We start from the raw sequence: 143,516 nt of genomic DNA, 5'->3' as shown, positions 1-143,516 counted from the left end.
ACTTAGGACATTTGTGTGACCAGACCTTCTCAATTAGTACTCGAGTACCCCTGCCATAGAGCATCATGGAGCACAAAGAGCATCAAATAAAAATATATTTTATAAAGAGTACTCTGAGCCTTTCTGGACCCCCCCCCCCCCCCCAACACACACACACACACACACACACAATAGACCCTCTTACAGGCAGGATCCTGATTCAAAGGACATACAGGAGAGATACTGAGTTAGTTAGTAATGTATGGTATCACGGTCTTCACCTCTACACCAGGGTTAAACTCCATGAGTCCTGATGGGGGTTGTTGGCTAGGGTGAGTGGCAGGGTGTCTAATTGAAACTGTTCATATCTTTTCCTCATTCCCTCTGGAAACATCCCGAATGGCTTTCCCTTCAATTAGTCTCCATTTCCATCAGTCACTTACGGCCTCTAAAATATATATAAGATGAGCGGGGGAGAAGATGAGTAGAGGAGAAGATGAGTGGAGGAGAAGATGAGTAGAGGAGAAGATGAGTGGAGGAGAAGATGAGTGGAGGAGGGAAAAAGGAGTAATGATTAGGGACCATTAGTAACGCATGGTGGGAGGGGCGCTGGATGAGCGGATTAAGGGTGATGATAACACATTCATTAACGGGAAGTAAAACCACACGTTAAAGACGAGGGAAATCCATTATTATTTCAGATCTACCAGAGTGAGTGTAGGCAGCTTGGGTAAAAAGCAGAGAGACTGTCACACATGAATGGCACCTCCTCTCTCTCAGACAGAGATAATGCTATTAGCTGATTAATTAGACTCCTGTGGATCATGTTTATGAAGAGGTTGGCTGCAAACTCGACAACAGTGTTTTTTTTTATGTTCCTCGCAGACGGCCGGGTAATTGCATGCAGTGGTAATAAGTTTGTCAATATGATCCCTAACATGAAAGGAAACAGGGAGAGTGATATATAACCCCACTAAACACACACAGCCCAACAGCACTCAACGGGGGTTTGAGGGCGATGTTGATGAGTCAAGTGCCTAGATACATTTACAACCGTCACAACCCACTGAGCACAGACATCAACTCAACATCTATTGAAACAACGTTGATTCAACCAGTGTGTGCCGAGTGGGAATGGTCTTTCTCCTTCCCTCTGTCTTGATTGCATGTTAAACATGGATAAGATGGTAAGGGCTGTGGAAACGGCAACCTCTTAGCCACATTTCAAAGGAGTGGGATATTGTCTTTGGTTTTAATTGCTGAGAAACGTCATCTCATGTGCTGCACTGCAGACCATATCCACTCTAGTACTGCTGGGGCCCTTTTCTTCTCCCAGCAATCAGGCTCGGCTGCAGTGAAGCAGTTAGCTCCCCTGTATTTTACATAATCTAGCCCTAATGAGGCTCAGAGGGAGAGTTCTCTCTCTCTCCTGTCCATGGTGTGGCCTGTCAGACTCGGTGTACTGCAGCAGAGCAGAGATCATTGTATAGTGTTGGTCCGACTGAAATAGAAAGGGTGGGTTATGAGGGGAAGCCCAGATAAACTGGCTGTCCAGGGCACTGACAAACTAGTCCAACTGAATCCTCCTAGGAGACCTGCAGAGAGAGTTGGTTGAGCTGAAAACAAGGCTTCACACAAATGGCCATTTACAGGGTACAGCACTGATGTGTCTCTTAGACAGTTCTGATTGATTGGGAAATACAATACAATCTCGAGCTAACAGAAAACTAGCAGCCAAAATGGAAATCAAACCATCACTCAGAAAGCGAAACCTTCTGGATTATCAGCTTTATGAAAATGTGTTATGGTTCACACCACCATATTATTTAATGCAATACATCTCCCCTTTCCACTGTGGCAGCTGCAAATATTTTTTCACCCATAATTACTGTAGTACTCAGATAATCTTAAGTGCACAACACCTGAGGGCCTTTTTATGACCTTTGACTTTCCAAAGAACACAGTGCAAATACACCAGCTATCAATCACCTACGCAGACTTCACAACGATATTAATACCAACTCGAGCGCAATAACCAGGAGGTCGACAACATTGGCCAACTGCTATCAATATTTGTATTCTAAATAAAAAGGGAAGGAAAACTCATTTTGGATAAGGGCAGAATTAAGAGCGTCAGAATTAAGAGCGTGATGACAATCATCTTCATTTGTTTTCCACTCCCACAGAAAGTCAATGATTCTCTCATAATGCAGAATGTTTTACAACAGGCTTTAGTAAAGAAATAGTAAATATACAGTATATATATCTCTCTCATTGAGACACAGTAAGGGAATATAGTCAGGCAAAGTGAAAGGATACATATTTGATTGGCAGTTACAGAGGAGAGACAGTAAACCATTACAATTTGCTCATTTAGTCGACGCCTCAGAAGATAGAGGGTTAGCGCTAAATTAATGAAAGCAGATGCCTAACCACCAGATTGTGATAATGAAAAACAAAACTCTTCAAAGTGAGGCAAAACAACCAATTAAGTTGACTTAAAACTTGTGCAGAGTATCTGAACCTGAAATCAACTAATAAAGTATAACCTTTCAAGTATTCTCATTTCAGTATAACCATTCAGATGAGGGAGGACAAACATTGAAGAGGCTGTTGATTTACGTAGACGGGGTCTGCTCCAATCACTTCACCTCTCAACGTTTCACAAGCGTAATGAACGTTGCATTCACAGACTGATTTTATATTCCAGAGGAGAGTCTGGAGTTGGCGGCCATGCGGCTCGCCGATATTGACGTTTCTCTTTGCCAGACACCATTAAAGGAAAACTCCCCCCCCAAAACAATCTTTTGGTATTTGTTTCATTAGTCCCTTGTTGACATTAGTCCATTGTTGATACTCTTAGAAAAAAGGGTTCCAAAAGGGTTCTTCAGCTGTCCCCATATGAGAACCCTTTTTGGTTCCAGGTAGATCCCTTATAGATTACAGGTAGAACTCTTCCATGTAGGGTTCTACATGGAACTCAAAAGGGTTCTATCTGGAACCAAAAATAGTTGTTCAAGTGGTTATCATATGGGGACAGACGAAGAACCCTTTTAGGTCCTAGATAGCACCTTTTTTTCTAAGAGTGTAGTCCCAAAATGTTTTGCTTATCAGCAATCAAGTTTTCAAGATATGTAACTTTCAAAATACAGAAATCATCCCCGTATTTTGAAAACTTGATTGCTGACAAACAAAACATTTTGAGACTATGTCAACAATGGACTAATGAAACCAATACCAAAACATCGTTTTGTGTGGAATTTTCCTTTAAGAGGGTGGTGGGGAGAGAATTAACCTTGTTTCTCAGTCTTGTCCCCTCTTGGCTTCCTGCTACTCCACCAACATGTGAACTACAGAGGAGGAAGAAGAGGGGTCAGAGAGGGAGAAAGAGTACAAACTTAAGACAAACACATTGGCTACAAAAATCAAACCACCAACTTTAAACTTTCTTCACAAATCTAAAATGAAATCTTACTTTCTTGATAGCCTACATCATTTTAAATGCTGACACACTGCCCTAAGACTGATGGACAGGGAACAGAAAGCGAGGAAATTACCTTCAGCCTATTCTTGGAGAGAGCAATACAGTAGATAGATGGAAAAATCTCATTGTCTTCCTGACTTCCTCCTCAATAGATTTTTTAATCAAATAGAAGCACAATCACTTCTCTCCTCCTCTTCGAGACAAGGGCCATCTGCTGTGGAGGAAGCCAGTGTCCGGAACCATTTTAAAGTTTTCAACAGCAGCAGCATCTGCCACTGCTCTCCATACAGTGGATGCCAAAAGCAGTAGGCTAGTTAAGCAGGTTGTGTCTGGAATCCAAGAGAGGACGGTCGGTCAGCCAAATGGTCCTGATGAAATTTGAAGACGGTCAAACATCAAATGATTCAACAACAATTCTAGGGCTCCATTCATGCAGTTCCACATTCTACCCCGCCGCCATGTCACATTCCTACAATGAATCGGCTGTGGCAATATGCTTGTCTGTTTTCATTCTGAAGCCAGCGACCCGGGGATGATAAACAAGCAGGAATTATGGAACTGAAAAATGTGTCACTGACCTGTAATACACTATATATACACCCCTTCAAATTAGTTGATTCGGGTATGACAGGTGTATAAAATCGAGCACACAGACATGCAATCTCCAAAGATATATATTGGCAGTAGAATGGCCTTACTGATGAGCTCAGTGACTTTCAACGTGGCACCATCATAAGATGCCACCTTTCCAACAAGTCAGTTCGTCAAATTTCTGCCCTACTAGAGCTACCCCGTTCAACTGTAAATGCTGTTCTTGTGAAGTGGAAACATCTAGGTGCAACGTCGTCTCAACTGCGAAGTGGTAGGCCACACAACCTCATCGGAACGGGACCGCTGAGTGCTGAAGCTCGGAAAAATTGTCTGTCCTCGGTCGCAACACTCACTATCGAGTTTCAAACTGCCTCTGGAAGCTACCTGCCCCAATGCAAATATAAATACTGATTAATTGGGGCACTAGCCTAGATAACCAACACAATGGGGCTGTCACCAAAGGGCTCGGAATGTAATTTGAGCACCAATTTCTATTCGCAGAATCGCGTGAAAAATGTCAGCATTCAGTCTACAGCGCACTGAACGATTGGCAGGCGAATGCTAGATCCACATTCGGTGCGATGCGATTGGCCTTGGCGAGAAGGATCGAAAGGTGAGAAGCCGATTAAAAAAACGAGGTCAAATCATGACGTCAGTGATCTTCATGTTGGAGTTCTAGAAAGATGCCAGAGAGTCCTAAATTATTTTCCAAGTCGGAGCTCACAATTGTCTTGAACGCACTGAAGTCGGAAGTCAGCGATGTCAGAGTTCCACGTTGTTTAGAATCAGGGGCGGACTGAAACAATACTTCAGGCCGGGAATTCGACTCCATCCCAGGCCACGCAAACCACCAGACTGCTATTTTTGTAGGCTAACCCTAGGAGAACCATCCTTATACCCTTGGGCCTTGCTTCGGATGGCAGGTTTTATGGTCACATCCTTTCAATTCTTTCCATAGTGATGACCACATCCGTGTAAAGTGCACGGTCACGCTTTGCAAAGCTTCCAAATACTTTCCTCAAGGCCTCGTCTTTGGACCATCAGTGTGTTTCACCAATTACATCAAGCTGTCTGTGTCTCCTGTCCTCACTGGTTTCCTCCCATAGCTTCATGCGCTTGTAGGAATCTCGAACGAACACTACAATGTCATTCAGTAGTGAGAAAAGGGATTCACTTGCCACAACAATCCCAGTGGTGTCAGTTAGCACAAGGTTGAGGACATGTGAGTAACACCATATGTGTACCTGTTAGCAATGCAGAGAAGCCCCTGTATTGTCTCTGCATATTAGCTGCTCCGTCTGTTGCATTACCAACACACTGTTTGATATCTATGTCCATCTTCTCAAGGGTCTGTTTCACAAGGTCCACAAAGTACTGTCCAGTCACTGCAATGAGTCTCGTGGACAACATCCGTGACATATCGCAAAACTACTGCACACGGGTCTTTGGATGTTAAATCCTGTGTTGTGTCCAGTTGTATTGAGAACATCCCTGCCTTTCTCACTTCAACAGCAATTGTCTGCTGAATCAACATTCTGATGACTTCAGTTACTTTATTTGATGTTGTTTTGGACATCATAGTTACCAAGGACCCTCTTCCTTTACTTCCCATCTGCTTCTTGCTCTACTCAATGCTCCACTAACATGCTATTGTAGGCAGACATCATATTTGCTTAGCAACAATATAAGCTCAGGAAACTTGCCATGATTGACAGCCATGTTTTCCAAGTTATATGCAGCTTCGTGTCTGTGTTCTCTGTAGCTAAGCCCACATTTACCAATAACTTTATCAACATCAATCACACGTTCCATGACCTGCCTCCTCTTTCTGACCTGGTCTTGTTGAACTGACATTTGCTTATCACTCAGAAGGGTAGAGATGTCTGCTTTGCTGGCTCTGAGGAAAAAAGCTTCTGCGCTTTCTCTATGGGTCTTGCTTCTCTCATGTTCCTGTCCTCTCAGATGGGCATGTTTCCAGGCCTGCATGTCTCCTTTGACAAATGCACTATCACTGGCTGGAGGTTTTGCGAATGCAAGACATACTGAGCAGAACAAGGAGTGAGTTTCTTCATTGTATGTCAGTCATTTTCTGTTTGTGCCATCTTTGGAGTGGAAAACATTGGGATTTACTCTTTGAGGGGGTTGTTTTGGGTGGTACTGGAAAAACAAGTCAAAATCCTTGGACTGAGTACGGCCAAAATATACAAATGGATTTTCAGTTCTTTCGCTGTCCCTTTCTATTTTCCCTGTACTGGGCTCTGAACCTCTCTCTCATATATATATATATATATATATATATATATATATATAACTGGTTGCTCTGCTGAATGAGATTAACATGGTAAATAACCTAAACTTGTATTACTTGTGTAGTCATCAATTGTATGCCCCCCCGATTACAGTCCTACTGATAATTTCATAAATAAAGCACATATTAATCTAAAATCATAGCCTACATGTTTATGTTAACGATTATATGTTAAAGATTGGGAAAGCTGCCGCAGTCATCCCCCTCTTCAAAGGGGCTGACACTCTAGACCCAAACTGTTATAGACCTATATCCATCCTGCCCTGCTTTTCTAAAGTCTTCGGGCCTGTTGTCCGGACCTCTGGCAGTCTCTATGGGGGTACCAAAGGGTTCAATTCTCGGGCCGACTATTTTATCTGTATATATCAACGATGTCGCTCTTGCTGCGGGTGATTCCCTGATCCACCTGTATGCAGACAACACCATTCTGTATAAATCTGGCCCTTCTTCGGACACTGTGTTACTAACCTCCAAACGAGCTTCAGTGCCATACAACACTCCTTCCGTGGCCTCCAACTGCTCATAAATGCTAGTAAAACCAAATGCATGCTTTTCAATCATTCGCTGCCCGCACCTGCCGCCAGAATAGCATCACCACCCTGGACGGTTCTGACTTAGAATATGTGGACAACTATAAATACCTAGGTGTCTGGCTAGACTGTAAACTCTCCTTCCAGACTCATATTAAACATCTCCAATCCAAAATTAAATCTAGAATCGGCTTCCTATTTCACAACAAAGCCTCCTTCACTCACGGTGCCAAACATACCCTCGTAAAACTGACTATCCTACCGATCCTCGACAATGTAATTTACAAAATAGCTTCCAATACTCTACTCAGCAAAATGGATGCAGTCTATCATAGTGCCCTCCATTTTGTCACCAAAGCCCCCTATAAAACTCACCACTGTGACCTGTATGCTCTAGTCGGCTGGCCCTCGCTACATATTCGTCGCCAGACCCACTGTTTCCAGGCCATCTATACGTCTATGCTAGGTACAGCTCACTGGTCACCATAGCAACACCCACCCGTAACACACGCTCCAGCAGGTATATCTCACTGGTCATCCCCAAAGCCAACACCTCTTTGGCTGCCTTTCCTTCCAGTTCTCTACTGCCAATGACTGGAACGAATTACAAAAATCACTGAAGCTGGAGACTTATATTCCCCTCACTAACTTTAAACATCAGCTATCTGAGCAGCTAACAGATTGCTGCAGCTGTACATAACCCATCTGTAAATAGCCCGCCCAATCTACCTACCTCATCCCCATATTATTTTATTTACTTTTCTGCTCTTTTGCACACCAGTATTTCTACTTGCACATCATCATCTGCTCATCTATCACTCCAGTGTTAATTTGCTCAACTGTAATTACTTCGCTACAATGGCCTATTTATTGCCTTACCTCCTCACGCCATTTGCACACACTGTATATAGACTTTCTTTTTTTATATTGTGTTATTGACTGTACGCTTGTTTATTCCATTGTTGTTTGTGTCACACTGCTTTGCTTTATCTTGGCTAGGTCGCAGTTGGAAATGAGAACTTGCGCTTATAAACCCAGGGTCGTTACATTATGATCGTAATGTTGCACTCATTGCTATGATATAATTCCTCCACGAACACGTAAGACGCGCAAACTGTTTAGCCTACCGGCCGTTGTGTCACAATTAGATAGGCTACTTAGCTAGCCATGCTGGGTGTCAGTGTGTGTGTTTTAGCTAGTGTTTTTGACTGACCTGGTCCCTTACTGGCGAACATTTAGCTTATTTCGCAGCATTTATCTGCGTCTGTGGCAAGGGCCTTTCTCTTTTTTCTCTGCCTCGCTACTCCACCTTTCCTTTTCCGACCGTCCATTTCACCGTGCGACTTGTCTAAAATGTTATCCGTAGAGAAGCAGGTAGACGGTTATGTGCGTCGCGGAGAGACGCGATGTCATTTTGGGCGCGGGGACACTGCAGCGAGAGAGTGAGAGTCGAGCCTGATGCGTGGATTCGCCGTCAACTCATTCCTGTTTGCTATATTATCGCTGGTCAAGTTGACTATTCACGGCAAGCCAAAACGACCCTCAGGCCACCGGGAAATGTCCCGGTGCTCCCGACGGCCAGCCGCCATTGTTTAGAATGCTGCATGCGTGCCTTCTGAAACCATTTAGTGCGCCCTGTCTGACTTTTGACGATAGTTCTGCAGCCTCTGCCACTATTTTGGTGGGGTGCTGGTGAAGCACACCTCATTTTCATGCAGTGCGCCAGAGCAGTTATTCCACTTTCGAGAGGAATTGTAATGAATATTAATACATGTTAATTGCATGCAAATAAAGGTTGCTTCGCTACCACACCCACAACTGAAAAAAATAATAATAATGGTCTCGGATTCGCAGGTGGAGGACTTCTTTGAGATGCCGCGGTTATGCCTGAATTCGACCCCAAACCAACGAGGAAGTCTGCTCCAGCGTTGAGTGGTTACATGAAACCAATTTGTATGTCAAGCAAAGCTCTTAACCGTGCCAGGGCCGCTCAACATTTATATTCAGTTCGACTCGCCCTAAATTTGGCGTCTAAACTGTCCGCAAGATATCTAAGGAGAGGCAGCAGAGAGAAAAGCGCTCTCTCGTTTATGCGACTGACTTTAAAGGTCTCAAGTTGTTTTATTTCATTCAGTGAAGCAGATCAGAGGGAAGTGACTTGTGGCCTAAATCTGTCATCAGCTCACTGTTGTAAAGCGGTTACTCTGCAGGATCTTTCCTCGGACCCTGGCTATGGGCATTGGGTAGTAAAACATATTGGTATTCACTGTCAGTTGAAAAGGACATGATGCAGGCCAACATTTTTTTTTTAACAGATAATTTGTCCTTCACTGAGACAGTCCATGACAGACAAGATAAAGCATCATATTTATTGCTCTGCAACATTCTCCAGATAATAAAGTTGTGTATAAAAATACATTATCAAGCCATCCCCTTGCCACTCTATAAATTAAAGTTTCCAATATCGTAATTAGATTCCAAATACATGATAGATCACCATATCGAGATCATCACATCAGTCTGTGTGGTTCTGTTACCACGGTGATGAAACATCAGTGCACATACTTTACCATAATAATAATAGATTTTTGTCTGCTATATTCAGAGAGGATAGGGTAAAAAATGGATGGCTGGAAAGGACAGTTGGAGTAGGGATATACACACCACTGATTATCACATCTTTAACATGTCTCCCACATGAAATATGCCTGTACATTCATGAAGGGGTGGTGATTTCTGTTAGCAAAAAGGCACCATAACTAAAATATGAAATCTCATCTTGAATTTAAAATGTTACTCTACATTTTGAACTACTGCATAGAAAATTAAATCCTTGAAGTAAAGTTACGGGGACAAATCATCCTAAAACAGTTCAGATTGTGGTTCCATTTTACGTAGTGACGACATATGACTTTCATCCGGCCCTTGATTTCAAAAACAATATTTTATTAGAATGAGAACTGTTCTGTGGGTTACCCGTGGTTTCCAGGCTAGTGGTGATGTCTCAGACATAGAATCATCTCTAGAGGATCAATGAGATAGAAATGGAAAACTTCATAAATATGCTGCTTATAAATCATGAATATTGCGCAAAAAAATGACCTCCCTTTGCAGAGGGCTTAAATGCAGAGGGTGACTAGTAAATTGTATGTACATGTTTATTAGTATTTGTATTTAACTTGGCAAGTCAGTTAAGTACAAATTCTTATTTACAATGACGGCCTACACCGGCCAAACCCGGACGACGCTGGGCCAATTGGGCACCGCCCTATGGGACTCCCAATCATGGCCGGTTGTGATACAGTTGTGTAAAAGCAAAACTAACTGTAGAACGCGATGCGATGAGGCAAAAAAAACAAGATCTCTTTCACAATATAAGCTCATATCCATGGTTGGGAACCTGAACGTCTGGTTAGACTTTTCCCACAAGGCCCTCTGCTGCCGTCCGTCCACTGAAGATGACATCATTGACCGAGACGCCATCATAAGAGGACCCAGCCAGACTAAGTGGTAGATTGTGGTCTCTGATGTATTGTCTCATATTTTCTGTTGATAGAAAAACCAAGCCCAAATCAACAGATACACGGTAGATAGGTACAGTGCCTTGCGAAAGTATTCGGCCCCCTTGAACATTGCGACCTTTTGCCACATTTCAGGCTTCAAACATAAAGATATAAAACTGTATTTTTTTGTGAAGAATCAACAACAAGTGGGACACAATCATGAAGTGGAACGACATTTATTGGATATTTCAAACTTTTTTAACAAATCAAAAACTGAAATATTGGGTGTGCAAAATTATTCAGCCCCCTTAAGTTAATACTTTGTAGCGCCACCTTTTGCTGCGATTACAGCTGTAAGTCGCTTGGGGTATGTCTCTATCAGTTTTGCACATCGAGAGACTGACATTTTTTCCCATTCCTCCTTGCAAAACAGCTCGAGCTCAGTGAGGTTGGATGGAGAGCATTTGTGAACAGCAGTTTTCAGTTCTTTCCACAGATTCTCGATTGGATTCAGGTCTGGACTTTGACTTGGCCATTCTAACACCTGGATATGTTTATTTTTGAACCATTCCATTGTAGATTTTGCTTTATGTTTTGGATCATTGTCTTGTTGGAAGACAAATCTCTGTCCCAGTCTCAGGTCTTTTGCAGACTCCATCAGGTTTCTTCCAGAATGGTCCTGTATTTGGCTCCATCCATCTTCCCATCAATTTTAACCATCTTCCCTGTCCCTGCTGAAGAAAAGCAGGCCCAAACCATGATGCTGCCACCACGTTTGACAGTGGGTATGGTGTGTTCAGGGTGATGAGCTGTGTTGCTTTTACGCCAAACATAACGTTTTGCATTGTTTCCAAAAAGTTAAATTTTGGTTTCATCTGACCAGAGCACCTTCTTCCACATGTTTGGTGTGTCTCCCAGGTGGCTTGTGGCAAACTTTAAACGACACTTTTTATGGATATCTTTAAGAAATGGCTTTCTTCTTGCCACTCTTCCATAAAGGCCAGATTTGTGCAATATACAACTGATTGTTGTCCTATGGACAGAGTCTCGCACCTCAGCTGTAGATCTCTGCAGTTCATCCAGAGTGATCATGGGCCTCTTGGCTGCATCTCTGATCAGTCTTCTCCTTGTATGAGCTGAAAGTTTAGAGGGACGGCCAGGTCTTGGTAGATTTGCAGTGGTCTGATACTCCTTCCATTTCAATATTATCGCTTGCACAGTGCTCCTTGGGATGTTTAAAGCTTGGGAAATATTTTTGTATCCAAATCCGGCTTTAAACTTCTTCACAACAGTATCTCGGACCTGCCTGGTGTGTTCCTTGTTCTTCATGATGCTCTCTGCGCTTTTAACGGACCTCTGAGACTATCACAGTGCAGGTGCATTTATACGGAGACTTGATTACACACAGGTGGATTGTATTTATCATCATTAGTCATTTAGGTCAACATTGGATCATTCAGAGATCCTCACTGAACTTCTGGAGAGAGTTTGCTGCACTGAAAGTAAAGGGGCTGAATAATTTTGCACGCCCAATTTTTCAGTTTTTGATTTGTTAAAAAAGTTTGAAATATCCAGTAAATGTCGTTCCACTTCATGATTGTGTCCCACTTGTTGTTGATTCTTCACAAAAAAATACAGTTTTATATCTTTATGTTTGAAGCCTGAAATGTGTCAAAAGGTCGCAAAGTTCAAGGGGGCCGAATACTTTCGCAAGGCACTGTATATTATAAAAATTATACATTTTTTTCGGTACAGGGCACAGAGATAAGACAGAACACACAATCAGATACCCAGCACAATAGAAAAAGTCAAATCTATTAAATGAAGACTGTCCCCGTCTTACCAAGTCGTTTCCAGTGTCCAAGGTAATATTGAGGAATGCAGTCCTAGAGGAGATAAATTGCATATTAAGACAATTATTTTGCGGTCCTGATCTCAGACCTGTATGAGCTAAAGCCATCGCTTAACTATCATCGTAATGCCAATGAGTTGGCTAAGCACATACAGACCTGGAACCAGCCTACAAATGGTGGAGGATGTTAAAACTAAGAGTGACTGGACAGGAAAGCAGGCACTCAGATCACATTTATGGAAGATAGCACTGAATGATGAATCCATCCTGTCAACAAATGTAAAAAAAAAAAAATAGGACATTTGTTCCCCTACAGTGTCAGTTCGGAAGTGATTATCGCGTCGTCTATCTATACAGACCATACCATTCAAATTGAACTATTTGTCTTGCTCAAAACTTCCTGCTATCTCTGCTGCCTGGTTGTTGGTTGACATGGGAGCGCAGAGATAACACAAATGGAAAATGATTTGTTGGTGCTGATGAAATAAATGACAAGAACATCTGAGCATACAACAGGGGGAATGACTTGGTGCAAGGGAAACATCACGATTTGAGCTAGAAACCGGGAGATGCAGCACTATGAATACTGATGTAGCTGACTTAGGGTAGTGTGTGTCTGTGAAGATGTGTGTGTAGGAGAAGGGGAAGAGGATCTAACATCCCAGTGTCTCTCTCCATCTTGCCTATCCAGTTCCATAGAGGGAATGGGGAGAAAGACCAATAGAGAAACAGAGGAGCCATCCATCCGGTGAGATAGTGATCATCAACAGGCTTGTTGATCTGTTTGCTCCAGTCTTGCTCCCCTGGGACATTGATAAGGTATGACATAGTGGAGCTCAACTGAATTCATCATTGGTTGGTTCGAATACTAACTGAATACAGGGCCCAATGAGGACCTCTGGTGACACAGTGGTTAAAGAATGAAATTTAACAAGAAGAGGCTTTTCATTCAAGTCTCTTGAAACACAAATGAAGACATGTGAAACAGTTCGCACACACGTCTTACCTTGAGCAGTGCAACGATGCTCCAGATAGGTGGTGTAGTAACGCCCAGGTGTGATGTCACCGCCTGGGTGGCCCTGTCCAGGAGGAGCTGCTCGGTCACTTCCTCTGGATTCCCAAACACTTCCTGGAACCAGGCCCCGCCCAACATCACCTAGGGAACACAGACAGTACACAGTAAGGCCATGACACCAACCATTTAGAGCAGGGTTTCCCAAACTCTGTCCAACATTTTGGTTGTTGCCCTAGCACTACACAGCGGAATCAAATAATCAAAGCTTGATTATTTGTAAAAAAAATGTATCACCTGTGTACTGCTAGGGCAAAAACCAAAGCGTACACCCAGGGGAGGCACCATGACTGAGTTTAGGAAACCCTGATTTAGAGAACTGTCTGTCTGCCAGCCAGCCAGTTAAATAATACATTAATCATCAAACATCCTTTGTCCTAAAGGACCTATAAGACCGTTGCTGAAGAAATGGAACAAAACTCATAAAAAAAAGGAAACGTCCCTCTTTCAGGACCTTGTCTTTCAAAGATAATTCGTAAAAATCCAAATAACTTCACAGATCTTCATTGTAAAGGGTTTAAACATTGTTTCCCATGTTTGTTCAATGAACCATAAACATTTAATGAACATGCACCTGTGGAACGGTCGTTAAGACACTAACAGCTTGCAGACGTTAGGCAATTAAGGTCACAGTTATGAAAACTTAGGACACTAAAGAGGCCTTTCTACTGACTCTGAAAAACACCAAAAGAAAGATGCCCAGGGTCCCTGCTCATCTGTGTGAGTGTGCCTTAGGCATGCTGCAAGGAGGCATGAGGACTGCAGATGTAGCCAGGGCAATAAATTGCAATATCTGTACTGTGAGACGCCTAAGACAGCGCTACTGGGAGACAGAACGGACAGCTGATCGTCCTCGCAGTGGCAGACCACGTGTAACAACACCTGCATAGGATCGGTACATCCGAAAATCACACCTGCGGGCATCCTCCTCCCTCATATGGTACACTTCCTGCAGGCTCATCCTGACATGACCCTCCAGCATGACAATGCCACCAGCCATACTGCTCGTTCTGTGTATGATTTGCCATGGCCAGCAAAGAGCCCAGATCTCAATCCCATTGAGCAAGTCTGGGACCTGTTGGATCGGAGGGTGAGGGCTAGGGCCATTCCCCCCCAGAAATGTCCGGGAACTTGCAGGTGCCTTGGTGGAAGAGTGAGGTAACATCTCACAGCAATAACTGGCAAATCTGGTGCTGTCCATGAGGAGGAGATGCACTGCAGTACTTAATGCAGCTGGTGGCCACACCAGATACTGAATGTTACTTTTGATTTTGACCCCCCCTTTGTTCAGGGACAGATTATTCAATTTCTGTTAGTCACGTGTCTGTGGAACTTGTTCAGTTTATGTCTCAGTTGTTGAATCTTGTTATGTTCATACAAATATTTACACGTGTTAAGTTTGCTGAAAATAAACACAGTTGACAGTGAGAGGAAGTTTCTTTTTTTTGCTGAGTTTACATTCCACAACAGCCTAGTTCAGGGGTACTGAGACGTAGTCCCACGGATGGCTGCACCGTATTTGCCTTGGCAGCAGCTTGTCTGTTTTCATACATGTCTAGAGAAACAGGCATCTGCCCAGTAAACAAATAATGTCTTAAGGCAGCGAGGAGGAACATCAATAATGGAGTGACATATGTTGTAGAAGTCAAGTCACATGGCACCAGAGGCTATTTGCAGTTAGTTATATGTCTTCCACACCAGGGTATTCCAAACAGAAAACTCCTACCACCACCACCTCCTTGTGACATGACCCCATAAGCCTGACTGAGGCTGGACTGTGTTTGTAAGTGACTTGGAGATCTGTCATCCTGTTGTCTAAAGCATGTATAATTTACGCTGAGCGGAACACTGTATATCTTGATGGGTTCTACTGTAGTTTATACATGGAAGGTTGGTCCCTGCCATGCTGTGCATTATTAACATAGGAAAGCATTCTTGCACGGCCTATAACACACACATGATGTAATTGTTTGTTTATGAGAGAGAGAATATAGTACATATATATTGTGTGTCTCTTACTGTTAGTCTGGTGGTGGGTTCTCCAGTGCGGTTATGCTGGGGGAAGGGAACAGAGTCATAGACCACCCCTAGGAGACCTCTGTCTTCTGAGGATGGCACCAGGTGGCCAAAGCCCTGAGGCCACACAAGACAACACTCACATTAGATACACACATTCTGAAACACACGCATATCCATAGAAAATAACAAAGAATCTTCCAAAACAAATTGCTTCATTGTTCTCACCGTGACAGGCAGGACGGAACCCTCGTACTCCAGGTTTACCACGGCAACGGTTACTGTGGCGATCTCACGTAGCTGCTGTGACAGGGGCTGTGCAGCAGTGAGAAGTGCTGAGGCCAGAGCTAAAACAACACACACACGCACAACTGAAGACCAAAACCACACAGGCTTCCAGGTCCACAGGCAGAACAGCAGGGACTGAATTTAAGAATCACTGTGTGAAGTTAAAAGATTTAGGCTCAGTGATCAAGTTTAGTAAAAGTTAATTTACCTTTTGCTGGTAGAGCAGCAATGATATGATCAGCTTTGATGGTGCCGTCCTCCAGTTGAATCTGTGTTAAAAAAAAATCAATTGCACAGACATCAGTTGATTCATTTACTGGATTTAATGAACAACTTAAAAATACACATACCACAACTCCAGTGCAATGGCAGTACACATACATGTGTCCCAACCCCCAGATCTCCAGCAGTCTCACCTCCCAGCCGGTGCCATTAGTACTTAGCCCCATCACAGGGGTGTCTTTGTGCACCTCTACACGTCCCCCATTCCTCATCCTCTCCTCCAGGGCTTCCGGAAGGTTCTGTAAGCCCCTCTTCAGTGACCACTGGGCCCAGTTCTCCTGAGCAGCCCTCTTGGTCAGGGTAGAGGGGGGTACGTCTGGTCCAGGGCCTGGGGGGACAGTCACACTTGTTATTCATCTACTCAATTAGACAGGTCAGCAATATGACTGTTATGGGGACATTTAAGATTCAGAATTCCTATGTAGCGTCGGTGTGGTGGCGGACTCTCTCTCACCTGGGCCCAGCAACATTCCCAAGATGATGGAACCTCTGGCCTTCTCTGCGTTGTAGAGTGGCGGGAGACAAGAGCGCACACTCAGCTTCCTGCAGTCCCCTGCAAATACTCCCCTGCACAGGCTGTCGATGGCAATGTCTGCAAGCTGCAGAGAGAGAAGAGGAGAATACTGTCACTCTGAACTGATGTGGAAGTTTTGTGGACATCATGCAGGGTATTGTTTTGAATTCCATCTCACCTCAGTGCCCAGCCTTCTCGACACGAAGGAATGAACAGACTCATCCTCCTCCTTTCCTCTGCTGATCAGTATCTCCTTCAGTACGCTCTGGACCAGAGGACGAGAGAACGGAGGGACTGTACGCACTACTCCACTGGATGGAGGGAGGCAGAGGGTGACTTGGATAGACAGACTACCTACAGTTGATTCATTTCACCATGTTGTGAATGCATGAACATAGCTGTTTGTGTCTAACGTGGTACTATTTTATCACTCATCCTTACCCCCCCTTACCCTAAGCCAGAAGGCATCTTGTGTAGCTGGCCTCCCACATAGAGGTAACGGTTCTTAGAGGCCACGTGATCATAGGTGACTGGGAGGACCTCGCTCTCCAGCCCCAACTCTTCCACCTGTAGAGAGCAGACTTAGATTTCTACCTACTCTCAATCACACACACACACACACACACACACACATTACAGTGCCTACCATGTTGAGTGTGTTTCGTCCCACGGCTCCTGCAGGTCGTATCCCTCTGGGTCCATGTTCAAACACAGCTCCATCCTCCCTACGAGTTGAACTTAGCCAGCCTCCGAACCGTCCATCCCCCTCCAACAGCACTATCTACACATACAGACAGGGAGAGATATTAATCTAATGGTGTACCTGTGCAGGGCCTAGTGGGCATCTCAATAGTGTAATAACAGCTTAATTACAGTATGTTAGGACTTACAGTAGAGATGTAGTCTACCTGCAGCATATGTGGAGATAGTTGTGGTAATGATATTTACCTTGGAGACCTGGTGGCTCTTGCTGAGGTGGAAGCAGGCTGACAGGCCCCCGATCCCCCCTCCCAGGACAGCCACCGTCTTCTGCATTCAGCCCTAGGATGCCCAGCTCTGTGCAATGGGACAGAACAGGGCTGTAATGTCTATTCTGTACCACACAAATCCCTCAAGCATCCATGTGAAAATGGCATTAAGAGCAACTGAGCAAGCCAAGTAATGTTAATAGAAACTTCAGTGAAGTGACCAAGCTTGGCTTTGGTTAAAGTGGGGGGAAACAAGGACAGCTGCACACTGTCAGACCGGTAACTATCAAAGGGCTGGCCAAGCCTACTTGACCCCATGATGAAGTGTTTTTGAAGATGAGCTTTCCCACAGGGTGAAGCAGTGACAAGGGTTTGTGGAATTCAGCTATGACTACATCAATTTGCTCAAGGTCAATACTTCTAAAAAGTGTAATTGTTAAACACTTACCGTGTACCTATGTTTGTCCTCTGTAGTTGCGTGCCTGTTTGCTGAATTCCATACTTTGTAATACAACGTTCGTCAAATACAACCACCGACCATTTCCTCATTTCTGTTGCTCTAAAATGTGCCAATTGAATCTCAGATTAGGCAGGGTAATGTATGTTTTTGAGCAATAGAAAAGTTGAAATGGTCAGTGGTTGTATTTGACCAACGTTTTGTTAAAAAGCATGGACAAAGAAAGGCACGCAACTACAGAAGACAAACATAGGTACACAGTAAGTGTTTCATAATTTACATTTTTTTAAGTATTGACCTTGGGTGAATCGATGTAGTCAGAGACTGACTTCCACAAAGCCTTGTCCCTGCTCAACTCCGTGGGTGGAGATAATCAGAAACTTCCTTCACCACAGAGTTGAGTTTAGTTAGCTACAAGGGCCCGTTACTAAAACAATATGACGGTGTCTCTCACTCATCAAACAGATAACTGACTCAGAGAGTTGTAGCCCATGTCTCCCACTAATCTTGAGTGGAGAAGGAGGGTTGGGTCTGGGTGGTGGCCCCTGATAAGATGATGACATAATGACAGCCCCTTTCAATCTGCTTACTGTCTGGAGACTCAGAGACAAGAGAAATGTACTTTCTTGAAAAAAATATACTTTCTGTACAGTCAGTGACAGTTTTCACTCTGATCCAGTTGAGCATATGTCTAGCAGTAGCTGGATACAGCAATAGCCTAAATACAGCTAGCTTGAAGATGATCTTGTGTTATTTTTTACTTTAGTTTGTTTGGTCAATATTTTCTTAACTCTTCTAGAACTGCACTGTTGGTTAAGGGCTTGTAAAGTAAGCATTTCACGTTAAGGTCTACACGTTGTATTCGGCGCATGTGACAAATAAAGTTTGATTTGATTTGCTAGCTAATAACTAGTTTGATAAGTAAGGCCAGTGAACGTGCAAAGGCATGATGCCAAATTACACTAGGGGCCAAAGGCAGTCATTCGGTTGTGTGCAGTTTTACTGTAAATTACAATACACCGGCAAAATATCAGATGGAACAATGTAACGTTCGTTTTGAAGGAGTCTTCGCTCACAACACCTGTTCTCAGGAGTTACCCAATGCATTCAAAATAACCGTAAACGTTGTTAGCCGGTTAGCATGCAACACAACTGGGAAAAAGGTGTAGCATACGTTGCAAAGGAAGGCACAACTTCACGAGAGGTAAACAGACATATCGATATGCTTATTGGAATAAATGTAGAAATGTCTAGAATTTACCTTTTGCGGTCTAAAGCTGGAGTCACGACTCATATGAACTTCCGTGACATACCATTGATGACAGCGGACTTCGGCGTTGCTGCTTTGAACAACCAATTACAATCACCAATTTCGTCTTCTTTGCTGGAAATCCTTTGCTTGTTCTTTCTGTATGGTTGCCATCTAGTGTACGGGAAAGCAATTACAACATGGCTTTCTTTTATTGCTATGTGGAGTTCATAATCATTCAAAAATTCAATGACTCATTTGCACCGGTATTTGTATTTAGTGTTTTAAAATGTTATTTTATCAACCATAATGACCCATAACTTCATAAACTGGATACAACTTCCCCATACAATGATTATTATCGACCTTCATCAACCTGGCCAAGGCTTTCGACTCGTCGGCAGACTCAACAGCCTGGGTTTCTCTAATGAATGCCTCGCCTGGTTCACTAACCAGTGTTGCCAACTTAGCAACTTTGTCACTATATTTAGCGAGTATTCAGACCCCTCTAGTGACAATTCTTTTTTTTAAATTGACTAGCGACAAATCTAGCAACTTTTTCTGGTGTTATTGGAGACTTATGGAGACTCTGACGTGAAAGCACGTATAGTTCTTACTCTTCTCAACAAGCAGCGGGTGCTGCCGTGGGCCCCACCCAGGTCCCAAAGTACTCACAAAGTACTCACACACGGCCCAGTCCTCGCGCAGCTGCAGCCAGAGCAGGAGATGTTCACTAAATGATTTGCGCATGCGGAAGCGCATGCGGGAAGCCGCCGCTGGCTGATCCCGCCCTGGCTTACATTCAGGGCAGATTGTAAATGTAAAATGTTCTTTGTCTAAAATAAATCACTGCACAAAGATAAATCACTGTATTTGACTCACATAGCCTCAGTCACTTACTCACCTTGTCCACTGTGTGTGTGCCTCTCTGTGACATAAGTTAAACATCTAGCTGGCTAGCTCATCATGTCTCAGTCTAAACTGTACACTCAAAAATACAGAAAGGAGTGGGAATCAAACTCTGAATTCAAAGGCTGGTTGAAGCCATTTATTGGAGATGATAAACGGGCATACTGCCTGTAACCCAAACCGGCTGCGCGCGTGCGCATACATTTATTTTGTCCCCATACACCAAACGCGATCACCACACGCAGGTTAAAATATCAAAACAAATTCTGAACCAATGAAATTCATTTGGGGACAGGTCGAAAAGCATTAAACATGTATAGCGATTTAGCTAGTTAGCTTGCACTTGCGAGCTAATTTGTCCTATTTAGCTAGCTTGCTGTTGCTAGCTAATTTGTCCTGGGATATAAACATTGAGTTGTTATTTTACCTGAAATGCACAAGGTCCTATACTCCGACAATTAATCCACACATAGAACAGCCAACCAAATCGTTTCTAGTCATCTCTCCTCCTTCCAGACTTTTTAATCTTTGATCTTATATGGTGATGGCATCTATACTTTCATAGTATTACCACGACAAAACAGTTTGTCTTTCAATCACCCACGTGGGTATAACCAATGAGGAGATGGCACATGGGTACCTGCTTCTATAAACCAATGAGGAGATGGGAGAGGCAGGACTTTGTTAAGGGACTTTTTTTTTAATCAATAATGACTAATTATGTATACATTTCAATCAGGACTGACTAATCAGAATACTATTATGTTAGTGTATAGATGTATGAATTTTATTTTAATCCTAGTACTGAATATAATGTGTCTAATTATAATCAAGAATTAGAACAATGACTGTCTGTTCCTTGGTAGAAACGAATGAACTTATCGTCAGACTGGCTAGAATGCTTATCTACACAGGGAGGCCTTGGCCTAGTCATAAATTATCTAAACTAGTGAAGAATGAGGTAGGAAGGCTTGAGAACTATACTGCCATTGTACCGGAGTGGAGGAGGGACGGGACAGTTTGAAACCTAATGACTTCATTTTCAGTTTTTAACCTGTTGTAAATTGTATCATGTTCAGTACTCTCGAGAATAAACGCTAGTGCTTGATTTTGAGACTGGTCTCCGCCCATTTTATGCAAATACGTTTCTTACAAATCCTTAGAAATGAGTGTATTAATTTAATTGGGTAATAAACATATAGGAATTTAATTGCTCTAACAGACTTGCAGCGCGATCTGCGTCAGAAATATAAATAAGTTATATTTTAGCCCTTGGCATCGCAGACAATCGTTGGTGCAATAATTGAATAACATGGATTTCTAAATGTATTTTGCGACGCTCGCGCACGCGACATGTCCGGTCTGGTCAGCAAGTAAGGCTGATTTCTACGCCAAACTTAGTGATGTAACAAGACACATGACAACTCATAAACATACTGAAAAGGCAAAGCCTTATAACAGTTCCACCCAAAACAAGCTGCCATTTATGGTTAAAAAAATTGACTCTGCAAAAAAGGCTGAGGCCACCATGGCATTAGCTATCGCTGAACACTGTTCCATCTTGACATGTGATATTGGAGATATTGGATAAGCATGTAGACCTGCTTTCTCAGACTCCACTGCTGCTACCCACTTCAAAATGCACAGGACAAAGTGCACAGAAATGATTCATGGTGTTCTAGCACCATATTTTCTGAAAAAGTTGGTTGCAGATGTGGGTGACCAGCGTTTCAGCCTCCTCTTCAATGAGTCCACGGTTGTAAGTGTTTCTAAGTACCTGGGGGTTGTGATAAGGTACTTTAGTTACACCAAGCAGACAATTGTATCAACATTTCTGGGGCTTGTTGAGTTGGAGGGAGGAGATGCCAAATCTATAGCCCGTGCTGTTGTGGCTTTCCTCGAGAAGTGTTGTCTTAAAAAAGAGAAACTCCTGGGGAGAGGGACTGACAATGCCTCTTATGACGGGGATTAACAATGGGGTCCATAAAGTGCTGAAGGAGGAGTATGTTCTTATTCACTGTGTGTGCCACTCTCTGCAGCTTGCTCATTTGTAGTCCTAAACATATTTAGGGTGTTTTTTACTCACTTTTTGTCTCTCCCACGATGTTATTCCTCTCTCCTACAGCGTCCATCACAATTACATGCACTTGACCAATTATGCAAATTAGGCGATGACGTCATTTAGTAACTTCTTGCAACTTTTAGGACAGCCAATAGCTACTTTCCTTACTGAGGAGTTGGCAACACTGTCACTAACTACTTCTCAGATTCAGGGTTCAATTCTCAGGCCAATTCTTTTCTCTGTATATATCAATGATGTCGCTCTTGCTGCGTGTGATTCTTTGATCCACCTGTACGCAGATGACACCATTCTGTATACATCTGGCCCTTCTTTGGACACTGTTAATAACAAACCTCCAAACGAGCTTCAATGCCATACAACACTCCTTCCGTGGCCTAAAACTGCTCTTAAATGCTAGTAAAATGAAATGCATGCTCTTCAACCAATCGCTGCCCGCACCCACCCACCCGACTAGCATTACTACTCTGGACGATTCTGACTTAGAATATGTGGACAACTATAAATACCTAGGTGTCTGGTCAGACTGTAAACTCTCCTTTCAGAATCATATTAAGCATCTCCAATCCAAAATTAAATCTAGAATCGGCTTCCTATTTCGCAACAAAGCCTCCTTCACTCATGCTGCCAAACATACCCTTGTAAAACTGACCATCCTACCGATCCTTGACTTTGGCAATGTTATTTATAAAATAGCCTCCAACACACTACTCACCAAACTGGATGCAGTCTATCACAGTGCCATCCGTTTTGTCATCAAAGCCCCATATACTACCCACCACTGTGACCTGTATGCTCTCGTTGCCTGGTACTCGCTACATATTCATTGCCAAACCCACTGGCTCCAGGTCATCTATAAGTCTTTACTAGGTAAAGCTCCGCCTTATCTCAGCTCACTGGTCACCATAGCAACAACCACCCATAGCACACGCTCCAGCAGGTATATTTCACTGGTCATCACCAAAGCCAACATCTCTTTGGCTGCATTTCCTTACAGTTCTCTGCTGCCAATGACTGGAACAAATTGCAAAAATCACTGATGTTGGAGACGTATATCTCCCTCACTAACTTTAAGCATCAGCTGTCAGAGCACCTTACCGATCGCTGCAGCTGTACACAGCCCATCTGTCAATTGCCCATCCAACCAACTACCTACCTCATCCCATATTTGTTTTTTTTCTGCTCTTTTGCACACCAGTATTTCTACTTGCACATCCTCATCTGCACATCTGTCACTTCAGTGTTAATTGCTAAATTGTAATTACTTCGCCACTATGGCCTATTTATTGCCTTACCTCCTTACTTCATTTGCACACACTGTATACAGATTTTTCTTTTGTGTTATTGACTGTACGTTTGTTTATCCCATTGTTTATCCCATCTCTGTGTTGTTTTTGTCGCACTGCTTTGCTTTATCTTGGCGAGGTCGCAGTTGTAAATGAGAACTTGTTCTCAACTGGCCTACCTGGTTAATTAAATAAAGGTGAAGAAAAAAAAAATATATATATATATATATTTGTACTGTATTTGTGAGACATTCTACTGCACTGTTGGAGATAGAGTTGAAGTCGGAAGCTTACATAAACCTTAGCCAAATACATTTAAACTCAGTTTTTCACAATTCCTGACATTTAATCCTAGTAAAATTTCCCTTTCTTAGGTCAGTTAGGATCACCACTTTATTTTAACAATGTGAAATGTCAGAATAATAGTAGAGAGAATGATTTATTTCAGCTTTTATTTCATTCATCACATTCCCAGTGGGTCAGAAGTTTACATACACTCAATTAGTATTTGGTAGCATTGCCTTTAAATTGTTTAACTTGGATCAAATGTAACAGTATAATTTTAAACCATCCCCTCGCCCATACCCGGGCGCAAACCAGGGACCTTCTGCACACATCAACAGTCACCCTCGAAGCGTCGTTACCCATCGCTCCATAAAAGCCGCGGCCCTTGCAGAGCAAGGGGAACTACTACTTCAAGGTCTCAGAGCAAGTGACGTCACTGATTGAAACGCTATTTAGCGCCCACGCTAACTAAGCTAGCCGTTTCACATCCGTTACACTCACCCCCCTTTTGACCTTCCTCCTTTTTCCGCAGCAACTAGTAATCCGGATGTCTTGAGATGTTGCTTCAATATATCTACATCATTTTCCTCCCTCATGATGCCATCTATTTTGTTAAGTGCACCAGTCCCTCCTGCAGCAAAGCACCCCGACAACATGATGCTGCCACCCCCTGCTTCACATATGGGATGGTGTTCTTCGCCTCCCCCTTTTTCCTCTGAACATAACGATGGTCATATGGCGAAACAGTTCCATTTTTGTTTCATTTCTCCAAAAAGTACTATCTTTGTCCCCATGTGCAGTTGCAAACCGGAGTCTGGCTTTTTTTATAGCGGTTTTGGAGCAGTGGCTTGTTCCTTGCTGAGCGGCCTTTCAGGTTATGTCGATATATGACTCAATTTAAGTGTATGTAAACTTCCGACTTCAACTATAGTAACAAGTGTTTCGATGCACCTGCCATAACACCGGCAAGTCTTGCAAGTATTTCACTGTAAAGTCTACTTACACCTGTTGTATTCGGTACATGTGACAAGTAACATTTGATTTTAAATCTGTGTATGCGACCAATAAATTTAGATGTTATCTAGATTTTAATATGGAACCTGGACCCAGTCATTCAGATTATCCAGAGCCTCTGACATCTCACATCATGGCTTTGATACAACAGGAGACTAAAATAACGTATCTAGCTCCTTCAATAAAAAGGTTCAATAAAAATACAGTTTGTTGAAATGACATGTTACTAAAGCTTCCAAGGGTCTGTCTGTCTGTCTGCTTGCTGTCTGATTCTAAAAGTTCTACAACATAATGAACAACGGCAGCCTTTCTGTGGGAAGCCAGTGCACTACACAACAGCTCCTGCAGTCTGGGGAAATCTGACAAAGCGGCTGGATTAACAAGAAGTTCATATTTTAATCGATGTATAACACTTGTTTTTTTCATGAATGTTTATTTTTACTATTTCTGTCATTTTAATTTGGTGCTCTGCAATTTCACCGGATGTTGTCGAGGTGGGTCACTAGCGGGACGCCTGTACCAAAGAGATTTTAAGACAATAATCTACAAGTTTCTTCATAGACCAAATGTAATGTAGAGCCTAACAAAAGCATTATTGTGACATGAAATTACTTTGTAGAGGTTTTTAATCATCCATTCATGAGAAACACCATTCTCAACAATGTAGCCTACTACCCAATGCAATTGTCCTGTATCCTGTTTGAGTGTGAACAGTTAAGAAGATCAATGGCACGTCTCCCCAGCAGATGTCATCATTGCTTTTCATCTCAACCTACTAATAGTAACGCCACTCAGTCCACTGGAATAGTGTATTATTGAGCTATGTCAAATAGGCTTGTTGACTATAAATTCAATGTTGCAAACTACCCAATTAGTCAATATACAGTACACACATACAAAACAATGAAGATGCATGTAAACATACTGTACAAAGATTTGTATTCATTTTTAGGAACTTGGGATCAAGACATGTGCAGACATGCACCATGACATCATGGAAGTAGACTACATTTAACAGCAAGCTGAGACAGGTGCTGAGCACAGCAGGTGCAACAGAATGACAGGTGTTTGGTCAACAGAAGAAGATGCTCAGGGCCTGACATCACTGCAGGGGAGGTAATGTTTGTTGTGTGTAAAAATAGATAATGTGACGATTGCTCTAACTCTAACAGTCTTTAAACCTGCTAATTTAAGAGACTGTTGTAACCTAAAAAGGTCAAGAATGGTTAAATACCGGTTGCTATAGGTGTAACATTATACAGCCTAAGGGTAGACTAAGGATTGATGGCTTCATGCAGAACTGCTCACTTTCTGTCTGTGTCATGTACTGTCATGTTGTGTCTTGTCTCTGTCCTTTCCCTTCACCCTGTCTCCCTCTGCTGGTCGTTGTTAGGTTACCTTTTCTCCCCCGCTTTCCCCCAGCTGTTCCTTGTCTCCTCTAACTACCCATTCACCCCGTTTCCCACCTGTTCCCTTTTTCCCTCTGATTAGGTCCCTATATCTCTCTCTGTTTCTGTTCCTGTCCTTGTCGGATTCTTGTTTGTTGTGTTTCATGCCTGAGCCAGACTATCGTCATGTTTGCTGTAACCTTGTCCTGTCCTGTCGGAATCTGCCGGTCTATCTGAGCCTACCTATGTTTGGTTATTAAAGAAGCTCTGTTTAAGTTAGTTCGCTTTTGGGTCCTCATTCACTCACCATAACAGTCTGGGCCAGATGTAGTCTAGGTTGATCATGAATCCATTTCTTTTGTCATATTTTGTAGTCAATATCTCAGTGTTTCCATTCAAAAGGACCACAATGCAATCTCTTGCTGCCCCAGACTGGTTGGACCACTTCTGTTGCTGCTAGTGTGAATAAGATCAAGCCACTCCCTGGACACATTCCCATGTCAACAATACATTACATCCAGCCAGACCCTACATTCTCTTGGATCTGTTAGGAACACTTGTACTTGGGTCTGTTATTTCTTCACTGTCTTCTTCTTCTCTGCTCAGGAGCAGTGGGTTTAGAAGGAGCTGACAGAAGGACCGCTACCATGGCTGATGGAAAGGGATTCACCTGTCTTATGGTCATTCTCATCCTGGGGAATATATTTGGAGCTGTAAGAGTTGCACTTGATTTGATTCCTATAGTAGCTGTATTTTGAAAGTATTTTTTGAATCATATGTAATCATATGGTAGACAAATGATGTGCAGATCTATGGTGTTTACTACAGTACATTCGATTTCTGGTCCTTTTCAGCACTTTGCTGTACGGGTTGTTAACACTTTAAATTGTAATGTAGGATCCTGTTATAATAATGGGTTACAATTTGTTATAACAACTCTTAATAAACCTGTTATTACCTTATTACCTTATTATAGGCAGCAGGTCTTGCCCTTTGCGCTCTGGCCATCTGGGTTGCAGTAGATCAATTCAAGCTCTACCCTATATCTGGTGTGTCGGGGAAAGATGACATCTTTGCCGGGGCCTGGATTGCCATTTTCACAGGCTTTGCCTTCTTCTGCATGTGCGTCTTTGGTATCTTGGCTGCTGCGATGAAGAGCCGTGCCTTAATGCTAACAGTAAGACTATGATACTAAATTCATCACAATTTATTTGGTCACCGAAGTTCTTCATTTGTTCATCTGAAAAAATATAATTCAAGTGGAATATACGGTATGTCTATATCTCTTTCTCTGTTGTTCTTTTCAAGTAAAGGAAAATGTTGATTTTGTGATTTTGACAGTATCTGATCCTGATGTTGATCATCTACATATTTGAGTGTGCCTCGTGTATCACTGCAGTCACCCACAGAGACTATGTGAGTACGTGGGAAATGGGCACCTTGGGGTACCTTCAGATCTTCACATTGTTTGACCAGCACAATTCTAGAAACACAACTTAAATGTATTCTACTGTTTTGTCTCATCCTCTCCTATGTGCTGTTTGTAGCTGGTTGGAAACAGTAATCTGGTGAAGAAGCAGATGCTGAAGTACTATGCAGCCGATGGTGACTCTGGCAGTCGGATCACACTGACATGGAACAAAGTGATGAAAGAGGTGACTGGTCACCAAATCAAAGGAATCTGTCAGGATAATCTGACTAATCAGAGCCACACCACACATTCCAAACAGATGACTAGCACGAAGAAGGACTAAACCTAGGTTATTGTGTGGAATATCTGTTAGGGAAAGGTATCACATTCCACTTACACAGTCACACACTCACACGCACACACCCTTGGGAGTAGCAGATGAATTGTCAGCTCTGACATGACATAGCATGTCCCTCTCTCTCCATCATCAATGCCAGAGTCACGCTGCGTCTCTGCTGGGTGAACCGGTTTGGACAGCCCAATAGTGTGGGAAACACAAGGGATGGGATCAGTTTGCTGCACAGGGACAGAAACAACCACTGCAGGCTGTGTTGATGTAGCTAGGATAAAGAATGTAGAGCTGAGGGTCACAGTCGACAATTGTCACAGTAAACATGTGTATCAGTAACACGTTCTACAAATACTTATACAGTAGCTCGTTCAGTTTGAGTGAAGTCAGTTAAGTCTGTCACAACATCAGTTTGTCGACTGAACAACTAAACTATTCCTGTTTGATTGAAGAATATTCCTCACCCAACTATTGTTTCTACAACATCCTCTCCTACCCTATTTCAGGTGGAGTGTTGTGGAACGGATGGCCCAGTGGACTGGATAGAGTACAACTCCACCTTCAGGGAGAAGTTTGGTACAGACTACCCCTGGCCCACCCACTGCTGCAAAAGGAAGAACAACTACGATGTGGTGAATGTGGAGGCCTGCAAGAATGGCCAGAACACCACCATGTTCACTAAGGTGAGAAAACACATTCCCATTGCCTAAAACCTAAGAGATTCTCTGGTTCTCTGATTTGCACTTGAAGGCTCAAGATTTAAGTAGCTCATAACCACAGATCTAGGATCTGATTATACAGTACCTGCCATGAATTATAACTGTACTGTAACTAAGAACAGTATGGAAAATATCTGACCATGTACAGTATCAGTGGTTAGGGGTCATTTATACCTCCCACTTGAAAGTAAGCACATTCTTGAAGCACAAGCACATTGGGGCGACAGGTAGCCTAGTGGTTAGAGCGTTGGACTAGTAACTGAAAGGTTGCAAGATTGAATCCCTGAGCTGACAAGGTAAAAATCTGTCATTCAACCCCTGATCAAGGCAGTTAACCCACTGTTCCTAGGCCGTCATTGAAAATAAGAATTTGTTCTGAACTGACTTGCCTAGTTAAATAGTGGTAAAATAAATAAAAAATGTTGCTCTATCTTTCTACCCAGGGCTGCTTCAACCACATTGAGTCTGTGTTCAGTCGATATACATGGGCTATCAGCTGGTATGGTTTCGCTGTGCTAATGTTTATGGTGAGTTTTCAGCTGGTCTACTTAGGTTGGTAAATAGTTAAGTATTTGTTGCAACAGTTTAATTACCTGAAAATGATTTATCGGACACTTTTGTCCAGTAGAGACATTATCATAAGATAAAGTCCAACAACACTTGCACTTTCTTGCTGTAAGTCTAACGTTCCCTTGTCTTTATTTGATTCAGTTCTTGCTGTTGATCCTGGCCATGGTGTACTACCTGATGCTGTGAGAAGTCTGGAGGTGATGTCTCTAACCCATGTTTTTGACTTTCTGCTGAAGCCACACCAACCCTCACTTCAGCAACTACAGTGCCTTGCAAAAGTATTCACCCCCTTGGCATTATTTTGTTGCATTACAACCTGTAATTTAATTTAAATGGATTTTTATTTGGATTTCATGTAATGGACATACACAATATAGTCCAAATTGGTGAAGGGAAATTTAAAAAATTACTTGTTTAAAAAAATGTAAAAGAATTTAAAACGGAAAAGTGGTGCGTGCATATATATTCAACCTCTTTGCTATGAAGCACCTAAATAAGATCTGGTGCAACCAATTACCTTCATAAGTGACATAATTAGTAACATAAAGTCCACCTATGTGCAATCTAAGTGTCACATGATCGGTCACATGATCTCAGTATATATACACCTGTTCTGAAAGGCCCCAGAGTCTGCAACACCACTAAGTGAAACCACCAAGCAAGCGGCACTATGAAGATCAAGGAGCTCTCCAAACAGGTCAGGGACAAAGTTGTGGATAAGTACAGATCAGGGTTGGGTTCTAAAAAATATCTGAAACTTAAATCCCACGGAGCACCATTAAATCCATTATTTAAACATTTTAAGAATATGGCACCACAACAAACCTGCCAATAGAAGGCCACCCACCAAAACTCACAGACCAGGCAAGGAGGGCATTAATCAGAGAGGCAACAAAGAGACCAATGATAACCCTGAAGGAGCTGCATGCGGAGATTGGAGTATATGTCCATAGGACCACTTTAAGCCGTACACTCCACAGAGCTGGGCTTTACGGAAGAGTGGCCAGAAAAAAATTTGGTGTTCGCCAAACGGCATGTGGGATTCTCCCCAAACATATGGAAGAAGGTACTCTGGTCAGATGAGACTAAAATTGAGGTTTTTGGCCATCAAGGAAAACACTATGTCTGGTGCAAATCCAACACCTCTCATCACCCTGAGAACACCAAAAACACCATGTTTTCCATTGGCAGGGACTGGGAAACTGGTCAGAATTGAAGGAATAATGGATGGCGCTAAATAGAGGGAAATTCTTGTTTCAGTCTTCCAGAGAGATGAGACTGGGACGGAGGTTCACCTTCCAGCAGGACAATGACCCTAAGCATACTGCTAAACCAACACTCGAATGATTTAAGGGGAAACATTTAAATGTCTTGGAATGGCCTAGTCAAAGCCCAGACCTCAATCCAATTGAGAATCTGTGGTATGACTTAAAGATTGCTGTACACCAGCGGAACCCATCCAACTTGAAGGAGCTGGAGCAGTTTTGCCTTGAAGAATGGGCAAAAATCCCAGTGGCTAGATGTGCCAAGCTTATAGAGACACACCCCAAGAGACTTACAGCTGTAACTGCTGCAAAAGGTGGGGGGGGGGGGGGGGGTAGTTATGCACGCTAAAGTTTTCTGTTTTTTTGTTTAATTTCTTGTATGTTTCACAATAAAAAATATTTTGCATCTTCAAAGTGGTAGGCATGTTGTGTAAATCAAATGATACAAACCCCCCAAAAATCAATTTTAATTCTGGGTTGTAAAGGCAAAAGAAATTGGAAAAATGCCAAGGGGGTGAATACTTTCGCAAGCCACCGTACCTAATTTCTTAAATAACAAATGTCTGTGGGAATGATGACAGAAAAGTGTTTCTGATATATAGACAATGAACACTGTGTAGGGATTTTCCATCTTTTTAGGTAAATGGTCTCAAATTTGTATATTTTATTTATGTTTATTTTTTTAATAGTTTATTGCACTGTAAATTCTAGATGAACAAATGGTGATTGGCCTGCAAACTTCAATGTCCTAACTGCTTTGGTAATAGGATAGATATATAGTTCTTAGCATTAAATGTACAGTACCAGTCAAAAGTTCAGAGACACGTACTCATTCCAGGGTGTTTCTTTATTTGGACTATTTGCTACATTGTAGAATGTAGAAAATAGTAAAAATAAAGAAAAACCCTTGAATGTGTCCAAACTTGAGGTGTGTCCAAACTTTTGATTGATACTGTAAGAGAAAATTTATATAAACCTTTCAAGAACATGATTTACATGGCTGTTGTGCATTTCAGATTTGTATACCATGTTCCAGTTCTTGTTGAGTTGTGTTATATTATTAACAGATTAACAGTTATATTAATAATGATATTATTATATTATTAACAGAGATCCTTGCTCGGGGATTCTTGAAATTCAGGACAATCCTTGTCTGGGAAGGGAGACTAATTTGTATGGCTGTTTTTATTTTTTCATTATTTAAGCTTAAATATTTATTTGAGGTAATTTTCTAAACATTTTCAATATTATTGATTTCCATGTTGACTGTATGCCAGGAAATGCCCTTGTCCAGAGCAAACTCCCTGAAAGTGTCAAAAACAAAATTATGGCAAAAATGAAATAATTTAAAGAATCTCATGTAGTTTCCTGACTTACAGTATCTGAAAACTGTGATTCCTGAAAAAATGTGTCAGGAGTTTTGTTCATCTCCATAAGATTTGTCTATCTTTATTAAATGAATCAGAAATGAATGAGCAGGGTCAGCTATACCATGACAACCCTTTCTTCATCTTCTGATTGCATGTAGTGCAACAAGACAACGCATGGTCCTGAAAGTCCTCTACTTTTGATAGATTTAAACAAACAATATTGAAATCACCATGTTCACAACAATAACCTGTCAACTCCATCTCCCTTATAGGATTTATTTTGGTGCGCTATGACCATTCACAGTTGAGCTCACTTAGTTTAGCTCAATGCTGATTGGCTATTATGTAAATATATATATATATCAAGAGCTATCAAGAGAGGCAAAATGCTCGCTGGCTTCCCTTGTATTCAATGCTAGGGGCAGCAACAATATCATATTATTTTTTACCAGACAGCATCAAATAGATGGGCTCACATACAGTACAGAGACAGAGGGGCTTTGTTTCACTCACTTGGATGCTTTCGCCGGTGAGATACATTCAGCCTCTTGCAAATTGAAGGAAAATTATAAAGCACAGAGAGAGAAAGATACATTATATATATTTTAAAAAATGTCCATGTTTTGGGGAAGCCTGGCTTCTCTTGGCATCCATGACTACATGCCACTAAGACCAAGCTGAATTTAAGGGCATATAGCCTATTATTTTTCCTCAGTGCAAAATGTGATTATACACAAGCTAGAGAACAGGTGTGTCTGTATAATGAAAATCTGGTAATATGTGGCCAATGACATATTTCTGGTTGGTCTCAGGGAATGTAAAACAATAGGTAGACTTACATTTTTTTGAAATTTTAAATCATCAAATATGTTGAATGAGCAACTAATGAGCATAGAGCCTGGAGAGCCTCATATCTTTCATTATAAACTGGGTGGCTCGAGCCCTGAATGCTGATTGGCTGACAGACTGTATACCATGGGTATGACAAAACATGTATTTTTACTGTTATAATTACGTTGGTAACCAGTTTATAATTGCAATAAAGGCACCTCGGGGGTTTGTGATATATGGCCAATATAACGACTAAGGGCTGTGTCCAGGCACCCCTGAGTTGCATTGTGCTTAAGAATAGCCCTTAGCCGTGGTATATTAGCCATATACCACACCTCCTAGGGCCTTATTGCTTAAGTCTAATACGGCTATTTACATACTTTTGTAGCTCTTCATCAGTAACACCCTTTTGTAAGTAGTGAGTACTAACTGTCCTCTCCAAGTTTACCTGGAATTCAGCCTGAAAGGATTTGAGAAATGTGATTGGTTTACGATATGCCTATGATATCAACAATGATTGGAGAAGTGTTTAACATCCTATGATAAATTATGATATACAGTATATGATATATATTTTTAAATAAGGGCAACATAACTGCAAGAGAGTTTGGGAAGTCTGACTGAAAAAGGGACAAATCAACCTTTATAATTTGTTCTTGTGGTGTTTAATTAAATTTGATCAAATGACATGATTGCGGGACGCGGTACAGAGGGCCAAAACGCGGGACTGTCCTGTACAATCAGGGACATGTGGTCACCCTACTTATAGATTAAGATAGAATATGAGTTATGGTTCAAATATGTTCATTTTAATTAGGTTTAAGAGTCATAAAATAACTGAGGAAAAACAAAATAGCTGTTAAGTATACCACTTGAAGGTTGAAGAAAAATATGCAAATTGTCAACTCCATAAAACACCAACTCCGTCAGATTTATGTCTAATGTCAACTCCATAAAACACCAACTCCGTCAGATTTATGTCTAATGTCAACTCTGCCAGGTTGCTGAAAGATTTGATTGAACAGTTATGTTTTTACTGGGGAATTATTTTCCATTATTTAGAAAATGTTTGTATTGAACTTAAAAATGTCTGTTTTAAGTATCTGTACTCCATTAGAGGCATTTCAACTCTGATCGATACTTTTGTCAATATTCTGAATAAATATTAATATGCTTAAACTGTTGAAGTATTTGTAGTGATATACCTAAGTGATACTTTTAATAAATGTTTTATGTTCTGAATCTATAGAAACATGCCCAAATGCTAACAAAATTAGCCCTGAAGCATTATATAGCGCAATAAATAAATACAAAGTTGGGAGATTTGAATAACGTATTTGAATAATCTCATGTTAGAATGAAACAATCAAGGCCTTTAAACACTTGTTGGACAATACATGTAAAAAATAAAATGCCTTTTATGGTGTCTGACTGAGTTGACATGAATTCAGTTCATTGCATTTAATTTATTATTATTTATTTTTTTACAAATGGTTGATCTTTTACAGTATTTAAAAAATATATTATTTGTGAAAAAGTTGAGATTGTTTCGTCTTTCAAGAATCTCTGAGCTACAGTTCCTTGCAAAAGTATTCAGACCCCTTGGATTTCTTCACCTTTTGATTAAAATGTATTTAATTGTCATTTTTTGTCAACAATCTACACAACATATTCTGTACTGTCAAAGTGGAAGAAAAAGTGTATATATTTTTTTAGATTAACAAAATATAAATACCTGCTCTCTGATTAAATACATGTTAGAAACACCTTTGGCATTGATTACAGCCGTAAATCTTATTGGGTAAGTCTCTAAGAGCTTTGTACAAACCTTGATTGTACAATATTTACATATTTTTTAAAATTATTCTAGCTCTGTCAAGTTGGTTGTTTATCATTGCTAAACATTCCTTTTTAAGTCTTGCCCTAGACTTTCAAGCCGATTTAAGTTAAAACGGTAACTAGGCCACTCAGGAACATTCAATGTCGTCTTGGTAAGCAACTCCAATCTATATATGGCTTTATGTTTTAGGTTATTGTCCTACTGAAAGGTGAATTTGTCTCCCAGTGTCTGTTTTAAAGCAGACTGAATCAGGGTTTCCTCTATGATTTTGCCTGTGCTTAGTCATATTCTGTTTCTAAAAATAAATACAAATCCCTTGCCAGTGACAAGAATACCCATAACATGATGAGCCCACCACCATACTTGAGAAGATGAAGAGTGGTACTCCGTGAGGTTTGGATTTGCCCAAAACATAACTCTTCGTATTCAGGACAAAGTTAATTTCTTTGCCAAATGTTTTACAGTTTTACTTTAGTGCCTTATTGCAAACAGGATGCATGTTTTGGAATAGTTTTGTTCCGTATAGGCTTCCTTTTCACTCTTTAATTTAGGTTAGTATTGTTGAGTAATAACTACAATGTTGATCTATCCTCAGTTTTCTCCAGTCACAGCCATTAAACACTGTTTTAAAGTCTCCATTTAAAAAGTCTCCACTGTTTTAAAGTCACCATCGGTCTCATGGTGAAATCCCTGAGCAGTTTCCTTCCTCTCCGGCAACTGAGTTAGGAAGGACGCCTCTATCTTTGGATAATGTATCAATACACCCAGTCACGGCAAAGTGTAATTAATAAAAAAAATTTTTTTTATCCGTCTACCAAATCAGTGCCCTCCTTTACGAGACATTGGAAAACCTCCCTGGTCTTTGTGGTTGAATCGGTGTTTGAAATGTACTGCTTAACTGAGGGACCTTACAGATAATTGTATATGTGGGGTACAGAGATGAGGTAGTCATTCAAAAATCATGTTAAACTCTATTATTGCACACAGAGTGAGTCCATGCAACTTTTGTGACTTGTTTAGCAATTTTTTTTTAGCAAATTTACTCCTGAACTTATTTAGGTTTGCCATAACAAAGGGGGTGAATACTTATTGACTCAAGACATTTCTGTTTTTCATTTTTTATTCATTTGTAAACATTTCTAAAAACATAATTCTACTTTGACATTATGGGGTAGTGTTTAGGCCAGTGACACAAAATCTCAATTTCAACCATTTTAAATTCACATCAAAATGTGGAAAAAGGGGTGTGAATACTTTGAAGTCAGAGGAAGGGTTAATCATTCAAAAATCATGTCAATCCCTATTATTTCACACAGAGTGAGTCCATATAACTTGTGATTTGTTAAGCCAAATTGCACTCCTGAAATCATTAGGATTTCCTGAACAAAGATTCTGAATACTTAGGCCACAACTACATTTTAGTTATGAATTTTGTATTGATCTTAAAAAATATACCTTTTTCTTCCACTGTAAGAGTATTTTGTGTAGATTTTTTACAAAAAAGACAATTAAATCCATTTTAATCACACTTTATAACACAAAATCCAAGGTGTCTGAATACTTTGCATAACTGTTGTACTCAAATTATCCTAAATGGTCTAACCTTTCCTTTGGAAATTGTAATTATATATTTTTTACAGTAGATGACAAAAAAGGATGACAAAATATTTTAATTGTGCAATAGCAGGTATTGTTTTCTGGTTTTACCAGTATTTGCTGTCTGGGTGTGCCAAAAGCAAAAACGTGGAGAACTCCCTGCTCTGTGTTCCGTGTATGGACATGGCACACCTATAGAATACGTCACATCCAAACCTTTTAGTTTCGGGCTAATTTTATGAATCCTCATCCAAAAGTAGGATTGCCTTTTGGTCAGGATGTAGAACCAACTTCAGGTGACGTCACAGGTATAGGCAAGAGACAAACAACTCCACAAACACACCCTGTACATTGTTCACATTTCATTTGAAGAAATATCAGGACAAGGGACCAAAGACAACACAATGGTGTCTCCTGGTATAAAGAATAACTGTTTGAAGGTCATCTATGCAGCTGAAGGTTAATGTTACCTTGGTTTTCTGCTATTCTACTCTCTGGGTTACAGCCAGAATGCAGAACCAGTTTAGTTTCAATCAAACAATGGATAGAAGGTGAAATCCCAAGGCTGCATAATCGTAAAGTAAATATATGGATGAAGAATACATTTAATTTAAAATTGCTGATGAAACTACAACTGTCTTAATCTTCAAAATGTCCATTGTATGTTTATACATTTAAATTCTAATTTTAGTATTCTATTCCATGACAAAATCTGTAGTTTAAGAAAAAAAAAACTATTACAAATTGTTTCATCTGTGATGTAACCATCAGGTTTTTAATTCACACCTTGGAAAATATTACAAAATAAGATGAACTGCCTTTTGCCAAGTGCTATAAGGCTGAAAGGGATCGTATTGGACTGAAAATTCAGGTTACACCCAAATACACACATAGGTAGTATAATAGCCATTTTAAGTCTTTCCAACTTGTATGGGACTTCAATGTACTTGGTCACTGCATAGAGAAGAGGGAGGGAGGGATGCATGCTTGCTCACACAACAGTACTATACACTCACACACATACAGTAACAGAACACATGTGTTTACACAAACAATTATCCTTCAAAAAGCCCAAGTCCAGAGTCATTAGGGAGTTCTATGAAAAATGTGCAATTTTCTTTCATCTAATCTAAGGAGTTTAGGGACAAAGAGTACCAGGTCCTGTATGCTGCCTTGTACCGTCATAGTAAAGAGCTATAGTGCACATGGCAAGATACCATTCAATGTTACCAGCCTGGACCTAAAGAGAGAAAGTTACCGCCTTAACATGCTTTATGGAACCAAATGATTGTTCATCAAAAAGGCACATTGAACAAAACCCAAAAAGTACATCTTAGAAGTGGCACCGTGAGGAATACGGACACCATATTTCACATTCTTACCCCTCTTCCTTCCCGTTCACTTCATTACAGTGGTATCACAGCATTACAACACAGTTGAGGAAACACCCCTGAATAGATGTATAGTTCCCAATGTTCAATGGACAGCACTGCTAAGCTAAACTAGCATAACACAACCTTGTCCTTTGTTTCGCTCTCCTATAATACAACTCCACTGGGACATTTGTCTATCTGCGATGGAAAAGTATCCACAAAGACATTAGTGAGACATATCAACGACTGGGAAAGGATTGAACCAGTTTTGTAACTGACACAGTCATAGCGACATTATTGAAGTGATAAACATGTGCATGCGCACACAGTTTAATATAGTGGAAGTCTGTGCAAAACCCATTACAGTACAGGTAATGATCTACCAAGATGAAGTGTCTCCCCCTGCTGTCCAATACCAGTATTGCAGCCATAACGTCAGAATGGGGGAGACATGAATTAAGACATGGTGGTGTGTTAATGGAATGATATTAACACATACAGTATGTGGTTTCTGCCTCTACTGAATAACCACATATTTAGTAATGTGTTGTATGTGTCAGGTATACGTTGCATAGGGGCAGGCAGTGAGTACAACTCCCAAAATGGAGGTAAGGACATCTGGATACAGAAAAACAACAGAGGACCAGTGTGTGGTATTGTATTATCAGCACAGTACATTGCTTTGGATAAAAGCATCTGTTAGACTTTTTAACATGTACAAAAACATCCTTCAAGGATAAGTACATTAGATAAGACGCACAGTACAAACATTCTGCAGTCAGTCAGACAGAGACACACAGCATTCAGAATGACAGCGCAAACTAGTGTAGTACCACTAATCCTAAAATGACAAAGTACTGTCTGTAAAAACAGTTTCCCTAAAACAGAAGGCAATGTTTTCTTTCAGTTTTTCATTTGATGAATTATGTGCTTTTTAGCTCACCATGAGAGACCCTCGTCAGAGTAGAAATGTGTACATACATTCACACACACTCACATTCTGTCCAGGGATATTAAAACAATCAAATTCTACTTGGGTCGTTCCACGAAATAAGTGCCTTTGCATCCCTTTGACATTTTAAGTACAAAATGTAACAGCGTTATATTTGATGAAGTGCCCTTTAATATAGACCACATGGAGATTTCAATAAATATTTGTTTTTATATGAATAAAGACTTACTAAATTGCCAAAATTCTGCATTTGATGTCTCTCTGTGACTTCCAAGAAGATGAACATTTCTCCATCATTGTAAAGTCCTAGTTATTTTGTTGCTTTGACAGTCATTTCTGAAGATTATTATTCATTTAAAATGCGATTAGTCATTCAGTTTAAAGAAAAAAATAAACCTTTCCCTAATTTTAAGCTCAACCCGGTTATGAGAACTCTTGTTTTAATATGGTGAAACTTTTCAAATAATATTCATTTTTAATAAAAACACATTGAATATCTATTAGTCCAAATAATTGAGTACGAGCAGGTGAGCTGGTTCTTCTGAAACCATTTCTGGTGTTTTGCAGTGGAAAACTGAGCGGGCCGAGCACAACACGTCAACCCCGTTAACCATAGATGCCCAGGCTTGACATTTTAGAAGAATTCTATTGTTTTGTGAAGCATGCATTCCATTTCCCCTCCCTGCTGCACAAAATAAGCTCTATCACAAGGGGATTTATGGCTGATTTAAGATAAAGTAACAAGCTTGACGATTTTACTTGGCACTTACTATAGTTCATTTTTTTTACAATCAAACTCGAGATGGGAAAATGTGTTTTTTAAATTAAGTTGAACATGTACTCTTTATGATAGAATGTCTAAAAGTAGGTGAAATCAACAAACAATATACAGATCAAAAGGCACCGACTTGGTGGAACGACAGACTTATTTCAAACAAATGATTTATATGACATGCATTCCTCGAAAACAGAATGTAAAATAAATATAGCATGTCAAATCAAGCTTCTGAAAACCACTAAACCAAATCAGCAGCATTTGAGGTTCTTCTTTTTAAGAAGGAGAAAGACTGCAGGTATTTCCCTGTGTAGTCCTCTCTCAGTACCACAACCTTGTAAAAACAACAAGGCAAACCCAATCAAACACCAAATCATCTGTACAGCAGCCAGGCTTTTTTCTACATAGAAAAGTCTTGGGTGGGCTGCTTATGTAAAAAATAAAAGGACTATATATTATGATATATACAGTACCAGTCAACCGTTTGGACACACCTACTCATTCAAGGGTTTTTCTTTATTTTTTACTGTTTTTCTACATTGTAGAATAATAGTGAAGACATCCAAACTATGAAATAACACATATGGAATCATGTAGTAACCAAAAAAAGTGTCAAATCAAAACATTTTATATTTGAGATTCTTCAAAGTAGCCACCCTTTGCCTTGATGACAGCTTTGCAGTGTCTTGGCATTCTATCAACCAGCTTCATGAGGTAGTCACCTGGAATGTATTTCAATTAACAGGTGTACCTTGTTAAAAGTCAATTTGTGGAATTTCTTTCCTTCTTAATGCTTTTCAGACAATCAGTTGTGTTGTGACAAGGTAGGGGTGGGATACAGAAGATGGTATTTTACCAAATAGGGCTAAGTCCATATTATGGCAAAAACAGCTCAAATCAGCAAAGACAAACAACAGTCGATCATTACTTTAATACATGAAGTTCAGTCAATACGGAACATTAAGAACTTTTAAAGTTCCTTCAAGTGCAGTCACAAAAACCATCAAGCGCTATGATGAAACTGGCTCTCGTGAGGACCGCTACAGGAACGGAAGACCCAGAGTTACCTCTGCTGCAGAGGATAAGTTCATTAGAGTCAACTGCATCTCAGATTGCAGCCCAAATTAATGCTACACAGTGTTCAAGTAACAGACAAATCTCAACATCAACTGTTCAGAGTAGACTGCGTGAATCAGGCCTTCATGGTCGAATTGCTGAAAAGAAACCACTACTAAAGGACACCGATAAGAAAAAGAGACTTGCTTCGGCCAAGAAACACAAGACATGGACAGAAGACCGGTGGAAATCTGTCCTTTGGTCTGATGAGTCCAAATTTGAGATTTTTGGTTCCAACCGCCATGTCTTTGTGAGATGCAGAATAAAGTGAATAGATGATCTCCACATGTGTGGTTCCCACACTGAAGCATGGAGGAGGGCGTGTGATGGTGCGTTGCTGGTGACACTGTCAGTGATTTATTTAGAATTCAAGGCACACTTAACCAGCATTGCTACCGCAGCATTCTGCAGCGATACACCATCCCATCTGGTTTGCGCTAAGACTATCCTTTGTTTTTCAACAGGACAATGACCCAACACACCTACAGGCTGTGTTGCACCCAATGACCTGGCATCCACAATCACCCGACCTCAACCCAATTGAGATGGTTTGGGATGATTTGGACCGCACAATCACCCGACCTCATCCCAATTGAGATGGTTTGGGATGATTTGGACCGCAGAGTGAAGGAAAAGCAGCCAACAAGTGCTCAGCATGTTGGAACTCCTTCAAGACAGTTGAAAAGGCATTCCAGGTGAAGCTGGTTGAGAGAATGCCAAGAGTGTGCAAAGCTGTCATCAAGGCAAAAAGGTGGCTACTTTGAAGAATCTAAAATCTGTTTAACACTTTTTTGGTTCCTACATGATTCCATGTGTTATTTCATAGTTTTGATGTCTTCACTATTATTCCACAATGTAGAAAATAAGAAAAAGCCTTGCTTGAGTAGCTGTGTCAAAACCTTTGACTGGTACTGTATGTATATATATTTAATTTTAATATAATAAATAATTGTCTGGATTTTCAGTGTAAACTTAAATTACTAAAAAGAGATGTGAATTATGTAGAAAGATAATGGACCTATATATTTTTTTAATAAGATCATCTTTGAGAACTAACCATCACTCAAATAAAAGCTAGATACAGGGAGAATCTACAATGCATAAAATGATGCATTCAGGAGTTTTTGTCATGGCATGGGGCCCCCAGATGTTTTTGTCATGGCATGGGGCCACAATAGTTTTTTTGAATTGGTGATGTGCTTTAAAACTGCTACATTCTGTCACTGCGGCCAACAGAAGGGCCTCTAAAATGGTTGCTCGGCCACCATTGGCCACGCCCACCACCTAAGCACATTTTGATCCAGAAAAGACCCTGGCAGCCATTTTCCTTTCTTTTTCTTTCATAAACACTCACAACAACAGTCTGCTCTGGAATGTTTTCAAATCTAAGCCACTTTTCGGTTCATCTCGTTGATCTCTTCTTCCTCATGGGTCCAGTGGTTGCAGGTGTGAAATGGTGATAGGCCCCAGGGAATGTTCAAACAGGAAACTGGACTTTATGTCTAGCTACCCCAGAATGCCTTGCCCTCATTTCTAAACATGACCGGTTGTCTCACGTTTCCAGGAAGGCTTTCTATCGTCCTGTTCCCTTTCTCTGTGGACCATGAGAGTTTTACATGGTCTCTTCCTAACTCTTTCTCTCTCTTTCACATTCAGTCTGATAGGGTACAGCGTGTAAAAGTCTACTTTGCGCTCCTCCTCAGCAGTAGCTGCGTGTCTGACCCTCAGTATGGATGGTCCAGTTGGGTGATGGTCCAGGTAAGCTGCCCTGCCGTGCCAGCCCTCTCTGGTTCCTCAGACCCTGCGGCAGCAGCACCGGCTCGTGGACCACATCTCTGCGGGGGGGAGGGTTGGGGTATTGGCCCAGCATCGGGCCAGGATGGAATGGGTATTGGCTGTACTGGGGGCCTCCTGGCTGGCCGGGGAAGGGCCTGGGGGCTCCCAGCATCAGGTTGGAGAAAGCTGCAGATGGGGAGTCTGAGGGCTCCAAGAGGGGCTGGCTAGGGTAGCCGGAGGAGCAGGGGTCCTGGGGGCTCTGGATGGGGTAGGGGGGCTCTTGATAGTGCAGCCGAGGGGGGTAGGGGTTAGTGCCAGAGCTATGGTGCTCTCCCAGGGGCCCAGGGGTAAAGTCTTGGGTCCGGTAGTATTTGAGCACCTGATCGCCTGAGGGCATGACGTCAAAGGCCTGCCTGTACTGGCCCCCCGGCGAGGACCTCCAGAGCGGGTCTTGGCGTTGGAAGCCCCCTGCCCCGGCCCTCTGAGGAGCCCTGATCAGTGAGGGGCCCGGGGTGTAGACATTATAGGCAGGCGGGGGCTGATTGTGCTGCTGGCTGGGGTAGGGGTTGGCAGGGTGCTCCATGGCAGGGGAGGAGTTGGTGGAGGCAGAGGAGGAGGTGACTGTGGAGGGACCCTCAGCCCTCTCCTCCTCAGCCAGCTTCTCTATCAGCAGGGAGGCGATCTCCTTCCCCGACAGGCCCGGGATGTGCTCCGTACTGCAGATGGAGCTCTGGGGGTCTGAGCGGCTGCGGTAGTGGATCCCTGTCGATGTAGACGCTATGGGAGCTGGGAGGAAGATGCTCTCCTGGATGCTCCCTGGGGTGGTTGCAGCCGAGTCGTTGTGGGCGGATGGGCTGTCTGGAGTGGAGGGGGTAAGGCTAACGCTGGTGGAGCCTCCCTGGTCAGGGGCCAGGCGAGGGGAGGACTGTCTCTGGTCCTCTGGGGGAGGGGGGTCGTTTGGCGTGGCAAGAGGTTCAGAATCATGTGTAGAGTCTCCATCCAGGTCTGTACTGGTCCAGTTCTTCGTGTTTTGGGCCCCAGTAGATGGGCTGGGGAAAGGGAAGTTGACGTAGATGGGCTCAGACAGGTCCTTGGAGGTTGGTCTGTGGGCCTGGGGAGGGGAGGGCTGGGATGGCTGACCCTGGAGAGAGATGCCCTGGGGAGGCTGGCTCAGACTCAGAGGAGCCTCCTCTGGCTTACGATAGCACACCTTCCCGTTTTCAAAATAGGGGTGTAGCTGGGAGGAGGTGAGGTCTGTGGAGGCTGACCTGTTGGAGCGGTGGAGGTTGTGTTGGTGCTGGTAGAGGGGAACCATGGAGGAGGAGGGGAGGGGGTGCATCTCACTACGGGCCAGCCGGACTGAGGAGGAGGTCTGGCGCTGAGGCCGGGGGTGAGAGGGGTGATGGTGGTGGGTGGAGCCGTCCTGGGAGTGGGAGTGTCCGTGGAAGACTGAGTGGGACTGGGAGTGGGCAGCTGCCCAAGCCCGCGTGGCTTCTTTGGACCAGAGCTGGGGCCCCCTCTCCCCTCTGGGTCCACCCTGGTTGTGGTGGAGAGGCTGGGGTTGGTGTTGGTGATGCCCCCGGGAGATGGGCCTTTTGTTGACCTCTGGGTGGGGTGCCGGGCGGAAGTTACCCTCCAGGTCCAGCCTCATGTTCTGGTAGCTGTGGCGGGCATAGCTGGGGGGGCCCTGCGGGTTCTCAGGCCCGGCGATCTCGTAGTAGAAGTTCTCCATCTTTCCCTGGTCCTCTGAGGTGGAGGAGAGGGGCACGGGCCGGATCTGGGTCTGCTGAGGGGGCTGCTGACCCGGGGATGGTTGGCTGGCTGCCCTGGCTGCGTGGTAGCGGGCGAGGTGGTCTGGAGCTCCACTCAGACGCTCTGAGAAGGCCCTGGCCAGAGGAGGGTTCCCCTGCTGACCAAAGATCCGCCTGATGCGCCCTGAGTCCAGGGAGCGACGCATCTCATTCTGGGCCAGTGGTGCTCTGTGGGGACGCTTCAGATCTAGGGGCTTAGGGGGTACTTTGGGGCGGGTGGGCTGGAAGGCACGGACCTGAGTCAGAGGGGACTCTGACTTGGAGTGCAGGAGCTGGGGGTGGGCTGAGGACGGCTTGGACTGGGTGGAGGTTGATTTCTGTTGGAGGTGAGGGGCAGATAACTGTCGTGAGTAGGCTGGGGGCTTCCTCTGAGACTGGGACTCAGTGGGGCTAGGTCTCTCCCCAGACTGGCCTGGTTTGGCGGGCTGTGACTGGGGCAGCTGCTTCTGGTTCTTGTAGATGGGGCTGGGGGTCTGGTCGTCTCCAGAGGCGCTCCCACCAGACAACTCCGAGTTGGACGCCACAGAGTCAGACGTCTCAGAGGACAGGGTCTCCGTATCCTGCAAAAAAAAAAATATATATATATATATATATATATATATATATATATATATATATATATTTTTTTTTACCGCCATACATTAAGTTACAGTACTGGTTAGTCATGCATGCTGTAGCTACGTGCGGCCGGACATACTTTACTGTACTGTTCTCTAAGCCTGATTAACCAGCTGGGAAACTACAACATGGGCTTTGTCAGTCTTCTCATAACAACGACAGTTAAAAAAAGGAATCTAATTTTGCCCAGGCAACTGTAAACATCTTGCTTGTTATGGTTAGGAAATGAAGGCTCTGCTGAAAATGACCTGACAGCACTGTTGTCGCTCTTCATATGGAGCCCAAAATTAGAACATCTCCAGCACAGTCAAAACAACATATCCACCCCACATAGAATTTACCAGTTCAAAACGGAAACAGTTTACACAAAGGTACACCCAAACAGTGCCACTTACAGACATGTGCACACTCCCACACACCTGTCCTGGAGTCCTCTCTCCCTGGCCGTGTCCTGTATCTGCTGCAGTCTCTGTCGCGGTTTCCTCTCCCTCGGTCATCCACACAGACAGGGGGCGCACTGTGGAGTAGAGCGGATTGGGGTCAGAGGACAGCAGCTCTCCTGCGTCGGCAGACAGGGACCTCTGGTAGTGGGTGTCGGCTGCGTCCTGGGACCGAGACTGAGGGGGGCGGTAGGGGGGCGAGGCGCCCTGTCTCAGGGCCTTGTTGGCACTCTCAGCCAGGGCCAGAGCCATGAGGCGTGCTGGGTTTTTAGGAGGGGGAGGGGGAGGCTGGGAGAGCAGGGGGGCACCGGTGGGTTCTGTTATACCTGTAGAGGGGAGAGGAGGGTTAAATTACATGACTATCGTCTGCAGTAAAACCTTGAATCATTGAAAACAAACTCATTTTTGATGACTATAAATCAATCACCTAATACATTCAATCAATCAAACGTGTTGGCCGAGTCCATTCCTGTCTACTCACCCTGTCCTCTGATCTTGGCCTCGGGGCCCAGTTTGCTGCGGATCTCCTGCTGGCAGCTCTCCGTCAGCTGGAAGTCACATGACCTCAGCAGCATGGAGATCATCTGAGGAGGCTGTGACTGGGAGGGTCCACTGCTTGGGATGCCAGGCTGTAATTCACCAGCTCGGCCGCCAATCATGTCCAACACCTACGAGGGAGAAAGTCAAGTTTGGGGAGGCAAATTTATCATACAGAGTATATAGGAAAGTAAACTCCAATCCTGAGATACAGATATATAGGGACAGCAGTGACAGAGAGGGAGGAATTACCTTAGCAGGGACGCTGATGGATACAGGGTCAGAGATGTCCAGTGTAGGGGACTTGGGGGCTTTTTGTGAGAAGGCGTTCACCATCTTCCGGGTGAAAGATCTTCTCTCTGTTGGGGGCTGAGCAGAGGGGGCAGAGGTCACAGGTGTAGTGGGCTGGCCCTGGCTGTTTGAGGTACTCCGGTTGGAGCCTTCCCCTGATTGGCCGGCAGATGGGCTGGTATTGACCGGTCTGTGTTGACAGAACACCTGAAGGGGCGGGGCTGTGGCGGCGATGATCAGACTCCTCCTGACGGCCGCATCCGATTGGTTGAGCACCGAGTCGGGGTCCTCTGTGATTGAGCGCTGGCTGCTGGAGTGAGAGTGTCCTTGGTGGTTGAGGCAGCGGTAGGGAGGGGGCGTGGCAGTTGGCGGGGACTCCCTGCCGCCCGCGGTGACTGCGCTGCTGCCCAAGCCGATTGGTCCGTCCTCCAGGAAGGTGGGGCTGAAGTCAATGACGTCCTCGGCCATCCAGGAAGCAGCCGGGTCCTGGTTGGAGAAGTCAGGCAGCATGTAGATGCCTTCCTCGTCGTCATCCTCCTCATCGTCTCCATCATCCCTGGGCCGGCGGTCCTCAGGCAGCAGGCTGTCATACGAGCGGCTGGAAGGCAGGCGGGACGGGGGGCGCTGAGGCAGGTGCTGGGGGTCCATGGAGGCAGCCAAAGACAGACCATCACTGCTGGAGCGGGGCCGCCGCAGACGGATAGACTGTCCTGAGAGAGCGAGGAGGAGAGGTAGGAAGAGGGAGAAAGCAAAAAAGACGCATTACTTCTCTTCCACAGCCTCCCCTGACAGAGACATCTCATACTCTATACTTAACGGACGAGAAGAGAGAGGTTCTGCTAACGATCAGTCAGAGGACTTAACCTGCTGAGATGAGTATCAGTATTAGCGTCAGTGAGTTATGGCCTACTGTGATGTACCTGCTCCACTGTGCTGGGACGATAAGGATTCCTCACTCTTAGCTGAACGCAGGGTCACACTGTCCACACGACAACCTGCAGGAGAAACCAAGGAGAGAGAGAGAAAATAGGGAGAAAGAGACAGCCAGAGAGAGAGAAAGGGAGATCTGTCATACAAAGAGAGAAGGGGATCAAAAAGGGTGACAAACTGAGTTGGCATTTATTTTTCTTTCCACCTGCATCCAGGTGGTGGTCCAAATCAGACATCATATCTACCTGCGTGTGAGGTGGCGGGCTGGAACAGGGAGCTAATCCTCATTGGTTTACGTCTCCCCGCCCCCGGAGGCTTCCCGATCGCAAAGAATGTCTTCCAGCTCCCTCCAGCTGCCTTCCGTACCTTCAGCCCTCTCTTCCTCCTGTAGGGGGAGGAGAGCGAGCAAGACAGAGAAGGAGAGAGAGAGAGATTTAGGTGGGTGAGACTGCTAAATCAACCGCATGTGATAGCGAAACTACAGAAACTTGCATGGTCTGGAATAAGCCTGGCCTCCCACTCACCTGTCGACAGGGTGGTCCAGCACGGTGTGGAACTGGCCCTGGAACTGGACTGGCGCCCCCTGGAGGAGCAGAGGAGCCTGTGTCCTGGCCTGGGCCTCTTCTAGGGAGAGCAGCCTGGCGGACACAAAGGACTTGGGCCTGGTCAGAGAGTGCCGCCCTGCAGGCAGAGACAGGACAGTTAGTAATAGGTAGAGGGTGGGAGAGTGAGTGAGGAGGTTTTGGTGACGGAGGCCAAAAGCTTTGTTCCAAATGAGATCCTATTCCCTGTATAGTAGTGCACTACCTTTGGCCAAAGCCCCTAAGTGGCAAAAATATATATATATATATATATATAAACATTTTAAAGAGTACTATACGGGAAATAGGGTGTCATTACAGATTTGCCCAACGAGAGCGAATAAGACACAGACACGCTTGCTAATCAGAAATCACATAAACAACACAAAGGGAGGGAAGGCTGAGGTATGCAGAGGATGTTGGACCTTTTCATTTGAAACTCCAAATCAAAGAGCAACCAAAGTAACCTCAATGGCAAAGTTTGCTGAGGTTTGCTAAACAGGACAGCCGTCAGGGGAGAGCAGAGCATGGGTCATCAGACAGGATTAACATCTAAACAAATATGTATTATTATAATGCAATTAACAGAGTACTGTAACAGTGTCTTATAGGGCAAGTACATGCCAGGAAAGCCCAAAAGTATTTTTTCCACATTAATTTACTGCAATACAATTTTTCACATTAAATGTATTCAACATAAAAGTATTTATATTAATATTTTCAAAGTGTTTTAGCATATTTTTGGGACAAATTGTTGGAACAACATGTCAAACACTCTTCAAATGCGTCAAATTGTGCTCTGCTACTTTTAAATATAAAAATGTATCTAAGTCATTAAGCAATCACATTCAGCAAATCACCAGCAGAGAGAGTTCCATTTGAATCCATTTCACCATTCACTGGTGGTGCTCACAATTTATCAGAACTTCAAAAGTAGCAGAATGTTGAAAAGTTGACGTACTTGTACAGTATATAGTTTTAAACTATGTCTAAAAATGTACAAAAATCGAAATGGTACGAGATATTCACTAATATGTTACGTTAAATAAATGTGTTACAAAATCATAATCTAGACATAATCCATATTTTAGAGCACACTATCATGTACAGTTCACAGATCATAGGGTCTTAGAGGATTTTCTCACAAATGGTTTGTGATACAAATGTAAAAACCATATCAAACATTCATCCTGACAATTAAGTTTCTGTGAGAATAAGCCAGAACAAATCGGACACCCAAAATATTTTTGGGACTTTCCTGGCGTGGAGTCTGAGACGCAAAGCAAAGCATCTAACTGAGCCCTGGCTGGGACGCTGACAAAAACTCTTCGGCTGGAGAAGCACACAGATACTGCTGATCTGTAGACAATACTGAGGTTAAACATTTTAGCTATAGGGCCTATTGATTATTTAGCTAGCTGACAAGACAAAACAGATCATGGAAGCTGGGAATAATCAATGCAACAGTTGTTTTACCTGGTGGTTCTGGCTCAATGTAATCCTCTTAAAAGAAACATCCACAGCATTTGTGACACATTGATCAAAACAACATCTATTCTTTAATAGTTTGAGCATTAAAACTGTTCATCATATATGCATAGTCACTTTAACGATACCTACATGTACATACTACCTCAATAAGCCTGACTAACAGGTGTCTGTATACAGCCTTCCTACTCTTTTTTCAAATGTCTTTTTACTGTTGTTTTATTTCTTCACTTACCTACACACACACACACACACACACACACACACACTTTTTGTCCTTTTTTCGCACCATTGGTTAGAGCCTGTAAGTAAGCATTTCACCTGTTGTATTCGGCACACGTGACAAATAAACTTTGATTTGATTACAGCACAAAACAACCTAAAAGTTACTTTAATAACTACTTAAAATGTCAAAAACAAATATTGGAGTAAACACAAAATGTAACCGACCACATTTACTTCAAGATGGGATGAATTTGAACCAGGATGGAAGTTTATTGCCTATTCAACTGTCAATATAGTAGAAAAATCATGTGAGAGTTTACAGCTGACCAGTGACTAAAATCATGAAGAGACACTGGGTTTATAGAAACACATGTCAGCACGTGCACACAAAACTTATATTAAATGTTTGTTTTTTTACCCCTTTTTCGTGGTATCCAATTGATTGGTAGTTACAGTCATCGCTGCAACTCCTGTAAGGACTCGGGAGAGGTGAAGGTCGAGAACCGTGCGTCCTCCAAAACACGACCCAACCAAACCGCACTGCTTCTTGACACAATGTCCACTTAACCCGGAAGCCAGCCGCACCAATGTGTCGGAGGAAACACCGTACACCTGGACAACCTTGTCAGTGTGCACTGCGCCACAGGAGTCGCTAGTGCACGATGGGACAAGGACATCCCCGCCGGCCAAACCCTCCCCTTACCCGGACGACACTGGGCCAATTGTGCCGCCCCATCGGTCTCCCGGTCGCAGCCGGCTGCGGCAGAGCCTGGACACGAACCCAGAATCTCTAGTGGGTTTATACATGCCTTAGACCACTGCGCCACTCGAGAGGCCAACTTGGCTATACTTGCTATCTACTGGAAAACAACAGACAAAAGCCCAATAGGATGAGACACATTCATTATGAACTCTTTCTTGTGCACATTGTACAGAGATCTCAGGACAAATGGGTCACACAGAAGCCAAAAGTAGATCAAGCCTAAACTAAACCAATCAACGCTAGAGTGCTTGTAAGCATCCAGCATAGAGAGATAGAGAGAGCGATAGAGAGAGCGATAGAGAGATAGAGGTAGAGAGATAGAGGTAGAGAGATAGAGAGAGCGATAGAGAGAGCGATAGAGAGATAGAGAGAGCGATAGAGAGAGCAATAGAGACAGAGATAGAGGTAGAGAAGACAGTCAGAACATTGAGTAGCGTCGCCTTTCTACGGTGACTTCCAGAAGAGGAGCAGATAGTGTAGGGGGCCTGGGGGCCTTAGGGACCTCCTCCCCCCTGGTCTCCCCCACCTCCTCCTCACCCCTGGCCTCCTGCAGACTCACCAGCCTGGTTCTCTGGTGCTGCCGAGAGACCTTACACTCCAGCTTGCCCGTTGCTACGGAGACACACAGCTCTCGCTCACTATCTGCTGCTTCAATCACACTTGGCATACACTGATTGAATCAACGTGGTTTCCACGTCATTTCAATGACATTACATTGAATCAACGTGGAATAGACGTTGAATTGAAGTCTGTGCCCAGTGGGGTGGTTACAGTATCAGTGTGGCTGAGGGCTCACTTTATGGCAAGTTTTCAGTTTTATTCCATATTTAATACGGATGTTTATCGAGAGTAAAGAACAAAATGTTGCCAAATACTGAACTGCTTTTTGGACAATCAATTCTGAAGAAAATGGATGCAGTGGAGAAATCACTGATATTACTGCCATTTTAGACTAGTCATACACATGTTCTACTGTGCTGCGAGGCAAGACAAAGAGTGCAATGAAATAATATGTCACAGTCATTCAAGTAGAGTTGCTTTCACAGACTTACAGCATTTGCGGGGTAAAAAGCGGAGGACAGCGGGCGGTGGTGACAGTTGTAATGGCGGTAGAAGTGTCATCCATTATATACAGGGCTTTAACCAAAGCTCTCCATTTAACCAGACACCTAAAAGCCTTAAGTAGAGGATAGAGGAAGCCTGGCTGGCTGAGTAGTACACCTAGTTACTGTAGGTACTAAAAAGAGGCTTTGAGGCTCTGAGGTAAATGCTCTGTGTGTGGCATTGATAACACAAAACCACAGAGCTGATACAGAGGGAGAGAGGACAGAGGGAGCACTCTGAAGGAGAGAAGACATTTTCAGTCGAATCCTAACTTGAAATCCACACGTCGCTGACGATTGCCAACTGATGCAAATAATGCATTGATTTCAATGGGAAATGTGTGTATCCACACAAATGGAGCTCAAGTTCGGAGGATTGTGTCCAGTGAGCGTTAGAGAAGCCAGCGTTGGGGTTATGGTGATGTACATACCTGTGCCTGTGAAGCGTCCTACAGAGGTGAAGGAGTCACTGAAGAGCACGTCCACGTGACCGAGGAGAAACTCCACCACCACAGACTGGATCCGCACCTCCTTAAACGGGTCAGCACCACTCAGACCCACCGCCTCGATCTCCATAGATCTGCCACGGAGACAACACAAGCCACTCCAGGAAGGTGTTGCAGACAGAAATGCCATGAATAGAGCTGACATGATTCCTTACTGTACATGTCAGAGGCACACCTGTTCTAAACGATATATTTCTATAGGAACGATCCACAACGCAGGTACAATAGGTAGACACAGGCACACACCTGAGCAGGTTGGGGGCCCAGACAATGGCCAGGTTCTTGATGTGCATGTTGGTCTCTCCGCTGCAGGTGGCCAGACCAGCCAGGTGTCTAACGAGGTACTCCAGGGTCCTGACAGAGAGAGACAACATTAGTCCACAACCTGTCTCCATGGCTGTGTTGTGTGTATACCTGTAGTCTCGATCTCCATGGCTGTGTTGTGTGTATACCTGTAGTCTCGATCTCCATGGCTGTGTTGTGTGTATACCTGTAGTCTCAGTCTCCATGGCTGTGTTGTGTGTATACCTGTAGTCTCAGTCTCCATGGCTGTGTTGTGTGTATACCTGTAGTCTCAGTCTCCATGGCTGTGTTGTGTGTATACCTGTAGTCTCAGTCTCCATGGCTGTGTTGTGTGTATACCTGTAGTCTCAGTCTCCATGGCTGTGTTGTGTGTATACCTGTAGTGCGGTGGTGGGAGCTGCTGGATGACATCATGTACTTTCACCATGCGCTCGCCGTCCGTCATCTCTCCCATACAGTCCTACGGAGGAAGACCAGGGGAAAAAACTAATGGTTTAGCCTTTGACAATGGACAGTACTTTCAGTTGGAGGGAGTTGTGTTATGGCCATGTACTCACAGCAAACTTGTCGTAGAGCTGGTAGGTGAGCAGGGGGTTGGGCAGCTCTCTGAAGTAGAGCTTACACAGGGACCCCACACAGTGGATGTCCTGCATGTACATATCCTTGGTCAGGTCTGGAACATTCTCACTGTCAAACTCATGTCTGGTGGAGAGAGTGTCAAATAGGGTTGAATGCCAAAATATTATTGCATATATGCATTTTATTAATGCAGTCAATGATCTATGTAGTTCTTCTAAGACTTTACAGGTTCAGGGCCTGACATGCAGGGTTAGGGTTAGCATGAGGAGTGGTACCGGAGTTTCTGAATGTTGGAGGAGACTCCAGAGTGCCTGTAGATGCCGTCCACCACACCATGCTTCTCTATGAACTCTGAGCAGCTCTTTAGAACCTGTGGAACTGGAGAAGCACACAAAGATCCATGTCACATGTAGTACACCAAACCAGATCAGGCTCTCAAGGACACACAGAGATGAGACCCTGAGACTCTACAATTAGAACTATAGAACTCTAACTAGGGCAATGGGCCCATTTCATCAACCCCGAAGCACTAATGTGATCCTAAAATGGCATGATTGACTTAAATATTGTTCCGAGTTCACTTGACACACCAAAACCTCTCACTCTCTGTAGCCAGCAACTCAACTCTTACGTTACTATAAAAATCATAAGCCCAAAGATATTGACAACTTCTATACATCCCCAAAAGGTTACGTGAGGATAAGTGTGTTTTATGTACCGTCCAGTCCTGAGTTGAGGAGGTGCTCTCCCAAGTCGCAGCCGAACACCCTCTCCTTAAGAATGCCTCTCTGTTTGAGCTTCTGCTTGGTGGGCCTGGACTTCATAAAGGTGCGCAGGAATCCTATCAGCTTGCCGTGCTTCTTAGAAACTGTCAGAGGGGGGCGACAGAGAGCTGCTGAGTAATGAAACTACAGTGGGAAAGAGAGACTATTGTGGTGGATGAGGGGTCCATCTTTGTGAGGGGCGTGTCTTTGTGTGTACAGAGAAGTGCCTGCAAACGTGTGTGTGTGTATCCACATGTGAATGTTTAACATGAATGTCATCATCGTCATCGAATATAAAACGGGTGAAAAGACATCAGAAAATAGGAGAGTTTAGTGGGAGCTGGAGCATGGACACTAGTAGGAGGCTGGGTCGTGTTCTGGACCAATGAGCCACGACCACCAACATCATTAGAACAATAAGCAGCAGCAGATTACTTGGACGCATGGTGAAGACTAGGATTAAGGAAATAATGATTGTCATTGGTCATAATAAACCTGTATCGTCTTCCTCTAAAACAACGACTTGCTTCTCATTTATACAACAAGCTCCATTGTGTTCCTATGATTTATGGGTGACTCTAAAATACATGTACACTAATTCTACTCTAAAAACATCCTCGCCACTCCTGCCATGCTGCATGTGAACAGCCCTAGGCTTGGCTAGTTGTATAAATGGCTATCGAACGTTTCCAGGTTGGCTTAAGGGGAAATGTGTTATACAGGCCCTGCATTAAGGGGAGAGATGAGGCATTAGGAAAGATAAGGACGGTGGAAGGACTCTGATTAGATGACAAATAGATTAATGAGAGAGAGAAATTCAATTTCAGTTGTTGTTACCAGCAAGTCTTAGGTACCAAGGCTGAGGAACTGAGAGAGAAAGAGAGAAAGAGAGAAAAGGAAATAGATACAACAGGAAGGCGGTTGGAACACCAGCTAAATACACTGTTGTTCTGTACTTCGCACTCCCAAAACAGAGATATACTGTGGTCGGAGATACAAATATGAAGATAGCAAAGATGTTGTAGTGACCACATTAGGCAGGCAAAATTACCTATGGGCTGAGTAATTGTGAAACTATGTGATCCGCTGTGTGTTTCTGGTTATAACACGAGGTCATGGATACTTTAATTAAAAAATTGTCTAGAGAGAGATATCATTTATAATGTTTACTTAGAAGACTTACAAGACGAAGATACAAGGGAGGGAGGAAAAGTGGCCGTTATACACAGTTCAATTAAATATAAGCAATATATGCTTCATGCCAGAAAGAAAACATAGTAACCATGACAACTAGTACTGCATGTTGTCAAACTAATTTCAAGCCAGCCCCTGCAAAACCGGCGACACGCTCTGTGGAGACTGAATACTCATACAGTAGTGATTGATTGATTGCCTCTGTTTACCAGATGTAGGAGAGGGAGGTCCTGGTGCGCTGGAGTTGGCTGGATCTCCATCTGGAAACACAAACGTCACTCAATACATTTGACATTGATCTGGTGACACAGTGCAGGTGTACAGTGCATTCGGAAAGTATTCATACCCCTTGACTTTTTCCACATTGTTACGTTACAGCCTTATTCCAAAATGTATTAAGTTGTTCCCCCCCCCCCCTCAAATTACACACAGTACCCCATAATGACAAAGCAAAAACAGTTCATAAATGTTTGCAAATTTACTTTTAAAAAATGTAATTTAAAAAATATTACATTTACATAAGTATTCAGACCGTTTACTCAGTACTTTGTTAAAGCATCTTTGGCAGCGATTACAGCCTTGAGTATTCTTGGGTATGACACTACAAGCTTGGCACACCTGTATTTGGAGAGTTTCTCCCATTTTTCTCAAGCTCTGTCAGATTGGATGGGGAGCGTCGCTGCACAGGAATTTCAGGTCTCTCCAGACATGTTCGATCAGGTTCAAGTTCAGGCTCTGGCTGGGCCACTCAGACTTGTCCCGAAGCCACTCCTGCATTATCTTGGCTGTGTGCTTAGGGTCGTTGTCCTAATGGAATGTGAACCTTCACCCCAGTCTGAGATCCGAATGCCCTGGAGCAGGTTTTCATCAAGGATCCCTCTGTACTTTGCTCCGTTCATCTATCCCCTCGATCCTGACTAGTCTCCCAGTCCGCACCGCTGAAAAACATCCCCACAGCAAGATGCTGCCACCACCATTCTTCACCGTAGGGGTGGTGCCAGGTTTTCTCCAGACATGATGCTTGGCATTTAGGCCAAAATGCTCAGTCTTGGTTTTATCAGACCAGAGAATCTTGTTTCTCATGTTCTGAGAGTCTTTAGGCAAACTTCAAGCGAGCTGTCATGTGCCTTTTACTGAAGAGTGGCTTCCATCTGGCCACTTTACAATAAAGGCCTGATTGGTGTAGTGCTGCAGAGATGGTTGTCTTTCTGGAATGTTCTCCCATCTCCACAGAGGAACCCTAGAGCCCAGTCAAGGTGACCATCAGGTTCTTGGTCACCACCCTGACCAAGGCCCTTCTCCCCCTAATTGCTCAGTTTGACTGGGAAGGCCAGCTCTAGGAAGAGTCTTGGTGGTGACAAACTTCTTCCATTGAAGAATGGAGGGCACGGTGTTCTTTTGGTACCCTTCCCCAGATCTGTGCCTTCTAAACAATCCTGTCTCAGAGCTCTACGGACAATTCCTTTGACCTCATGGTTTGGTTTTTGCTCTGACATGCACTGTCAACTGTGGGACCTTTATATAGACAGGTGTGTGCCTTTCCAAATCATGTCCAATCAATTGAATTTACCACAGGTGGACTCCAATCAAGTTGTAGAAACATCTCAAGGATGATCAATGGAAACAGGATGCACCTGAGCTCAATTTCAAGTCTCATAGCAAAGGGTCTGAATACTTATGTAAATAAGGTATTCCTGTTTTTTATTTTTATACTTGTTTTCGCTTTGTCATTATGGGGTATCGTCTGTAGATTTATGAATAAGACTAACGCAACAAAATGTTTGAGTACTTTTCAAAGGCACTGTATGTGATAATGTACAGTAAGTGGGATTCAGTATGGTGGTGTCATAACGTGTGTGTGTGTAAGCTACCTATTTTAGCGGTGGACTGAGGCTTCTCGTTGATGAGCTCCACACACTCACTGGGGAAGAAGCCCACCTAAAGTGGGGAAAGACCATCAAAGTAACTGAGGATAACAAGCACGGACACACACAAACACACACAATAGTTTACACATGACATAGGTTAAAAAAAACAAGAGCAAATGAGTTAAAAGTAGAAGCTTAGTGAAAATAGAGAACAGTGAAAGAAAGAAATATAAAGAAATAGAGGAAACAAAATGAGAAGGGAAAGGGAAGTACAGAAACATGGAGACGTGAGATAGTGAACGTAGCCATCATCTGGAGAACTGTTGTCCTGCAGCGGGTCTCTTCAGAGTAGGTGGGGAAGACAGGCGTGTGTGTGAGGGAGACAGGCGTGTGTGTGAGGGAGACAGGTGTGTGTGTGAGGGAGACAGGTGTGTGTGTGAGGGAGACAGGCGTGTGTGTGAGGGAGACAGGCGTGTGTGTGAGGGAGACAGGCGTGTGTGTGAGGGAGACAGGCGTGTGTGTGAGGGAGACAGGCGTGTGTGTGAGGGAGACAGGCGTGTGTGTGAGGGAGACAGGCGTGTGTGTGAGGGAGACAGGCGTGTGTGTGAGGGAGACAGGCGTGTGTGTGAGGGAGACAGCCAGCGGCGGAAGTCTCCAGTGATTGTGTTGTGTACCTGGAAGCCATGCTTCCCCCTCCACCAGTTGGAGTCCTCTTTGGGTGGCATATCAATTACAGACAGGATATCTCCCACCTGGAGAGAGAGACACAGACAAAGACATTATACATTAAACAACCTCCGACTTCAGACAAAGTCTATAGGCAAACGAGCCAGATGACTTCATTTATCACCCCCACCATCTGAGCCAAAAGTACATCAACACACATAATACAGCCTCGGCAGTCAAAACACCAGCCCCAAAACTAAACATTATCCAGACACAACAAGCTGGATCAGGGCATAATATAGTCCTGCCTGAACTTATTTCAGAGAACAGATGAGAAACAGTTGCCATTCCTCACTTTGAGGACGACAGGACAGAGAGGAGATGAGACAGAGAGCGACACAAAGAAAGAAAGAGCTAAAATGTGCCTCAGTGTATGGGTAACCCCATTCCAGGGTGCTCTGGCCCAGAAACAGAAAGAGGAGCAGTAGGAGGAGGAGAGGACAGGAATAGACAGAACATGAAGATGGAGGAGGAAAAAAGAGAAGGAAAAGGAAGGTGACAGCCAAACAGAGATACCAAGGCCCAGACAGAGGTGACACAGAAATCTGAAAACTATGACTGCCACTAATGTAAATCTCATTTGGTTCTGTGTATCCCTGCAGCAGCTCCATACCTCAATGGAGATCTCGTCGCTGGCCTGCGCCGTGTAGCGCTTGATGACATGAGCAGCGGCGATGGCGGGAACGTTGAGCGAAGCTTCCTCTTTCAGGAGGAACCGATTCCCACGGTTGTCAATCTGGGAGGAACAGCAAACACAAACCTCTGTTGTTTAAGGAATAGACAGGCAAATAATTACACCACTTTCTTAATAACCCTTAATTATAGTAGTAGGGCTAATGCACAGGTGGTAAGACAAAGCCCGTCTCTCTAGCTGTCTTTCTCTCTCCCACTCTTCTTTGGTCTTCCCCAACAATTGTCTTCTTTCTCTGGCCAACTTCTTATATTTCCATGTTTTTACAGCTTATTCTCACCTTCACTCTTTCTTTCAATATCTTCAGGGGGAGGGGCAGGCCCACTCCTTCAAAAAAAAAAAAAGCAGTCCCACTATGTTTTGTTTTTTGTCTTTATTGAAGAGATCGTACTACCGTGTGAAAGATGGGGAGGGAGAATCAAAAGGCTGACTCTGGCATATATGTGAGCCGGGGTCAGCGGCTGTAACCACTGGACCACACAGGCCACGCTCTTATGTTTTCTAAAGATACTTAGTCTCACCTCCATCCAGGTGAGCACAGGCCCACAGTTGAGCTTGTTGTCCACGATCATGGAGAGGCGGCTCAGGTACTCCGACAGCAGCGGGGTGAAGATCTGATAAACAACAAAAACAACTGACAAAGGACTTTTAACACACAGCTACTGTAGGAGCCGACAGCCATTTACATACATCTACTCCCAGATACCATAGATGAAGACAGGTGACCCAAATATCAACACCTGCTAGAATCAGAGAACAAATGTGTAGAGACAGACAGGTCACAGACAACCATGACTACATCACCTCGATGAAGGTAATTTCATGTCATTCTCAGAGGTCTTCATGCTAACCTACAGCGGTACCATTGACCTCCATACAGTACAGAAAAACATTCTACAGCTAATTCAGCCAGAATGCTACATAACCACCTCAACAAATAAGCTCTCCCACAGTCCCCACTCACCTCTACCCTGTCCCCGATCTCGCTGAGGGGTGGCAGGGGCAGCAGCTGGGAGTAACGCCGGTCGTAGATACACTGGTGGAGGTGAGCGTCCAGAGTACGGAACTCCTCATAGGAGCGCCGAACCATCCACATCTTAGCCTACATCACATAGAGACAGAGAGAGGGAAAGAAGAGGGGACATAAATATTCATGTGAGGAGGATAGCAAGGAAGGGGGGTAATAAGTCAGACAGGAGGAGAGAGGGAGGGGGAAATATATTCCCACACAAATTCTAAATATATACAAAATATATTCCCACTCTGTCCCACTCATACGTGTTGGTATGAATGTGTCTGGGTTAGATATAGCCCTGGCAAGGAGATGTGCTCGTGTTGGGCGAGGGTATGTGGCCATGCCCACTCACCTGGCAGGACACCTGCACCAGGAAAACCAGGTTTTTGGCAGAGCCCGAGTTCCAGCTAGCAACGCTCTGCTCATTCGCAAACTGCAACTGAGGAACAGAAACACACACACACACACACTCAAGCATGGGTCAGAGGAACAGGAGGAGCAACTATACAAAACATATAGCCTACTGTACACTGAATAAGCAAACACACATACAAGGATACTGCAAAGCACCCTCCTATACCTACACACACGATCAGGATACATTATATCCAGGGAAATGGCAATCCTTGCCTGGTACCTTTTACACAACCTCCCTCCTAGTCGCCCAGATTCTGCATCTTCTAATAAAGTAGCCAACTAAATCAGAGGAGATCTTTCAAAATGGCCGACAACATCTCAGCCAACAAACAGTATTAAAGTTTAATGGACTTAACAATGCAGAGAAAGCTGTGAAAAGACAAGCCTGCTAAACTAGTGACAACAGAGCCATGTGTCACTAATAGAAAGCCTCGGGTGGAGCCGTAGGACACCCATGGGGTTCTGGTGGCCCGGATGTACAAGCAAGTGGGCTTCTACAAACAAGCACAAAAGGAAAACAGTTTCTTCGTGTCTATTCTCTTTTTTGGGGAAGAGGAGGAAGAAGTGAGGGCGGTGTGGAGGCTCCAGGTGGATTAAAATAGAAAATACTTTCATCTGAAATGAGACCGGCAGTGTTGTGGACTTCGGAGCGTTTGTCTGAAGGACCTTCATATCAAATCCACTATGACTAATGCAGAGAGAGATACAGAGAGAGCAGCAGGACAGAAAGAGAGATGCAGAGAGAGGGAGAGAGAGAGACTCAGTGGAGGGCGGTAGGAAGAGAGAGAGAGAGATGCAGAGAGAGGGAGAGAGAGAGACTCAGTGAAGGGCGGTAGGAAGAGAGAGAGAGAGATAAAGAGAAAGGAACCAGAGAGACTTAAGAAAGCAAATGCAAGAAAGAAGAAGAAAAGGAGGCGCTTTGGCGTGTGTTTGTTTCTGACTCAGAGAGCAAGGACAATGAGATGAGAATGGCCTCTTTCAGATCTCTTTTCTTCAGGGGCTTCAGACACTAATGAGCAGTGCTCCCTCAGCTCAACACACACACACACTCCAGCACAGAGAACGAGAGCACAAACAGCTGTGCTGGGCGGGAAGAGACATGGAGGTAATAATGTCGCTCACTACATCAGGTGTATGGTGTTCATCATCATGAATATGTTTAAAACGGCATTAAGTTACCTAATCCTTGTAATAGGATGACGTTACATTATCTATATCTAGAGAGGTATGAGTGAGAACGTCAGAGAAAAGAGAGTACTGCTGCTCTTCCACTATGATGCCCATGGACTGAAAATCAGAGTGAGTTTGTTTGCGCGTGAGTGAGTGAGTTTGTGTAGGTCAGGTACAAAGAAAGAGAGCCAGCCTCAGCCCTCAGCTGCTCTCCTCTCTCCACTGTGCCCACCACCTTCCGCCCATAGCCCTGATGTATTCTGACAGGAACACACACAGTACAGACATGCGGTACACACACCCACCCACCCACCCACAGTAACCCACAGTGAGACCTGTACTGTGAGGTCCTTAGTAGTGTGTCAGTCCTGTTCACATGTGATCATTACGACAGCAACACTACAGGCATGAGGCTGGAGTTGTCGTCACTACAGTAATATTACAGCATGAGGCTGGAGTTGTCGTCACTACAGTAACATTACAGCATGAGGCTGGGGTTGTCGTCACTACAGTAACATTACAGCATGAGGCTGGGGTTGTCGTCACAACAGTAACATTACAACATGAGGCTGGGGTTGTCGTCACTACAGTAACATTACAGCATGAGGCTGGGGTTGTCACCACTACAGTAACATTACAGCATGAGACTGGGGTTGTCACCACTACAGTAACATTACAGCATGAGGCTGGGGTTGTCGTCACGACAGTAACATTACAGCATGAGGCTGGGGTTGTCACCACTACAGTAACATTACAGCATGAGACTGGGGTTGTCACCACTACAGTAACATTACAGCATGAGACTGGGGTTGTCACCACTACAGTAACATTACAGCATGAGGCTGGGGTTGTCGTCACTACAGTAACATTACAACATGAGGCTGGGGTTGTCGTCACTACAGTAACATTACAGCATGAGACTGGGGTTGTCGTCACTACAGTAACATTACAACATGAGACTGGGGTTGTCGTCATGACAGCAACATTACAGCATGAGACTGGGGTTGTCACCACTACAGTAACATTACAGCATGAGACTGGGGTTGTCACCACTACAGTAACATTACAGCATGAGGCTGGGGTTGTCGTCATGACAGCAACATTACAGCATGAGACTGGGGTTGTCACCACTACAGTAACATTACAGCATGAGACTGGGGTTGTCACCACTACAGTAACATTACAGCATGAGACTGGGGTAGTCGTCTCGACAGCAACATTATAGCATGAGACTGGGGTTGTCACCACTACAGTAACATTACAACATGAGACTGGGGTTGTCGTCACTACAGTAACATTACAACATGAGACTGGGGTTGTCGTCACGACAGCAACATTATAGCATGAGACTGGGGTTGTCGTCACGACAGCAACATTATAGCATGAGACTGGGGTTGTCGTCACTACAGTAACATTACAACATGAGACTGGGGTTGTCATCACTACAGTAACATTACAACATGAGACTGGGGTTGTCATCACTACAGTAACATTACAACATGAGGCTGGGGTTCTAACGCAGGCCACTGGAACATCCAAAAGGACCTAAAACATTAGTAATAGATAGACATGGCTAAAACACACTTCATTTAGTCAGCCGGACATTTTTGTAGTTTACATTTCTAAAATGGGCATTTTAGCCCGCACGCACAGTCTTGTGTCAAAACCTACCTCGATGGAGCCAAACTCCACATTGTCATAGTGGAAGTGGGCACAGTCAACGAGCTTAGGGAAGTGACCTTTCACAACAGACAGCCTGAGATAGAAACACACACAGCAGTCAGATTAGATGAAATAACAGCATTATACAGTCACAGTGTGAGAGTCACAATACAGAGAATGTATTTGTCTTGAACAGCAGCAGACCAACATTGTTCTAACGTTAGTGCTGCAGTAGAAGCCCTGTATACAGTCTGTCTATGTTTGGGTGAATTAGTAGACCTACACTTAGGTTAGAAGAAGCTCCAGGACAAACAAAACTGTAGCTATGGGACAAACTGTAGCCAGGACAAACAAAGCTGTAGCTATGGGACAAACTGTAGCCAGGACAAACAAAACTGTAGCTATGGGACAAACTGTAGCCAGGACAAACAAAGCTGTAGCTATGGGACAAACTGTAGCCAGGACAAACAAAACTGTAGCTATGGGACAAACTGTAGCCAGGACAAACAAAGCTGTAGCTATGGGACAAACTGTAGCCAGGACAAACAAAACTGTAGCTATGGGACAAACTGTAGCCAGGACAAACAAAGCTGTAGCTATGGGACAAACTGTAGCCAGGACAAACAAAGCTGTAGCTATGGGACAAACTGTAGCCAGGACAAACAAAACTGTAGCTATGGGACAAACTGTAGCCAGGACAAACAAAACTGTAGCTATGGGACAAACTGTAGCCAGGACAAAACTGTATCTATGGGACAAACTGTAGCCAGGACAAACAAAACTGTAGCTATGGGAGCTTGACAGTGACCGTGGTTCTCGTATGAACAGAAACCACCCTGGGCAGACTGCTTTGCATGTCCCTACTCCTAAATGCCCACATAGACTGCGGCAGTTCCATGGCATGGTGATTTTTGCAGCTCGACGTTTATTGTCATGAATCTTGCCCTGCAGGCAGATATGAGCGATTTCTGCTAGATGGGCCAGCTGCAAAGTCAAAATTGGCTACATTATAAAAATGTATGAAAACAAAAACGTGTTTTTGGTCTTAAATTTAAGGTTAGGGTTAGACATTAGGTTTAGCGTTGTGGTTAAGCGGTTATTTAGTGGCAATACAAGGGCCAAACTTGATCAGTGACATCCCTCACTCCTCTAAGCTTCACATTACATCAACCTCCCACTGTCAACTACCACATAACCTCACAGCAGCCAGGGGGAAATGAAACTGGGGACGTTCCTGTTTCACAGCACTGCGTGGGCTGTAAGGGGAGTTCTGAGGTTCTCTGTATGCGTTTAAACTTCTCTCTGTCCCGTGTCTCTACAGAAGTGGTTTAAGACCTGACAGGGATGTCCATACAAGGGCAGTCATCACAGAGCACAGCTACAAAGTATAGTGGACCTGAAATACTACAGTCTATATAATATACACCCTTCCTCTCAGTCTATGCTTGGCATCCCTTGTCTGGCACCAAAGTTCCATCGGTGCCTCAGGTTTTACATTTCACACCACTTCTGCGTCCTGTAACTACACTGCAGTCACATTTCACACCACTTCTGCGTCCTGTAACTACACTGCAGTCACATTTCACACCACTTCTGCGTCCTGTAACTACACTGCAGTCACATTTCACACCACTTCTGCGTCCTGTAACTACACTGCAGTCACATTTCACACCACTTCTGCGTCCTGTAACTACACTGCAGTCACATTTCACACCACTTCTGCGTCCTGTAACTACACTGCAGTCACATTTCACACCACTTCTGCGTCCTGTAACTACACTGCAGTCACATTTCCCTTGTGCAGGTCAGCAGTGTACTTGTTCCACCCTCTTTAAAATGATCTTTAACTGTTCCAATTCACCCTCAGTGAAATGATTTAGACCTGGAGGGCAGTGTGCCAGTCTTAGTGGCAGTCTCACCTCTTGCTCATCTTCCCCTTCAAGTTGGCAGTGGTACCCACGGAGCGGGTAGTGGGCTCCCCGGAAGTGTCCAGATTATCGGTGCTCCAAGCCTTTGGGAGGTAGATTTGGAAAGAGGAAAAAGACACATAGTAAAACACGACAGTCAACAGGCCACGTTACATGGTGTCTGTCTGTCTCCAGGGGTGGTGGTCAAGACTGTACCTCAAAGGGAGATAGGGAGGACACGAATCTCAAGAAGACATCAGATATATCTAGATTGACTGTAGTAACTAAGTATGGTTTATAGGCTACACTATCTACAAAATCTTTATACAGCATGGCTCTTCCTTCTTGACGGTAATTTGACTCTGTCAAAGCAACTTCCTCAGCCCCACGATGTCACTCCTGACTACAGTACATAACATGCAGAAGATACGTACACAAACACAGCACAAGTAACACCACTGCAGAGGACAGAGCAACCTGTAGTAGTGGTAGCTGTGTCTGATTCTACTTCACATTGTGTAGCAGATATAAGCTGTTAGTTAGTAAATCCCTGTCCCCCTGTGCGTATCCAGTCCTTCCTGTCAGGATCTGCATGACGATGCAGCAGCCGTCACACAGCGGAGCTGAATGCACATTGACTCAACAGCAGGTGGAAACACAGCTCTAACCATCACACGGTTCACACCTTCACAGGCCCTACGGCAAGTCAGACACACACCCCTCCTCTCCCTCTGGCTTTAGGTTTACCTTCACTCATCTCTAAACCAGCATACAGCCATGCAATCGTCATCATCACAAATGAACGAAAGACAAATATGTCCCTCTTTTCATTCTTACCTCTCTCTCTCTCTCTCTCCCGCAATGTCAATATTCACCTCCTTTCCATATTATCCAGCTGATGAATGCAAACCAACACACCCACACAAACAAGTAGCAGCACAGATGAGCTGTCAACCACCAGAGGGAATGAACATCAATCACTCACTGTGTGAGCACACACACACACACACACACACACACACACACACACACACACGGCTTTGGTAGAGGCTAACTGAGGTCATTTGTCTGTTGTCAGGAAAATATGTCCCAAATAGACTAAGGGTTGTAATATACACAGGGTTGTCTCCTCCATGAGATGAATTGGTGACAACTATCTCCATTCACAAGAAAGACGGTGAGAAATGGTTTTGCCCAGATGGGGGGAGGATGGGATGGGAATTTGGCTAAAAGTATGTGGATGAGTGATTCCCAATTCTCCTTAAAATACTCAATGGGATCAAATATCAAAACACCACCTGAACAAGTGTAGGAGAATCTACCACTTTCTCAGAGAGTTGGCCTGTCTTACAATGTCTCACTCTCACATGCCAACAGCAGTGACAATAGCAGACTGGATACAGTTTGGAAGGGTGCAAGCCAGGTTGAAGATCAGATTCTCCACTACTTGGCCTGTCACAGGCTCCTGAAACACCTTTAAAGGATACAGCAATTAAAAGACCTGGGCTTTTAAAACCTTCCCAGTTGTGAATCACTTGTGATTGGGGACAGCGTCTGTTCACAGGTTATTCCTCAGCAGAGGATGCAGAGCTGGATAGAGTACTGCAGCTCCAGGGAAAAACATTACTCCTCAGAGTATTGGCCTAGGATCCGTACTATTACTCCTGGGACTGACCTTACCCACACAAACTGGTCCTGGTCAATCGCTTAGGGACAACTGACACCCTCACCATTCCTGAGTGAGTGGGAGAGTGGACGAGCGAGCAGCTGGCATAGGCTTGCTGTGGTAAATTGACTGTTAACAGTACGCCTAGACAGCCCTGCCTCCACCTGGTATGTGTGTGTGTGTACACGCTCAGCGGGGCCCTTAGAGGCTGAAAGCACTGGGGCTAAACTGGGCACAGCTAGGCTTCATCAGAATACATCAGAGCTGCATCACTCCAGCATTGAGTGTATCACACACCAAGATGTGTCTGTTCAGCCCTCAGTACAGCCCGGCCCCTTAGAGGGACTGAGTCGAGGCTGACAACGTGGCAACAGCAGAGAAACTCAACGAGCTGAGAGTCCATCATTACAAAGCAGGGGATGAGGTATTTATAGACAAGAACCCTGGCCTGTATCCAGTCTGCACTGACTGTCTGCAACATGCATTCATTCCATCTCCAACATTGTACAACCTTAGTACACCACCCGACTGGTACATTAATGGATGCTAAAGGTCATTAGCGGACCACGTAGAGGACCACGTCATGTCGTTGCTCTTCTAGCAACTCACACCCCTCTTCACTCTACACCAGGCTAGAGTTTCACGGGCAGCCAGTATGGAACAACAGGCACCTGAAACTGGATCTGCCATGGAAGCCACCGCTCCCAAATAACAGTTAGCTAGACGGTCAGAGACACAGGCAGGCGGTCAGAGCAGGGCAGTATCCACACACAACAGTCAGGGACAATACCAGCCGTTAATCCTAAGAGACTAGGCTCTAGTAGGTATTGTTGTACAGCAACAACGCAGACAGGTCTTCTTCAGACCAAAACCAAAGACATGAGAAACCTAATGGCATTCAGGCAGGGTAATAACCCCTGCAGTCACTCACTCACACCCCCTCATTGATTCCACAGCATCCCTCTTTCTCTCCACTTCTCCTGTTCTCTACCTTCCGCATCCTCCTCTTCTTGAACATATTGAGGGACCCTTCCCAACCCTTTCAAGGGGAGCGGGGGTTCTTTTTAGATGTTGGTGTAATCTATCTCCAGTGCTATGCATCTCCTCTATCTATCCGTCTGTCACCATCGGTCTCCCATGGATACTTCCGCCCAGCCATCACAGTCACCCCTGTCCCCTCTCAGTGCATTCTGCTCAGAGGGACAGGTAAGTGGTTACGTCTGCACGCGTGTGCACAGACACATACTTGAATGTTGAACATTTCACAGTGTGAACACACACACACACAGCGATCTGAACCCTGGGCAATTGCCAGAGCTCAGGCTTCTCAGCTGTTCTGTGAGAGGGGCAGGAGACGGACTGACGGGCGGTCGGTCGGTCGCTTTATATAAACGCTTGGTTTCTTTCCTAATCTATCTGGCGACAACTGGCAGTTATACAGGGCAACACAACCTCCACATCATAGCAAAACCACATAAGGGGGCTATAAAAAGGTGTCACGTTTAATGCTTCGACAAGGCCAAGAGGAGGGAGTCTTGGTGGTACAGAGAAGAACTGTATAGTAGGCTGACCTAGAAACCGTGTTCTGTTGAGTCTAGAGGATCCCGCATGCTATATAAACCCACTCTCAGTTTAGACATCTTTAAATGATAAGCCCTGGTTCTCTCAGTAAGGCCGCTGTCATCAGATCTCACCCACATAGTTTGAATGTTTGTGCCCTGATCCAACAACAACAGTTCATATAATGCATGCCTGGTATTCCAGCCTCTCTTTAGGGACCGGGAAAAACGGAATTCAAAGCCTGTTTGGGAAGAGCGGCTGCAGTTGTTCAGCACCAGCTCTACCCAGTACCAAGCAGGGTACCCAGTGTCTACCCAGTACCAAGCAGGGTACCCAGTGTCTACCCAGTACCAAGCAGTGTTGGGGAGTAGTGAACTACATGTAGTTCAACAAGTAACTTAACTACATTTTGAAGTTGGTGCTAGTTGAACTAAATTCCAATCTTGGTAGTGTTTTAGTACTTAGTTAATTACTTTCTTTGCCATGTAGCGTTGTAGCTAACTACTGGAACTACTCACTACTGTTCTCGTAAATAGAAAAGATGATATGGCTGAAGTAAACAAGAATTTCCTTTCTTTTTTAGCATCAGCCCATCCCAGAATTCTCATTTGGATCTAGTGAACTAGTTTTTCAAATGAACTTGGTGTAGTTTAACTTCTGCCAGTGTGAAGTAATTGGTAGCTTGATAATCAATATTAACAGAGGAGCTTCCCCAACACTGGTACAAAGTCATCCATTGCTGGGTAGTGTTAGGTCCATAACAATGTGCCATAATGAACATGGCCACAGAACAGTGGGAAAACAGTGCCACAGAGAGACATGTTCACCATGGAGACATTCAGGGAAACAAGACAAAACAAGCATGCATAGAATATCTACCAGAATAGCAGATCACTCACACCACATTGGGTAAAGCCACACACACAGACATTATTGTGCTGATGACATAGAGGTTGACAATACTTGTAATAATTGTTGACCGCATGCACATGTACATTTACACACACACATGCAGACAGACCACCAGACCACATATAGACAGGCACAATACGTACCCGCAGACATAAAGAGGTGCATACAGACAGTTTGGGTAGACGGAGACTTACCAGACATGACTGTCCGGTTCATAGCGCGTATAAACATGGTGCATTTCCCAACCCACTGGGGTCACGACACTTCACACAGAAAAAGAAAACGAAGGAAGCACATTTAATTTCCGTCCCTTCACACAAGAGGCTTATTGTGTGTAGACAAGAGACAATACACTCTAGACTGCTTCCTTGAGGGATTTGATTAAGTTCACAGTTGATTCAGGAGAGAAAGTCAGACTTTTGTTTAGCCTAATTGTTTGAGGGTACATTTTTTAGTATTTCTTTTAACATTGAGGATTTAATCCACAATGTTATTACGCTTTGCTGTAACACCAAGTGGCCTGTGTTGAGAGCTGGAGCGAGAGGACTTGGCTGACTGTTCACGCTCCATCATAAATTGCCAAATCCTAACCAACCAGCCCTTAATCTAATGTAACAAGGCCATGCATCAACACCACTGCTCTGAAAGCCTTCTCCACTCTGACAATTAAAAGATCACTTGATTCCCATACAGAACCATCCCTATAATAGTGCCATCTAACCCATAACTCACAGAGATAAACATATCTCAAATGCCTATGCTGGTTTTGAATACTCCTCTTTGTTGACAACAACCCTTGGTATTTCGATAAGTCAGTCGCATACCATTTCTAACAGTCTAACCTGTCAGGTTGTCAGCATGGACAGCATCATTGTGCTTGGACTTCCCAGTATTACAGCAGAGTGAAGTGTTGTCACACTGTCTGTTTGAGGGGAGTTGACTCATCTAGTTAGTTGGAGGTGGGAGAGGAGCAGACAGACATGGGTCACACACAGGGGTCAACACACTAAGGAAATGGGTTAAATGTGACCGTTTTGTTTCTTCTTTAGTAGGCCTAAGTCGTGTGTGTATAAAATATTTGGTGTGGCTATGCTGTGTGTGTGTGGGGGGGTTAGGCTGAGTGAATGTAGGGAGTTCGGCTAGGCTTACTCTACCCTATGAATCACGAGTGAGGCTGTTCCATGAAACTTACTAAGTCTCAGGCATTGAATGCGTTTAAAATGTTGACTAGAGTCAGTGGGCAGCAAGTTGGTCTGTGCAGTCAGACGTTGGTGTTTGTGATGTGGGAGTGAGGCTCCATGCTTTGTAGTCAGCCAGAGCCTTACCAACAGTTGCCGAGATCTTCCATCATGTGGGCAGCATCGCTATGGTAACGCAGCGTGTTTTTGCATGTCAGGCCGTGAGAGGGAGATTGTGTGCTTGCTCGCGCTTATAAAGGACTGCATGGATAAGATTTGGGTGGACAGGATGTCAGAGTAGGATAAGAGAGTGTGTGGATGTGCATACTAGAGTGTGTGTGCGTGTGTCTCTCTCACAGGGAAAGAAAAAGAATGGTGAGAGAGCCCGATTCAACTACTTATATCTTTGTGCGATTGAGAGGATTTAAGCAGGATCAAATGTGCTAGACTCTGTGTGGGGTGAACTGGACGGTGTGTGTGCAGGGATGAGTGAGCACCATGAGTGTATGTTCCTCTCATTCCTCTACTAACTCTGGACTTGACACAGAAGTTGGTGTAGCGACAGTGGCCAGCAACTCTCTCATGCCTGTAGGTGTATTGAGTGAAGTGGGTCTCTCACACACACACAGATTTAACACACATATGCACCATATACTTATGACGACTAAAAAACAACAAGCTCAAAACCACTCTGCGTAAATGAATCCTGACAAATCTCTCATAACTAAATCCCTGGCTGGCTATTATTACGATGATTGTTTTGTCTCTGCCTCTCTGCGGCTCAGCAGGTGTCCTGGATCTTGACCCCAAAAGAAGACAATAGGATAGAGGGTCAGTCAAGTAGAAGAAGAGCCATTTGTTATTGTCCCCTTTCTCCCACAGTCAGTAAACCCCCCCCACTCCAAGCATCACTGTCTTCACAGTCAAGGAGTCTTGGGTCTGTCCTCTTCAGGTCACAGCACAACGCTGGCTTGGGCTGGCTTGGGTTGGTTGGCTGGGTCTGGCTTGGGTCCAGCTTGGGTTGGTTGGGTGGGTCTGGCTTGGGTTGGTTTGGGTCTGGCTTGGGTTGAATGGGATGATGACAATGGGAAAACCCAGAAGAGGAAGCCTGGCCACATGTGCCATCAAACATAGATAAGAGGAAGACTTTACTTCTTCTGTCTTCTGAGTGACAACCTTGCCAACAGAGAATACTACAGCCCAAAAGGTGAATGTCTGTTTGTGTAACCCAGCTGCTCCAACAGTTTTGCTCGTTGTCTAGAACTCCCCCTGCTACTTCCCCATGCCCTGCTTCTCTCACTCCTCCTCCATTTCACTCACTTTCTGTATGATCGAGGACAATGAGTATCCCCCACACTTTTCCACCCTTCTTTCCTTCCTTCCTTCTCCAGGGGGAAGAAAATATTCAAAGAGTGTCCTTTCATGCTCACTCTCCCTCCTCCTCCTCTCTTTCGTAGCAACCCAGTGTAATAGAAGTGTCAGCCCCTCTTTCTCCGAGGACTGAATAAGTGAGTAATGTTGGGAGACGGGTCTTGAGAGAATTCGGGGGAGGCGGGGTGAGGAGGATGGGCATCACAAATCTGCTCTTTTCGTTATTGTCATCATCTGCAAGTGGTCGCGGCTGGGCTAATGTGACGTGAATGGGCCAGTTTGGGGCAAGTACAGTCGTGGCTACAAGTGTTGATCTGTCACGCAGGACACACTGCACACGTGGGGGGAGGGGTTGACGGAGACAGACAGGGACTGTTGTTCAAATCCAGGAGCTACTACGGTGACAGGAGCTTGGGGACTGGACATGGGGGAGAAGCATCAGCCTGGATCCAGACACGAGAGGCCAGGGGTCAAGTCATTCAGCAGGTTGGCAGCCCAATGGCACATGTAAACACACTCAGTGAGGTACAGTTAGATAGTCACCACAACACTAGACTGCACATGATTACTTTTCATGTTTCACGCAACATTAGGCCCCTTGGTTATTGATGTAGTATGCCATCACTAACACTGTAGAGGTGTACCAGAGGGGTGCTTCCTCGGTCTCTTCCTCGGTCTCCTCAGCCTCAATACAACTGTACAGGGAGTGTGTTTCTAATGCATGAGCTCCGTTTGCCCCCACCACTTCCCTATGACCTTTCATAGAACAAAACAGGCCTTGGCCTTCCCATGGGAAGTTGACATGGGAAGCCATAGGGAAGGCTAGCTGAGATGGAAGGCTGGGGAGGGGAGGGGTAGTGTAAGAAAGGAGCAAGGTGGGCTCTATCACTGACATTCCAGAAGAGGGTCCCTGGGAAACAGACAGTCCTCTTACAGTCCCCCTGTCACCCCCCACGTTACCCAAAAAGAGGCTCTCTAGAAGCCCCGTCCTCTTTCTTCCACGCGACAGGAAAGACACAGAGCCACCGGCAGCATACTAAACACCAAACACTGCCCTCATTCCAGCTGCAGCCACGTGAGATAGAAACACAAGAGTGGGAGAGAAGAGACTAAAAAGTAGAAAAAAAAGAGATGTGGGTGAAGAAAGAAGGGGAGGAAAGAAAGAGGGTGAATTCATCAGAAGACTGACTGTTGTGAACAAGTGTGTGGTGTGTGTGGCTGTGTGTAGCGAGACATGAGGGACAGTGGACGAGGGGGCCGTTTGTGTTGGTACGGAACAATGTGGGCATGGCTTCAGAAGAGATGTTTCTATAGGGGCAGGCAGCTGGCACCCAGAGCATCTGACTGCAGCGGAGAGAGAGAAAAACCATAAAGGAAAGAGGGAAAGAGAGAATGACTGAATGAAAACACTAACAGAAAACAAATGATCCATATGTAGAGGTCTGGTGGGGGAAACAAGGTCCCAGCCATGGTAAAAGGGAGGGAAGGGGTTCTGAAGACATGCTTCAGCAGAGTGTGGAGGATGTCCAGGCAACATGAAAGATTTTAAACTATAGAGCTAGCATGTCTAGTGGCTGAGTATATGGATGGACAGAGGGCTACACTCCAAGATAGTGACTTTGTGTCTGTCCTGCATAGGTAGGCATGCCGTCTGTTTAGTCAGTGTCTCTTCAAGCTGCTGTATAAGGGCTTGGACAACCAGGATATGAATCATAATGCAAAACCGGTTTATAGGCACTGACTGTACTGTAAGTCAAGGATAGAAGGGTGATCCATGAGGCAAACAGATATTGGCATAGCACACATTCCAGCCTCCAGGCCAAAACAGACAGAGAGGAGTAGTGAGAGGGGGAAGGGATGAAAGTCGTAGGTTTGTATACAGGTTACTGTACAGTAAATAAACCATATATGATCGTACACAGTATTAGCACAAAGATCTAATGTTAAGCACCCATTAAAGAGTATTTTTCAATTTCCAGGGTGAGTAGTGTGTGCGCACGCGTTGGGTGTGGCTGGCTTCTCCTCTGAGGGCGTTAGAGCAGATGATGGGTGACAAGGCGTGAGGCAGTGCCCTCGCCCAGATCAGACAAGCCCTTCTCCAGCCTGAGGCGGGACTCTGACACCCCTTGGCCCCAAGCTGTGAGCAGCAGCCCTGTGAGCCCAGCTACAGCTCTCTAGCTCCAGCCGTTCAGGCATTAGGCCTAGGAACGGGGTCAGGGCTGGTGTCCCCAGTCACGCCTCTTTATCTCAGCTTACAGCTCACCTCTCTAGACCTATCAGGGATCAAAGATCCCTTTACTATTCACATGACATGAGGTACAGCAGTTAAGTGCCTGGTAATAACACAGTAATGGCTCACATGAGATGCAGCACCTCTCTAAAGGGCCTGCTGTGAAAGCAGCTTGAAAGATGCTCAACATGTTAACATGCTCAGCAAAACATTAGCTAGCGGTAATTCAATTCACCATTATCACTGTAGGACAAAAGCCTTTTCATTTAATAACTAAAAACTAACGGACAGCTAGTTGAGGTGATGATCTGTGTTGTGTGTTGTTTGGGGTTATGAGTCAATAACATAGCCTACACTAGGCTTTTATTTATTTAACCTTTGTTTTAGAAGTCGACCGATTATGATTTTTCAACACCGATACCGATTATTGGAGGACCAAAAAAAAGCCGATAGCGATTAATCGGCCGATTTTTTGTTATCTTTTATTTGTAATAAATGACAATTACAACAATACTGAAGGAACACTTATTTTAACTTAATATAATACATCAATAAAATCTATTTAGCCTAAAGTAAATAATGAAACATGTTCAATTTGGTTTAAATAATGCAAAAACAAAGTGTTGGAGAAGAAAGTAAAAGTGCAATATGTGCTATGTAAGAAAGCTAACATTTCAGTTCCTTGCTCAGAACATCACATATGAAAGCTGGTGGTTCCTTTTAACATGAGTCTTCAATATTCCCAGGTAATAAGTTTTAGGTTGTAGTTATTATAGGAATTATAGGACTATTCCATAATTAAATACCATTTATAAATACCATTTGTATTTCATTAACCTTTGACTATTGGATGTTCTTATAGGCACTTTAGTATTGCCAGGGTAACAGTATAGCTTCCGTCCCGCTCATTGCCCCTACCTGGGCTCGAACCAGTAACACAACAACAACAGCCACCATCGAAGCAGTGTTACCCATGCAGAGCAAGGGGAACAACCACTCAAAGGTTCAGAGCGAGTGACGTTTGAAACGCTATTAGCGCACGCTAACTAGCTAGCCATTTCACTTCGGTTACACCAGCCTCATCTCGGGAGTTGATAGGCTTGAAGTCATAAACAGCGCAATGCTTGACGCACAGCGAAGAGCTGCTGGCAAGACGCGCGAAAGTGCTGTTTGAATGAATGTTTACACGCCTGTTTCTGCCTACCGCCGCTCAGTCAGATTATATGCAACGCAGGACACGCTAGATAATATCTAGTAATATCATCAACCATGTGTAGTTAACTAGTGATTATGATTTATTGTTTTTATAAGATAAGTTTAATGCTAGCTAGCAACTTACCTTGGCTTACTGATTCGCGTTACAGGTAGTCTCCTTGTGGAGTGCAACGAGAGAGAGGCAGGTCGTTATTGCGTTGGACTAGTTAACTGTAAGGTTGCAAGATTGGATCCCCCGAGCTGACAAGGTGAAAATCTGTTGTTCTGCCCCTGAACAAGGCAGTTAACCCACCGTTCAGGCCGTCATTGAAAATAAGAATGTGTTCTTAACTGAATTGCCTAGTTAAATAAATGTATATAAAAAATTTTAAAAATTAAATCAGCAAATCGGCGCCCAAAAATACCTATTTTCCAATTGTTGACTTGAAACTTGAAATCGGCAATTCCGATTAATCGGTCGACCTCTACTTTGTTTAACTAGTGAAGTCAGTTAAGAACAAATTCTTATTTACAATGACGGCCTAGGAACAGGTTAACTGCCTTGTTCAGAGGCAGAACGACAGAGTTTTACCTTGTCAACTTGGGGATTCGATCTAGCAACCTTTTGGTTACTGGCCCATCACTCTAACCACTAGGCTACATGCAGCACCACATTTTGGCGAGCTGCTTGAATAATATGCCACAGAATAAGCACACAGGACAAACAATAGGCGTAGTAGTGCACTGAGGTTGTCAAACTAGATCTTTCTAAACATCTGTCCTCACGGTGAGTCCACATTCAGGGGGAAGTAGAGACGAGCAGAGAGCAGTACTGAGCACACAGGAGGACTGTCTGACCGTCACCCCTGACAACAAGCTGTGCGCTGCCTAAACAAGTCCACCCTGCCTCTCTCCACATCCTCATTTTAGCTCAAACATAAACCACTTGCTTTGTGACTGAATGTTGTTGTTAATTTAGCTGTGTTTGTTTCCTTTCTTAGTATACGGTATGTGATAAAATAATTGTCTGTCAGTGAGGAACGAAACCAGTGGCCAATGACAGAGGTGTGGCCAGAACGGCTAGTGTTACAGAGTCTGTAAGCAGCCATTGATTTGTGTGTGTATTCTGTGTTTATGCTCCATTACAGGCAGATCCACACAGGTAGGTAGGTGTCTGTCTGTCTGGAGAGAGAGAGAGAAAGAGAGAGAGAGAGAGAGAGAGAGAGAGAGAGAGAGAGAGAGAGAAGCAAGAATTCAGGGTAGAGAGAGGAAGGGAGTAGGATTGCCTCACAGTAAACAGGAAGCTGGGAGAGATGGAGAGGATTATTGGTGGGCGTGCCCGTGCTGTGACATGTCTCTGTTTTCTACCTTTCTCTCCATCTTCCTGTCTAGGTTCTCTTTCTACCTTATTTGCACATTGAGGGCATCTTTATGTAATTTGTGCAGCCCAAGTGGCAGAGGGGGAAGGGAATAGTGAAATAGAATGTGAGGTTACGTAACAGCAGTGCTGATTCTGACGAAGATCAAAATCAACCATTCCTCTCATGTTTACTTGTTATAATAATGCTGGTGTGCCGAGGACAGGGAAGGTGTGTGTGTACTGAGGCACTTCCCTTACCACTAACTCCTCAGGTCATCAATGGTTGCAAGAAGGGACAACAGCTGGGCACAATCTTCAATAGGATTAAATTAACCAGAGCACACCAGAGCAACACAACTAACATGGGACTGGATGCATAAATAAAAAGGATGTATTATTAGAGAGTTCCTTTCTGTACAGTAAGAGCCCCCTATCATTCAGCTGTTGGCAGCCACAGGCCAAGCATTTCATTCTCCTGTTGGCAAGTGAGCAACCCTGGGGAGCATTTACATTAAATCAAGCATGTTGAAAACAACTAGCATTTGGGTTCAGTTGGGGCTGGGATAGGCTAATTTGTGCTGCAACGGAAGCCTAATCTTTATAATAGTCTCACTACAAATACGTACATAAAAACTACACACACATTGAACTGCAGCCGACTACACAGTGTGCCAACAATGCGAAGGAAGCAGAATAACTTTTGCTCAGCAAATGTAATGTCCAAGCGTAAAAGGCTCTTAACACAACATTACCATCAGTCTGCATTGATTTTCCTCTTACCGAAAACATTGCAAGTTACTGTACATGAGACAATTAAATGGAAATCAATGAGGTATGTAGCCAGTGAGTCCATCCAACAGCTGTAAACAAACCATCTGTCCGAAACAAAGACACACACACAGTATTTTTCTGTCTCTGTTGCTCAGTCTCTGTATGGTATACACACACAGACACACACACTGTCTCCGTCTCAGGCGTTCTGTCTCAGGCCCTCAGTCTTAGTCTCATTCAATCTCTGAAACACACAGCTCCTTCCAGACAGAGTTATGAAGATGCTGGGTTTGTAATTAAACACCTTGATCGCCCACTGCTGCTCACACTGGAGGCAGAGCTAATCCTCAAACTGACTACTGGGGAGAGCAGGTAAACTACACCAGCTGGACATGGAATCAGAATGACAACATTCTTGGATACTGGAAAGGGTTCAGACTAGGGAGGTCAAAGTAAACAATGGTTCTTGAGATTGTGAGATGGAGGCTAAACTATAGCCTTGAGCAAAGCATTAAACTCAGGACTGACAACACAGTAATGCTTCTCTAAATCATGGAAGCCAGTGAGTCTATCCAACAGAGCCACAATGATGACCATAAGATTTAGTTCCATAAAGGAAAAAGCAGTAATGACACACATGCCTTGTTTTACCAGGCATTAGAGAATACAGAAACATAAAATAGGCCTGGCTATTCCTAGTTTTCCAAGGGAAAAGTAATGTACAGTCTGAGAATAAACATAGGTGACATAATCTGAAGCTAAGCACCAGTTCAGCCTGTTTCAGCTGTAACATACTGGGTCCACTGCGGTTGGGTAGATTAATGACGGACTGATCATTAATGACAGAAATACCCTGTGTTGCGGCTAAGAGCCAGTCTTGGGACCTAACCCAAATTACTAATTGTCAGTCTTGAGAGCAGGAGACTCGTGGATGGAGAGGGATTTGTGTCCTCTGATCATAAACCACCATATTCTCTGCTAGAACAACCTCAATGTCTATTGAAAACACTGCTGTATGTAAGAATAATGCCACGTTCGCGTGCTAGTCAAATATAGGAAGTCAGAAATTTCAGAGTTTCCTAGTTCTGACTGGCACGTCAACGCGGCATAACTCGAGGGGAGTAGACAAGATTACAACATTGAGTTGGCAGGCCAATCGCTCCATTCAATCAAAAACAATATTTCAAGTTGCACAGCACATTTATGACTAACCATAAGGTCTAATGCGCCTGTACCTTAGGAAAACACGAAGTCAGTGAAGTGATGTTAAAGTGCAAGACGACGGCACAGCGTTGAAACGGTCTGAAGTGATACTTCATCACGCTGATGCAGTTAGCTGGAATCAATTGTTTTCCCATTGGACTAATTGTATCCACAAGCGAAGGATAGGGACATTAACAAGCTTCTATCTGAAAACGTTGCATCCCGACAATGGGAAACATTGTCATTGTAATGTGCTGAGCATAACATTCGTTTCTTTAGTACGAACTTAAAAATCATATTAGCTACATTAGTGTCTCTGTTGTGTGACTAAGTTGAGCGCAATTAATGAAATGGAAGCCGCGGTCGGAGTAGACAAAAGACGGTCAAGTCAGTTTTCAGAACTGTTTGAGCTGGCAAACAGTAACAAGGCAATCATAATAATATTAGCTAGCCTTGCTAGATTGTGTTAAACGGTGACACGTTGTAGACCGCACATAAATACTAATATTAAGCCAAGTGATGAATGCCCCGTAAAACCGAATCACCCTGCCTGGCTGACAGACAACACCGCCATTCATGCTTGCATTTCAAGGGAGGGGCGCGCGATGTGGCTAACTGGAGTTAGCTAGCACACTAGATGAAATAACGTAACTAGTTAGTTAGCTAAAATGAGCTAAAAAAAAAACGGAACAGCCACGTGGGATCTGGCTGAATAACATTAGCTATATGGTTTAGTTAGTTGATCAGATAAAGATAATAACCATGTCAAATGACTTGAGCGAAGCAGTGACAGGCCAGGGTTCAGCAGTGTCCCTGTAACTAATGGCAACAACGGACTGGACAGCATCTTCTGTTTCAGTTTGCCACACAGACTAGCCATATATGACAGACATGGTACGACAAACTAGCTAGCACATATTTTGTGGCCATACTATAAAAAATAAAAATAAAACGTTTTTTTTCAACTTGCCTCATGTCTACGGACACATATGCAGCCTGAAATTAAAAACAAAATGACTTACCACCATTCCGATATCCAGGTTCGGGGGAAAGGGTCGGAGGGTCTCCGTCTTCAAATTCCAATCTCACTGGTTTAAATTAATGTTTGATTGATGCATTCATTAAAGTGGCCCTCTTTTTCTTACATTGATACGTAACGTTAGCAAACTATGCCAACAGTTTACCTCACATTTAGAAAATGTCGAAGCATCATTCCTAGTTGATGTGAATCTAACACGAAAAAGGACCAAACCACTCGTCACTAGCCCTTCAAAGACAGGACTGGGAGGAGGCACGGGGACCACGAGGGGGTGGCGAAATCGAGTTATTTGCTTTGACAAAAACACTTATTTTCAGCGAGATCCTTATGAAAATGTAGACAAATGTCCTCATATTATCGACGACATAATTTGCTAGTTAGAAATCTGAAGATAATTTCTCGGTTCATGCAAAGTCGGCCTTTCTACATTGCCAGTATGCTGCATTCTTTGCCTCAATTCAGGCAATGATGGGACGTTTCAACACACGTGGTTGAAATGTGGATAAGCAATGTCTATCCGCCAATACCAAAAACTCAAAAAGGGATATGCGTATTTTATGGAAACGCAAAGATAGCGTGAAATGCTCTAGCTAACCGTAAATAAGATAACATTATTTTAACGACGCCAACAATGATACATCAACCATTTTTTTTTATATCTTCATTGATCAGCCAATAATACTCCTTTAGATTGAGGCGATAGGGCTCCCCTGCTTTGTGTGAATGCTGAGGTCCAGTTGATGCCCCGGGTCAGACAAAGCCGTAAGAAGCAGACTGGCGATCTATCCTTTTTATGCTTTCAAGTTACAACAAAATCAATTCAGCTAGCTCGCCGTCTTTTTCCTCGAATTATATTTAGATTGGTGAGACTTGATACAATAATTTATCATCCAATTACTTTCCTAGACAGACATCCTAATCTGCTTTAACACATTGCTATTTCCTAGAAATGGTGCACTGTGAGGGCAAAAGGTTTTAGTTCCACTATACTTTCCTAGTCTCAAATCAAATCCACAGTGTTATCCTATAGTCCCCCATTGAATAGCACACTTGAGAATGCCTTACCCTCTGGCTATGGTAACATTGAATACTCCAAATCGTAGTTGGCCATAATATTCAACATGAGTTATCTTAAAAGCTGACATTATCTTCTATTTTGTATACCATTACAATTTAAAGCAAGGTATGTATATTAAGGTTACCTTTCAATAGTCGGTTTATTAAATAATCAATAGATGATATTGGAGCCCCATCTTGTGACCAATTTCCAAACTATCCCACCTCACCAAATGCTATCATTGCCTGGGCTGGAGGAGACAGGAAAGGTGAGTGCCAGGCAAATATGTCAAGCCGGTTAAGACATTTGGTTTTATTTAAAAAAAACTTTGCATTATTTTCAAATCGCTGCTTTAAAATAATCCACTTTAATGTACAAATATTTAGTTTTTTTTTTTTTTTTTTTTTTTTTAAATCCCTGTGTGAATAACAGAGGCTCTCCGGAAATACATAATTGCCATTGGAAGTAGTTTCCACAATAGCATATACATAAACAAGATCACCAAACTCACATTTCAGACAAAAATCATGAGATGCATGGGAGCCATACCAATTAAGAAAATCTGAGTGATGTTGAATTTTTTTACAAACTAAAATGTAAAAAAAAAACAACAGAAACAGGAGATCAGTACATTCTACACTTCAGAAGGGCATGGTTCATGTCTAACCATTACAACCAGGACCATGTACAGTGTTTTGTAGCCTAGTTTAACCATGTTCCATGAGTAAAATGACATCCCTACTCTGTGGTAATGGAAAACATGTCAGATAGCTGGATGAGTGGCCTTCCAACTGGGCAATGGCAACAGTGTTCTGCCATCAGTGTGATTCTCACACACTCCCAGTCAAAAAACAACACTCGCACATACATACACAAGGGAAATACCATCTATCTCAGTCCCAGTTTCTTTTTCTCCTTCTGTTTCTTGCGTACAACTTCCATGTTCCTGTCCTTCCACATGCTCTTTCTCAGTTTGATGGGTCTGCTGCCGACATACTTCCCTGTGGACAAAAAAAGTCTACGATCAGTTGAGAATTGGACTGGCACCACCACACAGGTAGCTGTTAGGAAAGGAGAAGAGTAAGTCATTCCCCTCACAAACAATTGCTCACCGTTCATCTCTCTCATGGTGCGGATAGGGTCCTTGAAGCAGACAAAGCTGTAGCCCTTGGCCGTGCATTTGTCACCTTCATTAGCTTTCTAACTATGTTTTCTTGCCAATTATGCAGAAATTATGCAGAAAATCTTGTTATTGCATGAAAAAAGAAATGTCCATGTTCCCGCGAGATATTACTCACTACTACAGTTCCTCAGAATGAAAAGATCCAGATCAGGAGTTACTCCCCATTTTAAAATTACATATTGGGGTTGGATACAAAACTTTTTGGGCCATATTACACACACTATTGCTCACCGTTCATCTCCCTCATGGCTCGGACGTAGTCATTGGGGTCCTTGAAGCTGACAAAGCCGTAGCCCTTGGTCTTGCCTGTGCGTTTGTCCCGCACCACCTTGGCTTTCAGGTAGGAGGGGTAGCGGCTGAATGCCCTTGCCAGGATGTCGTCGTTCACCTCATTGCCAAGGTCTCCACAGAAGATTCTGAAATCATCTGGATGGAGGAGGGGAAGTTAGAAGATGAGGTGTGAGGCTGAGCAAAGAGGGAGGGACAAAAAGGGAATGGGACAGTGGCCTATTGTAGTGAAAACTATTCTCAATACAGGCAAGTAGGCAGCTGCTTTAAGCAACGCTAGAATTTGCTTGTAAAATCATTTAAAAAAATTCTACTTACTCTGTTAATTGTCCTTATGCAGGGGGAATAAAAATGTATTTTAAAAAAGTCCTGCACGTGTGCCATAACTAACAAAAAGAAAAATCAGGGCTTTTGACATGAGATAAGCAGAAGAACTGATCTCTCTCAGGAACTGCATGTCTACAACAGACCCACCTGAAATTCTGTTTAACTATGCGTTCCTTTTAGATGTTCCTCTGCTAACCTCATCAAAATAAGTCCCCCACAATATCGTGCTTTTTCTTTTTTGCATGTATAGCGCACGTGCAGGACTTTTATTTTGACATGAGGTAAGCTGAGGAAAGACCCACTTTTGGAAAGTCTAATTTATGTTCTATTAGATGTTTTTTCTCAATTTCCCCCCTGCATAAGGACCAACCCTATGGACAATTGGCAGAGTAAGTGGACATTTAATTTGATTGAACTTCTGGCATCCTGCGGGCTATATAATCGTGTCAGTGTAATCTGAAGTCATTAGCTAGTTTACCTGAGTCCCACTCCAGTAGACTCTGGTCCTCCCAGCTGGTGCCTGCGGCTGTACGGATACACTTCTTCGCCTTCTCTTGCTTACCCTTCTTCTTCTCCTCTGTTGTGCTATCCGCTGGCTGCAGAGAAACAAGATTCTAGAGTCAGACATATTTTCGAGATTGCTGCAATACTGATCCTTTGTAGGGTTTGGGTCAAGTCTATTTCAACCCACCAATTGAATTGTAGAAGCATTTTGAATGCAGAAAAGTTTAAACCCTTTAATTAGGGCCAGGGCTGATAAACAAGGCAGAGTGTTCTGTACCTCAGTGTGGATGGGCTCGGGCTCTGGCATGCTGGGTCCGATAACGTTGTCATCTGAGGCGGCTAGGCTGGCCTCCTTCTTAGCCTCCAGCAGTCCGGCGGCCATCACCGCTGCCTGCTGCTCTGCTACAGACGCTGCCAGCTCCTCCTGATGAAGTCAGAGGGAGAACCGAGAGAGGAAAAAAAACAAATCAGAGGTATGATGATAGATGAGATTCAGTGTGAATTTGCAACAAACAGGAGCAAACTTGGCAAGTATGTAGAATGCAAATTTGAAGTAGTCGCTGAACATTTTTTTTGAATGCAAAGGCAATGAAAACTAAAGAGTAGAAGTGAGTGTACTTACCATGCGAGCCTTTCTCTGGGCATGGATGTCTGGTATCTTGGGTCCGGAGGGAGCCGTGTAGACAGTGGGGGCTGCAGAGATGATCGAGGGGGTGAGCTTGGGAGGGGCCTGGGTCACAGACCTGGAGGGTGCAGACACCATGGAGTGTCCCATGGGTGTACCATGGGTCGATCCCACCTGTAGATGGTAAGATATGGTAAGAGCATATAGAGAAATGGAGATAATGACTCACAACAGAATAGGGCAAGATTAACCAAGCCTGTTCACATTCCTAATTGAAGACACAGTTAATGCCGAATTTCCTTAAAGGCCTTCCAACACTGTACGTCAGAATCAGTCTTTTACGATTATTACATGTCACAATGTGCGATCTTACCTAATTTAAATCTATCAACCTGGCCAGATTGTACGATTTGCTTCAGTACGGTCGACACATTCTGTGATTGGCTTGCGAGGCTACGTCAGCCGATGTATGCTACGTCAACTGCAGCGGTGCATCTGATTTCAGATGTCAAAAATGTCAGATGTAGCCTAAACAAGATTAGGGAAATTGTTCTTCTTGCAAAGCATTTAAATGTTTAAATCAAACTATTACAGGGACAGTGAAGCATGTTTTCTTATTTTGCTTCCATACTCCAAAAGTTTGGATTTTAAATTAAACAATGACTATGGAGGTTAAAGCGCAGACTGGCGGCAGCTTTAATTTGAGGGTATTGGGCGAAACATTTAGAAATTACACCACTTTTTGTACATAGTCCCCCCCATTTTAGGGGAGCAAAAGTATTGGGACATTCACTTGTGTATTAAAGTAGTAAAAAGATAAGTATTTGTTCCCATATTCATAGCACAAAATGACTACATCAAGCTTCTGGCTAAAATTTGTTGGATGCATTTGCTCTTTGTTTTGGTTGTTTCAGATTAGGTTGTGCCCAATAGAAATGAATGGTAAATACTGTATTGTGTGATTTTAGAGTCACGTTTATTATAAATAAGAATAGAACGTTTCTAAATACTTCTACATTAATGTGGATGCTACCATGATTACGAATCATCCTGAATGAATCGTAAATAATGAGTGAGAAAGTTAGACGCACAAATACCATACCTCCAAGACTAACCTCTTATCTTTACAATAACGGGAGGTTAGCATTTTATTTCTCACTTATCATTATTCACAATTCAGGATTATCTGTAATCACCACATTCATGGAAACTCACTGTATATTAATCTGACTATTCACAATAATCGTACTGTTGTGTGCATACTCAGTGCCGGCCGTTCCTATTGGTAAGTCACCGGGATCGGCTCGTGACACCAGCCACACTACACGATAAAGGCTCAACATTTCTGACACTGCCAGAACTTTGTCTGAGCCTACGACTGCATGTACTGGTACTCAAAATCAGCAGACCAAGACCATGTCACACTGAACGAGCCAAGAAAATCATTTATGACCTAAGAATTTCCAACAACGTAGAAATGTTGTCTGGGAGGGCCAAATCGTGGCATAAGATGGCTAAAATCGTAGAGTCTGCATGGGCCTTTAGGGAGACCATTGATATCAGTCGTCCAAGGAGCCTCGGGTAGAAAAAAGGCACTGTAGCAACTAACCGGAGGTCCTACTGAGCTCATATGCCCCATTGGGTCCATGGGATGCTGAGGATGCTGAGGGGGTCCTTGCATGGGGGGTGCCATCATCATGGGCGGGGGAGGAGGGGGGCGTGGCAGTGGGGGAGCCATCATACCCTGTGGAGGGGGACCACTCATCACAGGCATCCTCGGACCTGCTGACAGAGAGATTTCAAATTAGCCTCCCAACACATTGTTTTTCATTTGAAGACTGAATCGCTGTAGAGATTTGATGCTCCTTCTTTCATTTAGCTAGCACTGAGGTGAAGTCAGCAACAGTAGAGATAAATGACCTGGTCTCTGCAGGATGTGCGGCATAAACGCTGGTCTCATCATTGCCGGTGGTCTGACACCTGGGGTTATAGCTGAAGAGCAGAAGAAAAAAAAAAAGAACAGCATAAACTGAAGAGACCTGTAGACATGGTGTAAATGATGAACACTGTTTTTGAGTAAAATATGCATTTTAAGTATGCCATGTAATAATAAGTAGTCCTCTGTAGCTCAGTTGGTAGAGCATGGTGCTTGCAATGCCAGGATAGTGGGTTTGATTCCTGGGACCCCCCATCATAAAAAATGTATTTGTGCATGACTAAGTCGCTTTGGATAAACGCGTCTGCTAAATGGCATATACAGCGCATTTGGAAAGTATTCAGACCCCTTCACCTTTTCCACATTTTGTTACATTAGTCTTATTCTAAAATAGATTTGAAAAGAAATCCTCAATCTACACATAATACCCCATAATGACAAAGGTAAAAACAGGTTACATATGTTTTGCTGAAATATCACATTTACATATGTTTTTATTTATTTATTTTATATTTCACCTTTATTTAACCAGGTAGTCTAGTTGAGAACAAGTTCTCATTTACAACTGCGACCTTGGCCAGGATAAAGCAAAGCAGTGTGACACAGACAACACAGAGTTACACATGGAATAAACAAACAAGCCAATAACACAATAAACAAGTCAATGACACAGTAGAAAAAAAAGAGTCTATATACAGTGTGTGCAAAAGGCATGAGGAGGTAGGCAGTAAATAGGCCATAGGAGCAAATAGTTACAATTTAGCAGATTAACACTGGAGTGATAAATAAGCAGATGATGATGTGCAAGTAGAGATACTGGTGGGCAAAAGAGCAGAACATTAATTAAAAACAGTATGGAGATAAGGTAGGTAGATTGGGTGGGCTATTTACAGATGGACTATGTACAGCTGCAGCGGTCGGTTAGCTGCTCAGATAGCTGATGTTTAAAGTTGGTGAGGGAGATAAAAGTCCAACTTCAGTGATTTTTGCAATTCGTTCCAGTCACTGGCAGCAGAGAACTGGAAGGAAAGGAAGGATTTGATTTTGGATTGGAGATGTTTAATATGAGTCTGGAATGAGAGTTTACAGTCTAACCAGACACCTAGGTATTTTTAGTTGACCACATATTCTAGGTCGGAACCGTCCAGGGTGGTGATGCTAGTCTGGCAGCGGGTGAGGACAGCGAACGGTTGAAAAGCATGCATTTGGTTTTACTAGCGTTTAAGAGCAGTTGGAGGCACGGAAGGAGTGTTGTATGGCATTGAAGCTCATTTGGAGGTTAATTAGCACAGTGTCCAAGGAAGGGCCAGAAGTATACAGAATGGTGTCGTCTGCGTAGAGGTGGATCAGGGAATCGCCTGCAGCAAGAGCGACATCGTTGATATATACAGAGAAAAGAGTCGGCCCGAGAATTGAACCCTGTGGTACCCCCATAGAGACTGCCAGAGGTCTGGACAACATGCCCTCCGATTTGACACACTGAACGCTGTCTGCAAAGTAGTTGGTGAACCAGGCGAGGCATTCATTAGAAAAAAACAAGGCTATTGAGTCTGCCGATAAGAATACGGTGATTGACAAGAGTCGAAAGCCTTGGCCAGGTCGATGAAGACGGCTGCACAGTACTGTCTTTTATCGATGGCGGTTATGATATCTCAAGTACCTTGAGCGTGGCTGAGGTACACCCGTGACCGGCTCGGAAACCAGATTGCACAGCGGAGAATGTAAGGTGGGATTCGAAATGGTCAGTGATCTGTTTATTAACTTGGCTTTCGAAGATTTTATGTAGGCAGGGCAGGATGGATACAGGTCTGTAACAGTTTGGGTCTAGAGTGTCACCCCCTTTGAAGAGGGGGATGACCGCGGCAGCTTTCCAATCTTTGGGGATCTCCGACGATACTAAAGAGGTTGAACAGGCTGGTAATGGGGGTTGCAACAATGGTGGCGGATAGTTTTAGAAAGAGAGGGTCCAGATTGTCTAGCCCAGTTGATTTGTACGGGTCCAGGTTTTGCAGCTCTTTCAGAACATCTGCTATCTGGATTTGGGTAAAGGAGAAGCTGGGGCTGTTGGCCGAGGTTGGAGTAGCCAGGAGGAAGGCATGGCCAGCCGTTGAGAAATGCTTATTGAAATGTTCAATTATCATGGATTTATCGGTGGTGACTGTATTACCTAGCCTCAGTGCAGTGAGCAGCTGGGAGGAGGTGCTCTTGTTCTCCATGGACTTTACAGTGTCCCAAAAACTTTTGGAGTTAGAGCTACAGGATGCAAATGACTGCTTGATAAAGCTAGCCTTTGCTTTCCTGACTGACTGCGTGTATTGGTTCCTGACTTCCCTGAACAGTTGCATATCGCGGGGACTATTCGATGCTATTGCAGTCCGCCACAGGATGGTTTTGTGCTGGTCAAGGGCAGTGAAGTATTCAGACCATTTACTCAGTACTTTGTTGTAGTACCTTTGGCAGCGATTATAGCCTCAAGTCTTCTTGGGTATGACACTATAAGCCTGGCACACCTGTATTTGGGGAGTTTCTCTCATTTTTATCTGCAGATCCTCTCAAGCTCTGTCAGGTTGGATGGGGAGCATCGCTGCACAGCTATTTTCAGGTCTCTCCAGAGATGTTTGATCGGGTTCAAGTCCGGGCTCTGGCTGGGCCCCTCAAGGACATTGACACTTGTCCTGAAGCCACTCCTGCATTGTTTTGGCTGTGTGCTTAGGGTCGTTGTCCTGTTGGAAGGTGAACCTTCTCCCAAGTCTGAGGTCTTGAGCGCTCTGGAGCAGGTTTTCATCAAGGATCTCTACTTTGCTCCATTCATCTTTCCTCGATCCGGACTATATTCCAGGCCCTACTGCTGAAAAGCATCACAGCAAAATGCTGCCACCACTATGCTTCACCGTAGGGATGGTGCCAGGTTTCCTCCATACATGACACTTGGCATTCAGGCCAAAGAGTTCAATCTTGGTTTCATCAGATCCGAGAATCTTTTTTTCTTATGGTCTGAAAGTCCTTTAGGTGCCTTTTGGCAAACTCCAAGTGGGCGGATTGGGGAAGATTGGCTTCCATCTGGCCACTCTACTACAAAGGCCTGATTTGTGGAGTGTTGCAGAGATGGTTGTTATTCTGGAAGGTCCTCCCATCTACACAGAGGAACTCTGGAGCTCTGTCAGAGTGACCATCGGGTTCTTGGTCACCTCCCTGACTAAGGCCATTCTCCCCCGATTTAAGAATGATGGAGGCCACGGTGTTCTTGGGGCCCTTCAATGCTGCAGAGATTTTTTTGCACCTTTCCCCAGATCTGTGCCTCGACACAATCAAGTCTCGGAGCTCTACGTACAATTCCGTCAACCTCATGGCTTGTTTTTTTCTCTGACATGCACTGTCAACTGTGGGACCTTACATAGACAAGTGTGTACCTTTCCAAATCATGTCCAATCAATTGAATTTACCACAGGTGAACTCCAATCAAGTTGTAGAAACATCAAGGACGATCAATGGAAACAGAATGCACCTGAGCTCAATTTTGAGTCTCATAGCAAAGGGTTTAAATTCTTATGTATTTTTCTTACAAAACTTACAAAAACCTGATATTAATTTTGTTATTATCATGTATATTGATGAAGGGGGGAAAGTATTACATCTATTTTAGAATAAGGCTGTAGCAAAATGTGGAAAAATGGAAGGGGTCTGAATACATTCCAAATGCAAAGTATTATGTTAATAAACGTGAATCAAACCATGTCACCTGGGCCTACAAATGCAGGGGGTGGAGGTCCCACGAAAGTGGCAGCCCTTGCATCCAAAGTTTGCTGAACCTGAGAGAGAAAGGGGATTTGAAGGAGTTGGATGCATCCGGCTACCACCACATTCTGTTTGCTTTTAGCAGAAGATAGGTTTGAGTTCGTTCATTCTACTATTGATCTTTCCTATATAATGTTCAATCATTCTTCCTTCAAGAGCTCAGTACCTGTCGGTAGGTGTTGGTGCCGATGATGGGTCGGATCATAGGAACAGTCATAGGAACACCCATTGGGAGCAACTCCATCACTACAGGGTCTCCTGCAGTCATTGCCACTTGACCCCCCAGGACCTCCTGCTCAAACCTGGTTCAGAACCAACACAAGAGTTACCAACAGATGACGATTGTCGTGAGATATTGTTTGCCTGTCCTGATAGAGAAGTAAGACCATTTAGTAGGGGTTCTTTTGGCATAGTCACCACACACGGCATTGCAATATTATTGAAGGTAACCGAAGTGTCATGCCTCAACTCTTGTACTCACAGAGCCATTTCAGCCTCCATCTCCTTCAACCGCTCCTCTCCTGATTTCATCGCCATACTTACTGCAAAGACAAACGTTTTGTTGGTAGTCCATTCTTTGGTGGTAAACACATCTAGGTAGCTACTGAAAATGTGTACAGTTAACGTTTGGCTAACACCAAAGGCATTGATAGTTAGCTTGTTTACGTTATAGCTACTGTATTGGCTAGTAACTTTAACTGTTTGCTAACAGTTATCGCTAGTTGTCTGGCTAACGTTAACCAGGATGCCATCATTTTAAAAAAAACAGCAAGTTAGTACAGCACGTATACGTACAAAACGTTATTACCCTAAATCGTGACGTTCCAAAACTCTTTAATCTTAACTAGCTATTTAAATAAAGCATGAATTTTTGTATTTATCCGTCCCTACAAACCGAGGCCAACGTTGTCCAAAATGGCCAGTCGCATTATTATGACGTAGGAGTCGTGGTTTTGTTCCATCACGACTGTGTGGTTGGGTCCGTTCCAGGGGATCTGTTCTTCTTCTTCGCGTAGTTTTCCGACAGACAATACACTTTGTTGAATATTGTTGCCTTTCACAGTTCAGAAAGTGCAATGCACATTTGTTCACAAAAAAGGGAAATTGTACCACCAACTACCCCTATTTATAAACTGGGCGGTTCAAGCCCTGAATGCTGATTGGCTGACAGCCGTGGTATATCAGACCATATTCCACAGGTATGACAAAACATTTATTTTCACTGCTCCAGTTACGTTACTAAACAGTTTATAACAGCAATATCCTCAACACACCCCACTACCCCTTCCCACTACTTTGGCTCTCACAGATCCTACACCAGGCCGTTGGCCAGGGAGCCTGTGTCCCCTTCTCTCAAAACCCACTATAGTTCTTCTGCAGTAAAATATCTGACACCCAAAAACTTCTCTGCTGGTGTAGAGAACTGTTCAAATCACTCTGTACTGGCCTACTACTCACAGGGATCCTTTCCCTCACACTTTGTCCACCATCCTCTACTTTCTCACTGCCTCAGCATATGACGCTTTCTGCACTGCTCTCATCCTGGAAACTTCAAGCTGTCTCACTCGCACAGAACATTTCTGATTCCCAGCAACATGGCCACCCCCACAATTGAAACACTCCACTTTTCCCACCGAAAGAACACACTCCTTTGTACCATGTCCTCTTGCACACTTCTCACACCTCGGAATCTCCCTCCTACATACTCCTGCAACATGACCATAAACTTGGTACCTGAAACACTGTAGTGGATTCTGAATAAAAGCTCTCATGGGATAACTTATATACCCTTGCATGACTTTATCCAACAAACACTGCATCTAAACTCAGAAGGACAGAGAGGGTGTCCTCAGTCTAGGGGCATGCATCACAGACATCGGGGATCCTCAACATAATTCGATCCACCTCAACACTACCCCAGTTATCAAGCCTTTCAGCAGCATTTTGTTCCTAAGAGCAAAGCAGGACACAGTTCTCATTCCGAGTTGCAAAACGCGCAGCGCCCTCTCCCCCTGGGCAGCAGACACACATAAAAATCTACATAAGTCCACTTCTGAATATTTTCACTTCTTCACCCAGCAAACTAATCAGTCAAAAGGCATAGATCCACTTTCTAAATGAATCATACTCCCACTGGGCCAGAGTAATCTTAGGCATTTTCCTGATCATTGGGGTGAGGCTCAAAAGCCTTCACCTAAGTGTTCAGGTTCTTCCTCTTCACTTCTGTCAGGTTCAATTTCAAGTTCACTATCTGTCGACTGCTCAAGGTTTCAGGAGTGTAACGTAATTATCTCTCCTGTACTTGAGTCAAAGGAGAAAGTACTCGACTTGTATTTAGCAAATGTCGTCTTGGGTTTGAACCTCGCCCCCTTCTTTCCGCCTCACGTCATTTAGCTCTTTTTTCTGCCTCGCGTCATCTCGCCATCCTCCATCTTGCCGCAAGTCCACTAGCTAGCTTGCTCCAACTCCACCTCAAGCTGTCCACATCTAGGCAAAACTTTTTCCAGGTGGTCTGATAATCACACAGAAAGCGGTCAAGTTCAAGATGTATTGATATCCACATGGCAATCAATGCAACATAAACCTCAAATACATGTTGCCGGTGTTTACATACACTAACGTTGCTCCCTATTGTATTGGGTTGCACAAAAAACAGTCCATGGGAAGCCAGAAGTTAAATACATTCCTACACAGACTCCGGGGCCTGTGAGGACAGAGCATTCATCGCCACAATTCCTTCTGTAAAATCCCTGAGTCCCCGAGTCCCACAAAACGTTCAGCCGCACTCACAACAATGCCTATTTCCTCAGATTTCCTCTCTGTTTGCGCTGTGAGTTTGATGATAACCAATGCAATCAACGTTACTAAGTCCATCTTCTTAACATGCAACATGCAACATCCCTCTGTTGACAATAAATATTCTCTGGTGTCTCTGCTCCTACTACCATTATTTCTTCAACATCACTCCTTTCTTCTCCGGATAGGAGACATGCTGGACAGCCCGTATTCTTGCCACCTCCATTGCCTTCACACTAACAGGGAATTTGATCATCACCGCATGATCATCACCACAATTGCAGCATTTAGGCTCAGCTGGCATACGATAGTCCTCCTGTCTACATACACTTGACACATGGGCAAATATTTTGCATTCATCACACTGTATGGGTTTGGGTACACAAGCTCTCACAGGGTATCTCATAAAACCCAAATACATGTGATAAGGGAGAGAATGGATGGAGTGGGCTACCTCTCTCCTTCCACCATGTGGGTCAGTCGGTGTGCACCAACCACTTGATCCAATTTTTCACATATATCCTTTGCATTCACTTCTAGCGTCACCCCAGAGATAACACCATTGATAGGCGCTCTGCTTCGAAAATAAACACGACACACTCCAATCCGATATCTTCTTGAGGTGCAAAGCACGCTACTTCTGTTACATAGATACACCGAAAACCAAAATAAGCCCACTTCTCATTACTCTCACCGACACCACCTTATACAACACATCCACAATTGTTATAGAGACAGACAGGTCTCCCAGTTAACATCTATCCAAAACCCTTACTCTTTTTTCCCCCAGAACTAGGCTTGGATTTACTAGATTCCACAACCACTTATCTTATTTCCTTTTGTATTTCACACTGTAATCCAATTGTTCTCCTTCTCATCTCCAGTCGACACACCATCTGATTCAAACAGAACATCCACTTCCGCCATCTTTCCCCCCCTTCAAAGAGCCGAGTGGAACTGAGACAAAATATATAAAAGGTATTATTATTATTGTTGTTGTTGTAGACCCACTTCTTCATGTCAAAATAAAGGTCCTGCACGTGTGCCATGTGTGGACAAAAAAGTAATCACTTGTGGGGGACTTTCATATTGACATAAGGTAAGCAGAGAAGAAGTGGGTCTACAAAAGACCCACATTTGCAAAGTCTGTTTAATAATAAGTTCCTTTAGATATTTTGTCTAATTCGCCCCCATCTTAATGATGAACTGTCCTGCCAACCAGCACAGTGTGTTGAAATGGAATTTTATTTAACTTCCTGCTAACTGTTTTTTAGTGCAACCCAATAGGGAACAATTTTTGTGTATGTAAATACACCCCTGTTACTAAAAGCATATATCGAGGGAGGAGCATCAGTTACTGCATTACTTGGTACAATATTATATATATATACATATATATATATCTTTGATTTACAGATAGCCAGGGGCACAGTTGTTTTTAATTTTTTTGTTATTTTAGTCTATATATAAATGTTTGTTTTAATATTGTGGATAGATTGTTGCTTCCATCAATGTAATTGTCTGCATAATTTCCAATCCCCCTGTAACGGTTATCCTCGGTGGAAGAAGGTGAAGAGGACCACGGTGCAGCGTGGTACATGTTCATGGTGGATTTAATAAAGAAACTGAACACTAGAAAAAAACAAAGCAGCACAAACGAAACAGTTCTGTCTGGTGCAGACACACAAAGACAGAAAACAATCACCCACAACTCGTGGGAAAAACAGGCTGCCTAAGTATGGTTCTCAATCAGAGACAACAATTGACAGCTGCCTCTGATTGAGAACCGTACCAGGCCAAACACATAGAAAACCAAAACTAGAACAACACATAGAATGCCCACCCCAACTCACGCCCCGACCAACCTAAAATAGAAACAAAAACAAGGAACTAAGGTCAGGACGTGACACCCCCATATATTTTTGGGGTAAATATATACACTACCGTTCAAAAGTTTGGGGTCCCTTAGAAATGTCCTTGTTTTGAAAGAAAAACACATTTTTTGTCCATTAAAATAACATCAAATTGATCAGAAATACAGTGTAGACATTGCTAATGTTGTAAATGACTGTTGTAGCTGGAAACGGCTGATTTTTTTATGGAATATCTACATAGAATATCTACATTATTAGTCCCACCATATATTTATAACTGTGCTCTTTCACAAAAGTTCTGACCGTATATACATTTTACAGACCCCATATGTTTTACATTTGCTATCTTGCTGTTATTAATCCCACCCTTCAGCATATGGACAGTACCAAAATAAACGATCTAATGACTCTGCCTCCTCGCAGAAAAATCTGCAGAGCATGGGGACACTATGTCACCGCTAAGTGTAAGGGGAGACCTTGAAAATTCTAGCCCTTTTGCTTCTGATATAGTTACATTAGAAGTGCACATCCATGAAGGCTCAAGGTCATTGGCTACAGATAAAATGATGTCAAATCACGTTAAATGTACAGTAGCTTTCAAAATCTTAGCTAGCAGTCATCATCATGAATCAAGTCGACAATCCTTTTCAATCCTTGTCATATGAAGATAAATTATAGATAAAACGTATCAGTGCTCATCGGCCATTGGATATAAACATTACACAACAAGTTGGAAATCACAAATTCAACAATGAGTGGTTTGGAAGGAAGTGAGCACACCACCACAATGTTAGTCCAAAAATGTATTGTATGCTGCTGCATAAATGATTGTAAGAGCTTTCATTGTCTGCTTATATGCCCCTGTTATTTATCCTACGCTTGGTCTACAGGGAGAATACTGTAAGGACTGCCCATGTTCTGAATTCTGTTGCTGTACATTCCAAAAGTGCTGAACAAATAGTTATATTGACAACGTCTGTCCTAGCTCGCTCATAAATGTCTTAATTGAAATTACTGATTGCCTCTTATCCGCCTGTCGTCCCCTTATGCCATAGTTTGTACATCTCAATTGTCAGTAGAAACCAAATTTTTTAAAGCAAGTCAGCCATATCAGCTAAGTTTTTTTTAAAGGTAGTAAATGAGGCTAAATGAACTGTTTCGCTGCCAGACAAGGCTCCGCTGATAGCCATGTTTGGCAGTGGTAAGGTGTTGGGACTGCTGTTGGGATAGCTTTATGTACGCCCTAACACTTTGTGGGCACCGTTTGTCACCGTTAGAATGCAATTAATGTATTGTGTAGTGTTGTGTAGTGGCTTTTCTGGCATGCATTTATTTTTTTGCCACACCAAGATTTACATGCTAAAATCGCCATTGGTGTAAATGTATGGAAAGGATGATAACAGAAGGGCTCACTTACTTCCTGGAGAGCAGAGGACTATTGTCACCAGACCAAAGTGGGTTTAGAAAAGGCAGGGGAACGAAGGATCCTGTACTGTGCCTAGAGTTAGACATATGGAAGGACTGTGATATGTGGAAGGAAGGTCTGCTTATCAAACTGGAAATCATGGGGCTTGGAGGAAGTGTTTTAACTGGATAAAGGTCTTTTTTTTGGACAATCAACACAAGTGAGGGTGGGGAGCTCTATGTCAGAAAGGTATGAGAGGGATATGGTATCCCCCAGGGAAGTGTCATTAGCCCTTTGTTGTTCTCCATTATGATAGATAATGTATTCTCCAAGGTGAGACCAAATATTGGGAGGTCATTGTTTGCCGATGACGGGGCACTGTGGAAGAGAGGGAGAAATATTCCCGATACAGCCAGGAGAGTTCAAGGAGACAAGTTGCTCAGTGGTCACTCAGGTGGGTCTTCAAGTTCTCCATTGATAAAATACAGACTGTTTTTTACTAGAAGGAAGTTTGGGTAGGAAATATGCCTGAAGGTGTACGGGCGTTTAGGTTCCTGGGGGGGGGGGGGGGGAATTTGTGAGGTTCCTCTGGGTGCCAGCTCATGTGGGAGTAGAGGGGAATGAGGAGTCGGATGTTCTTGCCAAGCAGGCTCTTAAATATCCTAATGTTAACATTGTGGCGTACAGCAAGTCAGCCACTAGGGGGAGACTCGTCGAGGCCTGGTGACAGACGGTGAATAAATGGCTCCATCTGCTGGACGTGCCAGGTCTTGACGGGTTCTCCGGCCAGGACTAATTGTGGCTGATTAGGAGTTGGTGAGTAATCAAGGCCCATAAAGCTGCCCATAAAGCTGCCCATAAAGCTGCCAGAAGGGCAGCACACAGGGAGAGTGGGGGAAATAAAGGAATCCCGTATAGTTGGGGACGGTTACAGTGGTAACAGGAGTGAGTGCAGTTTTGATCCCGACAGCGAGACCAGAAGAGGGTATCCCAGATAGGGTCTCATGGGGGAGACCTATCATTTTATTTTTGATTTATTATTTAAATAAACACCCTTGAAACCGAGCTAATCATACTCTGTCCGTGTCTGATCTGTGTAAACGTCTTGACCAAACCCCCTGGTCTGCCACAACAGGGAAATGACAATAGGAAAAGCAGAAGCCAATGGACTAGTAATAACAGTAGTTAATTACAAATGGCAGAAAATGTGGAACAGGGAGGGAAAGGGAAGATCCAGGAAAAGGTAGGGGCACGGAGGTCCTCAGGTTGAGAGAGAAGGGTGGAAAGTGTAATAAGGCTGGGACTGGCACATACAAGGCTGAAACACACATTTGAAATTGGTAGGAAAGCATCCAACTGGGAAGTGTGATCATTTTCAAGAGGAGATGGAGACAGTGGAACATGTTCTTTTTCAGTGCCAGCACTATGAGAGGGAAAGGGAGAGATTATTATTAGATTCAAGGAATAATGGTGTTGAAGAAACAAGTTTAATTGTACTGTTCAGGCAAACTTCACGTGATGTATTTCTTTGCATATTTAGTTTCCTTAGGGAGACAAGATTAATGGATAGGATTTATACCTTTTCTGTCTCTGGTCCACACTCCAGTCCAGTTGGTGGCGGTAATGCACATTTAAAGTTGGCCATCTACACCCTGTGCGGCACTTTCTTTGTTCCCTCTGCACATGGGGTAAGTGCTAACATTTCATTAATTCACTCAAATGTTTAACAAAGTTTAGAAACTAAGGGGTATATGTACAATTGGATCCCCATGCTTAATAGGCTCTATAATGCATTATATAGGATAAAGAAAATGCAGGATAAAGTTAGTCCATGGATTATTAGAAGCAGAATTCAAAGAGTATGTGTCTCTCTTTGTCTTTCAGGTTGTGTGTGGTCTCTGTGCTGTTTGTTATCAGTAAGTAAAAATTGAGTATTTTCATATGGTGTGTATGGACAAGTAGTAGGGCAAATATCAAACCTTTACAAATACCTTTTTTAGTAATTCATAAATAAATGGGATCCCTCATCAATGATCACATGAACATTGATTAGTGCATATTTGTGCAACACTCAAATCAAAGTTTATTTGTCTCGTGTGTCGAATACAACAGTGAAATGCTTACTTACAGGCCCTAACCAATAGTGCCATTTTTAAGTAAAAAAAAGGTACACCTTTGGCAGCTGTGATTCTTCTCGGGTAGGTCTCCTAAGAGTACATTTAAGTCAAAGCTGTAATTTGGCCACTCAGGAACATTCACTGTCTTCTTGGTAAGCAACTCCAGTTTAGATTTGGCTTTGTGTTGTGGGTTATTGTCCTGCTGGAAGGTGAATTCCTCTCCCAGTGTCTGCTGTGAAGCGGACTTAAGCAGGTTTTCCTCTAGGATTTTGCCTGTGCTTAGCTCCATAACGTTTATTTTCATCCTGAAAAACTCCCCAGCCTTTGCTGATGTCAAGCATACCCGTACCATTCTTCTACATATCTACATTGCTTGCAGTTTGGAGTTTTAGGCCGCGTTTCTGTATAGCACCCTGTGACATCTGCTGACGTAAAAAGGTCTTCATAAATACATTTGATTGATTGATGATGCAGACACCACCATGCCTGAAAAAAAGGAGGCAGTTACTCAGTGATGAGTTGTTGGATTTACCCCAAACATAAGGCTTTGCATTTAGGCCAAAAAGTGTATTCCTTTGCAGTGTTTTTTTTCTTCAGTATTACTTTAGTGCCTTGTTGCATACTGGATGCATGTTTTGGAATACTTTTATTCTGTATATTTGTATTCTTCTTTTCACTGACATCCATCAGCAGTTTCCTTCCTGTCCTGCAGCTCAGTTCAGAAGGACGACAGTATCTTTGATGTGTCTGGGTGGTTTAATACATCATCCACAGCATAATTATTAACTTGACCATACTTAAATATATATTCAATGTCTGATTTGTTACTATTACCCATCTACCAATCACTGCCCTTCTTTATGAGGCTTACAAAAAGCTCCCTGGTCTTTGTAGTTGAATCTGTGCTTGAAATGTAATACTTGACTGAGGGACCATACAGATTTTCTGTGTACTGTATGTGGGACAGAGGAAGGGGTAGTCATTAAAAAATCATGTCAACCTCTATTATTTCGTACAGTGAGTCCATATAACTTATGTGATTTGTTATGCCAAATTTGACTTCTGAACTAATTTAGGCTAGCCTAAACAAAGGGGTGAATACATATGCAATGACTATTCAAGTTATTACAGTTTTATTCGTTTGTAAAAATGTGTAGAATTTTCTTTATACTTGGACATTATGTGATATTTTGTGTAAATCAATGACAAATTAATATTAATATATTTCAATTCCACTTTGTAATGCAACAAAATGTGAAAAAAGTTTGTGAAAATTGCGTATTTACCTGATTTATTTGATATTAATGGTTAACGATTAAGATTTAACTAATAGCAAGACATTTTTGTCCTACTATTGCTCTGTCTTTATGATCTCCACTCTAGTTCCCTGCAGCCAATCTGGGCGTATGGTCAGTAGAGATGGCTTGAGCTGACAAATGAGTTAAAAACTACATTACATAGACAAGATGTGGTGGGTGTAACCGAGAGAGAGCTAGCCTGGAAGAGTTTAGAACAATCCCTCATTGTCTCATAATCATCATGGCATCTGGGAAACTAAGCCAGGGTGAGATTAAGACAACAACACTGTACAGATAATGACCGAATGAACCCAGAGTGGCTTATGATGCCCATTGGGGTGGAAACAGCCACGACTAAGCATTCTTAGTGTCAGCTATATATAGAACTCTGCATTCTGTAAAGGTTAGTTAACTCGGTCCAACACTCAAGGGTGTTGGGTCGACCAGCCTCATTATTGCAATAATTAATCGATATTGAATAAAGATGATTGTTTGAAGAAATGACAAGGTCTCTCTCACTTGATTAGAATATTCCACTACAAGTTCAAGCGGGTGTAGACTTTCTATAGGAACTGTATGGATTATGTCATTTCATCCATTCCGCCCTTTCATGGTTAGACAGCAAAGAAGTAGAGAAACAGTTGAAGTCTAAAGTTTACATACACTTAGGTTGGAGTCATTAAAACTTGTTTTTCAACCACTCCACAAATTTCTTGTTAACAAACTATAATTTTGGCAAGTCGGTTAGGGCATCTACTTTGTGCATGACGCAAGTCATTTTTCCAACAATTGTTTACAGACAGATTATTTCACTTATAATTCACTGTATCACAATTCCAGTGTGTCAGAAGTTTACATACACTAGGTTGACTGTGCCTTTAAACAGCTTGGAAAATTCCAGAAAATTATGTCATGGCTTTAGAAGCTTCTGATAGGCTAATTGACATCATTTGAGTCAATTGGAGGTGTCCCTGTAGATGAATTTCAAGGCCTACCTTCAAACTCAGTGCCTCCTTGCTTGACATCATGGGAAAATCAAAATAAATCATCCAAGACCTCATAAAACAAATTGTAGACCTCCACAAGTCTGGTTCATCCTTGGGAGCAATTTCCAAACGCCTGAAGGTACCACATTCATCTGTACAAACAGTACGCAAGTATAAACACCATGGGACCATGCGGCCGTCATAGCGCTCAGGAAGGTGACGCTTTCTGACTCCTAGAGATGAACGTAATTTGGTGCGAAAAGTGAAAATCAATCCCAGAACAACAGCAAAGGACCTTGTGAAGATGCTGGAGGAAACAGGTACAAAAGTATCTATACCCACAGTAAAACGAGTCCTATATCGACATAACCTGAAAGGCCACTCAGCAAGGAAGAAGCCACTGCTCCAAAACCGCCATAAAAAAGCCAGACTATGGTTTGCAACTGCACATGGGGACAAAGATCGCACTTTTTGGAGAAATGTCCTCTGGTCTGATGAAACAAAAATAGAACTGTTTCGCCATAATGACCATTATTATGTTTGGAGGAAAAAGGGGGAGGCTTCCAAGCTGAAGAACACCATCCCAACCGTGAAACACAGGGGTGGCAGTATCATGTCGTGGGGGTGCTTTGCTGCAGGAGGGACTGGTGCACTTCATAAAATAGATGGCTTCATAAGGCAGGAAAATTACGTGGATATATTGAAGCAACATCTCGAGACATCAGTCAGGAAGTTAAAGCTTGGTTGCAAATGGATCTTCCAAATGGACAATGACCCCAAGCATACTTCCAAAGTTATGGCTTAAGGACAACAACGTCAGGGTATTGGAGTGGCCATTACAAAGCCCTGACCTCAATCCTATAGAACATTTGTGGGCAGAACTGAAAAAGCGTGTACGAGCAAGGAGGCCTACAAACCTGACTCAGTTACACCAGCTTTGTCAGGAGGAATGGGCCAAAGTTAAACAATTTAAAGACAATGCTGCCAAATACTAATATACTGTATGTAAACTTCTGACCCACTGGGAATGTGATGAAAGAAATAAAAGCTGAAATAAATAATTCTCTCTACTATTATTCTGACATTTCACATTGTTAAAATAACTGCCCTAAAACAGGGAATTTTTACTAGGATTAAATTGCAGGAATTGTGGAAAAACTGAGTTTAAATGTGTATGTAAAATTCCGACTTCAACTGTACAATAACATGTTAGAACAATGGTTGATTTGCTGTAATTAATTACCAATACCACTCTCTCTCCCACATCATCCTTCTCTCATTCCACCTATTCCATTTATCAGTGATATCATCAGTGGTAACTACAACCAGTCTACAACCAAGAGAAGTGGCAGCTCCGGGCAGTGACATCACCCTTAGCTGCTCTTTGTCTAAAAACCTGAACCTCAACAACCTGGTCGTCAACTGGCAGCGTGGAGAGTCAGAGGTGGTCCACAGCTATTACCATGGGAGAGATCAGCTGGAAAGACAGAGTGTTGTTTACAAGGGACGAACTCATCTGTTTGAAGACCAGCTCACAGTGGGAAATGCCTCACTTAGACTGAGTGATGTGCAGCCGAGTGACCAGGGCCCATACACCTGTGATGTGACAGATGAACAGGGAAGCACCCAGGAAAAGCTACAACTTCTAGTGGCAGGTAGGTTCCATTGTTGCTCCAGCTATATTGTATAGTGTAAATAATGATAACTGCCCCTACAAAAGTATTTCTAATATTTCAAACCAGCCCCTTATGATGAGCCCAGGATATCCATCCAAGCCACTTGTGACGGCTTTGTTGTGACCTTCAGTGCCTCTCAGGGGTTTCCCCAGCCAGAGGTAGTGTGGAAAGGTGTGATGGGCAGTACCAACACCACTATGGAGTTAGACAGCAAGGGGCTCTATGAGCTGGAGAGTGAGGTGACCCTGAGGCTGAACAGCACTCTGACTGTTACAGCCGAGCTGAGACTGAGGGTGCTGGACCAGAGTTTCACCAAGTTTCTCACACTCCACCCACCACCAGGTAAAATATCAGGTTTCCAAGGTTTGTTCTTTGACTCAATGTTGTTATCAGATCCTTTATTTTGAGTTCTTTTTACTATTGGATATTTTGGATTATTGATCATTCATGTGTACTAACTCCATGTGTATGTATAGTGCGTATGCTATCGTGTGTATGCGTGCGTGTGTGTTTGTGCCAATGTTTGTGTTGTTCACAATACTCTACTACAGTTCATAAAACAGTGGTCAGATATAGAGGGAAATGTTGTCTATTTCAGTTACTGAGGTTGAGTGCTCCTTTCTTCTCTCCTCCCTTCCACAGTGTGCTATGTGATGCCAGCTGAGCAGAGGAGAAGATTGTTGATATATCCCCTGCTGCTAATGCTCCTGGGATTGGTGCTCCTGTTATCCTGGAAGAGGTCTGAGCAGGAGACCAAAAAGGATAAGAAAACAGAAGAATAGAATGGCCTTCGGTCCATGGTCACTCAACAGGCATCATGCCAGAGCAATTATCATTGCTTGTTTACAGAGAAAACATAAAGGGAGGACAGACTTTTATACTAATGTACATTTTAATAGAAAGTCATTTTGTAAAAGCGGAACTACAATACATTATACACAAAGTTCAACACAATACAATGGGAGTTGCACACCACAACACTAGATGGTCATATGTACAGTGCCTTGCGAAAGTATTCGGCCCCCTTGAACTTTGCGACCTTTTGACACATTTCAGGCTTCAAACATAAAGATATAAAACTGTATTTTTTTGTGAAGACTCAACAACAAGTGGGACACAATCATGAAGTGGAATGACATTTATTGGATATTTCAAACTTTTTTAACAAATAAAAAACTGAAAAATTGGGCGTGCAAAATTATTCAGCCCCTTTACTTTCAGTGCAGCAAACTCTCTCCAGAAGTTCAGTGAGGATCTCTGAATGATCCAATGTTGACCTAAATGACTAATGATGATAAATACAATCCACCTGTGTGTAATCAAGTCTCCGTATAAATGCAGGTCCGTTAAAAGCGGTCCGTTAAAAGCGCAGAGAGCATCATGAAGAACAAGGAACACACCAGGCAGGTCCGAGATACTGTTGTGAAGAAGTTTAAAGCCGGATTTGGATACAAAAAGATTTCCCAAGCTTTAAACATCCCAAGGAGCACTGTGCAAGCGATAATATTGAAATGGAAGGAGTATCAGACCACTGCAAATCTACCAAGACCTGGCCGTCCCTCTAAACTTTCAGCTCATACAAGGAGAAGACTGATCAGAGATGCAGCCAAGAGGCCCATGATCACTCTGGATGAACTGCAGAGATCTACAGCTGAGGTGGGGGACTCTGTCCATAGGACAACAATCGGTTGTATATTGCACAAATCTGGCCTTTATGGAAGAGTGGCAAGAAGAAAGCCATTTCTTAAAGATATCCATAAAAAGTGTCATTTAAAGTTTGCCACAAGCCACCTGGGAGACACACAAAACATGTGGAAGAAGGTGCTCTGGTCAGATGAAACCAAAATTGAACTTTTTGGCAACAATGCAAAACGTTATGTTTGGCGTAAAAGCAACACAGCTGAACACACCATCCCCACTGTCAAACATGGTGGTGGCAGCATCATGGTTTGGGCCTGCTTTTCTTCAGCAGGGACAGGGAAGATGGTTAAAATTGATGGGAAGATGGATGGAGCCAAATACAGGACCATTCTGGAAGAAAACCTGATGGAGTCTGCAAAAGACCTGAGACTGGGACGGAGATTTGTCTTCCAACAAGACAATGATGCAAAACATAAAGCAAAATCTACAATGGAATGGTTTGAAAATAAACATATCCAGGTGTTAGAATGGCCAAGTCAAAGTCCAGACCTGAATCCAATCGAGAATCTGTGGAAAGAACTGAAAACTGCTGTTCACAAATGCTCTCCATCCTACCTCACTGAGCTCGAGCTGTTTTGCAAGGAGGAATGGGAAAAATTTCAGTCTCTCGATGTGCAAAACTGATAGACATACCACAAGCGACTTACAGCTGTAATCGCAGCAAAAGGTGGCGCTACAAAGTATTAACTTAAAGGGGCTGAATAATTTTGCACACCCAATTTTTCAGTTTTTGATTTGTTAAAAAAGTTTGAAATATCCAATAAATGTCGTTCCACTTCATGATTGTGTCCCACTTGTTGTTGATTCTTCACAAAAAAATACAGTTTTATATCTTTATGTTTGAAGCCTGAAATGTGGCAAAAGGTTGCAAAGTTCAAGGGGGCCGAATACTTTCGCAAGGCACTGTACCTCTGCTCCAAATCTGATTCCTCTTAAGGTTTTTTCCTTGTAGGGAGTTTTGACTTACTGCTACTTGCTTAGGGATTTGGCCCAGGTAAATCACCTTTTATATCCGCAGTTGTCTTACTGGGCTTTATAAATTACATGTATTTATTGATTGAAACGATGGCAGCTATAGCGTCTAATGAAAGTTGTTACGTGTGTTCCAGGCAATGTACTTTCCAGAATTTGTTTTTTTTTAATAAAAGGAGATGAACCCCCAATTGTGATGTCTTTTTGCTAAATCTCTTTTACAGGAAAGAACTGGCATGTTGGCAGTATACCAGCAGTACAGGGAGAGTGTCATTTTCTCCTGTAACATTTCTTTATTTAGTAGTGACATGAAACTGTATAGTTTTATTTCATTACACCCAGAGCAAATCATGTTGTTTTGGTGTTCCAGTGGGATGCAGAGGGTGACATTGACCAAAGCCAGGGGATTTATCATTCTCATGTGCTTAGACTGCACAGGGGAGAATTCCAATTCATGTAGATGCACTGTGAGTAGCCTGGATTTGTTGTCCACTGTAGCAGCATGATCTACAGTACCCATAATCTAAAAAGCAGAAAGATAGTCCAACATAGCCTCCAACAGCTACTCTATAGTTGACCAAAGTATCCAATTACTTCTCACTGGAAGAAGTTAGGCTACACTAGCATGTATTATGTTTTGTTCATTTATTAAATGATTCACTTCCTGAACTTGCTTCCCGACATCCCAGCGCACACGTTCGAGGACCGAGTTTGGGGAACCCTAAGCCACACTTAGAGATTCTCCTGTACTTTTATATCTTTTTTTAACCAGTAATTCTGAACGTAGCACTCACAAGCTAAAAGTGGCCCCCGAACATTGCGTACGCCATCACAAATGTGCAGGTATGTGCACCACGTCATTGCTCTCTCTGCTGTATCAACTGAGCCATTGGGCCTCCCTGTAACCTCATTGGATAATGCTGGGCAGTCCTCTTGCTAGCTGCCACTCAAGTGCGAAGGGCTAGAACTCAAATTGCTAAGGGGCTGGCCCTCATGCTGGGATATGTAGGGAAAATGGTGCAGCACAGCTTCAAGAAACCAGTCGCTTTCAAACTAGGGATTTCGTGGCTAATTGAAGTTAGACAGTAAGTCTGTTCATAGATTATGCATGTATGAACTACATTGACTGTCACACCTTGATCAGTTTCACCTGTCCTCGTTATTGTCTCCACCCCATCCAGGTGTGACTTGTTTTCCCCGGTGTATTTATCCCTGTGCTTCCTGTCTCTCTGTGCCAGTTTGTCTTTTATGTTCCAAGTCAACCAGCCGGTTTCCCCGTTCTCCTGCTTTTTGCATTCTCCTTTTTCTAGTCCTCCCGGTTTTGACCCTTGCCTGTTCTGGACTCTGTACCCGCCTGCCTGACCATTCTGCCTGTCTTGACCACGAGCCTGACTGCCACTCTGTACATCTTTGACCTTTTGCCTGTCCACGACCATTCTCTCGCCTGCTCCTTTTGGATTATTAAACATTGTAAGACTCCAATCATCTGCATCTGGATCTCGCCGTGTGTCATGATATTGCCACATCCAAAGCGGCAGGTTAAAAAAATACTTTCTTAGTCGCCAAAGTATCAGAGCAAGTCTTTAAGAAAAACATGGTTTACTTAACTAGTTACTTTGAAAAAGTAGTTCACTACATCAAAACTACCTCGTGAGTGAACGTGAACAGAGGCTGTCTCAGGTTGATCTCCGTACAGATTTAGAAACAGTGAATGATGTAAGAGGGGCAATAGTAGAGGCCTCAAAGCAGGTGACACACACAGGTACAGGGGGGAGAAGGAGAATGCCAGTTCCCTGGTGGACTGAAGAGTGCAGAGAAGCTGTAAAGAGTAGGTGTTCCTTTTGTCCAGGTGGGAAAGGGCAGTGTGGAGTGCAATAGAGATCACATCATCTGTGGATCTGCTGGGGCAGTATGCAAATTGGAGTGGGTCTAGCGTTTCTGGGATAATGGTGTTAACATGAGCCATGACCAGCCTTTTAAAGCACTTCATGGCTACAGAAGTGAGTGCTACGGGTCAGTAGTAATTTAGGCATGTTACCTTGGTGTTCTCTGCTTGAAACATGTTGGTATTACAGATTCGGTCAGGGACAGGTTGAAAATGTCAGTGAACACTTGCCAGTTGGTCAGACACTTGCCAGTTGGTCAGCGCGTGCTCGGAGTACACGTCCTGGTAATCCGCCTGGCCCTGCGACCTGTTTAAAGGTCTTACTTACTTTGGCTATGGAGAGTTAATTGTCCTGGAACAAAGAAAAATACAACTTTTAAAAAGATTAATGGAAAAAAACTTTAGTATACCTTGATTAGATACATTTTCACTCCTCTTAGTCAATACATGTTGGAAACACCTTTGGCAGCGATTGCAGCTGTGAGTCTTCTTGGGTAGGTCTCATAAGAGCAGGTTTATGTCAAGCATACTGTCATGACGTTGCCCTCTTTGGGTATGGCAAGCCCCATCCCTCTCTCCCTGCCTCCCCCTTTCCTCCTTCAACTAGGCTGCTGTGGTTAGAGAGACGTCGTAAATTCCCGAGGATCTCCTCATGGACACAGTATAGAGTATGTTCCGGAGAAAGTATAAAAGATCGGTGAAGAATTCAGCTATGAACTGGTCCGTTTGTTACAACTTGGGGAAGCTCATGGGAGACGGTGCGGCCACATTACCATAACGCTGTTTATATAATACCCTCAGATATGAGGTTTACATCTAATTGTTGTATAAGATGAATGAATGTTTTTAAAATTGTGTGATATGATTTTGGACTGTTTAATGAAGGAAAATACAATTCCCTTTTGATTTGAACTAAATCAGAGGACCGCCCCTGAGCCTAGTTAGGGTCAGGCATCCTGGGACAGCCCCTTTTCTGCAATTCCGAATAAAACCCAACTTTGAGAAATTATCACCAGACCATGTTTGGACAAAGGTTATAGACTATTGCTGAATCTTTTAACCATACCACGTGGTTAAACTCTTGACTATCGATACCGACAGAAGAAGAACAAGTCTTTGATATTAATTACTAGTCTGCAGCTAGGAATTCGGTATCATTGAACGCGAAGAACGACAACCGCCGAAACATCCACTCTATAACAAAACGAATGAATGTCACTCTGAACTATCCAGAATAACCACGACAGAGAGAGAGAATGGGAGAGAGACGGACAATTCTACAAAAGAAACAACTTTTCACCAGCGATCAAGACGACACACTGAGCTTAAATATATATATTGATTGCAATTGTTCCCGAATGATTGAGCGTTCATGTGCAAAGGATTAGCATTCCAATTGTTATAATTATCACTCTGTAGTGACTTCTTAGTCGACCCCCACTTCCCCTTTTGTCTAACAAGCCGCCATGCCGGTTTAGCCCACTAGGGCACATTCTCCTATCATTTCTTGTAACCATATTTACTGTTTGTTTATGCATTTCTGTGAATTACTTAGTTAGTAATAAATAAATGATTTAAGACAATTGATGAATGGATGACTCATAATGAAGACTGGGTTTGTGCAGATAACCAACAATTTACGACGTTTGGAATGAGACTAACGTGAGTTAAAGTAAATAATTAATTAATTCGAAGACTAATTGATCAGATAAAATATCTGAAAAGTTATTTTAGGAAATGATAACTTTGTAATCTGAATATTTTTCCTTGGTGCCCCGACTTCCTAGTTCATTACAGTTACATGATTAATCAGTTGATCGCGTAATACTAATTACAGAGAATCTTTGATAAAAACTATAAGTCTTCAATTTAATGATAGTAAAGACACGACAATACCCATTCCATGCTTTTACAAATCTACATTGCGTGCTGCTTGGGGTTTTAGGCTGGGTTTCTGTATAGCACTTTGTGACATCTGCGGATGTAAAAAGGGCTTAAAAAATAAATGTGATTGATTGATGATGCAGCCACCACAATGCTTGAAAAAAGGAGGCAGTTACTCAGTGATGTGTTGTGTTTGCCTCTAACGATGTGCACTGAGAGTCAGGAAGCAAGTTCAGGGAGTGAGTGTTTTAATAAATTAACACAATATAATACCAAATAATAACCAAGAACAACGCACAGACATGACACAGGAACAGAAATAATGACATCTGGGGAAGGAACCAAAGGGAGTAACATATATAGATAGGGCAGGTAATCAAGGTGGTGATGGAGTTCAGGTGAGTGTCATTATGCGCTGACGCGCTTAACGATGGTGACAGGTGTGCGCCATAACGAGCAGCCTGGTGACCTAGAGGCCGGAGAGGTAGCACACGTGACAGCCTCAAACATAAAGCTTTGTATTTAGGCCAAAAAGTGTATTCCTTTGCTGTGCTTTTTTCCCCCAGTATTACTTTAGTGCCTTGTTGCATATACAGTGGGACAAAAAAGTATTTAGTCAGCCACCAATTGTGCAAGTTCTCCCACTTAAAATATTAGAGAGGCCTGTAATTTTCATCATAGGTACACTTCAACTATGACAGACAAAATTAGAAAAAAAATCCAGAAAATCACATTGTAGGATTTTTAATGAATTTATTTGCAAATTATGGTGGAAAATAAGTATTTGGTCAATAACAAAAGTTTATCTCAATACTTTATCTCAATATACCCTTTGTTGGCAATGACAGAGGTCAAATGTTTTCTCTAAGTCTTCACAAGGTTTTCACACACTGTTGCTGGTATTTTGGCCCATTCCTCCATGCAGATCTCCTCTAGAGCAGTGATGTTTTGGGGCTGTTGCTGGGCAACACAGACTTTCAACTCCCTCCAAAGATTTTCTATGGGGTTGAGATCTGGAGACTGGCTAGGCCACTCCAGGACCTTGAAATGCTTCTTATGAAGCCACTCCTTTGTTACCCGGGCGGTGTGTTTGGGATCATTGTCATGCTGAAAGACCCAGCCACGTTTCATCTTCAATGCCCTTGCTGATGGAAGGAGGTTTTCACAAGGGGTTTATATAGAAACCCAAAAACTGCTTAGTTAAGGTTTATTCCGGTCTTCCCTGGCGCACCTGGGCTCCACAGTCACTTTGTGTCAATCTTGTGGTCGAATGCACCGGGTGTTGATCACCCCAGCCTGGCTTAGTTTTGCAGGAAGAGGATGCTTTAGAACAATAATGAGGGTGTTTCTGCTCCTTGATCTATCTATGATTGCCAGATGTGTCCTTGGCTGTATGCTCAGAACGGCTGTGGGGAGTGAAAGTGGGAGAGTAGGAACCAACCCTGAGGCAGGGGAAGTGGTGAAACGGTCTTGTAGTTACACCCCTCCATATGTGCACAGCAATATGCCTTATTTATTACTTTAAGCAGAGAGCTCTTTCCCATTACTAAGCTTCTATACTAAGCTCCTATTATAAAGCTACAAATAATTATATAGGTCCGGCAAACATAGATTTTTTCCTTCCCACATCCCTAAGCAGTTTCCTTCCTGTCCTGCAGCTCAGTTCAGAAGGATGACCAGGGGGGCTTTATTTGGGTCTTCGCGATCAAGCGACTCCTTGTGGAGGGCTATCCGATTGGATATCGGGGTAAAAAAATAAGTACAAAGATGTAGGTAGGCTAGAAGCTATCGCAGTGCTGAATTTCAAGTCGAATGGCCAGGAATCAGATTTGTATCGGACTTCAAACCATCTATCATGGTGATTTGAAATGTGGCTTGACATATCTGATTCCATGCGCTTTTTGGCTGTTCAGACTGCAGGAAAAAGCTTGGGTTTCTTATCGGAATGCAATATTTTTTGATTTGGGTCACTTCAAAATGCCAATGTAAAAAAGGCTTTAGTTAGCCAACCTCTTGACACTTTTCATCCTCATAACTGATTAAGTTGAAATAGGCCTACTACTACTCAGTTATCATGAATCTTGGTACATCTGACTGAGACAAGTATAGCCATGCATGTTGTAACAAGGCATATAGTATTTTCAATATATGGATGTTAGAAGAAATACAGTAGACGACACGAGTCAAAAAGTGATTGATGACCTATTTCATGTGTCATGTGGTTATGCCCATATATGTACATCCTGTCTTTCCGTTCTCACGCTATCGAGTGAGTGCCTCATAGTGCATCTGTTTATGGTAAAGCATGTGTTTGCATTAAAGCTGTCAATATGATTGATGTGCAGTGACCTTGTTGAACTGTGGAATGTGTTTGAACATTTGAAAGAGTAGAGTATTGACTCTCTGCTGTTTAGTAATAATGTATATGAAACAGTAATTTCCAGAGGGGACATGTATTGGTCAGTATAAGTAAAGAGCTGTGAACACTATGAGCGACAAGAATCCTCGAGAGATAAACCACAGAAGACTCTAAATAAATAACACATGGCTCCTAGACCCATTTTAGGTGTATTGTGGTTTAACTTCAATGAATGAAATCGCTGTCTCTCTCTCACTCTCCATGTGTGTTTGTGTGCGTGTATTATCAAGGATCTGTAGCGTCCGGAGGGGAGCTAATGACCTATGTCACCCCCCACAACATGGGGTTGTGTGTGGGAGGTCGTTCGGTAACAAGCAGAGAAACATGCTGATGGCACTATTTTCTAAGAAAGAAATGAAAGAATAATTATACAAATAAACATTTTAATTGATATGAATGGCATTTATGTATAAACATTTTAGAAGAAAATACAAGGGTTATAAAAAATAAAAATGTATTTACCTTCAATGAATGACAGCTGGCCCTATGTCTCTGTGTGTGTGTGTGTGTGTGTGTGTGTGTGTGTGTGTGTGTGTGTGTGTGTGTGTGTGTGTGTGTGTGTGTGTGTGTGTGTGTGTGTGTCCAGGATGCAGGCTGCATGGTAGGTGTCAGGTTACGAGCTGTGGGTTGAAACACAGAGAGAAAATCCTGATCGAGGAGCAAAATGCCTTATATTATCAGAATACAGTTAATATATATATATATATATATATAGTAAAGTGTAGTATTGTTTGAAAGTAATATGTATGTTTTCTATACATTTTAGTTAAAAAAAACGAGGTTTAGTATAATATTGCATAGCACAGCGTGTGCGTGCGTGTGCGTGCGTGTGTGTAAGGTCCTTGAAACAACTGCCTGAAAACAGTGGGGTCCTGTGGCGTCCGAGGATCTCATGACCTCTGAACTTCCAAAAGACTTCTCGGCATATCCATATGTAGGATCAGCAAAAAATATATATATATTGTCAGAAAACAGGTTTATGTGTTCTCGTGAGGTCTCCTGGGGTGGCTGTCTCAATCAATCACGCCATCCTCTTTTTGAAAGTGTACTTGTACTCTTTAAGATGGGCCCTTATGACTTAAACACATCCATTATACCCCCCTTTAATAACCTTTTATTGCACGGGGCTAAATCAGGAGGACACAGAGAGTTTCTTGGTAGTCGTAAACAAATCTACTGTAAAACAAAAGTGTACACCTCACACACAGGGTTATGGACTTAAAAAAGAAGACACCAGTAACATGTCAGATATAGTTTAAATGTATTCATTTTTGAGTTTGCAACCCAATATTCCACTTTAAATACATCACAGAAGACTGAAATGTAACAAAACGCCTATTGTGTTTATTGAGATGTACACTGAGATGTTCTGTTGGGTTCTTTCTCTCTCTCTCTTTCTCTCTCTCTCTCTCTCTCTCTCTCTCTCTCTCTCTCTCTCTCACATACACACACATACACACACACACACACACCCTCTCTTTCTCTCTCAGGCTATGAAAAAAAGACCAAAGACATGACAATGACTCCTGAGTGTTGAACTTTTGCCATCTCTATAGCCACCCTGGTTATTATATGATCCTGATGGTCATCTACGATCGTTGGAACGTCTTGAATAACAATAAGGGGCACATGTACAGTTCCTCTCTAGTTTTAATCCTAGGTTTATGACTTCTAGGGAGTGTTTCCTAGATGCTGTGGTTCAGCATATGCATTGAAGGGTCTTAGATTTTTAGACTGGGTATCTGTAAAACCCTTTGTGACAACTGCTGATGCAAAAAAAGGCTTTTAAGAAATACATTTGGTTGATTGACAGATTTGTATTATTATTATTATTATCATAATCTTTATTATTATTATTATGTTACAGGTGAGACATACCCAGAAATGTCAACATCTTGGCAAGTGCTCAAATCTGTACAGCAGCCCCAGACAATCATGTACAGTAGCTCCAATTTACAAGAATTGGTTTTACAAGGCAGTGATGAAAACAGTTTATATGAGCGCTATTTCAAACATACAATGATATATATTTGATAAAATTACCCATTCAAAACTGTTGTTACAAAATCACTTTGGTATACTTACTTTGGTATACATTGAATGAAATGTTATATAATAATTGATCATCACTCACACACACAGACATGACTTGATCGTTGTTCACAGTTTATTATCATAGTTTGTCATAGTTTCTAATTGTAGTTTATAATCAAAGTTTGAACATAGTTGGCCATAGTTTCTAATCATACTTTCTAGTCATACTTTCTAATCATACTTTCTAATCATACTTTCTAATCATACTTTCTAGTCTGAGAGGTTTTGATATATTAAGAGGGTCAAATAGAACCTAAGAGGGCAGAAGCTATTTTTTATAACCAGTATGAATAAAAACAATGGCTTCTGCTCAATGGCTAAATAGCCTTAATTAAAATAAAATAAAACATATGTCAATGAAAACAATTAAGACAAATCATTCTTAAATAATATATATCTATATACATACATCACATTGAATATTCAACTCACCACTCCATGAGGAAGGGAGGATTCCCAGATGATCTTTTAGCTGTTCTGTCTTCATGCTGTTCTGGGCTGATGGCTGTTGTAGAGGGGAGGGGCCTTTGAGTGAGCTGGGACCTTTTATGGCCCTGCCTCTGGGAGCCTGTCTGCTTGCTATACATGATGAGTGAATGAAAGAGGGCCTACATGTAAGATATTTTGTGCTACAAACATACTTCTACTTGAAGAGGTTTTTTTGACCATTCAGGGATCTACTATCAAACAGTCATGAAATCATGAAGAAAATGAATGTCTACACTAAAAAAATTGAATTTGGTCATAAAAATACATGTTGACAAGCTATATGCATGAAAATAAAGATGCTTACAATATGTGACATATTGGAGACATTTTTGGACACTTATAAGGGCCTCCTATGCCTTGTTATTGATACATGTCTGTAAAGATAGTTTGGTATACGATATATTATACTATTATTATTACTAATATTATACTAAACCTCTGTTGTTTTTAACTCAAATGTATATAAAACATACATATTATTATCAAACAATACTACACTTTAATACCCCATGTAATATATATATATATACATTATTTTTAACTGTATTCATGTAAAATTAAGCATTTTGCTTCTTGATCACGATTCTCTCTCTGTGTGTCAACCCACAGCTCGTAACCTGACACCTACCATGCAGCCTGCAGCCTGGACACACACACACACACACACACACACACACACACACACACACACACACACACACACACACACACACAGACATATGGCCAGTTTTTTTTTTAAACCCTGTATTTTCTTCTAAAATGTTTATACATAAATGCCATTCATATCCTTTAAAATGTGTATTTGTATAATTATTCTTTCATTTCTTTCTTAGAAAATAATGCAATCAGCATGCTTCTCTGCTTGTTACCGAACGACCTCCCACACACAACCCCATGTTGTGGGGGGTGACATAGGTCATTAGCAGATCCTTGTCAACACACACACACACAAACACACATGGAGAGCGAGAGAGAGAGACATCGATTTCATTCCTTGAAGTTAAATCCCAATACACATGAAATTGGTCTAGGAGCCATGTTTTATTTATTTAGAGTCTTCTGTGGTTTATCTCTCGAGGATTCTTGTCGCTCATAGTGTTCACAGCTCTTTACTTATACTGACCAATACCCTACCCCCCTGGAAATTACTGTTTCATTTACATTATTACTAAACAGCAGAGAGTCAATACTCTACTCTTTCAAATGTTCAAACACAATCCACAGTTCAACAAGGTCACTGCACATCAATCATATTGACAGCTTTAATGCAAACACATGCTTTACCATAAACAGATGCACTATGAGGCACTCACTCGATGGCGTGAGAACGGAAAGACAGGATGTACATATATGGGCATAACCACATGACACATGAAATAGGTCATCAATCCCTTTTTGACTCGTGTTGTCTACTGTATTTCTTCTGATGTGATCCGCATTGTTTTTCCACATATACACTTTCTTTTTACAGGTCCACTCAAAAGCATGTGGGATGAAAAGACAATTGTCATCTCACAGCTTCTTTTGACTTCATTGCTTTTCTCAGGTAGCTAGTTATCATATTCCGTCATCTCATCATGTGTACATTTGTATAATAACATTTAGTAAAGCATTATTTAGAATGTTGGTTTTACAACAACCGTCACCAAGAAGCACACAAGTATCACACTATCTTTGCTGATGTAATACAAGAGAATTTAAGTTTCTCCCTTTCTCCCTTACGATGGCTGTGTTGTTTGTCTCCTTCCTTAGTCATTATTGAGGTTCAGTTCCCTATTTCACCAATGGGAGTGACAGCTCTGGACAGTGACATCACCCTTAGATGATCTTTCCCTCCGTATGAAAACCTCAACCTCAACAACGTGATTGTCAACTGGCAGCGTGGAGAGTCAGAGGTGGTCCACAGCTATTACCATGGGAGACATCAGCTGGAAAGACAGAGTGTCGTTTACAAGGGACGAACTCATCTGTTTGAAGACCAGCTCACTGTGGGAAAGGCGTCACTTAGACTGAGTGGTGTGCAGCTGAGTGACCAGTGCCCATACACCTGTGATGTGACAGATGAACAGGGAAGCACCAAGGAAAGCTACAACTTTTAGTGGCAGGTTAGAGACTATTTATTTTTGTCCATTCAGGTTTTTTTTTAAATCTTGCATCTATGAGGGATTAAGAGACTTAAAAGTATTAAGCTATCTGCACAAAATCAGCTTATTGTCATCTACTTGCCTAAAGCCCTCTGCAGTCAGAATTGCAATTTGTTAAGAGCTGAATAGGAGTATTGTTGTTGTTGTTGTTTTTGTTTAGCCCTAGCCCCCTTCAAGGAGCCCCAGCTCTTTGTACAGTCATCCTGTGACAGCTTCATCATCGCCTTCCACTCCTCTCAGGGTTTCCCCCAGCCTGATGTGTGGTGGACGGACTCCATTGGAGGAGACATCTTCAATCAGAGCCACAGCCGTATCGGCCTGGACAGCAGGGGGCGCTATGAGGTCCACAGCTCCATGGAGGTCAGTCCAAACAGTACTCACCATCATTGTTGAAATGAGACTAGAGGTTCTCAATCAAACCTTCACCCGCTCGCTCACCCTCCACCCACTTCCAGGTAAAGCTGCGACCTACTAACAGGTTTAGGGGTAGAGCAATGTGACCAAGTATGGATCACTGATTTAGTGATGAAATATTAAACCATTGCATAATCACTAATGGCTAAACCCTGACAGTGTGTTACTCCTACACACATTCCACAATGTATGAATTTAGACAAAATTTGTAGTCAAAAACCCCCATCCTAAATAAGGATTTGACATTTCACTTCATGAGGGAAAATTAGTCATATGAGCATTTTGTATAGATGTACTGCATGCAAGAATAACACCATTGCAGAGAAAAACTTCCCATGAGAGGAACTGTTTACAATGACCTCAATGAAAGGTTCAGTGACCAGGCAGTACTACTAGACAAACAAGTCTTTGGGAGGGGAAGCTGAAAGCCTGTCTTCCTCTCATCTCTTCCTCTTTTACAGAATGCTGTGAGGTGCCTCTTGCAACCAGGGGCAGACCGGCTTTGGTGTTATTAGGGATAGTTCTCTTAGCAGCATTAGCAATGCCACTCATTTTGTACTTCAGACGCAAGCCTGAAGCACACCGACACCAGATGGTCCCACATGACGACACAACAGGACAAGACGAGGCTCATGAAACAGAAATTTGATAAAAACTAGTTACAAAAGTCTAAGCTGTGTTTCAATGTCACAAATATAGGTGTGTGTGTGTGTGTTGTTGCCTTATTAAATATTTCCAATCCCTCTTGGTAAAGTATTATAGAGTACTGCTGGAAGGAGACTTTGCTACTCCCTGCAACCCTACGTAATCCAGCCTACTTAGATTATTTTGCGATGCAAAGCTGTCAAGGCAAAGGGTGGCTACTTTGAAGAATCTAAAATATATAAATATATTTTGATTTCTTTAACACTTTTTTTGTGGTTCTACATGATTCCATATGTGTTATTTCATAGTTTTGATGTCTTCACTATTATTTCACAATGTAGAAAATAGTAAAAAAAAAGGAAAACCCCTGAATGAGTAAGTGTGTCCAAACTTTTGACTGGTACTGTACATTTTGTCCAATGTTATTGTCAAAGGTGGCCTGGTAACAACAACTGTGGGAAAAGTACTATCCACCTTACAGTTGGACTGGTTGAAAAGTTGATCCTACACCACGAGGTGGATGGAACGTCTGGGGCATATTATAGAAATATTTCAAATTTCATGGCACTTGGAGTCACTCTGTGAGACAGTTCATTACATTAACTATTTACCGTTGCTGCAAAACTTGAATGTGCATTGTCACTTAGATAAGGAATGACATACAACCCTAGTGATAGCAGTTAAAAAAGATGCCCTTTGACACCATCACCCTCAGAGCTAAAGTGTGAAACTTTACTTATATTGATGACAGTGATGAGGCCAGCCTGTGCCCATCCATTCAAAGTGTCAAAGAAACTAAGCAAGAGGAGTGTTTTGTCTGTGAGCTGCAATGCCATGTTGGCCTACTGTTGGTTATAAAACCGATAAATCCACAATAATCAAGAACTTCAAGAAGCATTTCTCTATGGCTGGCCATGCTTTCCTTCTGGCTACCCCAACACCGGCCAACAGCTCCGCACCCCCCCGCACCCCCCACAGCTACATGCCCAAGCCTCCCCAGCTTCTCCTTCACCCAAATCCAGATAGCAGATGTTCAGAAAGAGCTGCAAAACCTGGAACCGTACAAATCAGCTGGGCTAGACAATCTGGACCCTCTCTTTCTAAAATTATCTGCCTCCATGGTTGCAACCCCGATTACCAGTCTGTTCAACCTCTCTTTCATATCGTCCGAGATTCCTAAAGATTGGAAAGCTGCCGCGGTCATCCCCCTCTTCATCCCCCTCTTCAAAGGGGGTGACACTCTAGACCCAAACTGATACAGACCTTTATACATCCTGCCCTGCCTTTGTAAAGTCTTCGAAAGCCAAGTTAACAAACAGATCAACGACCATTTTGAATCCCACCGTACCTTCTCCGCTGTGCAATCCTGTTTCCTAGCTGGTCACGGGTGCACCTCAGCCACGCTCAAGGTACTAAACAATATCAGAACCGTCATCGATAAAAGACAGTACTGTGCAGCCGTCTTCATCGACCTGGCCAAGGCTTTCGGCTTTCGTCAATCACTGTATTCTTATTGGCATACTCAACAGCCTTGGTTTCTCAAATGACTGCCTCACGTGGTTCACCAGCTACATCTTAGATAGAGGGCCTGTTGTCCGGACCTCTGGCAGTCACTATGGGGGTACCACAGGGTTTATTCTCGGGCTGACTCTTTTCTCGGTATATATCAACGATGTCGCTCTTGCTGCGTGTGATTCTTTGATCCACCTCTACGCAGACGACACCAATCTGTATACATCTAGCCCTTATTTTGACACTGTGTTAACAAACCTCCAAACGAGCTTAATGCCACACAACACCCCTTCCGTGGCCTCCAACTGCTCTGAAGCGCTAGTAAAACTAAATGCATGCTCTTCAACCGATCGCTGGATTAGCATCACTACGCTTCGCTACTATGGCTTATTTATTGCCTTACCTCCTTACGCAATTTGCACACACTGTATATAGACTTTTTATATTGTGTTATTGACTGTACGTTTGTTTATTCCATGTGTAACTCTGTGTTGTTGTTTGTGTCGCATTGCTTTGCTTTATCTTGGCCAGGTCGCAGTTGTAAATGAGAACTTGTTCTCAACTGGCCTATCTGGTTAAGGAAAGGTGAAAAAAAAGAAATAAAAGAGAGTACATTTTAAAGTTAGGGTTTAATAAATGTTAGTAGCTCTGTAATGCATTTCAGATACTCACTATATCATGTGTATTTAAGAAATCCTGACCTCACCCCTCTCGTCACACCCCCAAAATCCTCATGGTTCTATAGTCAATTCTTGTTCAGACCTCTGTCACCCTATTCTTGATCGAGCTGCCAGTAAATAAAGATGTGGCTCTCATATCCTGTTTCAATAACAACGTTTCTGTAATGGTTTCCATGGTTGGTTTTATTTGTGTAAGCTCTCCTCGCCCGTCTCCTATTGACATTCACTTAAGCCATGTTCTGTTGACATACACTTAAAACATCCATATGTAAGTAACGAGCACTTCTTCTAATCCATGTTTAAATATTGCCTTAAAACAATAAATTAAAAGCACATGATAATTTGAATAATTTGAAAGTACATTGTTATTTTATATTATAAATAAATCCATGAATATGTTTTATTTTATATATATTGAGGTAGATTGAGGTAACATTTTATGAAACAGATGTTTGTTTCCAATTTCTTTTAAAAGTATTGTTTATGAGGAATAATACAATGCTTACATTTTACATTTTTTATTTCACCTTTATTTAACCAGGTAAGCTAGTTTTAGCAACTGCAACCTGGCCAAGATAAAGCATAGCAGTTCGAGACATACAACAACACAGAGTTACACATGGAATGAACAGAACATACAGTCAATAACACAGTAGAATTTTTTAAAATTAAAGTCTATATACAGTGAGAGAAAATAAGGTCAAATAAGGGAGTTAAGACAATAAATAGTCCATGGTGGTGAAGTAATTACAATATGGCAATTAAACACTGGAATGGTAGATGTGCAGAAGATGGGTGTGCAAGTAGAGATACTGTGGTGCAAAAGGAGCAAAATAAATAATTACAGTATGGGAATGAGGTAGATGTATGTATGCCTAATGTAAATGTTTTGATTAGATGGAAACTTCAGACACGCAGTTGTCAATATACGCATTACAGTCATGCATATGCTATGTTGACTTAATAAGTACGGTAATTCAATATTTTGTCAAGGATGTGTTATTTTTTACCCATCCTCTTCACAATATAAGACACCCTCTCATCCCTCCCTGTCTGTTATATCCTTCATGGTCCCACCAACAGGTAAAGTACGGACATCAAGTCAGTCTTTTGGATTAGAATAAATGGTGAATAGAATCAGTTGAAGACCAAATTATTACAGAGCTGAAAGTGAATTGAAATAAACTATTTCTTATCTTTGTAAATACATGTACAATGTATAAATGCAAACTAATTTATATTTACAAAATATTTATGTCATTTTTTGATGTATATAAATGAATGAAAGTAAATGCATTTAAAATGAATTATATTTGTTTTCTCTCCTGTCATTAGCTTTTCTATAATATAATCTAAAACCAAACTAATTTCGTTTTTACATCCATTTTCCATTTTTTCCCCATGTCATTTGTTGACTGTGCATTTTAGTTTCCAGCCATGGGGACAACTTTAGAGCTTTGTGTGGCTGTCAGCCTATTCATAGGTAAGAATCACAGTTTACCTTTCAATATTCCATGTTATGTAATTACTACCAGAATTGAGCAAGTTGATTATTTGTTAATATCTAACATTATGGTGAAACATACAGTGCCTTGCGAAAGTATTCGGCCCCCTTGAACTTTGCAACCTTTTGCCACATTTCAGGCTTCAAACATAAAGATATAAAACTGTATTTTTTTGTGAAGAATCAACAACAAGTGGGACACAATCATGAAGTGGAACGACATTTATTGGATATTTCAAACTTTTTTAACAAATCAAAAACTGAAAAATTGGGCGTGCAAAATTATTCAGCCCCCTTAAGTTAATACTTTGTAGCGCCACCTTTTGCTGCGATTACAGCTGTAAGTCGCTTGGGGTATGTCTCTATCAGTTTTGCACATCGAGAGACTGACATTTTTTTCCCATTCCTCCTTGCAAAACAGCTCGAGCTCAGTGAGGTTGGATGGAGAGCATTTGTGAACAGCAGTTTTCAGTTCTTTCCACAGATTCTTGATTGGATTCAGGTCTGGACTTTGACTTGGCCATTCTAACACCTGGATATGTTTATTTTTGAACCATTCCATTGTAGATTTTGCTTTATGTTTTGGATCATTGTCTTGTTGGAAGACAAATCTCCGTCCCAGTCTCAGGTCTTTTGCAGACTCCATCAGGTTTTCTTCCAGAATGGTCCTGTATTTGGCTCCATCCATCTTCCCATCAATTTTAACCATCTTCCCTGTCCCTGCTGGAGAAAAGCAGGCCCAAACCATGATGCTGCCACCACCATGTTTGACAGTGGGCATGGTGTGTTCAGGGTGATGAGCTGTGTTGCTTTTACGCCAAACATAACATTTTGCATTGTCGCCAAAAAGTTCAATTTTGGTTTCATCTGACCAGAGCACCTTCTTCCACATGTTTGGTGTGTCTCCCAGGTGGCTTGTGGCAAACTTTAAACTACACTTTTTATGGATATCTTTAAGAAATGGCTTTCTTCTTGCCACTCTTCCATAAAGGCCAGATTTGTGCAATATACGACTGAGTCTCCCACCTCAGCTGTAGATCTCTGCAGTTCATTCAGAGTGATCATGGGCCTCTTGGCTGCATCTCTGATCAGTCTTCTCCTTGTATGAGCTGAAAGTTTAGAGGGACGGCCAGGTCTTGGTAGATTTGCAGTGGTCTGATACTCCTTCCATTTCAATATTATCGCTTGCACAGTGCTCCTTGGGATGTTTAAAGCTTGGGAAATCTTTTTGTATCCAAATCCGGCTTCAAACTTCTTCACAACAGTATCTCGGACCTGCCTGGTGTGTTCCTTGTTCTTCATGATGCTCTCTGCGCTTTTGACGGACCTCTGAGACTATCAGAGTGCAGGTGCATTTATACGATTTATACGATCAACTTGTTGTTGATTCTTCACAAAAAAATACAGTTTTATATATTTATGTTTGAAGCCTGAAATGTGGCAAAAGGTCGCAAAGTTCAAGGGGGCCGAATACTTTCGCAAGGCACTGTAAATACAGTAGCTTGGCAAATGAAATCTTTATTGCCTCCTCTAATTAGATAGTACATTTATGTTGTTTGTTCTGTAGGGCACACTATATTATAGACATATAATACTGGTTATAAAGCTATGCAGGGGGAAGCGACAGCATCTGTACTGTTATGTACACAAACATTTGTATACAATCATGTCATTCAAGCAAAAACAAATTATTGTGTGCCTTACTAAATTGACACTTGACAGTCAGTGAATTCAACAAGAGCAGTCGGAGCAAGACAATTGTCCTGTATTTAAGCTATAGTAAACTATTCATTATTAAACTGATATTACATTAGTCAAATGGTTGCAAAAAGAATGCAGATGCTCATCTGTAAAATTGTCTTTCTTCCTTTATGTTTAGTGGTCAGTGGATCATGCCCAGTGGGGCGGGAGTTCATTACTGCCTTTATGCCTAACTATTTGCTGAGCTACCATGATGATCAGAGTCTTCAACTGGCCATAACCACACAGGATTATCCAGCCATTGTTCAAATTCAGGTCAATGCAATCGGTTTCTCCACCTCAGTGAAAATAGATAAACAGAACACCAAATGGATCACCATACCTGGTAACGCTGAAATTGGGGGTCCAGGAGCTTCCACCAAAACAGTGCAGGTCACCTCCAACTCTGACATCTCAGTGGTGGCCTTCAACTACAAGTTCTCAACCGGAGACAGCAGTGTGGTCTATCCAACTGACCAGCTGGGTACTGACTATGTGGTCTTCACCCCCGATGAGGGTCCAAGCAACATGCACAAGCTTATGTCTATTGTCAATGGCAAAGAGCCCAACAAGATCACGATCATCCCTGTCTCCAACATAAATCTCAGTGGCGTGGATTCCTGGAAGCAAAGACAGGCGGTGATTGTTACCATGGACCCATACCAGGTCTATCTCTACCAAAGCTACACCACTTTCACTGGGACCAGGGTCAAAGCCAAGTTCCCTGTGGCGGTCCTGGGGGGACACGAGTGCGTTGCAGATGGAGGCCGCTGCAATCACGTCTACGAACAACTGCTACCAGTACAGAGCCTCTCCACCAATTACCTGGTTCCTTCCATGCACATGTCCAATTCAACTGACTTTGTAAACATTGTGGCCTCAGAGGACAACACTCTAGTTAAGATCTTTGAGGGAAAGCTATCCACTGCTAAAGAGCTGAAAGCGGGGCAGGCGTATGTGGTTAATGTCCAACCCAAATATCCGCTGATCATCAAAAGTGATAAGAAGGTCATGGTGATGTACTTCAGCAACAACAAGCCCTACGATCCGTTCCTCACCAACATCCTCCCAACGTCTGATCTGGCCAACGAGTGGTCGGTGGACACGCAGAGCAAATTCGAGAGCACATTGGTCATTGTCTCCGAGAGGGAAGGGATCAACACCGTTAAAGTCTGTGAGAAAAATACATGTGTGAAATCTCTCCAATGGACATTATTCAACTCAGACCCTAAGTACATGTGGGTAAATATTCCATTGGGAGAGAAGCAACAGCATTTCTCCATCAAAGGCGACTCCCTCATGGCTGTTTACGTTTATGGTGGCATGCCAAGGGACGGCTACGCAACAACAGGAGTATGTTCCAAAGGTAAGCTGTTTAATTGACACATCCACTTAACTGGCCTATTGACTGCCCCTGAACACCTCCCACGTTAAATAGGAAAACTATTAAACAACACAATGCAACGCAACACAAAAAAACAAAACGCAACGCAACACAACACAACAAATGCACTGCATGAAAACTAGAATTAGTCTTGAACGTTGCTTCTGTACTCCCTCAGGCACTGCCCCACCCACTCTACCACCAGACCCCTGTGAGAAAGTCAAATGCAGAGAAAAAGAAGAATGTACAAAGGGGGTTTGTGTCCACATCTCCAAAGCAACATGCAGGGCTGTGGGGGACCCCCACTACCTCACCTTTGATGGGGAGCGGTTTGACTTCCAGGGCACCTGCTCTTACGTCATGGCCACGGTTGTTAAATCTGAACCTGGTCTCATCCCGTTCACTGTCCTGACCAAGAACAACCACAGAGGGAACAAGAGGGTGTCTTTCGTGAGGAAAGTCTCAGTCACGGTCTATGGGCTGACTGTTGTGATCAGTACGCATAAAGGGAAGGTTGAGGTGAGTAACAAGAGACCAGAGGGAAATGATCAGAGTTGGGCTCGGTTCCATGGTAAATTTGGTCAATCCAGGAAATGAACTGAGTGGTTTTTCCATATGCTTATTGATCTTTTCTTAGGTGAATGGTGAGAATGTCTACCTGCCTGTGACCCTGGCCGGAGGAAACCTAACGGTGGTGTATAGTGGCAGCTATGCTGTTCTGAAGACAAACTTTGGCCTGAAGGTTATGTACGACTGGAACATGAACTTCTACATCACTGTCCCCAGCAGCTACTTCCGCACCCTGGGTGGGCTCTGTGGGAACTACAATGGGGATCACAACGACGAGTTCACTAACCCCAAAGGTAACAAGGAACCCACAGTGGTGAAGTTTGCCCAGAGCTGGAGAACTGAAGATGGCGACTTGTTCTGTCATGATGACTGCCAAGGGGAATGTCCTAGCTGCACTCCGGCTCTCCAACAGAAATACAAGGGAGAGAAGTTATGTGGTCTCTTGGCCAAAAAAGATGGCCCATTCGCAAGCTGCCACAAGGTCCTGGACCCAGGCGTGTTCATGGACAACTGTGTATTTGACGTCTGCATCAATAAAGGCATCTACCAGTTCCTCTGTGAGAACATGAAAAGCTACAATGATGCCTGCTTGGCTGAGGGGGTCAAAATTAGCCCTGAGTGGAGGACAATCACTGCATGCCGTGAGTTTCTTTCTTTCCAGACATTTCATAAAGATTTTTAGATTGCACTTTTCACTATTATTTACATATATTTTCTCATTTCACATTTGCAGCACTGGAATGTCCATCAAACAGCTACTACGAGGCGTGTGGCACAGCTTGCCCTGCCTCTTGTTCAGATCTAGATGCCGAAGCAAAGTGCAAGGAACCCTGTGTGGAGACCTGTCAATGCAACAAGGGCTTTGTCCTCAGTGGAGACAAATGCATCTCCAAGGAGAGCTGTGGCTGCTCTTATGAAGGACGATACTACCCGTCTGGAATGAAGTTCTGGGAAGATGACAAATGCACAAAGCAGTGTGAATGCAATCCAGCAACAGCCAAGGTTGAATGCAAAGCAACAGCATGCAAGAAATCAGAGGTGTGTGGCCTGCAGAGTGGTAAGAGAGATTGTTACCCAACATCTTATGCCACCTGCCAAGGTTCAGGCGACCCCCACTACCGCACGTTTGATGGCAAGAGGTTCGACTTCCAGGGAACGTGTACTTACGTTCTCTCCAAATTGGTCAGCAAAGACGACAGATCTCTGGCACCTTTTGAGGTGCTTGTAAAGAATCAGAATAGGGGGAGGAACACGGCAGTGTCTTACACAAAGACAGTCACCATCACTGTCTTCAGAAACATCATCATCATGAGTAGGGACAACCCTGGCAAAGTATTGGTAAGCTACCTTAAAATGTTATCCATTCCTAATGAATGACATAATTGCCTTCTGGGTCTATTTTGTCAATGAGCTTTTATGATTATACTACTTAATGTAAGAAGAAATATCAGGACATTATCATCCTTCATGTTCCATTCAAGTTTCGTTCTCTCTTCCCAGGTCAACAACCAGTATGTGAACTTGCCATTTGATACAGAAGACGGCCAACTGTCCATCTTCCGCAGTGGGTATTTCGGGGTGGTGAAGACCAAATTTGGCCTGACACTGAAGTTCAACTGGAACAGCCACGTCTCCCTAACCCTCCCCAGCACCTACTCAGACCTCATCGGAGGGCTCTGCGGAAACTGGAATGGCCAACGGAACGACAATCTCCTCAAACCAGACAGGAGCCCTGCTAACACCCCAACAGTATTCGGGGACAGCTGGAAAGTGGGGAACGACCCTGGCTGCTCCAGCGACTGCGGCGGCAAGAAGTGCCCCACCTGTGACCACAGCCTGATGCTTGATTACCAAACAGGGAAATATTGTGGCAGGATCACAGACAAAAACGGTCCGTTCAAGCACTGCCACGCCAAGGTGGACCCCAGAGAGTACTATGAGGACTGTGTGTTTGATATGTGTATGTACCGTGGCCATGCCTCTGCCCTCTGTAACGCCCTCAGCACCTACACCACCGCCTGCCAGGATGCCCCTGCCAAGGTGGAACAGTGGAGGTCGGACAGCTTCTGTCGTAAGTAGTGCACAGATACACATCAGATGTATATTTCAAAACAACTACTGTAACAATTTTGATCATTACTATAAGTCATAAGTGATTTGTCTAGCTAACAGCTTCTGGTTCCAACATTAAATTCTATCATGTTTGACCTAATGTGTTGTAGCGTCTTCCTGTAAGCCCAACAGCCACTATGAGGTGTGTGCCTCAGGCTGCCCCCAGACCTGCAGCGGCCTCGATGAGCCTGAGAGCTGTGGGAACTCCCTGTGCACTGAGGGATGTGTCTGTGACGAAGGGTTCATACTGAGCGACAGCGAGTGTGTGCTGCTGGCTGAATGTGGCTGCGTTCACCAAGGCCAGTACTTCCAGATGGGCCAGGTGTTCTTCCCCAACGGCCAGTGCAAAGAGCGCTGTGTGTGTAACAAGGATGGAGACGTGGAGTGTAATGTAAAGTTTGCCTGCGGTCCCAGTGAGAAGTGCCAGGTCCAAGACGGGGTGCAGGCCTGTGTACCCATGAGCACGGGCACCTGCCATGTGAGCGGGGCCAGGAGATTCCACTCGTTCGATGGCAGCTGCTTCGGCCTACACGGGGACTGTGTGTACAAAATGTCAGAGGTTGTGGAGAAAGACGGATCGATGGCTCCATTTGTTGTATCAGTGCAGCAGTTGACCAAGATGGATGATGCAATGGTCACCAGGAGGGTTGACATACAGGCCTACAAATACAAGATATCTATGTCTCCCAGAGTTATATGGGAAATAATGGTAGTTTTCTGTCTTGATCTATTCATTTCAGTATTAAAAAGCAACATCGGATTAGAAAAACTGATGTTTTCAATCTTTTCTCCTTTCACAGGTGGATGACGTTACAGCAAATCTCCCACTGTCACTCGGAGATGGAAAGGTCAGGGCCTACCAGAACGGCATTAACATCGTCGTGGTAACAGACTTTGGCTTGATGGTGACCTACGACACCGTTGCTGGCGCCATCATACAGCTACCATCCACTTACAAAGGTGTTACCGGTGGTCTCTGTGGCAACTATAATGACAAGAAGGAGGATGACTTCCTGCTGCCCAGTGGGCTGCAGGAGCCGTCTGTGGAGAAGTTTGCAGCGGGGTGGTTGGTGGTTCAGGAAGGGGTCAAATGTCAGACAGGATGTGACGGTGGCTTGAAGTGTCCTCCCACCAGTGGACCCCCACCGGCTTGTAGCATCATGAAGTCAACCAAGGGTCCATTTGCCCAATGCCATGCTGTTGTGCCACCACAAGAGCACTTTGAGGAGTGCATGAAGGAGGGAGAGGGTGGGGATGCCCTGTGCCGCCACTTACAGACATATGTGACTTTCTGTCAGGTATCCGGTGGCCTTGTCAGCAGCTGGAGATCTGACCAGTTTTGTCGTGAGTGAATTTTGATATTTGAAGTTAACTTACCTTATCCTGGTTTATCTTAGTGTGCAATATTTTTCTGACCTAATGCTCTGCTGAAAAACATTTGATGCTGAAGCTGATTTAATTTTTTTGATAACATGCATCTCCTCCCATTTCCATCTGTCTTCTAGCTCTGACGTGTCCAGCTAACAGTCACTATGAGTTGTGTGCCGACACCTGTTCTTCCACCTGTTACTCTCTCAGCGAGTCTCCAAAATGCCCACTATGCCAGGAGGGCTGCCAGTGTGACGACGGCTTTGTGTTTGATGGTGGCAAGTGTGTCCTACTGGAGAACTGTGGCTGTGTGGTTGATGGACACTATTACAAGGTGATCACTGGTTAATTGTGTATCGACAAATAAACTGCCATATCATATATTAACTAATCTATGTTATCCTAAAGTGATTATTACAAATATAGGCCTATATCTGTTCTACGCTAAATGCAAATATAAAGTGGAAATAATATAATCAATCACTATCCTTGGTAAATATATGTATTGTTTACAATCATCCTATGGTTACCACCATAGTATAAACACTCAATGATATCACTGACATGTTTTGCTGGTTTTCAGTCTGGCCAGTCTGTGATCCTGAGCAACTGTTCTGAGACCTGCAGCTGTGCCGCAGGAGTGTTCACCTGCAAGAACTCCCAGTGCAAAGGGGGTCAGAAATGTGGGATGAAGAATGGAGTCATGGACTGCTACAGCATAGGTAAAGAAATACATTAATAATAATAAAACCAAACATATATGGCTTTGTGTTAGTACATTTGGATGTAGAATTATGGACTTTATTGATGTTCTATTTTGATATTACGATGAGCAAGATATGTCAGCATCTCTAATGCACATTTTGTCAGACCCCTGTGAGGACACTGAGTGCCGTGAGAAAGAAAACTGTGTGGTGATGAACAATAAGGCGATATGTGTGGCCCAGTCCAAGTCCACCTGCAGGGCTGTGGGGGACCCCCACTACCTCACCTTTGATGGGGAGCGGTTTGACTTCCAGGGCACCTGCTCTTACGTCATGGCCACGGTTGTTAAATCTGAACCTGGTCTCATCCCGTTCACTGTCCTGACCAAGAACAACCACAGAGGGAACAAGAGGGTGTCTTTCGTGATGAAAGTCTCAGTCACGGTCTATGGGCTGACTGTTGTGATCAGCACGCATAAAGGGAAGGTTGAGGTGAGTAACAAGAGACCAGAGGGAAATGATCAGAGTTGGGCTCGGTTCCATGGTAAATTTGGTCAATCCAGGAGATGAACTGAGTGGTTTTTCCATATGCTTATTGATCTTTTCTTAGGTGAATGGTGAGAATGTCTACCTGCCTGTGACCCTGGCCGGAGGAAACCTAACGGTGGTGTATAGTGGCAGCTATGCTGTTCTGAAGACAAACTTTGGCCTGAAGGTTATGTACGACTGGAACATGAACTTCTACATCACTGTCCCCAGCAGCTACTTCCGCACCCTGGGTGGGCTCTGTGGGAACTACAACGGGGATCACAACGACGAGTTCACTAACCCCAAAGGTAACAAGGAACCCACAGTGGTGAAGTTTGCCCAGAGCTGGAGAACTGAAGATGGCGACTTGTTCTGTCATGATGACTGCCAAGGGGAATGTCCTAGCTGCACTCCGGCTCTCCAACAGAAATACAAGGGAGAGAAGTTATGTGGTCTCTTGGCCAAAAAAGATGGCCCATTCGCAAGCTGCCACAAGGTCCTGGACCCAGGCGTGTTCATGGACAACTGTGTATTTGACGTCTGCATCAATAAAGGCATCTACCAGTTCCTCTGTGAGAACATGAAAAGCTACAATGATGCCTGCTTGGCTGAGGGGGTCAAAATTAGCCCTGAGTGGAGGACAATCACTGCATGCCGTGAGTTTCTTTCTTTCCAGACATTTCATAAAGATTTTTAGATTGCACTTTTCACTATTATTTACATATATTTTCTCATTTCACATTTGCAGCACTGGAATGTCCATCAAACAGTTACTACGAGGCGTGTGGCACAGCTTGCCCTGCCTCTTGTTCAGATCTAGATGCCGAAGCAAAGTGCAAGGAACCCTGTGTGGAGACCTGTCAATGCAACAAGGGCTTTGTCCTCAGTGGAGACAAATGCATCTCCAAGGAGAGCTGTGGCTGCTCTTATGAAGGACGATACTACCCGTCTGGAATGAAGTTCTGGGAAGATGACAAATGCACAAAGCAGTGTGAATGCAATCCAGCAACAGCCAAGGTTGAATGCAAAGCAACAGCATGCAAGAAATCAGAGGTGTGTGGCCTGCAGAGTGGTAAGAGAGATTGTTACCCAACATCTTATGCCACCTGCCAAGGTTCAGGCGACCCCCACTACCGCACGTTTGATGGCAAGAGGTTCGACTTCCAGGGAACGTGTACTTACGTTCTCTCCAAATTGGTCAGCAAAGACGACAGATCTCTGGCACCTTTTGAGGTGCTTGTAAAGAATCAGAATAGGGGGAGGAACACGGCAGTGTCTTACACAAAGACAGTCACCATCACTGTCTTCAGAAACATCATCATCATGAGTAGGGACAACCCTGGCAAAGTATTGGTAAGCTACCTTAAAATGTTATCCATTCCTAATGAATGACATAATTGCCTTCTGGGTCTATTTTGTCAATGAGCTTTTATGATTATACTACTTAATGTAAGAAGAAATATCAGGACATTATCATCCTTCATGTTCCATTCAAGTTTCGTTCTCTCTTCCCAGGTCAACAACCAGTATGTGAACTTGCCATTTGATACAGAAGACGGCCAACTGTCCATCTTCCGCAGTGGGTATTTCGGGGTGGTGAAGACCAAATTTGGCCTGACACTGAAGTTCAACTGGAACAGCCACGTCTCCCTAACCCTCCCCAGCACCTACTCAGACCTCATCGGAGGGCTCTGCGGAAACTGGAATGGCCAACGGAACGACAATCTCCTCAAACCAGACAGGAGCCCTGCTAACACCCCAACAGTATTCGGGGACAGCTGGAAAGTGGGGAACGACCCTGGCTGCTCCAGCGACTGCGGCGGCAAGAAGTGCCCCACCTGTGACCACAGCCTGATGCTTGATTACCAAACAGGGAAATATTGTGGCAGGATCACAGACAAAAACGGTCCGTTCAAGCACTGCCACGCCAAGGTGGACCCCAGAGAGTACTATGAGGACTGTGTGTTTGATATGTGTATGTACCGTGGCCATGCCTCTGCCCTCTGTAACGCCCTCAGCACCTACACCACCGCCTGCCAGGATGCCCCTGCCAAGGTGGAACAGTGGAGGTCGGACAGCTTCTGTCGTAAGTAGTGCACAGACACACATCAGATGTGTATTTCAAAACAACTACTGTAACAATTTTGATCATTACTATAAGTCATAAGTGATTTGTCTAGCTAACAGCTTCTGGTTCCAACATTAAATTCTATCATGTTTGACCTAATGTGTTGTAGCGTCTTCCTGTAAGCCCAACAGCCACTATGAGGTGTGTGCCTCAGGCTGCCCCCAGACCTGCAGCGGCCTCGATGAGCCTGAGAGCTGTGGGAACTCCCTGTGCACTGAGGGATGTGTCTGTGACGAAGGGTTCATACTGAGCGACAGCGAGTGTGTGCTGCTGGCTGAATGTGGCTGCGTTCACCAAGGCCAGTACTTCCAGATGGGCCAGGTGTTCTTCCCCAACGGCCAGTGCAAAGAGCGCTGTGTGTGTAACAAGGATGGAGACGTGGAGTGTAATGTAAAGTTTGCCTGCGGTCCCAGTGAGAAGTGCCAGGTCCAAGACGGGGTGCAGGCCTGTGTACCCATGAGCACGGGCACCTGCCATGTGAGCGGGGCCAGGAGATTCCACTCGTTCGATGGCAGCTGCTTCGGCCTACACGGGGACTGTGTGTACAAAATGTCAGAGGTTGTGGAGAAAGACGGATCGATGGCTCCATTTGTTGTATCAGTGCAGCAGTTGACCAAGATGGATGATGCAATGGTCACCAGGAGGGTTGACATACAGGCCTACAAATACAAGATATCTATGTCTCCCAGAGTTATATGGGAAATAATGGTAGTTTTCTGTCTTGATCTATTCATTTCAGTATTAAAAAGCAACATCGGATTAGAAAAACTGATGTTTTCAATCTTTTCTCCTTTCACAGGTGGATGACGTTACAGCAAATCTCCCACTGTCACTCGGAGATGGAAAGGTCAGGGCCTACCAGAACGGCATTAACATCGTCGTGGTAACAGACTTTGGCTTGATGGTGACCTACGACACCGTTGCTGGCGCCATCATACAGCTACCATCCACTTACAAAGGTGTTACCGGTGGTCTCTGTGGCAACTATAATGACAAGAAGGAGGATGACTTCCTGCTGCCCAGTGGGCTGCAGGAGCCGTCTGTGGAGAAGTTTGCAGCGGGGTGGTTGGTGGTTCAGGAAGGGGTCAAATGTCAGACAGGATGTGACGGTGGCTTGAAGTGTCCTCCCACCAGTGGACCCCCACCGGCTTGTAGCATCATGAAGTCAACCAAGGGTCCATTTGCCCAATGCCATGCTGTTGTGCCACCACAAGAGCACTTTGAGGAGTGCATGAAGGAGGGAGAGGGTGGGGATGCCCTGTGCCGCCACTTACAGACATATGTGACTTTCTGTCAGGTATCCGGTGGCCTTGTCAGCAGCTGGAGATCTGACCAGTTTTGTTGTGAGTGAATTTTGATATTTGAAGTTAATTTACCTTATCCTGGTTTATCTTAGTGTGCAATATTTTTCTGACCTAATGCTCTGCTGAAAAACATTTGAAGCTGAAGCTGATTTAATTTTTTTGATAACATGCATCTCCTCCCATTTCCATCTGTCTTCTAGCTCTGACGTGTCCAGCTAACAGTCACTATGAGTTGTGTGCCGACACCTGTTCTTCTACCTGTTACTCTCTCAGCGAGTCTCCAAAATGCCCACTATGCCAGGAGGGCTGCCAGTGTGACGACGGCTTTGTGTTTGATGGTGGCAAGTGTGTCCTACTGGAGAACTGTGGCTGTGTGGTTGATGCACACTATTACAAGGTGATCACTGGTTAATTGTGTATCGACAAATAAACTGCCATATCATATATTAACAAATCTATGTTATCCTAAAGTGATTATTACAAATATAGGCCTATATCTGTTCTACGCTAAATGCAAATATAAAGTGGAAATAATATAATCAATCACTATCCTTGGTAAATATATGTATTGTTTACAATCATCCTATGGTTACCACCATAGTATAAACACTCAATGATATCACTGACATGTTTTGCTGGTTTTCAGTCTGGCCAGTCTGTGATCCTGAGCAACTGTTCTGAGACCTGCAGCTGTGCCGCAGGAGTGTTCACCTGCAAGAACTCCCAGTGCAAAGAGGGTCAGAAATGTGGGATGAAGAATGGAGTCATGGACTGCTACAGCATAGGTAAAGAAATACATTAATAATAATAAAACCAAACATATATGGCTTTGTGTTAGTACATTTGGATGTAGATTTATGGACTTTATTGATGTTCTATTTTGATATTACGATGAGCAAGATATGTCAGCATCTCTAATGCACATTTTGTCAGACCCCTGTGAGGACACTGAGTGCCGTGAGAAAGAAAACTGTGTGGTGATGAACAATAAGGCGATATGTGTGGCCCAGTCCAAGGCCTACTGCTGGTTGTTCGGTGACCCTCACTATAGCACGTTCGATGGCCAGCCCTTCTCCTTCATGGGTACCTGCTCCTACATTCTGGTGAATACAACGGGCAAAGATCCCTCCCTGCCTCAGTTCAGCATCCAGACTAAGAATGAGCCGCGAGTCAACTCCAAGGGCTCCTTCCTCAAATCAGCCAACATAGACCTGAGTGGTCACAGGATCACCATTCTCAGTGGCCAAAGAGGGACAGTGGAGGTGGGTGGCTTCCAGTTATACTTGATTCAGATTTTCCATGTTGAAGTTGAATGTAAGAATCCTCTATGCTCTCCATCCACTTTAAGTCCTCTTTAATTCCTCTTCTCTCTCTCTTGTCTCAGATTGATGGCATTAGGTCTGACCTCCCTGTGAGTTTGGAGTCTGACAGCATCAGAATCACAGAGTCTGGTATCCAAGGGACCATCCAGACAGATGTTGGCTTGAAGATCACTTTTGACTGGACCGCCTTCTTCATGGTGACCATCAGCAGCAGTTACTACGACAACCTCGGTGGCATTTGTGGCAACTACAATGGTAACAAAACAGACGACTTCACCACTCCCACAGGTGTGCTTTCGGCAAATACCACGGCGTGGGTGGCATCCTGGAGTGTTGCTGACGGTGATCCATTCTGCCGGCATGTCTGTAATGGCAACTGCCCCACGTGCTCAGAAACAGACCGGGCACTTTATACTGGACCAAAGTACTGTGGTTTGATGACAGACGGAAGGGGCCCATTTCACCAGTGTCATAAGAAAGTGCCAGTGAAGGAGTTTGCCTCAGACTGCCTCTATGATGTGTGTCTGAATGAGGGTCGACAGGAAGTGTTGTGTGAGACCTTGGCTAACTACGTGGCCAAATGTCAGCAGGCTGGGGTTGTAGTCTCACCGCTGTGGAGAAAGGCCTCCGACTGCCGTAAGTTCTCAGCTAAAACAAAACATCACATTTATGAACTCAGACATTCTGAAATGTGTATAATGTGTCAAATGAATTTGCAGAATGTATTAGGACTACATTTGATGTTTGTTTTTTCTCAACTCAAACAGCCCTGGCTTGCCCATACCACAGCCACTATGAGCTATGTGGCACTGCCTGCCCTGCCACCTGTGCCATTCCCAATGTCCCCGAAATCTGTTCCAAAGTCTGTGTGGAAGGCTGCCAGTGCGACATGGGTTACGTGCTCAGTGGTGAACACTGTGTCATCAAGGAGACAGGGTGTGGCTGTACACACAATGACCATTACTACCTGCCTGAAGAAACCTTTTGGGAGGGCAACACATGTCAGAGTAAGTGTGTGTGCGACGGAGCCACACAGAAGTTGGTGTGTATGCCTAGGAAGTGCAAGGCTAGTGAGCACTGTGAAGTGGTCAACGGGGTTCAGGACTGCTACCCCCTCAGCTTCAAGACCTGCTCAGCACAGGGGGACCCCCACTTCCGCACCTTTGATGGGAAGCGCTTCGACTTCCAGGGAAACTGTATCTACAAGCTGGCGGGGGTCTGCTCCAAAGATCCCGATCTGGAGAGCTTTGAGGTGACTCTGGAGAACAACAACAGGGGCAGCACCAGAGTCTCTTACGCCAAGGTGGTGACTGTCATTGTGTTGGGAAGTAGTTACACCGTCACAGGTGATTATCACGGCAAAGTTCTGGTGAGTAATAAAGGTCCTATCTATTTTGTATAATATCCTGTTTTGAAAGGGGGAAAAAACAGTCTTACGGAATAGTATCCATTCTACTCTCTATTTTTACTGGACTGTATTTAGGTGAACGATGTCCTGACATCTCTGCCATACTACTCCAACAACACTGAGGTTCAGATCTACAGAAACAGACGTTTTGCTGTTCTGGAGACTCATTTCGGTCTCAAGGTCTCCTTCGACTGGTCCAGCGAGGTGAGGGTGAAGGTCCCGAGCACCTACCACAACGCCATCTGTGGTCTCTGTGGCAACCTCAATGACGACCCTGATGACGACCTGCTTCTGCCCAGCGGGAAAAAGCCCATGAGTCCCAAGGAGTTTGGAAACAGTTACTGGGTAGCTGACGTACCGGGCTGCTCCCACGAGTGCAAAGATTGTGCCGTTGTAGACATCCCCCTTATAAAGCCCAAATATGTCAGCGCCTGTGATGTCATTGTGGATAAGAGTGGTCCCCTCAGAGACTGTATTGGTAGAGTGGACTCTGATGAGTACAAAGAAGACTGCATATATGACATGATCCTCAACAACGGCCTACTGACGGCAGCCTGTGACATCATCACCAACTATGTAGAAGAGTGTCAGGAGAAGGGAGGGAAAATTGAGGTCTGGAGGAGTAAAGACTTCTGCCGTAAGTTCTCTGCTTTTTGTATCACTAATCTTCAGGTTTATGATGAGTCGCAATTCATAAATTCTTTAAACAGGAATCTGACAGTAAATAAAGACTGCAAATTCTAAACCCTACATTTTAAATGAAATCCTGAAATTGTAAAATTGTAACTGATTCCACAGACCTTTCTTTCTCACTGTGTGTTTTCAGACCTCCCCTGTCCAGAGAACAGTGTCTACAGCCTCTCGGCCTCCGGGTGCCCGGCCACATGCTATTCCATGTCCTCCGCCCCAGGATGCACCACTCCTCCAGGGGAGGGCTGTCAATGCAAACCTGGTTTCCTGCTGAGCGATGACAAGTGTGTCCACGTGAAGAACTGTGGCTGTCACCACAAGGGTCGCTACTTTGTGTCCGGTGAGGTCTTCTATAAGGAGAACTGCCACCACCGCTGCAGCTGTAACTCCGGCGAGATGGCCTGTGAGGTGGCGCCCTGCGGTCCGAAGACCACGTGTGCGGTGGTGAAGGGGGTCAGGGGCTGTTACATTATCAGCAGCAAAGATTCAAACAACCAGTCATGGATTGAAAAACTCCTTAACAAATATGGAAAACCTGTACATATCAAGTTTGGAGGCTAGAACATTTTAATTTTCAAATAAGATCTCATGGATCTAAAATATCCTTTAAAAACTTCCCTTTCATGTCCAGGTTGTAGGCTAAAGCATTTCAACATAAAATAGTAAAATTACCTTCAAATGACCTTCTGTATGTGATAACATATTCTGAACTATATAATGCTGTGAGGGATTATGAGTACTCATGCATGGAATTGTTATTTAACTCTGTATTTGTTATAATCCAAATATAATCCCATAATTGTGATCAGATTATCTCTGTATGCATGTATCTCTGTCTATCCTTTAGTCAAGAGAATTTTCAATCCCAATGATAATAACTGACAATCAATAGCTCTGACCAATCCCCGAGATCTGTAAAACCATGGGTTTAATAATAATTAGTCAAAGGCTCAGTTTAGGCAAAAAGATAGTACAGTTTATTCAGAGAATATTCTTAAATCCATTATACAAAGACATCCACTTTATAGCTGCGCACATACTTCCACACAAACAGTAGGTATCCTACACACATACTTCCACACAAACAGTAGGTATCCTACACACATACTTCCACACAAACAGTAGGTATCCTACGCACATACTTCCACACAAACAGTAGGTGAGTTTTATCTCTATAGTTCTCACCACTGTGTATCACTGCCCAGCCAACAGGTTCCATTCCCCCCGAGATTAGGGAAACCTTGAGAAGTACTCCCTATGCTCTCATAGGTTCCTCAGAAGCCTAGCCAGCTCGGCCCAAACACAGTTTAACACAGTTTTTTTCTTCTTCGGCACACACATACAAGTTCAAACCCTAAACTACGCCTTGCTCAGACAGCCTGTGTTTTTCCACTATACAGATACATTGTTTCATCTAATTCTGACTAAAACTACACACATCATCAGATTATCATTTTATGATTCTAATCAATTTCATACAGTTATAAGGTTTCAGAGTGGAATCATTTTATCATTATCTTTCAACATATACATTATTTTATTACCTTCACAACTTTCAAAAGCCTAATAATAAACATATAGCAGCAAAATGAGTCTGTGTCATCTGTTTATCCTACATTTAGTAGTAATGGTGGAATTACTACAGTTTTGGTTTAATCAGATATCTCAAAACCTCTCAATTCATTCAAACAAAACTGTTGAGTATATTAATCTTGTATATGCCATGCCATATTATATACTGCCTCTGCCCACTGGGCACAGATGTCAGTTCAACGTCTAGTTTTGAATTATTACTTGTGAGGTATTGAGTTGTCAACGTGAAATCAGCAACACGTGTCACCATGTCATTGGATTTTGGGTTAAACGTTTGGTGAAAAAAAGACAGTGACCTTATATTGATGACTTTTTTGCAAATCCAATCAGTTTTTCACATTAATTCAATGTCATAAAGTAGTTTTTGGGGGTTGAAATTACTTCGGAAACAACGTTGATTCAACCAGTGTTTGCCGAGTGGGTGTTATTGCAAAATAACACAAATCAGTTTGGTGGTTTGGTTATGGTATTGTTGTGGCTATTGGAATTTCTTTCTCTCCAAACAGCATACGTTTGACAGTCATTTCAGCTAAATAAATGTTGTATGTTGACATCAGTACTACTCCACAAACGGACACTGCTGGTCAGATAACACACAGCTGTTGGTACTACGTTCTTGCATCAAAGATTGTATTGATTACATATTTTCTGGAATACAACTCTCTTTCCTACAGGGCTAAAGCCACTATGCACTGTCAATATATTCTACAGTTATCTCTGTTAACTCTACTCTCCCTGCCAGGTACCATTTTATCTTTGTTTCAGTTAATTATACATGTTAGGGTTAGGGTATTCTCATCACAAGGACAATGTTTTCAATCACTGTTTTCAGGCACACTGGCACAGACCTGGTCTGTCTGGTACCGTGACAGGGACAGGATTACTGTTATCTGTGCATCAAAAGGCTCATCAGTGGTATTTGACTGTATATACAGCTACCCAGCTACCCAGATAGTTAGAAGAAAGATATGGTTCACTCCGAGAGGCGATACAAAACAAGATGGCTCACAGCAAGGAGATGGAGTGTTTAACACATCTGGACTGACTAATAAATAAAGATACAGTGGAAGAACAGAGTTTTATGACCAAGACAATAACTGCACACTGAAACTCAACAATGTGACTGAAGATGACAGTGGCAGATTCTTCTTCAGATTTGAGGCAAATACAAGTAATCAGCCCCCTCAGGGATTTACAGGATCGTGGGGTGTGGACCTGACAATACCAGGTAAATCTAGATTTGTGTACATGTCATCACACTAAACAATTAAGGTATTACAAAACCTAGGATGGTCAGTCATTAACCCTTCAACATGTCCTATATTTGTTATACATGTATCTTCTTTATGTCAGTCTTATCCCTAAAGTTAAATGAAAATGGCCCCGTTAAGGAGCGAGACCACGTCACCTTGGCCTGCACCTCCACCTGTAACCCTCCTTAAATGGAGTTCCTCTGGTTTAAAGATGGCCGCCCACTTCCTGGTGTCTCTGGTGTCCATGGTGGGCAGTATCCCCTAGGTCCACTTTCCCCTAATGACACTGGGAGCTACTCCTGTGGTCTGGGGCAAGGCACATCTACACCAATACTGCTGGATGTGAGATGTAAGTCAGCAATATATGTTGGTTTTACGCGATTTATGATGTAGTAAGCTATCTTCAGTGGGTTGTTTTCTCTTCACAGTGGCCAATGTACATTTTAGATGGCTTTGTTCATTGTCTGTATTAATGTATAAATGCAGTGCTTGTGAAAGTATTCACCCCGATTGGCATTTTTCCAATTTTGTTGCCTTACAATTTGGAATAAAAATTGATTTCTGGGGGGTTTCTATCAATTGATTTACACTTTGAAGATGAAAAATATTCTTTATTGTGAAACATACAAGAAAAAAAACACATAAAAACAGAACTTGAGCGTGCATAACTAGTCACTCACCCAAAGTCAATACCTTGTAGAGCCACCTTTTGCAGCAATTACAACTGTAAGTCTCTTGGGGTGTGTCTCTATAAGCGTGGCACATCTAGCCACTGGGATTTTTGCCCATTCTTCAAGGCAAAACTGCTCCAGCTCCTTCAAGTGGGATGGGTTCCGTTGGTGTACAGCAATCTTTAAGTCATACCACAGATTCTCAATTGGATTGAGGTCTGGGCTTTGACTAGGCCATTCCAAGACATTTAAATGTTTCCCCTTAAATCACTTGAGTGTTACTTTAGCAGTATGCTTAGTGTCATTATCCTGCTGGAAGGTGAACCTCCGTCCCAGTCTCAACTCTCTGGAAGACTGAAACAGGTCTCAAGTATTTAGCGCCATCCGTCATTCTTTCAATTCTGCCCAGTTTCCCAGACCCTGCAGATGAAAAACATCCCCACAGTATGATGCTGCCACCGGGGTGATGAGAGGTGTTGGGTTTGCGCCAGACATAGTGTTTTCCTTGATGGCCAAAAAGCTCAATTTAGTCTCATCTGACCAGAGTACCTTCTTGTTTGGGGAGTCTCCCACATGCCTTTTGGCAAACACCAAACATGTTTGCTTATTTTTCTCTTTAAGCAATGGCTTTTTTCTGGCCACTCTTCCGTAAAGCCCAGCTCTGTGGAGTGTACGGCTTAAAGTGGTCCTATGGAGAGATACTTCAATCTCCGCAGTGGAGTTTGCAGCTCCTTCAGGGTTATCATTGGTCTCTTTGTTGCCTCTCTGATTAATGCCCTCCTTGCCTGGTCTGTGAGTTTTGGTGGGCGGCCCACTCTTGGCAGGTTAATTGTGGTGCCATATTCTTTCCATTTCTTAATAATGGATTTAATGGTGCTCCGTTGGATGTTCAAAGTTTCAGATTTATTTTATAACCCAACCCTGATCTCTACTTCTCCACAACTTTGTCCCTGACCAGTTTGGAGAGCTCCTTGGTCTTCATGGTGTCGCTTGCTTGGTTGTGCCCCTTGCTTAGTGGTGTTGCAGACTCTGGGGCCTTTCAGAACAGCTGTACAGTATATACAGTTGAAGTTGGAAGTTAACATACACCTTAGCCAAATACATTTAAACTCAGTTTTTCACATTTCCTGACATTTAATCCTAGTAAAAATGCCCTGTCTTAAGTCAGTTAGGATCACCACTTTAGAATGTATTAGGACTACATTTGATGTTTGTTTTTTCTCAACTCAAACAGCCCTGGCTTGCCCATACCACAGCCACTATGAGCTATGTGGCACTGCCTGCCCTGCTACCTGTGCCATTCCCAATGTCCCCGAGATCTGTTCCAAAGTCTTTGTGGAAGGCTGTCAGTGCAACAAGGGTTACGTAACTCAGTGGTGAATACTGTGTCATCAAGGAGTCAGGGTGTGGCTGAATGAAAAACTCAACAAATATGGAAAACCTGTACATATCAAGTTTGGAGGCAAGAGCATTTTACTTTTCAAATAAACTCTCATGGCTCCAAAATATCCTTTAAAAACGTTCCTTTCATGTCCAGGTTGTAGGCTAGAGCATTTCGCCATGTAATCATACCTTAAAATTACCTTCTGTATGTGATAACATATTCTGAACTATATAATGTTGTGAGGGATTATGAGTATTCATGCATGGAATCGTTATTGAACTCTGTATTCATTATAATCCCAGAATTGTGTATTACTAAAACTCAGATCATCTCTGTATGTGTGTGTATCTCTGTCTACCCTTAACAACTTTTAAAAGTTTTGATTTAATCAGATAACTCAACCTCTCAAGTAATTAATTCAAACAAAACTGTTGAGTATATTAATCTTGAAGTATATGCCATATTACAGGGGGGCAAAAAAGTATTTAGTCAGCCACCAATTGTGAAAGTTTGTAACGGTTCTCTTCTGGTGAAAGAGAGGCGGACCAAAAGGCAGCGTGGTTAGTTTTGTACATCTTTAATAAAGATGAAAATACAACAATCTACAAAACAAGAAACGTGAAAAAACCAAAACAGTCCTATCTGGTGCCACAAACACAAAGACAGGAACAATCATCCACAAGAGACTTAAAGAATATGGCTGCCTAAATATGGTTCCCAATCAGAGACAATGACCAACACCTGCCTCTGATTGAGAACCATATCAGGCCAAACACAGAAACAGACAAACCAGACACACAACATAGAATGCCCACCCAGCTCACGTCCTGACCAACACTAAAACAAGGAAAACACACACGAACGATGGTCAGAACGTGACAAAGTTCTCCCACTTAAAGATGAGAGAGGCCTGTAATTTTCATCACAGGTACACTTCAACTATGACAGACAAAATGAGAAGAAAAAAACCCCCAGAAAATCACATTGTAGGATTTTTAATGAATTTATTTGCAAATTATGGTGGAAAATAAGTATTTGGTCACCTACAAACAAGATTTCTGTCTCTTTCAGACCTGTAACTTCTTCTTTAAGAGGCTTCTCTGTCCTCCACTCGTTACCTGTATTAATGGCACCTGTTTGAACTTGTTATCAGTATAAAAGACACCTGTCCACAACCTCAAACAGTCACACGCCACTCCACGATTGGATTGCAAATCCAATCAGTTTTTCACGTTTATTCAATGTCATAACATAGATTTTTTTGGGGGTTGAAATGACATGGAACAATGTTGATTCAACCAGTTTTTGCCCAGTGGGTGTTTTTGCAAAATGGTATTGTGGTATTGTTGTGACTTTTTTCTCTCTCTAAAAAGCAGAAGTATGTGACAGTAATTTCAGCGAAATAGATGTTTTATGATGACATCAGTACTTCTCCACAACCACCCAGTCTTCAATAAGAAGAATTTGCCCGTCCACTGCTGGTCAGATAACACACAGCTGTTGGTACTACGTTCTTGAATCAAAGATTGTATTGATTATATATTTTCTGGAATAACACTCTCTTTCCTACAGGGCTAAAGCCACTATGCACTGTCAATATATTCTACAGTTATCTCTGTTAACTCTACTCTCCCTGCCAGGTACCGTTTTATCTTTGTTTCAGTTAATTATACATGTTAGGGTTAGGGTATTCTCATCACAAGGACAATGTTTTCAATGGCTGTTTTCAGGCACACTGGCACAGACCTGGTCTGTCTGGTACCGTGACAGGGACAGGATTACTGTTATCTGTGCATCAAAAGGCTCATCAGTGGTATTTGACTGTATATACAGCTACCCAGCTACCCAGATAGTTAGAAGAAAGATATGGTTCACTCCGAGAGGCGATACAAAACAAGATGGCTCACAGCAAGGAGATGGAGTGTTTAACACATCTGGACTGACTAATAAATCAAGATACAGTGGAAGAACAGAGTTTTATGACCAAGACAATAACTGCACACTGAAACTCAACAATGTGACTGAAGATGACAGTGGCAGATTCTTCTTCAGATTTGAGGCAAATACAAGTAATCAGCCCCCTCAGGGATTTACAGGATCGTGGGGTGTGGACCTGACAATACCAGGTAAATCTAGATTTGTGTACATGTCATCACACTAAACAATTAAGGTATTACAAAACCTAGGATGGTCAGTCATTAACCCTTCAACATGTCCTATATTTGTTATACATGTATCTTCTTTATGTCAGTCTTATCCCTAAAGTTAAATGAAAATGGCCCCGTTAAGGAGCGAGACCACGTCACCTTGGCCTGCACCTCCACCTGTAACCCTCCTTAAATGGAGTTCCTCTGGTTTAAAGATGGCCGCCCACTTCCTGGTGTCTCTGGTGTCCATGGTGGGCAGTATCCCCTAGGTCCACTTTCCCCTAATGACACTGGGAGCTACTCCTGTGGTCTGGGGCAAGGCACATCTACACCAATACTGCTGGATGTGAGATGTAAGTCAGCAATATATGTTGGTTTTACGCGATTTATGATGTAGTAAGCTATCTTCAGTGGGTTGTTTTCTCTTCACAGTGGCCAATGTACATTTTAGATGGCTTTGTTCATTGTCTGTATTAATGTATAAATGCAGTGCTTGTGAAAGTATTCACCCCGATTGGCATTTTTCCAATTTTGTTGCCTTACAATTTGGAATAAAAATTGATTTCTGGGGGGTTTCTATCAATTGATTTACACTTTGAAGATGAAAAATATTCTTTATTGTGAAACATACAAGAAAAAAAACACATAAAAACAGAACTTGAGCGTGCATAACTAGTCACTCACCCAAAGTCAATACCTTGTAGAGCCACCTTTTGCAGCAATTACAACTGTAAGTCTCTTGGGGTGTGTCTCTATAAGCGTGGCACATCTAGCCACTGGGATTTTTGCCCATTCTTCAAGGCAAAACTGCTCCAGCTCCTTCAAGTTGGATGGGTTCCGTTGGTGTACAGCAATCTTTAAGTCATACCACAGATTCTCAATTGGATTGAGGTCTGGGCTTTGACTAGGCCATTCCAAGACATTTAAATGTTTCCCCTTAAATCACTTGAGTGTTACTTTAGCAGTATGCTTAGTGTCATTATCCTGCTGGAAGGTGAACCTCCGTCCCAGTCTCAACTCTCTGGAAGACTGAAACAGGTCTCAAGTATTTAGCGCCATCCGTCATTCTTTCAATTCTGCCCAGTTTCCCAGACCCTGCAGATGAAAAACATCCCCACAGTATGATGCTGCCACCGGGGTGATGAGAGGTGTTGGGTTTGCGCCAGACATAGTGTTTTCCTTGATGGCCAAAAAGCTCAATTTAGTCTCATCTGACCAGAGTACCTTCTTGTTTGGGGAGTCTCCCACATGCCTTTTGGCAAACACCAAACATGTTTGCTTATTTTTCTCTTTAAGCAATGGCTTTTTTCTGGCCACTCTTCCGTAAAGCCCAGCTCTGTGGAGTGTACGGCTTAAAGTGGTCCTATGGAGAGATACTTCAATCTCCGCAGTGGAGTTTGCAGCTCCTTCAGGGTTATCATTGGTCTCTTTGTTGCCTCTCTGATTAATGCCCTCCTTGCCTGGTCTGTGAGTTTTGGTGGGCGGCCCACTCTTGGCAGGTTAATTGTGTTGCCATATTCTTTCCATTTCTTAATAATGGATTTAATGGTGCTCCGTTGGATGTTCAAAGTTTCAGATTTATTTTATAACCCAACCCTGATCTCTACTTCTCCACAACTTTGTCCCTGACCAGTTTGGAGAGCTCCTTGGTCTTCATGGTGTCGCTTGCTTGGTTGTGCCCCTTGCTTAGTGGTGTTGCAGACTCTGGGGCCTTTCAGAACAGCTGTACAGTATATACAGTTGAAGTTGGAAGTTAACATACACCTTAGCCAAATACATTTAAACTCAGTTTTTCACATTTCATGACATTTAATCCTAGTAAAAATGCCCTGTCTTAAGTCAGTTAGGATCACCACTTTAGAATGTATTAGGACTACATTTGATGTTTGTTTTTTCTCAACTCAAACAGCCCTGGCTTGCCCATACCACAGCCACTATGAGCTATGTGGCACTGCCTGCCCTGCTACCTGTGCCATTCCCAATGTCCCCGAGATCTGTTCCAAAGTCTTTGTGGAAGGCTGTCAGTGCAACAAGGGTTACGTAACTCAGTGGTGAATACTGTGTCATCAAGGAGTCAGGGTGTGGCTGAATGAAAAACTCAACAAATATGGAAAACCTGTACATATCAAGTTTGGAGGCAAGAGCATTTTACTTTTCAAATAAACTCTCATGGCTCCAAAATATCCTTTAAAAACGTTCCTTTCATGTCCAGGTTGTAGGCTAGAGCATTTCGCCATGTAATCATACCTTAAAATTACCTTCTGTATGTGATAACATATTCTGAACTATATAATGTTGTGAGGGATTATGAGTATTCATGCATGGAATCGTTATTGAACTCTGTATTCATTATAATCCCAGAATTGTGTATTACTAAAACTCAGATCATCTCTGTATGTGTGTGTATCTCTGTCTACCCTTAACAACTTTTAAAAGTTTTGATTTAATCAGATAACTCAACCTCTCAAGTAATTAATTCAAACAAAACTGTTGAGTATATTAATCTTGAAGTATATGCCATATTACAGGGGGGCAAAAAAGTATTTAGTCAGCCACCAATTGTGAAAGTTTGTAACGGTTCTCTTCTGGTGAAAGAGAGGCGGACCAAAAGGCAGCGTGGTTAGTTTTGTACATCTTTAATAAAGATGAAAATACAACAATCTACAAAACAAGAAACGTGAAAAAACCAAAACAGTCCTATCTGGTGCCACAAACACAAAGACAGGAACAATCATCCACAAGAGACTTAAAGAATATGGCTGCCTAAATATGGTTCCCAATCAGAGACAATGACCAACACCTGCCTCTGATTGAGAACCATATCAGGCCAAACACAGAAACAGACAAACCAGACACACAACATAGAATGCCCACCCAGCTCACGTCCTGACCAACACTAAAACAAGGAAAACACACACGAACGATGGTC

General features: G+C 43.2%; 6 protein-coding genes and 1 long non-coding RNA gene across 19 annotated transcripts; 4 read left to right on the top strand and 3 right to left on the bottom strand.

Annotated features, from left to right (window-relative positions):
- Positions 1 to 9,240: 9,240 nt before the first annotated feature.
- Positions 9,241 to 19,259, bottom strand: LOC110538776 (protoporphyrinogen oxidase). 3 transcript variants are annotated; one of them, XR_005035955.1, is made up of 14 exons: positions 19,106 to 19,259; positions 17,368 to 17,475; positions 17,066 to 17,200; positions 16,871 to 16,986; positions 16,598 to 16,730; positions 16,360 to 16,504; positions 16,040 to 16,233; positions 15,832 to 15,892; positions 15,564 to 15,682; positions 15,339 to 15,452; positions 13,254 to 13,403; positions 12,405 to 12,514; positions 12,239 to 12,281; positions 10,424 to 10,438 (listed from the first exon to the last, which is right to left on the bottom strand). XR_005035955.1 is itself a non-coding variant. In XM_021625747.2 (13 exons), the coding sequence occupies exons 2-13, from the start codon at positions 17,452 to 17,454 to the stop codon at positions 10,305 to 10,307; spliced, it is 1,431 nt and encodes a 476-aa protein (XP_021481422.2). In that variant the 5' UTR covers positions 17,455 to 17,475; positions 19,106 to 19,259; the 3' UTR covers positions 9,241 to 10,304. The 3 variants fall into 3 exon arrangements, 2 of the variants coding, with proteins under 2 accessions (XP_021481422.2, XP_021481437.2); XM_021625747.2 differs by lacking the exon at positions 12,405 to 12,514 and having other exon boundaries at positions 9,241 to 10,438; XM_021625762.2 differs by lacking the exons at positions 12,405 to 12,514; positions 16,871 to 16,986 and having other exon boundaries at positions 9,241 to 10,438; positions 16,598 to 16,684.
- A 7,286-nt stretch (positions 19,260 to 26,545) lies between these two features.
- On the top strand, positions 26,546 to 29,785 carry LOC110538767 (uroplakin-1a). Its single transcript, XM_021625736.2, has 7 exons — positions 26,546 to 26,768; positions 27,032 to 27,232; positions 27,397 to 27,471; positions 27,603 to 27,710; positions 28,322 to 28,498; positions 28,978 to 29,061; positions 29,246 to 29,785. Exons 1-7 carry the CDS (start codon positions 26,703 to 26,705, stop codon positions 29,288 to 29,290), a joined length of 756 nt encoding a protein of 251 aa, XP_021481411.2. The 5' UTR covers positions 26,546 to 26,702; the 3' UTR covers positions 29,291 to 29,785.
- An 11,183-nt stretch (positions 29,786 to 40,968) lies between these two features.
- Positions 40,969 to 78,548, bottom strand: LOC110538747 (rho GTPase-activating protein 33). 7 transcript variants are annotated; one of them, XM_036943116.1, is made up of 24 exons: positions 78,055 to 78,548; positions 67,920 to 67,988; positions 63,600 to 63,691; positions 61,690 to 61,774; positions 58,784 to 58,870; positions 58,381 to 58,518; positions 57,938 to 58,030; positions 57,339 to 57,461; positions 56,674 to 56,751; positions 56,003 to 56,069; positions 54,341 to 54,391; positions 52,892 to 53,041; positions 52,449 to 52,551; positions 52,152 to 52,296; positions 51,972 to 52,054; positions 51,538 to 51,645; positions 51,217 to 51,365; positions 47,150 to 47,306; positions 46,871 to 47,010; positions 46,616 to 46,690; positions 45,657 to 46,405; positions 45,349 to 45,535; positions 44,823 to 45,193; positions 40,969 to 44,369 (listed from the first exon to the last, which is right to left on the bottom strand). In XM_036943116.1, the coding sequence occupies exons 3-24, from the start codon at positions 63,608 to 63,610 to the stop codon at positions 41,922 to 41,924; spliced, it is 5,598 nt and encodes a 1,865-aa protein (XP_036799011.1). In that variant the 5' UTR covers positions 63,611 to 63,691; positions 67,920 to 67,988; positions 78,055 to 78,548; the 3' UTR covers positions 40,969 to 41,921. The 7 variants fall into 7 exon arrangements, with proteins under 7 accessions (XP_036799011.1, XP_036799002.1, XP_036799014.1 ...); XM_036943107.1 differs by lacking the exon at positions 67,920 to 67,988; XM_036943119.1 differs by lacking the exons at positions 67,920 to 67,988; positions 78,055 to 78,548 and adding an exon at positions 64,425 to 64,560.
- Positions 78,549 to 79,412: 864 nt separating this feature from the next.
- Positions 79,413 to 88,757, bottom strand: LOC110538727 (RNA-binding protein 42). 4 transcript variants are annotated; one of them, XM_021625689.2, is made up of 11 exons: positions 88,674 to 88,757; positions 88,268 to 88,328; positions 87,953 to 88,088; positions 87,731 to 87,800; positions 83,976 to 84,047; positions 83,665 to 83,837; positions 82,053 to 82,229; positions 81,708 to 81,854; positions 81,405 to 81,522; positions 80,543 to 80,737; positions 79,413 to 80,129 (listed from the first exon to the last, which is right to left on the bottom strand). In XM_021625689.2, the coding sequence occupies exons 2-11, from the start codon at positions 88,321 to 88,323 to the stop codon at positions 80,017 to 80,019; spliced, it is 1,257 nt and encodes a 418-aa protein (XP_021481364.2). In that variant the 5' UTR covers positions 88,324 to 88,328; positions 88,674 to 88,757; the 3' UTR covers positions 79,413 to 80,016. The 4 variants fall into 4 exon arrangements, with proteins under 4 accessions (XP_021481364.2, XP_021481379.2, XP_036799056.1 ...); XM_021625704.2 differs by having other exon boundaries at positions 88,595 to 88,726; XM_036943161.1 differs by having other exon boundaries at positions 88,582 to 88,706.
- A 6,717-nt stretch (positions 88,758 to 95,474) lies between these two features.
- LOC110538717 (CD276 antigen) lies at positions 95,475 to 101,124 on the top strand. Of its 2 annotated transcripts, none has more exons than XM_036943182.1 (5): positions 95,475 to 95,549; positions 95,746 to 95,777; positions 99,564 to 99,917; positions 100,215 to 100,280; positions 100,581 to 101,124. In XM_036943182.1, the coding sequence occupies exons 1-5, from the start codon at positions 95,545 to 95,547 to the stop codon at positions 100,718 to 100,720; spliced, it is 597 nt and encodes a 198-aa protein (XP_036799077.1). In that variant the 5' UTR covers positions 95,475 to 95,544; the 3' UTR covers positions 100,721 to 101,124. The 2 variants fall into 2 exon arrangements, with proteins under 2 accessions (XP_036799077.1, XP_021481354.1); XM_021625679.2 differs by having other exon boundaries at positions 100,005 to 100,280.
- Positions 101,125 to 106,810: 5,686 nt separating this feature from the next.
- Positions 106,811 to 135,128, top strand: LOC110538705 (IgGFc-binding protein). Its single transcript, XM_036962226.1, has 25 exons — positions 106,811 to 106,820; positions 113,687 to 113,886; positions 118,206 to 118,260; positions 120,161 to 121,387; positions 121,584 to 121,924; positions 122,043 to 122,616; positions 122,709 to 123,313; positions 123,476 to 124,046; positions 124,198 to 124,796; positions 124,888 to 125,431; positions 125,593 to 125,789; positions 126,039 to 126,177; positions 126,326 to 126,651; positions 126,770 to 127,343; positions 127,436 to 128,040; positions 128,203 to 128,773; positions 128,925 to 129,523; positions 129,615 to 130,158; positions 130,320 to 130,516; positions 130,766 to 130,904; positions 131,053 to 131,381; positions 131,504 to 132,077; positions 132,209 to 132,810; positions 132,925 to 133,486; positions 133,676 to 135,128. Exons 1-25 carry the CDS (start codon positions 106,811 to 106,813, stop codon positions 134,098 to 134,100), a joined length of 11,109 nt encoding a protein of 3,702 aa, XP_036818121.1. The 3' UTR covers positions 134,101 to 135,128.
- A 4,850-nt stretch (positions 135,129 to 139,978) lies between these two features.
- Positions 139,979 to 140,801, top strand: LOC118938710. The gene is made up of 3 exons (XR_005035960.1): positions 139,979 to 140,080; positions 140,171 to 140,566; positions 140,692 to 140,801. It is a non-coding gene; the product is annotated as an uncharacterized LOC118938710 (long non-coding RNA).
- The last annotated feature ends 2,715 nt before the right edge of the window (positions 140,802 to 143,516 follow it).

Source organism: Oncorhynchus mykiss, chromosome 2 (assembly GCF_013265735.2).
Source record: "Oncorhynchus mykiss isolate Arlee chromosome 2, USDA_OmykA_1.1, whole genome shotgun sequence".
Classification (NCBI taxonomy): Eukaryota; Metazoa; Chordata; class Actinopteri; order Salmoniformes; family Salmonidae; genus Oncorhynchus; species Oncorhynchus mykiss.
Note: the sequence above shows the minus strand (reverse complement) of the source record. Positions and strands in the feature narration are given on the sequence as shown.

Coding starts and splice junctions, on each gene's coding strand:
- LOC110538776 (XM_021625747.2), bottom strand. CDS start 17,454: ATGCAGAAGACGGTGGCTGTCCTGGGAGGGGGGATCGGGGGCCTGTCA. Junction 13,404..15,338: donor AACCCACCACCAGACTAACA/GTAAGAGACACA, acceptor TGTGTTCCCTAG/GTGATGTTGGGCGGGGCCTG. Junction 12,282..13,253: donor GCATCGTTGCACTGCTCAAG/GTAAGACGTGTG, acceptor TATCTCCTCTAG/GACTGCATTCCTCAATATTA.
- LOC110538717 (XM_021625679.2), top strand. Junction 99,918..100,004: donor GCTACAACTTCTAGTGGCAG/GTAGGTTCCATT, acceptor ATTTCAAACCAG/CCCCTTATGATGAGCCCAGG. Junction 100,281..100,580: donor CACACTCCACCCACCACCAG/GTAAAATATCAG, acceptor TCCCTTCCACAG/TGTGCTATGTGATGCCAGCT.
- LOC110538767 (XM_021625736.2), top strand. CDS start 26,703: ATGGCTGATGGAAAGGGATTCACCTGTCTTATGGTCATTCTCATCCTG. Junction 27,233..27,396: donor GCCGTGCCTTAATGCTAACA/GTAAGACTATGA, acceptor TGATTTTGACAG/TATCTGATCCTGATGTTGAT. Junction 28,499..28,977: donor ACACCACCATGTTCACTAAG/GTGAGAAAACAC, acceptor CTTTCTACCCAG/GGCTGCTTCAACCACATTGA.
- LOC110538727 (XM_021625689.2), bottom strand. CDS start 88,323: ATGGCGATGAAATCAGGAGAGGAGCGGTTGAAGGAGATGGAGGCTGAA. Junction 83,838..83,975: donor GCACATCCTGCAGAGACCAG/GTCATTTATCTC, acceptor CTCTGTCAGCAG/GTCCGAGGATGCCTGTGATG. Junction 82,230..83,664: donor TGAGCTCAGTAGGACCTCCG/GTTAGTTGCTAC, acceptor TACCATCTACAG/GTGGGATCGACCCATGGTAC.
- LOC110538747 (XM_036943091.1), bottom strand. CDS start 63,920: ATGCTGTATAAAGATTTTGTAGATAGTGTAGCCTATAAACCATACTTA. Junction 58,519..58,783: donor TGGTGCAGGTGTCCTGCCAG/GTGAGTGGGCAT, acceptor TATGTGATGTAG/GCTAAGATGTGGATGGTTCG. Junction 46,691..46,870: donor GCCCGCCACCTCACACGCAG/GTAGATATGATG, acceptor TTTCTCCTGCAG/GTTGTCGTGTGGACAGTGTG.
- LOC110538705 (XM_036962226.1), top strand. Junction 121,925..122,042: donor CGCATAAAGGGAAGGTTGAG/GTGAGTAACAAG, acceptor ATCTTTTCTTAG/GTGAATGGTGAGAATGTCTA. Junction 128,041..128,202: donor ACAACCCTGGCAAAGTATTG/GTAAGCTACCTT, acceptor CTCTCTTCCCAG/GTCAACAACCAGTATGTGAA.